The sequence below is a fragment of the Gymnogyps californianus genome, chromosome 5 (assembly GCF_018139145.2).
Source record: "Gymnogyps californianus isolate 813 chromosome 5, ASM1813914v2, whole genome shotgun sequence".
NCBI classification, from domain to species: Eukaryota; Metazoa; Chordata; class Aves; order Accipitriformes; family Cathartidae; genus Gymnogyps; species Gymnogyps californianus.
Window position 1 is genome coordinate 28,088,544 of NC_059475.1, and position 138,266 is coordinate 28,226,809.

The 138,266-nt window shown below is 55.0% G+C and overlaps 6 protein-coding genes across 7 annotated transcripts; 2 read left to right on the forward strand and 4 right to left on the reverse strand.

The window, feature by feature from the left end:
* Window positions 1-3,044: 3,044 nt before the first annotated feature.
* LARGE2 (LARGE xylosyl- and glucuronyltransferase 2) lies at window positions 3,045-22,472 on the reverse strand. The gene is made up of 15 exons (XM_050898269.1): window positions 22,373-22,472; window positions 9,817-9,990; window positions 9,258-9,514; window positions 8,792-8,874; window positions 8,375-8,498; window positions 7,682-7,853; window positions 7,412-7,516; window positions 7,032-7,144; window positions 6,791-6,916; window positions 6,481-6,636; window positions 6,214-6,377; window positions 5,651-5,929; window positions 5,171-5,317; window positions 4,798-4,993; window positions 3,045-4,675 (listed from the first exon to the last, which is right to left on the reverse strand). The coding sequence occupies exons 2-15, from the start codon at window positions 9,914-9,916 to the stop codon at window positions 4,478-4,480; spliced, it is 2,220 nt and encodes a 739-aa protein (XP_050754226.1). The 5' UTR covers window positions 9,917-9,990; window positions 22,373-22,472; the 3' UTR covers window positions 3,045-4,477.
* A 6,155-nt stretch (window positions 22,473-28,627) lies between these two features.
* On the forward strand, window positions 28,628-34,767 carry PEX16 (peroxisomal biogenesis factor 16). Its single transcript, XM_050898332.1, has 11 exons — window positions 28,628-28,781; window positions 28,969-29,004; window positions 29,289-29,365; window positions 30,644-30,777; window positions 31,079-31,185; window positions 31,675-31,755; window positions 32,221-32,373; window positions 32,726-32,798; window positions 33,096-33,215; window positions 33,425-33,489; window positions 34,577-34,767. Exons 1-11 carry the CDS (start codon window positions 28,628-28,630, stop codon window positions 34,633-34,635), a joined length of 1,059 nt encoding a protein of 352 aa, XP_050754289.1. The 3' UTR covers window positions 34,636-34,767.
* Window positions 34,768-36,309: 1,542 nt separating this feature from the next.
* On the forward strand, window positions 36,310-36,963 carry FREY1 (Frey regulator of sperm-oocyte fusion 1). The gene is made up of 3 exons (XM_050898448.1): window positions 36,310-36,377; window positions 36,599-36,672; window positions 36,794-36,963. The coding sequence occupies exons 1-3, from the start codon at window positions 36,310-36,312 to the stop codon at window positions 36,928-36,930; spliced, it is 279 nt and encodes a 92-aa protein (XP_050754405.1). The 3' UTR covers window positions 36,931-36,963.
* A 1,092-nt stretch (window positions 36,964-38,055) lies between these two features.
* Window positions 38,056-62,218, reverse strand: MAPK8IP1 (mitogen-activated protein kinase 8 interacting protein 1). Of its 2 annotated transcripts, XM_050897241.1 has the most exons (13): window positions 62,133-62,218; window positions 54,470-54,575; window positions 48,609-48,617; window positions 47,377-47,592; window positions 43,421-43,502; window positions 42,310-43,185; window positions 41,563-41,638; window positions 40,932-41,104; window positions 40,531-40,640; window positions 40,264-40,383; window positions 39,191-39,261; window positions 38,744-38,842; window positions 38,056-38,291 (listed from the first exon to the last, which is right to left on the reverse strand). In XM_050897241.1, exons 1-13 carry the CDS (start codon window positions 62,216-62,218, stop codon window positions 38,219-38,221), a joined length of 2,097 nt encoding a protein of 698 aa, XP_050753198.1. In that variant the 3' UTR covers window positions 38,056-38,218. The 2 variants fall into 2 exon arrangements, with proteins under 2 accessions (XP_050753198.1, XP_050753197.1); XM_050897240.1 differs by lacking the exon at window positions 48,609-48,617 and having other exon boundaries at window positions 47,377-47,610.
* A 4,581-nt stretch (window positions 62,219-66,799) lies between these two features.
* Window positions 66,800-89,935, reverse strand: CRY2 (cryptochrome circadian regulator 2). Its single transcript, XM_050897256.1, has 12 exons — window positions 89,742-89,935; window positions 86,677-86,785; window positions 82,989-83,131; window positions 75,520-75,704; window positions 74,095-74,183; window positions 72,925-73,065; window positions 72,114-72,425; window positions 70,893-71,044; window positions 70,540-70,742; window positions 69,974-70,063; window positions 69,325-69,465; window positions 66,800-68,837 (listed from the first exon to the last, which is right to left on the reverse strand). The coding sequence occupies exons 1-11, from the start codon at window positions 89,933-89,935 to the stop codon at window positions 69,326-69,328; spliced, it is 1,758 nt and encodes a 585-aa protein (XP_050753213.1). The 3' UTR covers window positions 66,800-68,837; window position 69,325.
* A 1,588-nt stretch (window positions 89,936-91,523) lies between these two features.
* On the reverse strand, window positions 91,524-94,702 carry SLC35C1 (solute carrier family 35 member C1). Its single transcript, XM_050897816.1, has 2 exons — window positions 94,159-94,702; window positions 91,524-92,350 (listed from the first exon to the last, which is right to left on the reverse strand). Exons 1-2 carry the CDS (start codon window positions 94,700-94,702, stop codon window positions 91,791-91,793), a joined length of 1,104 nt encoding a protein of 367 aa, XP_050753773.1. The 3' UTR covers window positions 91,524-91,790.
* Window positions 94,703-138,266: the final 43,564 nt, after the last annotated feature.

Genomic DNA, 138,266 nt, shown 5'->3' on the forward strand with positions numbered 1-138,266 from the left:
CTTACGCAAGTCCAGCACTGGCACAGGCCAGCTCCCAGGGCTGGTTTCAGTGGCCACCCTTCATTTTGGATCCCCAGCGCTGAGGGTTGATATTGCAGCAGCACTGGGAAGACACTGTGCATGTGCAAGCAAGGGCAAGGGCTCCCCTTGCTTCTAATCGAGATCTTGGCCTCTCAGGTGAGGCATGCCAAAATTGAGGTGGGGAGGGCACTTATTTAAAAAAGACAGAAAGAAATCCCTCCGTGCCTCGCATTCCCCTCCGTAAAGCGGGTACTGGCAGTTCTGACACTGCAAGAGCCGTTTTTCGTGGGCTGCGGGCACTGGGAGCAGGCACTGTTGAAAGAAGAGGTACAGTCGCGCTCCGTGCTGGGTGCGGCAGGAGGCTGCGTGTTTCTGCTTGTTCTGGGCTAATGTGTAATTTCTAATCATAGTCTCATATGTTTCTTTACTTTAATTATCACTGGCATCAAAACAGTGATTGACTCTAGAGCCAGGAGTAGCGTCTTACCCGTCAGCTCTCCCTTCCAGAAGGTACGTTGTCTCCGAGTCGTTCCTGATGCCGTGTGTCACAAGCAGCCAAGACCCTCCTTAACGAGGGTTTTTGCTACCGCATAAGCCGCTGAGGCTCGGGCAGCTTCCCGGCAGCCCCATGCAACCAGAGCCAACAGGCAGTCGTGTCCCACGAGCTGCTTCACTCCGGTTACAGCTGCAGGGCCCCCCAGGCGCCCTCTTACACTGGCAGAGGCATCTTGGCCGCCTCTCATAGTCCCACAGAAGCAAAACGCGGGTTGCAAACTCCATTAAGCAAAGATTAAGCAAGGTAACCGGTGGGGGGAGACTGCTAGCACCAACCTGTTCAGGCTCCTGCAGAGGAAGGAAACAACTTTGCTGCGTCAACAGCAGCGGAGTCTGTGGTGCAGTGAAGTGGTGGTGAGCTGCTGCTTGCCTGGGAGGTCTGGTGCAGCAGTGGGATGGCTTCCCACGCAGTGTTTTGTCTTTTGGGGGCTGACTGGCTCTAATCTGCAAACACCCACCATGTTGTCTGCAGCTGAGGGCCAGGCGGGTTGTGAAGGCAGCTCTGCTTGTATAGAGAAAATACTCAGGCCTCAATCACGGCTTCACATGCCTGCGATCGTGCCGGCACCATCTCAGTAGACTTGTTGATACCACCACCCTGCCTATGTGCCGTGCTTCGCCCTGTCCCCCCACACCCCAGCATTTCACCCGAGACCAAGCTGTAAACTGGGAGGCCTGGCTTGGGGTTGGACCAGGAGCTGACGCTGAAGGGTGCCGTGTCCGAGCCCCGGTCCCTCCCCGGCTTGCCCTACTTCTCCGTGTGCTTCTGGTGAACAGCCCTCAGTTCTGGCAGTGCAGCCTCCCGCGGCCACGGGCCTGGCGCTGCGAGGGGACGGTGGCAGCTTCTCTCCGGGATGGGTTTCCGTACGGCGAAGCCATGGCTCTGCCCTCCATGAGCCGGTGCCGCCTGCGCTGCCCCCTCTCCCCCCCAATCTCCCGTCCTTGCAGGCCCTGGTGTAAAATGCCCTTTCTGACTGGTACTGCTCTGTTGTCACAGAATCACATCATGAGAACACCGACTCGTGAGCTGGTTTGGGTTTTTTAAATATCTCTTATTTTTTTAGCCTGATGCTCATAGTGATCTGCAGTCTCTTTGCTGCCTTCAAGTCCCTTGTGGTTTCAGTTTTGGTACAAATGTGTTTAGATTTTAGCAAATTAAAGGGGGGGGAGGGGGTACAGAGCATCTGATCAATTTGTATTTATTTATTTTAACATTTTACTAAATAAAACACAATAAAATCTCTTGTCTCCTTAGCTGTATGTACCAGGTGGGGACAGCGGGTCCCAAAGGCACAGGGGATGGCGCAGTGCCCGCAGAAAGTCCCCAGCCCCGGGAGGGGTTTCTGAGCGTGGCTCTGCGTGATGGCTGCGGCACGCTCCGGCTCGAGGCTTGCTTTCTTGGCAGGGAGAAGGGTGCTGCGTTAGTAGAAATGAATTCTAGCTCTAAAAGGGGCTGTGCTCAGTTAAGAAAATCTCTATGGGCTCTGACTCAGTGGTTGCCTCCAGCTGATGCTGCCCGGCAGAGGGCACATGGAGACCAAAACCGAGCTGGGTTTACTCCAGGTACCTACACCCTTGTAGGCACATTTTGGGCTAAGGACTGGCTAGGCTGGAAAGGATTATCTGAAAATGATGGCACACAGTCCTCCTGCTATAGGCACAGCAGTACACCTTCCCAAAAAACTGCAGAGCCAGCATTTCTGTAGCCACCTCGCCATCAAAGAAACGCCCAGAAGAGGCCTGCTCCATCCTGGCACTGCTCCACCACCATGTCTCTAGCAGAGAGCAAGCTAAACTACTGTCTAGATCTGATCTAAACCTGTCTTGTCACTTAGTGCAGCAGCAGAGCAATATCAGCGAGCTTTGACTGTATTAAACAAAAGCTGTCTGCTAGGGACTGGTCGGGTGGAGCTGTGCCCGGCCTCACGGTGATTAGCAATGTCTTCCCAGCCCCTTCCCAAATAAAGCCTCAACAACTTGCTCCTGGCTTACCACCCTCATCCTCCCCGCCCCCCCACAGATGCGAGGCTGGTGGCTCGTGTGGCCTAAGGGCCACTTTTCATTCCCAACAGTCTTGTAAAGCCAAGGCTGTTCAGCGGGGGAGCCCCAGTTGGTCCCACTGCCTGTGCCAGCCCCGCTGCAGCACCGGGAACCGGCGGACTTGATCCCACCCGCAGTCAGCGACTGCCAGCCATTTCAGAGCTGGCAGGGGACTGGTGCGCCTGCCACTAGGTGACACGGGCATTTCTTTTGCCTGCTGTTGCTCCCTGCTCCCCAACCCTCCCACGGTGCCAGCCAGAAAGGGAAAAGGCTTCAAACGCGCCAGGCAGAGCAAGCCCAGTGACGCTTTTCCCCAGCCGAGGCTCAGGCTACCCCTGCATTGCTCTCCTCTCGCTGCCTTCCCTCCAGGAGACACGTGCAGGCTCACAGCAGAAAAAATTAATAACCAGGCAGTTCTAACAAGGATGTGAAAAAGAATAAAAAAGCTTTAATTTAAAAATTAAATTAAAAAGAGAGAATAAGCAAGAGGCGCTTGTGCCCTTTCCATACCCCGCGCTTTGTATGGCTCCTCCTAGCCACTCCCACCATGGACGGAAATCCTCACACCTGCACAGAGCTGGCTCTTGCAGCCCAGAGTAATGCTAAGGAGAGAACAGCGGAGACTGCAGCAGCAGGTGGCCTGGAGAGCCTCCAGGGCCACCAGCAAAATCATCCGGGAGGAAGAAAGGATTAAAAAAAAACAAAAAAACAGATACCCTAATCATTTAATTCTTATGATAAAAGTATTAAATAATTTAAATAGCGTGAGGAAAGCAATGCATCCTCTGTGCTCCAGTGTGTGTGACAGCAGTGGAACAATGCCCGGCCAAGCTGCTCCCGGCACGGGGATCCTGCCACAGTGCTCAGCTACGGTCTTGTCCAGTGTCAACCACATCCCTGATTGTCGATGGCAACGTCTGTGCTGCCAAGAGCTGGGGAGGAGCAGGGTGCTCCCCTGCCAGGAATTTCTCCAAGCATGTGCTGGCCCACGAAGCTGCTGTTTTGCCCATCATGATGGTTCGCAGCCCTGCCCTGCTGGGCACTGCCAGCCCCAGGACGGGGCTGTCACCGGCATGGCTGCTTCCAGCTGGGAGGTGCAGACCCATTCTCGGAGCTCACTGCTGGGGACAGCAGACAGCCTGTCCTGCTCTGGGAGCTCATCCTGCTCTGGCTGACTCCCACACCGCCAGTACTGGGCCAACCCCACTGGAGACTTTGCATCCATATGGATGGGGAGCAACAATATTTCGCCCTGTTAACCAGCCAGCCATGATCCGGGCTTGAACCAGGTCTCCACAACTCCTGGTACTCCCCGGCCCCACCTCCCAGGGTGTTGGGAGGCTTTCTCTGAGCCTGCTCCACAGAGGATGCAGAAGAATGCTCTACATCCTCGTCTCCCACTGACCAAAGCCCCGGAAGGATGTGTGGAGGATTGGGACCTGGGACCACAGAGCAGAGGCAGAGCAGGGTAAGGTACAGCTCCCAGGCCTCTCAAGGAGCCTGGGCCTCAAGGTGAGGTGAACTAACGAAGGCTGAGAATCCACATCTGCTAAAACAGGGGAAGGAGAAGACCCATCCCCCTGGCCCCTGGCATGGGAAGGTTCCCCTGTAACACAGGAACGCTGCTGCTCCAAAAAAACACTTGGCCACGCCGCAGCAGCTTGACCTGCAGACACTGCCAGTTCTCGCAGCTGGCATCTACCATCTTATCTACAGGCATCCCTTTGCTGGGCTGGAGAGGCTGTGCTGCCGGCTCGGTTCCCTCAGGCCAGGCTGCAGTGGTGGGCCGGGGCAGGAGGGAGGCCCTGTGCCCTCCCTTCCCAGCGTGCTGCTAGCACCCCGCACCCACTGTCCCCGGGCATCACAGGCTCCTCTCGGCGGTGAGGTATTTGAGTGCAGCAGCCCCATACCGCCGCGACAGGTCCTGGTGGAACTCCTCCCGCAGCGTCTGGAGGCAGCCCCGGTACCCCGCGCTCAGGCGAAACTTGGAGATGTCGAAGCTGGGGGCATGGGGCATGTGGATCATGAAGGCGTTGGGCAGGACCAGCAGCTCATACTCCTGGGGGCAGAGCAGCAGCCCTTCCTGTCAGCATCAGCTTGGTGGTACCAACATGTCACTGCCCGGCCAAGACCCCCCAACACCCAGCACCTCCATGGTGCTGGGAGCAGCCCCTCACCCACCTGCGCATCCAGCTCCATGATGTGGGACACCTTGTTCCAGCCGAAGCCCACGAACCTCTGGTCGTACTTGGGGCAGTCTCGCCTCACTACAACGTAAGGCTCGAAGTCTGGCTGCCACGCCACGCGGTACGGCACAGTGGCCGTCCGCCACTTGGCATAGTCAGTTGGGGCATGGCCCTTTGGCCACACATGGTACCTAGAGGGAGAGATGGAAATGAGAGACGGGGGAAAGCTGGCAGCTCCCCAGGACAGAGAGAGGATGCAGGGGATCCTCTGAGCTGGCTGCCCCACAGCCCCAAGGCACAAGGGTACAAAACTGGCTTCTGTGGGGTGTGGCAGCCCCGTTGGACGGCAGGGCAGCTCCAGTCCCTACCTGAAGGTGTAGAGGGAGCCCATGTCCAGCATGGAGAGCAGCTCTGCTTTGGATTTGGGGAAGGTCAACCGGTAGTGCAGGGTCTCGAACGCCGGCACGATGAGAGCTGCCTTCCTCTGGGGCAGCTCCAGCTGCTGGATGGAGTTCCTGTGGTGGTAAGACGGGTGTGAGGTCTCCCTGGCTGTAAGCCGTGGCCACAACCTCCTTCCTCAGCCCCTCCAGGCTGCCCAGAAGGGTATTAATGGGTTTAGACACTTTGCACTGGTGCCATGCAGGGGCAGGAGGAGTGGGACAGCCCTCACAGCCATGGCTGCTTCCTCATCCATTGGTGTCTGACAAAAGCAAGGGCAGGATCCCAAGGTTGAACGCAAAGGAACCAGTTTCTGCATGTTGAGAACTGCTGCCCAGGGTGTTTCCTGCAAACCCTGATGCTTGAGGAGGCTGGCAGGCTGAGCAAGAGCCGGCTGGAGAAAGCCTTACCTGAGGTAATCATAGAGGCCATACATAGGCAGGAAGTCAATGTCTGTCAGAAAGACATATGGCGTCTGCGTGTTGGCCAAGGCCACATTGCGCAGGAGGTTGATGGGGTAGAACTGCCCCTCCTTGTAGACGATGTGGTAGGCGACGTTGCGGCGGGCGCTCAGCACCTCCGAGGCCTGGGCATAGCGCAGGAACTGCTGAGCCTCCGCGTCCGACATGTACAGCGCCAGGCTGATGGGGCCCGCCCAGTGTTTGCAGATGGCCTCCAACATCTGTAACCTGTGAAGTAGAGGGCACTGTGTGAGTAGGAGACCTGCCCCGTGGCAGCTTGGCCAAACCCAGAACTGGGTGCCTGCCAGCAAGCCACATGCCAGCCGAGCTCAGTTCAGGGGGGAGCAGGAGGAATGGCTGCTCCCAGCTTGGGGTGTTGCTCCTCACGGCAAAGCGCTGGCGTGAGGGTGAGGAACCCGTGTTTCGAGATCCCTGGTAGCTCCCAAGCTGTGGAGTCACCCCAGAGGAGTGGAGGCGGGATCCAACCTCCCACCAGCCCCACCAGCAAGTACCTGTCCATGGAGAGCTGGGCCACAAGGGTGACATCGGTGGGGCTGGGAAGGGCCAGGAACTCGTACTGCAAGAAGAACAGGTGGATGCGGTGCTGCGTGAGGTGCTGCCGGCGGAAATCGTAGCAGGGATCATCCTCGTCCAACTCCTCCAGCGCCTGCTGCAGCTGCAATGCCACAAAGGTGAGGGAGAGCAGGAGCCCCACGGGGAGCGGGCTCTCTGCCCACCCCACGCTCTGCGGTCAGGGGCAGAGTCGCAGTTGCCTTCACCTGGTTGCTGGGCAGGCTGGGGAGACTGGCACAGCCGAAGAGCTCCCTGCGCAGCAGGTTCCCATCATACTCCAGGAAGGTCAGGTAGAGGTTGCGAAAGAACTCCACATGCTTGTTCTTCACCCGCAGCTTCTTGGGCGAGTTCCAGTGGATCACCTGAGGGCAGTGGTGTGTCACCCCACAGAGGGGAAGTCAGCAGCACCCAGTGCTCCCCAAGCCCCTAGACCCCATATGCTGAGGCCCCCAGACCACCAGCACATGCGCTGGCCTTCAGGCCCTCCCCAGCCTCAAAGGCAGCAAACCCACCCACCTTGAGATCCGAGACCTCGGTGTAGCACTGCTCCGAGCGGGTGTGATCAGAGAGCTGCACGTTCCAAAAGCAGGGGAGCCGGTACACCAGGGCCGGGTCCTGCTTGATCACTGCGTTAAAGATGTCCTAGGAGAGAGAAAGGTGAGTGCACAGGTGGATGAGGAAGACAGCATGGCCCCGCCGTGCCAGCAGGGCTACAGGAAGGCAGCAGGGCCGACCACCCCGGAGGAGGGACCGCTACCTGATCCGCCAGCGAGGTGGAGAGCATGCTCATGAGCTCCCGCTCTGCCGTCAGCCGCCACATCTGCTCCCAGCCCAGGCGACGCAGGCGGTCGAGCAGGAGCAGGATCACCCCTGGGTGCCGGGGAGGAAAGCACTGGGTCACCAAGGGAGCGCCCAGCCATTACAGAGCTGGAGCACAGCAGCCTGCAGGCCTTCGGCCCCTGGGACACACCATTTCTCTGCGCCCACCCACACGACCCCGGTATGCTGCAGCAGCCCCCTCGTGCCCACCAGACTCTCCTGCCTCATCTCAGCCTTCCCCAGCCTCGCCGTGCCAAGTGCCGCCTCAGCTGGATGCACCATCAGGCTGCAGGGCCCACCCCGGCAGCCCACACTCACCCGTGTTGAAGCCACGTCCCAGGGCTGGCCATGGTTTGTGGTTTTTCCACAGGTTGCCCAAATACCAGTCGCTTTGGTTCTCCACCAGCCCAATCACCTGCTTGTCTGAGGAAACAGAGGGACGTGGATGCAGCCCGTCTTGCTGTAGGTTCAAAGGGCCCAAGCAAACCCACTGCAACAGTGCTGTGGCAGACGGGGACTGCCACCCTGAGCCCAGCACCCAGGGCCCTGCAAGGGCCCCAGCGGGTCCCAGAGGCATCCTGTCCTCACCAGAGAACTTCCCAAAGACAGCCCAGAGCTCAGCGATGTCAGTGGCGAAGGTGATGTCGGTGTCCAAGACGATGACCTTGGAGAGGTTGGAGGGCAGTGCCTTGGTAAGCGTCAGCTTCATCAGCCCGTAGATGCCGGAGTAGTGCTTGTTGGGGATCCACGACACCTCCGGCTGCAAGGCGACACGGGCTCAGGGCTGGGCACGGCCATGCCCTTCCCCTGCCCGGGCAGGACAGCTGTGTGTGCCTGGCACTCCGTGCAGAGACCAGCAGAGGGGCACAACAGAGCTGTGGAGCCAGCCGAGCCTGGAGCATCTGGCAGCCACACATCTCTCTCCCCAGGCCCTTCAGGTGCTCGCTGGCTGCATCTCCTTGTCCTTTGCTCTCACCCTGGCCTGGCTCTTCCTCCAGCCACCAGAACCCCCACCTGAACCCCAGTGTTTCAGTGCTCAGTGGGGGACCCAGCTCCGCCACAGAGGCAATGCTACCCCAAGGGGCCTCCCCACCCCTCCAGCACCAGCCCTGTGCCCCCCTTCTCAGCTGGACCAGCAACAAGTCCAGAAAGGGGAGCAGGTGAGCAAGGGACCAGCAGGAAAAGAGTTAATAAACCCCCTCCCGCTCGCCCCTCTTGGCTGCTCCCCTCAGCCCTCCAAGCACTGGGTTGGGACAGAGCAAAGCGGGGGCAAGTGCCTGCCTTCAAGTCATCGGCGTTGTAGAAGCTGACGTGGACAGAGGGCACCATCCAGGACTGGAAGAGCATCTGGAGGATCTGGTGGGCCACTGAGTCCGTGATGAAGTGAAAGTGGAGGGGGTTTTTCCTGCCAAGGGCAAGTGCAGCAGCACTCAGCATCACAGTGGGAGGAAGAGAACATGGTCCCCATCCCTCCCACCCCTGCCAGGGGACAGACACCAGCCGAGGGGGCAGAGAGAGGCAAACCAGCTGCCTGGGGGAAACAAATCGCCCTCTGGCCCTCTAAGCCTCAGCAGTGGCACAGGGGGGAGAGAGATGCCCTAGAGCGTCTCTCCCACAGCACTGCTTCCCCTGCAGCCTGCAGCAGCTCATCTGGGAACCCCAAACCAGGAGGCCTCTGGCACAGCACCTCCCCATTACCTGTGAAAGAGGATGGATTTCACCAGGGTGACCACATCCCGGCTCGCGTTGTGCCCGGCGCACACAATCGCAACGTGCAGGAGCTGCCCAGAGACAAACGGCGCCTTTTTGAGACTGGACCCCCCCGCAGGGCCCTGTCAGCCCCTCCCTGGGGCTGTGCTACGGGGAGAGACTCCATAACCCAGCCCTTCCCAGAGAGAGGTGGAAGTCCCCTGGCTCAGAAGTGGGGACCAGGAGTCTGGCTGCCAATCTTCCTGTCTGGCCTCCCTCTCTGGAGAAGACACCCCCACCCACCAGCTGTGGTCTGTTAAGCACCAAGGAGAGCCAGGATAAGGCCCCAGCATGGCCAGAGCACGGGGTAAGCAGTTCCAGGCAGGCTGCACACACGTCCATGCTCAGCCAGGATCCCAGCCTCCCATTCGACATTCCCTATCCACCACACCACCATGCCGGCACTATCACCCACCTCACACTTGTGCACCATCCGCTGCTTGGGGCAGGCCGTGCGGTTGCTCCTCTCACCCCTGGGGGGGTCCCCATCCTCGGCGGAGGCCCCCCACTGTGGGTTGCCATCGCTGCCCTCCGCCTGCACCTGGCCGAGCTGCAGCCGGAGCTGCTGGTTCTCCTCCTCCACCCTGCGCACCCGCGAGGCCAGCGCCTCCCGCTCCACGTCCCGGCTCGGCTGCTCGCCCAGGCAGGGCGGCAGCAGGAGGAAGCGGCCGTCTGCGGAGGAGACATGGGGCATGTGATGGGCACGGCAAGGCAGAGCTTGGCCAGGAGGGACCAGGTGTGGATGGTGGGGCAGAGCCCCAACTGAGAGGACCTGGCACACCCCACATGTGCCCAGCTGATGCCACAGCTCTGCTCCTCTGATCCCCAGGGATGCCCCTGGAAATGCAAAGCTCAGATACACCTGCAGCGATTTGCATGGCCACAGAGCAACCACCCCCAGGGCCTCAGCCTCCCCTGCCCACCCTCTGTTGCGGGCTGTCCCTTGATCCGAGGAAGGAGAAGGACCCACTCACATTCGAGGCTGCCCACAAAGAGGTAGAGCCAGGAGAGGAGGATGGCCAGGGTCACCGTGGCTAGCAGCAGCTTCAGCTTCACGCGCCAGGAGCGCAACATGGTGTGCCAGCAGGACACGGGTGGTGAGGATCAGGTTGGCAGCCCGAGCCCAGCTGGCCCCGGCATCCTAGAGCCTGCGAGGGGCAGGGGAGCAGAGAGAGTGGCGTCACCAGCAGCCCTGCAGCCCACACCCAGGTGCCTTGACATCACCCAACAGGACGTCCCCCGTCTCCTGCTCCCTCCAGGACACTGCCTGGGCGAGCACAGCAGCGAGACAGATGCCCTTCACCTCTCCAGCACCAGCCTCTCCCAGCCGGCACCCTCCCGCCCTGTGCTGGGGCATCTGGACCCCCCCGGGGCTTGCCTTGCCACCCTGCAATGGCTGCACAGCCCTCGTGGGGGGGGGACCTCAAACATGGGAGGAGGGAAGGAGCGCTCCGAGCGATTTCACTCCAGCTCTGTTCCTTGCCCCTTGCCGTCCCACAGGCAAAGAGGAAAGAACGAAGGGCTCCCAGGGGAGGAGAGAGGCTGTGCCGGAGAGGTCCTCCCCGAGCCGGGTGGCCGGTCACGGGGTGGTTAATGGAGCCTGCCCTTGAGAGGGAGCGCAGGTCCCTCCCCCACCGCCTCCGGAGGCCGAAGGGGCCGGGACTGCTCTTGAGACGCGGCCTCAAGGACGCGGCGGGCTGGGTGGGAGCGCAGCCCACGCGGGGCCCGGCGAGGAGCCCCGGCTGGGCACGCTGGCTGCTGCCCCGGCCTCCCGCCGGTGGGCTCGGGGGGAACCCCCGTACCCAGGTCTGCCGCGGGCCCAGCGCCCCCCCCCTCCGCTCACAGCTACCTGCCCTGACGAAGTTTGGTGGAAAAATCCCAAACGCTTCGGTGAAACTCACTTCCCGGCACTGCTGGGTCAACGGGGCACGCCGGGGGAACCCCCTCGCCCCGCCGCGGCGGCTCCGGCCACGCGTGCTGTGCGGCTCTCCTTCCTCGGCGGCGGCCGAGACACCCCCCCACCGGGCAGAGCACCACGCTCCCTGCCTCGCTCCCGTGCCCAGGCCCAACACGGGCACGGAAAGCCCGTCTCCAGAGAGCCCTGCCCCGAGATCCCAAAGAGCCAGGTGCCCAGGGCAGACAAAGACCCCACAAAGCAAGGGAACACCAACCTCTCCCCGGCAGGCTGGCCTCGCTCCGCACCCCTGCCTGCCTGCCTGCCTGCCTGCCCGCCTGCTGCAGCTCGAGGCTGAGCCCCTGCCCTCGGCGCAACATCTGGAGGCTCAACAAAAGCTGCCGTAGGGATGAATGGGCCGGATTAGGGTCTGCTCCCCCCTGCACACACCCCGCTGGAGCCCATTGATGTGCAGATGCCCATGGGGCCGCCAGCGCTTGGGGGCTGAAAGAGGCAGCCTGGGAGGACACCACCCTGAGCAGCTCCTGGGGCCAGGGTGCAAACGCCTGCCCACTGCAGGAGTTGCCTGCTGAGGGTGGATGGCAAGCTCGCCCGGAGCAAGGGATATGTAGCAACAGGCTCAGGCTCTGCAAGGGCTGGGGCAAGGCCAGCCTGAGGGAGCACAGCCACCCTAACCCACTGGGGGATGCAGCTGAGCCCCCATGGCAGCAGGCATGGCACCTGAGGGCTGCCCCCCTTTTCCTGCCGGAGAAAGGGTCCTGCTGGCACCACAGCTCCCTGCAAGCGGGGCCCAGCATTGCCCTGCTTCTCCGCTCTATAGAGCAGGCCAAGCACGGGCATGGCGGGGAAGAGGGAGCTGACGCACGGAGCACACCAGGCCCAGGCACCCCTTCTCCCTGCCACAGCCATGAGCTGTGCTGGACCTGGCAAGGTCTCTGCACACTGCTGCCAGCCTGTCTCCCGTCCCACAAGCAGATCTCCACCCCTCCTGCCTGGCCTGGGCATCCCCCAAACTTTGTGTGGAGCTCGCGGCAGGAGAGGCGGGGGGCGAGGCAAGATGAGGGAGGTCAGCCGGCACCGAGCAGTCTGGGAACCCGAGGGACAGGAAAGGGACTTCAGCACGAATGAAGGAAAGAGAAGGCGGTGGCACACAGCAGCACCCCTCCTGCTCCTGCTTGCCCCCGCAGCCCCTCTGGGGGGGCCTCACTGCAGGGAACGGCACTCTGTCCCCAGCCTGCACGTTAGCACGCTACCGGGACGGCAGTTTTGGGGGACAGGATGGGACCAGCAGCAGGCCAGTTGCCAAAAACCCTCCCAGAGGCACCCAAGGACTCCATCCATCCCCCCCGGAGCACCCCCACCCCCCTTGCCATCCCTTTTCCCCCTCCTCACCTGGCTGCTCGCCTGCCCCCCAGGAGGCGATTTCCTTACCTGCCTTTCCCCTTCTCCTCCTCCCCCGGCGCCTCCCCAACCGGCTGGCAGCCCACTGCTGCGGCTCCCTCCCGGGTCTGCCGTTCCCCGTCCTCCCTTTACTCCTCCCTTTCAGATCTGACACTTCCCCCCCTCCTCCTCGCTCTCAAACCCAAGCTCCCCCCGCACGCCCCGCGCTGGCCCCCCTTTCGGAGGAAGAAAGAACAAACAAAACAAGAGATTAAATTTGCTTTCTACTCAAGAGCCCCCAGCGCCAGGGGCACGGAGTTGCCCAAAGTAAGTCGGGAGGAATCCGCCCTCCCTCCAGCCCCCTTCCCGCTCCCAGGCCTCAAATATCCCTTCTTTGCTGAGACAAGGGAAGCATCGGGATTATTTACCCCCTACCCATCACCTGCCGCCTCCTCTCCTGGGGCAGGTGCAGGAGGCTTTGTCCACACGGAGAGATACTCGGAGGGCCTTTGGAAGGCAGCAGAGCCCACCCTGTCTCCCCTTGGCTGGTAGAGAGGGGCTGCACGGCCAGCCCAGGATGCAAGTATGGCAAGGGTGGGGTGCAGTCCTTGCTACCCAGAGAGAAGAGAGATCAGCTGCTGTCTGAGCACTAGCCCCTCACCTGGACAGGGTGCAAACACCACTGTAGGTTTGAAAAGGAAAGAAGAGCTGCCCCCCGATTGCCCAGGCTTGCTCCAGCCCCACCAGCCCAGGAAAGCGGGGCTCCCCAAAGAGCACAGTGTCGCCCGGACCTGCCCAGTACACCGGGAGTGAGCAGGATGGCAGCAGGAGGAGCGGGAGACCAGGGCTGGGAATGCAAACTATGCGGAGACGGGCTCTACCTGCAGCTTCCCCCACCCCTGGCCCCGCACCAGGCCCCAGGCCTGGGGAAAGGCAGCAGGCTCCTGCCCCGGGGCCGGAGTGGAAGGAGGAGCCCCCTGCCCTCCTGCCTGCCTTGGCGGGAGCCTGCTGGAGGATGCCTGGAGAAGGCAGGGTGTGGTGGGAGGAGGCCACCACCGGCAGCAGGCAGAGGGATTAGGATGCAAACTGCCGCAGAGCAATTTAGATGAAACGTAAATTGCCCCCTACCCCGTAACCCAAGGGCGAGTTGCGGCAGCAAGCCCCAGCCTGCCGCGCAAAGACAGAGCAGCAGCGCCTGCAAAGGCAGCCCCCGAGCCCCAGGGCAGGGGCAGGCTGGGTCTCCACCCAGGCAGCACTGAAATCACTGCCCTGGGAGACACATTTACCTCCAGCTCAGGCAGCTCTTGCTTGCCCTTGCAGAGCCCCAGTTACAACAGGCAGTCACTCCTCAACAGCGGCTTTCTGCCCAGCCCAGCCCCGGCAGGGAGAGGAAACCCCCGGGCTGCCCTGCTGCTCCTGAGCCGGCGGCTCCCCAGAACAGGAGCTCTCCCTTTGCTCCCCCGCCTGGCCCAGGGGCACATGGAGCTCAACCCCGCGGCACTGTTCTGTCCCTGCCCCGTGGTATCCATCGTGTAACAAGTGCTCCAGCTGAGGCATCACAGGCAGCGGCCGCACAGGGCTTACCCATGCTCCTGGGAGAAGCCCAGACCTCCTGCAGCCTCCTGCCAACAGCACTGCTCCGGGGGAGGAATCTGCCTCCTCTCCGCACGCTTTTCCCAGCCTCCCTATCTTGCTCGCTCCCGCAAACAAGGGCCGAGCGCCAGGCCCGGTGCAGTGAGACCCAGCCAGGCCATCACCAGCCAGGGCAGGAGCAGGTAGGCTGCTGGGGAGCACAGGCAAAGTGGAGGTGTTTTAGGATGTTTGTGGCGGTGGGGAGGAGATGGCAAGCAGGAAGGCAGCTATACAGCCTCTCCTCCCCCGTGAAACGTTAAAGGCACAGCAGGTGGAGGGGAAGGCTGGAAGCAGCTCTCAGGTAAGGGGCACAATGGGTACCGGCAGCTGTGGCACAGCACGCAAGCGTCCCGGCTGTACCTGTCCCTGCAGCCATGGTGCTCGGCCTCTCCGCCCTCCTTCCTCAGTCTCCTTGCTCGCACCAGACAAGCGCAGCCAGCAGTAAGATGAGAGGTTTCCCAATACTGCCGGTTTCCGACCCCAGCACAAGGGTGCAGGGCAGAAGTGCTGTTCGCAGCAGGTTATCCTCCCTCCCCCACGTTCTCCCTGGGAGCAGGGCGGCTCCTCCTTCGGCAGGGATCGGGGACGTGGCAACGGGACAGAGAGAGGCACCTGGGTCCCCTCTCTTGCTGGGAGAGGCTGACGGCAGACACTGGGGAAGGGGCAGGCAGGACCCCAGTCTTGCCTCATGCCTGGACATCCCTGCCTCCAGTGATGACAGGTCGATAGCCAGGGGACAGGGAATGTCAAGCCAGCAGAGCCAGGCAGCTGCACAAACACCGGGTGCATGCTCACACGAACCTCTGAGGTGTGGGCAGGAGCCCAAGGCTGGCTGCCCAACGGCCATTCCTCCATGCACAACCAGCCTTCGCTCCTGGGACGGTGCACCCACCTGGCTTGCCTCAGGCTCCCCCCCCAAGCTGCCCATGTGCTGGCACCCCGCTCCTTCATGAACCCCTCTTTTTGTAGGAGCATGGCTCAGCCCAACTGGCCTTCGCTCTCCCTGGCTTGGTGACTATCAGGTGAGCAGTTAATGTTTACGGAGAGCTGGCAGTGGGAGCTTTCCCATCGCATCAGCATGTTTCCCCCAGCCCCGCAAGCACAGAGGGGAGCAGCCCTGTTTTCCCACAGCACTGCAGCTGGCAGCAAGCCCCATGGCAGGGTGGGCGTCTTAGCCTGTTGTCTCTCCTAGAGCTAACGTGCACCTGCAGAGGGGATGCTGAGGCACAGCAAGACTGTCTGCAGGTCACAGGACAGCAGCCCTGAGGGGCACAGGGACAGCCCCAGGCTCGCTGCCCCCCCACTGTGTCCCCCCAGGCATTACAAGTGAAGAGGTGCCCTGGCTGTTCCGGGTAAAGAGCTGCAGGGCAGGCAGGAGAGGAGTGATTTCACGGAGCCATGCTGCCTGTTGTCTTACCTAGCTGTAGGCAACAGAAACTGCAAATCCTTCCCCCAGGTCTCACTTTTTGGAGCTGGGAGAGCAGCAACAGTGTAGCTGACCTGCTTAGACTGCCTCAGGGGGAGCACAACACGGCAGCTTCCCCGGCTCGCAGGCGGTGAGAAAGGGCCCGACAGCCGCCGTGAGAGCTGCGCAGCAAGACTGGCAACTGAGAAAAGGCACCATGCTTTGAAGAGAGGCAACTGGGGACGATCTCTTTTGCTCTTACAAAGAGATGGGAGGGGACAGGCTGGTTCCTTGTTCCGCAGGTCACCTTTAAAGCACGTACCGCAGCACCCATCTGACAAAGTGCCTTACGATTCGGGGTCACCTCCCTGTCCCCCTCCCCATGGCTGAAATGCTGCCACTTGAGGGGGGCTGCGCCAGCCGGCGGATACCACACAGGCAGCGCAGAGCGGGGCAGCTGCAGGAATGTACAGAGGCGGAATGGAATTCGGCCAGGAGAGCAGGATTAAAACCCCATGCTCCGGATTACCACGCTGTCCCTCCCTCCCCAGTCTTATGATAAGCGAAACTTAAGTGAGAATGTCACCTTTGTATTTCCCTGGAAAGAGCAACTTGCGGCAAAACCACCACCATATTCTAGAGATAGGATCGAGCAGCAGCCACGGAGCTGGATACCAGCACATGAGCTGTAAAAGAAGAAAGTGTCCCCATCTCCCCACTGCTCCCAACACCACCAAGCTGCAGAGAAAATCCCAGAAAGGTGAAGATCTTCCTGGGACAGCAGTCAGCTGTGCCTCAGTTATGGCTCATTCTCGTGCATCAAGCTCTCCTCAAGCCTGTAAGACTATCACCACACACAATTCTGCTGCTCTAAGAGTTCAGCTTTTTATTCTGCAAAGGTCACACTGAAAAGCCATCTTCTCTTCTCTGACACAAGCATAGCACTTGGGGAAGAGAAGCTAACAGTCTCTGAAGAGTGTTAGTTGAAGCTCCAAGCTTGGCTGAAGCAGGGAGTTTCGTGAGCAGACTGTTTCCTTGTTTCCAGAGGAAAGAAGCAAGTTCAGGCTGGGTCTGACACAGGAACACGCCTCACTGCTTACCTCTCCATGTCTGAAACCCCAGGCATGCATCAGGGAGCAACTCCTCTTGGCAGGGACTCCAATCACGAGGCCCTGCTAGACACAGTCCGCTTTTGCGGAGCGGCACTGCAGCCAGTCTCCCTGTCCGCAACCGGGCACTGGATTCAGCTGCCCAGCAGAGTCCCAGCTGGAGAGAGGGCTGTGCAGGGCACGCGTAGGGAGCCCGGTGCCACAGCAGAGCGTGCAAGTGTTGCGTAGGAGGCTTAAGTCTACCAGACATCTGCAACGCTACAAGTTGGGCAGCTGCATTTTGTCACAACTCTCAGGCAAAGCAAGAGGGGGCCACCCAGCTAGCAACACGGTCCCTAAGTGCTCTCACCTCTGTTAGGCCCAAGAAGCAGCTGGAAGGATCCAGCTGGCAGTAGCCTTCCACCACATCTGTGGGGACACCAGGGCAGCAGAAAGCAGGGTGCTGGCTTGCACTCCTCTGCACATGCTGCATTTGTCTCTCACTGCAGCAGGGGACCAGCAGGATAGACCCTGGAAGCTTGTGTGTGAGCAGAGCGGCAGCACACCGGACACGCTGCCCAGGACACCCACCCAGACATGCCAACGCCACCGTCTGGGTCTCACCCCAGGCTAGAAGTGAGGATCACCTCTCAAAGACCAAGTCACTCCCTGCCAGCAGGAAGCCCATCACCCAAGGGCTGTCCGACGCTCCAGCATGGCTCTGGAGCAGACCACCTTCCCCCAGCGCTCAGCCAGCCCTGTGCCCACAGTGCCAGGCTCAGGGCAAGGGAGCACCCTGCATGTGCATGCCGGTCATGGTTTTCCCACCGAGCCCATTTCCTGCACAGCCTCGTGGGGTACACCAGCCCCACTCCAACCTGGCACCTGGAGGTGACCCCAGTGCCTCCTCCCCCCATGAGACCTTGCCAATGTGCTGCTGAGACCCCCAACAAACTCACGGAGGAGATACCTGTTCAACACACTGCTTCCAGCTTTACTTCCCCGGACTACAAGTTGTTTGATGCCAGGAGGATACTCGGCAGGTGAAGTATTGACACTGACTGGCCTTTTTCTGGGCCTGATGGAACATAAGCCTGACTCAGGACAGCTGCTTTGTCACTAACACAGAAGCTACAGAGTCCTGGATCAAATCTCTTCCACATGCCCTGCTGGCCAGCATAGCTAGGCACAGGAGGGACCAAGCCTGGGCACTGTGCAGGAGCACTACAAGGGGCAGGAGGACCCCGCCTGCCTCTTGAAACAGAAAAGGAGCAGCATTTGGGCTGATCTCCAGCTCCCTTCCCTCTGCTGGGATTGGGTTTCCAATATCTGCATTTTTGCTGATGCCTGTGCTGCAGCTAGTGGCCAGCTCTGAATCCATTAGGTTCACTGTGTCCCGGTCTCCGGATGTGCTCTGGGCATCAATACCTGTTCACCCCTGCCATTTCCTGATGCTTCCGCTGCCGCAAGCCCGCGGCAGACGGCAGTTCCTGGGGTCAGAGCTGAGCAGGGTCCGCAGCCGGGAGTTCCCGCTTCTATCCAAGCCAGTCTGCAGCAAGCCCTCTGCCAGCTCCAGCTCTGCCATCAGCGCAGCTGGAGCACCCAGCAGGCGTCACACCCAATATAGCAAAGGGGTGGGAATTTCACCCTGTGAACTACTGATGTCTTAAGTTTCCAGCTAGCAGTGCCCACGGGTAGGGACTGACAGGAGATTCCCCCTCTCCCAGATCTCCCTCCTCCCTTGAAATGCTCTTGAACAACCTGCACCAGGAGCGGCTCCCCAGTGGGACAAGGGGGACCATATCCCAGCACATCTGACCAGACCTAACCCCTACACATGCTTGTGGAGTCTGCATCATCTCATGCAAAATTAATTAGGTTAATTACAGCAAAAAAAGGAGGCAAAGGGACTCCAACAACGCCAGACCGGCACTCTGCCTGGAAAAGTCCACAAGAGGCATGACACCATCCTCCCCACCACCTCTGGGAAGGTGCCAGGGGCATGGCTGTGAGCCAGGCCTTCAGGTGCCTGCTGTGCATTGTCACCGGCAGAGCTGGGTAAGTGTTTTCGGCTGAATAGTTATTGATTGAAAACTGCAGTTTCCAGAGAGCTCAGAGCTATTTGCTACTTCATGACAAGTTTTGGACAAGAACAAAATGCTTTGTTTTCCAAGCAAAAAGTCTCATTTTGCATTGTTTTGTTTGAAATTGAGCTGCATTACATTTAAAAGAAAAGATAAAGGGTCTCTCAAACTCGGCTGTGTTGGGTTTTTTTCCTCCAGCTTTTCATTTTGGGCACTAAATCAAGCAATTAATTATTTGTTCAGCTCTGCTCTCCAGACAAGCTGCGAGCATCACGAGCCAAAGGGCCGGAGCAGCTCTGCCTAAGCAGCAGTGCTAAGCAGGGTGTTGATGTTTTCTGCGCTGCAGGCTCCTTTCAGACCTCAGCTTGAGCTCCCTTGAGGCCAGCAAGCACTTGCCTGGGGGGAGGAGAGCAGGGTCCTGTGTGAGGGATGGCAGGTGCCCCACCGAAAAGGCATCCACCCGCCCTACTGGGCACCGGTTCAGGATACACAACCAAGAGGTCACAGCCACTGCTTGAAGGACATGCAAGGGGCAGGGCTTCCCGTGCAAACTGCCCTCCACAGTGCAAGCATATCACAGCAAGGTCCCTCACTAGTCCCGCTGGTACCTGGCACTGGCGCAACTCTTCCAGATGCCATCTCTCACGGTGCTGAACTCTACTCCGGCAGCCTCGGCAGCACGGGGGAGCCAGGCACGCACACAGGGCACCACACAAGGAAAGGCAATCCCTTCACTTCCCCTGCGTGAAAAGCAGCTGTGCCGCAGAGGAGGCTGACGCTCACCAAGGTCCAGAGCTCACGGATGCAGCCTGGTGCCTCTTCCACCAGGGACTGGCCCAAACTGGGAGCTGTGGTCAAGCAGCCGCTCCCATGTCTTCCTTGCCCAGAGCTATTCCTGGCACTGGTGCCCTCAGTGCCCAAGCAAGGCTGAAAGCAGAGCTCGTCCACAGAGGAATGGAACAACTGCACTATAAATAGCAAACCAGGATGGCTCAGGACAGGCTCTAAAAAACCCAAGCAGCAACAGTGCCGTCCACTCAGGGTGCCCTGGGCATTTTGTAAGACCTGACGTGATACCTGAGCTATGGAGAGGCTTACACATTGCAAATAGGCTCTGACAACACTGTGGAGGAAGAGCTGCTGGCTGGGCTAAGAGACTGCAAACTTATCTGCAAAAACACATATGGAGCATTCTGCAAACTGGAAATGAGGGGGCAAAAAAGGAGGGGAAGTGGATCCCAAAGCCAGGCAGCGGAAATGAGAATGCCCCCAATACCCAAACTCCTTACTGACCATTCCCAGCACCCCTCCCCTCCTGCTGCTCCTTCTGTTCCCATCCCTGGGGCTTCTCACACTGCTGAGCTAAACCCTGAACTTGCACACCAAAGGACAAAGGCAGGGAAGAAACAGCATACCTCAACTCAACCAAGCAGCAGATGAGTGGCTCAGGACAAAAGCTCATGTCTTCTGCAATCCACAGCAACCTCTGTGCAGTGCCCAGCCCACCCCAGGAGTGGGACAGAGGCATAACAGCTCAGCCCACCCTGTGACCATCAGGGTCAAGTTCCCCTCCTACCTCCAGGAAGGCTCTTATCCTTCCCATCACACTCGTCCTCCCTACTCCCTCTTCCCTGCTGGTGCCTCCATCTGGAACAGCAAATACTCCGCCTTCCCCTTCACACTGACAGCATATGTCCTATAAAGGGATCTCAGCCTCCACAGATGAGGATACGACCGGCCTCACGCAGCACTGCCAGGCACCAGCCTCCCGCTCTCAGCGGGGAGCCCTGTGCTTTCAGCAGTGCTGCAGCAAGGCTCACTTGGGCATACACTGGGAATGAGAGCGCAGGAGAGACGGTTGGGAACATGGGGAGAGGTGTGTACGCACAGGGAAGGCACAAGACCTGAACTGAATCACCCAGCATATAAACACACATGCACACACACACAGAGGGAAGCAGTTGCTTCCTCTGACAGAAAGGTTTTTTTGTCAGAGCAGGAAGACAGCACTCAAAAAACCCCAAAATCAAAACACCAAACCCTTGTTTTATTGCTCCTGGAGCATCAAAACCAGCCAGGGCACAAGAAGCAAAGACAGCCAGTGCTGAATACAAACCCACCTTGAGAATTTCAGAAGCCCACAGCTCACTTCCCTCCTCCCCCACGGCTCTCCTGTCACCCCTCACCCTTCCTCCCCTGCGCAGCAAGCAAGAGGAGAGGTAGAGGTCTCGAGTTTGGCTGAGTTTCCATGCTGGGGACAGAAGCTCGATAACAGACTGGACAGGATGTGAGCACCCGTTGAGGAAGAGGATTAGTAACCCCCTAATCTGCACATTTTGGAGTCTAAGCACTTTACTCTGCTCTCTAATTAAACCACAGAGTGCAGAGATTGCCAGAAGGCAGAGAACAAGGAGGAAGAAGGAAAGGAAACGGAGGCTGTGGCTTAAAGGCTGTTCCTTGTGGCTTAAATAGAAGGCAGGGGTCACTGGTAGGGATGTATTTCGCCTGAAGTGCTTTATGCCAGGGCTGCTGAGCATCCTGTTGCCTCCCCTGATCCAATCCATAGCAGGGCTGAGGGCAGGATGAAGGGGAACTGGCAAGATGGCCTGGGGATGGCGGAGGAGGGAGTGAGGAGCTCCATCAGACTGGACAAAGCTTTACCTGAGGCAGCCTCGTCTGGCCGGCCATGACTCCCCTCCCGAGACCCCCGCCTCCTGGGAAACAATAGGAACACCAGACCACGTTTGTCTTCACTTCACAGACCTGTCTGCACAGAAGGGCCTTGTTCAAGCGCTTATCTGGCTCCAGGCTGGGGAGGGGCCGGTGCCTTGCTGCCCTGGCACCCAGGCAGGACGTTCAGCTCTGTGCCAGGCTCGTTTGGGGCTGCCTGGCAGGGGAAACTTTCCTGGCACAGGTAAAGAGGGAAACCTTTTACCGCAGCCCACGACAAACAAAGCAGTTAAAATAACGGCTGTTTCCCTCAAGCTGTGTTCAGGACCGCACGCCTGTGCCGAGAGGAGGCAGCAAGGCCGAGCCTCCTTTCCTCACTGCTGGCACTTCAGCATGCAGCGGGGACAGCCTCACCAGGGAAACTACCTAAGCAGCGGGGACAGGAGCTCTCTGGGCTGCAGCACGCCACGGCCCCACAGCACGGGGAGCAAGGCAGCTGGTGGCGTAGCTGGGAACCGGAGTGCCGGGGAAGGGCCTCGCCTCCCAAAATGCTCTGCCTCCAGCTCTGCCCCACCAGACTGGGGGGGGGGGGGTTGCGTGTGTGCAGGGGCAGCCTGTCACTCCAGCGTCCCTCTCTTCCCTCGCTCCTATTCTTTGGAATTCCTCTCTTCTGTTTGCTTTGTTTCAGCCCTCAATGAACAGGAAGAAAAGGGAAGGAGCCTTGACAAATCCGATCAAGGCGCAGACACGCTGAGGCTCCCTCCTGCTGGCATGCCAAGCCCTGCACTAATGAGGGGTAGAGGAGAGAGAGGTGGCCACTGAGAACAGTGGCCCCACAGAAACACTTGGTGTAAGGGACAGAGGGAAAAGAAGCTGCTAGGGCAGAACAACACCAGCACAAGCTCCCAGCCTTCAGAAGGGGGTCTTCCCGTTTCCCCTGGCCCAGGGAGCTTGTTCCAGCTCCTCAGCCCAGGTCCCAGTCACCGACTGCCCACTAGAAAACAAGCAATAGATCATAGTATTGTTTGGGGAGAAGGATCCTGACATGCATGTTCAAGGGAAGTTCAACTGAAACAGCCATGGAGATGGGACCACACTTTGTTCCAAGGATTCATGCAGGGAATCTGGTCTTTCCCTCCGGAGAACCGGGCCACGGGGGCTTACAAGTGCCAGTGCTGTCTCCAGAACCTCCCGACAGGTCCCAAATACCCACATGCCCAGTAGAGAGGAAACCCACAGAGCCAAGACCTTCTGCCATGCAATTATCCCCAGTTTACCAATTTGGGTACAGAAGCACTAAGACAGGAAGGGAGCGAGCACATGTAAACCATCTACTTAACAAGCAAGATAACTAACCTTTGGAGGCTGCCAATGTTGCAGGGGTACCTGGGAACAGCTGGAGAAGCTGGCAGGGCCTGGTTGGTGGCTGTGAGGACCACCCTTTAACCAGGGATTCTCAATTTGAAGGACAGATAACACATCTCAGCTGTACTTGAGGGTTTTGGAGCTTGCCGTCATCTGAAACCCAAAAGACAGTCACATGAAGAGCTACTGCATAAGAGAGCTCTGGGGACAGGCCCCTGCACAGCCAAGAGCATCTTAGATCAGCAGCACCCAACACCTTGGTCCTGTCCCTTTCCTCCAGCCTGTTACAAAGCACAGCTCAGTGTCACCCAAGGCTACCCAGACAGCCCATGGAGAATATCTGCGTGCTGCATGTTCCTAGTCCCAGATCACTGCACTGCCCTGTAGCACATTCCCCACCCACAGAAGGAGGACTGTACACGTGTCCCCAGAAGTGCTGGCAAAGCCACAGCCACCGTGCTCCATCGCAACACACGTGAGTCCTCACACCAACTCTTCAGCAGGACGAGGAGCTGGGGGAGGGATGCAAGTTCCCTGGCCCCCTCCCAAACATGATAGCAGCAGCAAGTGTTTAGCTTGTGAGGCAATGAAGGGATTAACTATCATGTCCAGTAACCTGAGCCCCTGCGACATACCCTGGGCAGTCCCAGGAGAGGAGTCAAGGGAGTCTATCCAGCCAGATGCACAACAGGGAGAGAGAAGGGATGAAGGCAGAGGAGAGAGAAGGCAGGCAAAAACCACCATGCAACTTGTGCTGCAGAGAGCAGAGCAGCCTGCACATCACTCCTCCTCAGAGGAAGAGGAGATCCTCCTCCTTCTCTGCTGGGAACTTGCCAGCGCACCCCTTTCCTCCAGCTCCCATGGAATTGGGCACCCACACCCCACAACTGCAGGCTGGAATGGATGAGCCCTTCTCCCAGGAGGCTACAGGGATTATCACCTTCGCATCAGGAGAAAGCCCAAACGAGAAGCCAGAGCCACGCAAGTAAGTTGGGGCAAAGGAATCTGAGATGAATCAGGAGTTTTGATTTAAAGCCCCTCTATCCACACATCATTGCTCCGAGATGCATGAAGAACAGGACCTTCAAAGCAGGTAAAACCTACCAAAACCCTCTTTCTGGTCTGTCCTACCTGTTTTAAAACCCCAAACAGAGAAGTAAGTGTGCAGTGTGCTGGGCACCAGCCCCATTGCACCCTTCTAGCCACAGCAAACCCCAGGACAGCCTGGCACAGCAATATGAAACAAGGAAGGCAACATCAATCCCAGTTAGGGCTGGAAATAAGAAATAATTTACAACAGCTGCTACCCGAACAGTGAAACCCAGCAACTCCAACAAAGAAGTACAGCACCACAACTGCTCAGCAAAAACCTCCTCCAGCAACAAAGCCTGACACTACTCCTGCTTTGTGAGTCTCCCTCAGTATCTGGCTACAAGGTGGCAGCCAGCAAGAGAGGACGTGGATGGACACTACGGCACACGTCAGTAAACAGACATCTATCCCCTCCATCACCCCCACTCCAGTTGTCCTGATCTGTCAGCTCCCACCTCAGACCGAAGAGGTCTAAGCAGGGAACCTTGAAGACGGATACTTCTGGAGCAGGGGGAACAGGATATGAACCAGGGTGCCACATCCGCCTGGCACACATCCCTTTTGCAGTCGCAGCCCTCCCTCCGGTGCTACTAGAGCCCTGCATTTCCAGGGAGCACTTGAGCAGGTAAGAGCCAAGCCCCTGGCACCCACCTGGGATAGGAAGCAGAAGCTGCCAGCAACAAGACCGAGTAGTTTCAATAGCAGAGCTGGAAAAGCAAAGGCACCTTCAGCAGAGCTAATACTGAGCGGGGAGAGCCAGGCACGTGCCTGCCACACATGGCAGCACTGCCCAGTGGGATCTGCCACAGCACGGCCACCAGCGTCACCGGGAGAGCAGACTTCCCATGCGCACGTGGCAAGAGCCTCATCTCCAGGGTGGAGCCCACGTCCAACGGCTGCAACCCAGCCACCAGCAGTTATTTACACAGCACCGCGCACGGGACCTGCAAGACCTGCCGCGTGGTGGGACCGATCTCCAGGTCTGCTGCCTTCTCCAGGTGGGGTCAGGGGACCTTGGTTGAGGCTGGGGGAAAGGCAGATCAGAAACCACAAGCAGTTGCCCCCCTCACCCAAAAGCAGTTGCAGCACCCTCTCCCCCAGGGCCCAGCTGCATCTCTCCCTTGGAGTGTTTCCATTAACTCAGGCCACCAGAGAACTGCATGTCCAGAAGTTTTTTCCAACTGCATCACAGGGTTATTAAAAGATACGGCCTCTCCCTCTCAGCCTTTAGCACAGGCAGATTTGGGATATTACAGGAGAGACTGCACATTGCTAATGAATCAGGGAAGGGAGTTATCCAAGCAACAGCCTGGGGCTCTAAATGGCTTTCTGGAAAAGTCATCTGGAGGCAGGAGGCGGTCACTATCTCACAGCAGGGCTCTGCACACATTGCCAGACGTGTTGTTCCTCCTGGGAAGCCAAAGTCTCTCTCCTGAGATGCCAAGTCTCAGCTAAGCTGGGAAGGGCAGGGGCACCCTGACAGAGAACAGCAACAAAATCCCTCCAAATCAAAACACGCATTAAAAGGCCCCTTAAGCTTGTTTGACCTGGGTTTCCCTTCGCCTCAGACTACCGCTTCAAGCAATAGACCTGTCAGCAACACTTCAGGAACTCAAGGACTACACTACCAACATCCCCTGCCAGCTGCTGCCTTTCCAGGCCCCAGGAGGGCTGTTGGAGATCAGAGGTGCAAGCTGCCACCACCAGCAGTGCCATGCTCAGAGCCTGGTGTGCGTCATTGCCCTTGTCTCCTCATTTGGACAGAGATTTGGAGCTCTCCTGAAAGGTGCTGGCCTCCAGTGAGATACTGTGAGTGAATCAGGTCTTCCATTCTAGGCAGGGCTCATGTGTCAGGGACTAAAATACTCCCTGGACACGCCTCTGTCTACAGGTTATTTGGAGCGAGTCACAATTTATCCCTAGCTATCCCAAAGTATTGGCTGAGCTCATCCAGAAGCAAAGAAAATAGACGGCCACACCACGGTGTGGGAGCTGAGCAGGGCAGGAAGGGATGCCCCAAGGAGACAGGGCCAGAAAGGCCATCTCATCCCACACCAGGACTGCTCCCTTCCCACCGCAGCCAGTAAGATCCACATCCCTGACCTCACACTGCCAGGCTACTTCCCTCCCGGTGGTGGAAGGACAGCAGGAAAACATGGTTGGGGAGAATATCCACTTCCCCTACAACTACCAACCTCCCAAGACACAGCCAAGCATCAATATACTGTGTCTATTCTCCCACATCCCGTTCCCCAGCTCTAACGCTGGCAGGCGCTGTAAGAACACATCCTCACCTACCCCAGCACCCTGCAAGGTATGTTTTGAGCCAGGCTTACTTAGGATGAGCTGCCTCAGACCCACAGCAGCACTCCAGAAATGGTGTGGTCTTGCGAATCTGAGCAAAGAGCGAGACGCTGGCAGCCAAGCAAGCTGGACTTCAGCACTGTACCCACTGATGGGCTGGCAGAGTGTTTGCTTTTTCTGGTTTGCTTCTTTTCCTACCATTAGTGCTGAGCCTGCACCCCTCATCGTCAGAGCATAGGAACTATTTGGCCTCAGTTACAGCCAGCGGATTTCCAGTAAGCACGAGCCCTCGGCACCCAGACTGACAGTAAGTGCTAAGAAAGGAGCTGCTCAGAGATCTTTCCGGGTACAGTCAAGAGAGAAACTAGCCCCTCAGCCCAGCCTTTCACCTCCTACCCTCCCCCCCCCCCCCCCCCCCCCCCCCCCCCGCACCGTGGGCACCATAAGCCAAGGTGATTTAAGCCTTGCCCAGTCTCATGGGCTCGCTCGCTGCTGCTCTGAGAAGCCACCCGTCCTACAGCGCTCCCTTGCAGCATATTTACCATAAAAAGGCAGCATGATGCTACTCAAACTGTCCTCCAAACTTGCTCACTGCAGGAAGGAGACGAACAGAAAGGGGGACAGGACAGACAGTGGGTGGGAGGGAGGCTGGAGGCAAGGGATGAAGAGGAAGCATCTGCCAAAAAGCTTCTCGCTCAGGGACAGAACAGCACTATCTAGCTATGCTGTTCAGAGTAGCCCAAGGACTTTGTGCATCAAGCTTCACCTCTGGCTGAAGACAAGGTGTCTTTGGCAGTCTCCTAGGCAGCTGGCTCTCAGATTGCTGTCTGGCAGAGCCAGAGCTTCTCCTTGAAGGAGAGCAGCTCCGGCAGTCTGCACTGGATATGCCCCTAGAGTCACCGGCAGCGCACACCTACCCCCAGCAAGCTGTGCTCCAGACCTCTGTCATGGGCTTCAGGTGCTATCTCACCTGCCTTGGTACTTACACTAGCAGCTTGGCCACTGTGAAATTCAGAGGAGCTCACAGGTAGCACTGCATGTGAATGGAAAGTTGGGTCTAATCCATGCGATTCTGACTAAAAAGGTTTGTTTAGCACCGGACTGTTTGCCAGCAGTATCTCATGCCCTTTTTGAACTCAGCCTGCTGGAAAACAAACCCTCAGGAGAAGGGGGGAGAAGAGGAGTGATCAGAAAGGATAAAGTGCCTGCCCATGCAACTGTAATTCTTGCAGAGGAAGCTGCAGGCACACACTGCGTCCATTGTGTGGAGGTAACTGGACAGGAGGAAGGAGAGGCAGCTTGGCAGAGCTCTGTTTGCACTCGGGAGACCTGCGAGAGGCCACGAAACGCCCTCCTCGCCCACCCTGCGCACCCTCAAAGGTTCAGCAGGGAGGCATGCAGCTGCATCCACGTGCATCGCTGCCGATCTTTGCGCCACGAGGTGTGCCGAGGGCCAGGCCCAGCTCCGGGGAGCAGTGCATGGCGGGGAGGGGACGCCGGGCAGGGTGGTGCTGGCCAGGCAGCCTCAGCGCAGGCTAACTCTCCCCGGCTGAGCGGGAGGCAGAGCTGGAGCACAGTCCGTGCAGCCCGGCACCACTCGGCACGGCAGGGAGGGTCTGCGGGACTGAACACGGGTTTGAGCCCTCTTCTGCAACAGGCTGCAGCCAGGCGGGTCCCACGCCTCCGCCTCCCGCCTCTAAAATGGGGGTTAGTGCTTGAGTGCAGCAAAGACTAGACCGTGACTATGGCTGTGCGAGTCCGGCGCGGGCTCTGGGAAAGAGCCGGGAAGCACTGACAGCACAGCCCTGACCACCTCCCTCCTGCACCTCTGCTCCCCTCTCAGTGCTCCCTCCTTCCCTCCCCTCCCCTCCGAAGCCGCCTCCAGCCCCCTCGATCCCGGGCAGGGAGAGACACGGCCACGCATGAATGACAGAAGACGAACACAAGGCTGGCAGGCCCCCGTCCCCAAGGCCCCCCCAGCCTCTTCCAGTCCCTGCCCGCAGTTTGCAGCCCCTTGGGGCAGCACCTCCTCCGGCCTCGCACCCAGCAAGCGGGCACGGATCATCCAGCCTTTGAACAGAGCTGGGGCTGCCCCTGCCCGCTCGGTCACACCTTACGCTTCCCGAAATAAAGCCCTCGTCAGGTGCAAAGAGATGGCTCCCCACTGCCTGCCAACGAGCGATCCAAACACGGTCCCTGGGTGCCCACCAGAGCAAACCCCCCCCCGCCCCGGGGGGCACAGGCCCTCCCGGCCGGGACAGCAGCTCCTGCACGTCGGTCTCCGCCGCGTAAAGATGTGGCAGACGCCGCTCCAGGCGCCCACGATCGCTCCCCAGCGCTACCGGGAACTTTTTACCGGTGCCGCCATCAGACCCAGTAGCTCTCCCGAGCAACCCCACGCCAGCTCCCCGGGGGGCGGCCAGCACTCGCCACACCGCGGCCAGCGGCCGCCCCCGGGAACGGCGCTGCCCGGCTCCCAAGCCCACGGAGCGCCAGACCCACGCGTGGGCCGACCCCCGCCCCACTGCAGCGCCCGAGGAACGTCTCCCTCCCGCGGCCCCCCAAAACGGACCCGTACCCCAGCTCCTCACCCTGCGGCAACCACGTCCCCCCTCAGGACACCCACGGCCCCTCACAAGCACCGTTCCCCCAGCCCACCCCGTACCTGCCCGGCCGCCACTGCCGCCACTCCCGGTCCTTTAAACCCCCGCCCCGCCGCCCATCGGCTGCTCGGCGCTCGGCCGCCGCGCCTGGCCCGCTCCGCTCGGCTGGGCTGGGCTCAGCTGGGCGGGACGGTGCGGAGCGCGCAAGCGCGGTGGCGGCCCCCGGAAGCGCGCGGCCGCGGGAGCCATGGCGGCGGCGGCCCCGGTCCTCGCCCGCGGCGGCGGCCCGGCGTCGCGGCTGCGCCTGCTGTGCCAGCGCTACCAGGAGTACGTGAGGCGGCACCCGGCCGCCACGGCCCAGCTGGAGGGCACCGTGCGGGGCCTCTCCTACCTGCTGCCAGGTGCGGGAGGGGAGCGGCCGGGGCCTCGTCCCTCCCGCCGGGGCCTGGGCCTGGGCCTGGGCCTGGGCCGGGCCCCGCTCCGCTCCGGCACCTGCTCGGGGGGGTGCGGGAGGCTGGGGCCCAGCGGGGAGCGGGGGCCTCCCCCCGCGCTGGGCGCTGGCTGGTAGCCGCTCTCCTCCCTTCGCAGGTCGCTTCTCGGACTCCCACGCCTTGTCGGAGCTGGGTAGGTGGGCAGCGGGGAGCCGGGGGGGCGCGGGGCGCCGCGGCAGCCCGGCACCCGCCGGCTGCAGGGCAGTGGTGTGCCTTTGCGCGGGTGCATGCGGGGCCATTCCCCGGACCCCTTGTTTTCTTCACACCTGGCTGCATCCTCCGGCAGCCTGTGGGAGGAATCTGCACGTCCTGTTGCCCTTCTTCCCTCATCCCCTCCGGGGGGAAGAGGCAGCAGTCCCGGTTTGGTTTGCTTTCTGTGCACCCCGTAAATGTGGTGTTCTTCTGTTCCTTTTCTAGTCTACTCTGCCTCCAACCTCCTAGTGCTATTAAATGATTGGATTCTCCGAAAGGAGCTGCAGCGGAGCCTGCCCGTGGTAAGGCTGGAGTGTGTGGGAGGAGGATTTGGGACACATGCTTTCTTCCTTGCAGAAGGTTTCAGGGAGTGTCTGTAGAAACTAACAGGTCTTTGCTGTGGCCTCTCTTTGCTGTCAGGCATGTAGAGGCCAGAGGCAACCTCTGAATGCAGGTACACAGCAGCCCTGCCCCGTAGCTCCTGGCTTGGAGGAGTGGCCAGAGCACTCCCTGGACCACAGAAATCAGGCCCTGACTTGCACCAGGAGCTCCACTGTTTTTTTGAGAAGCTCAGAACTTGAGCTAGGCAAAGGTGTTGCCGAATAACCATCGCTGTTTCCAGAGCAGTGGCTCTGGAGCACTGAAGCTCTGATTCCATCTCTCAGACTCTTCCTTTGCATATGCTATTGAGCAAAACAAACATAAGCACCTTGCTTCTATGTCTCTCTTGCAAGAGCCCCAGGCTGGCTCCCAGCACTCGTTAGACCCTTTGGGCAATGAGGAGGAGGGTGGTTTTTCCCAGACAGGCCTCTTCTGTTGCAAGCCTGCCCGCTGTGTGGGTTTGGGTGTAGGCAGCTCTCTGTAACAAACAGGTGTAGGCAGGCGTGTAACAAGCAAATGCAGAAGACTTGCTTCCCTGGTTGTTAAAGGCCGAAGTGAATTTCAGCTGTATTGTCTTTATTGATGCTTTTCAGCGGGTTAAATCCTGTGGTTGACAGCACCAGCAAGTTCCTGCGTGGGGAGCAGGGACCCAGGCTGGAAGAGCACCCACTGTCTTGGGGTTTATGCCTGGAATCTAGACCGATGGTGTATTCAGCAGGCATTTGCTCTGGCATGACTATGGACTCTGGGTCCCCTTCCCTCTACTCCAAGCATACTCCCTCGTCAACTCTAACCAGGGAGGGGGTTCGCCCTGTATCCCAACTCTGGGACAAGGAGGAGGAGAGAGTTTTGCCATGGAGTTCAGGCACAGTGCTACAACCTGGGATACTGTCCTGCTGTGTCATTTGGGGTAGAAGGCAATCCCAGATACAGCTGTCATGTTCTCCCTGTTTCTGGGGTAGCAGCTCTGTGTGATACTGTGATGTCTTGGTCTGCCCCTGCTTGGAGGCAGAGAAGTGGGCTTCTGCGTAGACTCTGGCCGCAGTGGAGGCACCACTTTTTGATTCTGGGGCTGTGACTTCCAAGGCCATCCGGTGCTGATTTCTGAGGGTCCCACCAGACTGGGCTGTGCTTCTGCCCCGTTTAACTCCCAAACAGAACCTGCATCCTGTCCCCCTCCTTCCCTCTGTATTTTGCAGTCGCTGCCACAGCAGAAGCTGCTGACCTGGCTGAGTGTGCTAGAATGCGTGGAGGTCTTTGCAGAGATGGGAACAGCCAGGGTGTGGGGGGAGATGGGCCGGTGGACCATCATTGTCCTCATCCAGCTGGCTAAGTAAGTTCCGCGAGTGCAGGGGAAGGGGCAGCGTGCGCTTGGAAAGGGGATCTGGAGGGGACTCAGCACTACCCCAGGAAAAAAAAGCCCAAGCAGGACTGAGCTGCTGAGGCTGGGGGAATTTGGAGCCCCATGGTGTGCTGGATACTGTGCCACAGAAGGGGACGCTTACCCCTCTTGTCTTGCCAGTTGCCCTGAGCAGACCTGAGTGTTTCCCTCTTCTGTGGAAGGCACCTTTCCAGCACAACAGGAACCCGGCTCCGTAGCCTGGTGTTGAACGCTTCCATGTGTCTGCTTTCAGAGCCATCCTTCGTCTCCTGCTCCTGCTGTGGTACAAAGCTGGCATCCAGACGTCTCCTCCCATCGTGCCACTGAACAGGGAGCAGCAGCAGCCTCTCCACCCCCAAGGTGAGCCCGCGGTGCTGTCATCATTGGCTTGGCGCCTCGCTGGGCCACATGTCTTGTCCTGCTAGGAATTACACATTAGAGCAGCAGCTTGGGCAGCACAGGGGACTGTAAGGCTTCAGTATACAAAGCTGAGCTGTGTTGAACTTTCCATCCTCTGCAGAGCATGAGTTAGCTTAGTGGCAGGGTTGTCCTACAGTCTGGAGCGAAGGGGTGCAGGAGTCTAAGCCTGGAACCACCGGCTGAACTGTGAGTCAAGCTGTGTGTCCCCTGGTCTGACAGTGAAGGAGGAGATCCTAGGCCTAGGCAATGTCAGGCAGAGTTACCTTTTCACCCTCTGCGTAGTGTTAGCCCCTTCAGGATGGTCCGGTTTGCACTAGATCAAATTTTCAGTCTGGTCTTCTTGATGGCAATGTAGGGAAGGGTGCTGCCAGCTCTGGGATGAAGCGTGTTCCTTTGGAGCCTGACCCCCGTGGCTCTTTTCTCCTGCAGACATGGAAGACAACTGCTCAGGGAAGGATCAGACCTACGTTGGCAGGCGTTCCAGCCGTGTTGTGCGCTCTCTCCAGAGCAGTAAGTAGCTGAGCCTGTTTTCTGTCCTTGCCTGAGCTGTTTCTGCTCTGTGCCCTTTATGTATGACCTGACCGTGGGCAGTAAAGAGCAGAACCTTGTATTGGGGCATATCTTGCCAGTCACTGGGCCCTGTGGGTGGGGGCATATCAAAGCAACAGGGATTCAGGCATGTGCTGCAAGGCTAGCACATAAATTGTATTTTCCCAAGTGAGCTGTGCGACGGAGACAACCCTTCAGTGTGGTTATGCTTTGAGGAGCACGGACCTTGAAAGTACCTTTCCCTGCTCTGTCCCCTCTGGAGGCAAGCTCTGAGGGTGCTGGTCAGCCACAGCAGTTGCTGTGCATGCAGCTCTTCAAGCTTTCCCATTTCACACCTTCACAGCGCAGAAAGCAGCGTGGTGGTGGTGCGGGGAAGCACCGTAGGAAGGTTTTATTTGTGTTAGTGACCTGATCTGCTTGTTTCAGCCCCATCCCTGCAGTCCCGGCACTGGGGGTCCCCCCAGCAGAGGGAGGAGTCACAGAGCCGAAGAGCAGAGGAGATGAACCAGCCTCCCACCCCTCTGGGTCTCCAAGAAACCATCGCAGAATCCCTCTACATTACCCGCCCTCTGCTCCACCGTATCCTGCCCTGGCTGCATGCCGGCTCATGCTGTACCCTGGCTGCCGGTTCATGCCGTACCCCCGGTGCCGGCAGAGGGTGCTGCCGGCTCGGCCCTGGTGCAGGGCAGCGCCACGCCAGGCTTCTCTCTCCCTGGCGCTGCCCTGTCTTCTCTTAGGACTTGACGGCTAGCCTCAGCCGCTGGAGTTGTGGGTGTGAGTCCTCCAGCCTCTTCCCTGGGGCCCCCCAGCACTGCCTTAGAGTCTATTCTCCTGCACTCAGCAGAGCTTTGCTGGTACCCAGGGGATCGCTTGTCTGCATGCCTCTTGTTAGGCATCTCTGGTTCTTTCCGTTCCTTGACTGTGTTTCTAGTATTGAGTTTAGGAGTGTGGGGCCAGAGATCGTGGAAACCCTGGCTCCTCTCAGCAGTCCTGGACATCTCGAGGTCAGTCTGAGGAAAAGTCTTTGTGGGTGCTTGAGGTTGGTGGTGGCTGAGCATCACACTTCCCCCTGTTCCCCAATTCTGCGCAGGCCCTACTGAGAGAAATACGCACAGGAGCTGGTCTTTAGCTGGGAGTTTGACACATTTAGGTATCTTCTGCAACACTTACAGTGCTCTCTGTTCTGAGCTGTTGCAGCCTGCTCTGCGTGGAGCTGAGAACGGAGGGCATTTAGAAACCCACTTTCTTTTCCCTGCTGGCTGCTGTTGCTGTGAGTTAACTCTCTGCCCTTTTCCTTCCAGTCTGAGCTTGCTGAGTGATCTGAAAGACCTGAACAGGCGAGAGCGAGCAGAGCTGAGGCGACGAACCATCCTACTGCTGTACTACCTGCTGAGATCTCCTTTCTATGACCGATATTCAGAGTAAGGGGCCCCTGCTGGGCTTTTGCTGAAAATTTCCCTTTTAACAGAAATAGTGTCAGGGGACTGGGTGAGTAGATCTGAAGAGCTCTGGGTGCCTGTGACCAGGTTAATCTGAGCCCTTGGATAACAGCTGCCACTGCTGTTTGTGCATTCAACAGCGGGAGCAGGAGGTGTCCCACTGGACTCATTCATGCTCTCTCCCTTCCTAGGGGCAGGATCCTCCTCCTCCTGCGCTTGTTGGCCGATTACGTGCCTGGAGTTGGCTTTGTCACACGTAAGTGGGCCCCACTGCTATATCCCCATTTCTGTTGGGTGGAGAAAAATCAGAGCAGTTGGGCAGAACGTTTGTCAATTGGTTTCCAACCTGAGGAAGGAATTGGGAAGTCCCTAGAATGATTAGCACTGGTGCACCTTGTGTTGATGCTTGTGTTGTTTTAAACTGGAACAGGAAAGAATGAATTGCTTCCTGGCTCAACCGCAGAGCTCGGTCTCGGCCACCTAGGCCTGTTCTCCTGGGCTTCCTTTCTGCACCTCAGCTGGTGCACCAGAGCCCTGCTTTGCAGCCCTGTTTCTGAACTCTTTTCCTTGATCCCCAGTCTGCAATGCAGACACAAGAGGTAAACAGGTGCCTAGAGGTATTGACCCAGGCAGGAACCAATTGTAAATCCAAGGGACAAACCAGGTCTGTCTTCTAGTCTTCACTAGAGGATCCCTTTATTATGGGCCAGGATTCCACCTCCCCCTCTTCCCTGCTGATGTGAAGCCTGTTGTGGAGTGATTCATGGCAGTGATGTGGCATTAGATCAGCCTGGCATCATGGGCTTGTCCTTACTTCGGCGAGGTCACAAAGCTGGCTAGCTCAGGAGCTGCTTCCTCCAGTTAGTGATTTCAGAGAGGCTTTGGAGCGTGCATTAAGCCATGTGCTACATAAGCATTTTCACTCTACAGCAGTTGCTTCTGTGTGTGCACCTGCTCGTTATTGCTGAGTTGTCTTCCGTGTGCCACAGCAGTGTCCTCCTGACTCGCTGCATGCGGGCTTTCCCCTTGCACATTGTAGACCCCCCTTCCCACTGGAGCTTGGGCCTGTCAGCTCTGAGGGAGTGTTGTCCCACACCATGGCCATGCTGGCCATGTTTCACACCCCCCTTGGTCCTGCTCTAATCTCTGGCACCACATTCCAATGTGGTCTGTCTCCCATCTTGGCAAAAGTAACTGTTATATTCTTGGGTTCATCCCAGTTGTATAACTGGAGATTTGGGGTTGTTGGGTATCATAACAAGAAGGGGGGATATACCCCGTATACATACAGCTTCGAATACTTGCCTTTCTACATGTGTGATCCCTCTGTTCTCTTGTTTCAGGGCCACTGATGGATTACTTGCCTGCTTGGCAGAAAATCTATTTCTATAACTGGGGCTGATGAGAAGATGATTATTCTCTGCTTAGATCATGGCTGGATGTTTCTAAGGAGGGCAAGCAGGCTGGGGGAGGGATGTTGGTAATGTCTAATTTTCAGTTAAACCATCAATGAGAAGCTCCTGTTCTGCAGGGTGGGGAGGGGGGTGTACATAATCTTTTTAACAGCTCTAGCTGTGACTGATGGACACTACATGCGTGGAGAGACCCTGGCCACCTCTTTCTCTTGGACTGTCTGTGGCTGCAGTGATGGTGGTGGGATAACCTCTTTTTTTTAAGCACTTGATTTTTCTCCTTTTGGACAGCTGCACTATAATAAAGCCAGGCAGCGTAGTGTTTTTTTGGAGAGCGTTGTCTCCCACCTCATGGCACTGAGGTTGACCTGCAGCCTGCTTGTGTTGGCCGTGCCTGGCCGATCTGCTTGGAGCGGGCTTGTCTGTCGAATAAACTGACTGAACGGAAAGAACTGAGGTGAAGGACCTCTCCCTCTTTGCATGGGATCCTTGCCAGCAGGTCTCTCTATCAGAAAGAGCAGCTTTTGTAGTTGTCTACCCTGGGATATACTGTCCCTTAGAAGCCTTTTGCTCTGGCCTGTGTCAGGCAGGGCCCTACGTGTTCCTCAGCCGATGACTGTAGCCTCTGTAACTCCAGGTGCCTGGTTCAGTCCCCAGGTTCCTCAGGTTCCCTGGGGGTATGGCGAGCTGCAGTTTGCAGGCTGCTTTCCTAGCACTTAATGTGTGCTAAAAGGGTTTGCAGAATGGCTGCCAGCCAGTGCTCGGGGGCTTGGCCAAGGGCAAAGAAGAGGAGACATGGAGAGATTAATTCAGCAAATACTGCTATGCCACACTTAATAAAGGGCCCAGGAGAGGCCTGGACAGCTATGGCTATCTTTTTGTATCTGCTCTGCTAACTGCGGGTTGAGGCATCAGTCTGCTCAGTGAGCTGCTGTGGGGGCTCCCTTGGCCAGGACAAAGGGGTAGCCAGCTGGTGGCACTGGATTGCCCCACAGGCAGCTGCCAGCCCTGTGCAGAGCTCAGGAGCTGGAAACTGCCAGGGGCGTTGGCCTCAAGTGGGTGACAGGAGCTTTCCTACCTGAACCATCCTTGAGGGACTCTGGGGCTGCAGAGGTGACAGCCGCCTTGCCTCAGCACCCGAAATAGGGGATAGACCCCCCCACATACACACCCCTAATGGGCCACCGCAGTTGGGGACCACAGGGCTTTGGCAGTGTGTGGGGTCTGTGTTGCTACCTCAGCTGGCAGCAATACCCTGTAACATGGCAGTGGCAGCGTGGAAGAGCCGTGAGAGAGGGACGGTCGTTTGGTCTTTTAGCAGAGGGAGCTGCTGAAGACTGCGAAGTCTGGAAAGTGTTGGGGGGGGTTCACTCTTGGGGACAGGGAGGTACTGGGATGAAGAGGTTTGCTTTTGGAGGGGTTGAGAGGGAGGCAAAGGGTGGTGGTGAGGGACAGGGACAGGGAAGCATGCCTGCAGGGGAGGAATGTGCCACCAGCTTGGGGAGGGCTGCGAGCCTGGGCAGGACCAGAAGCGTATGTACTGGGAGGGGGTAGGCAGCAGCGCCTGGGCAGGGGCCTGCCCCTTGCCCAACCTGGCTGGTGTCCCGGGGCCACCAGGGTAGCTCCTCTGTGACCTCGCTGTGGAGCTGGCGTCAGGGTGCACCATGCTGTTCTGGCTCCTGCTGCTCACCCTGCTGCTGGGGGCTGCCCTGCCACGGCCCTTGGGCCAGAGGTGATGGCACTTCCCTCCCCCTCCTCCTCCTCCTCCCTGCCCCAGTACCTGCAGAGGTACTCCAGGGCTCCTGGCCTCAGGTGTGAGCTGGCACTTGTGGCACCAAGCCCTGGAGAGCTGGCCAGGCTGGGTGAAGACAAGCAGCGTGTGAGAGCTCTTGTGCCAGCGTGGGTGAGAGCTGTAGGGTCTTGGCTCACTCCTGCCCCGTTTTTCCTCTGCAGGGTCAGCTACTCAGTCCCTGAGGACTTCTCTGCTCCCCTGGAGCTTCCACAGCAGCACTTTGGCCTGGTGGATGGTACAGCGCTCTCCTCGCCCCTCTGAACCCCTTTCCATGCTCTCACCCCTCCAGGTGGGCAGTTGTCCCCAGCCCTGTGAGCAGCCCCGGGCTGAGCCCAGCCTCTCTGCTCTGCTCGCAGATTATGGCATCAAACCCAAGCAGCCTCGCTTCAGGACCCGGGCGGCCAGGGAGCGGCCTGTGGGGCTGCGCAGAGCTGGCAAAAGCAAGCGCGATGAGCTTGACTTGCTGGAGTACTACTACGACGCCCGCCTGTGAGCCAGTGTGCCCCTGTGCCCACCACAGCCTGGCTTTGGGGACCCCCCCTGCCTGCCCTCTGCTGCTGCAGGACATTGTAGGTGTGGGGGGTAAGGGTAAGCCCTGCTTTGGGTGGGGACTGGAGCAGATGACCTCCAGAGGTCCCTTCTGATCATCATACCATGATCTCTGGCCTCCAGGGATTGCAACCAGGACTCTCAGACCAAACCTGAGGAGCTCCAGCTCCTCTTGGGGTCCCCTTCAAGGGAAGGAACGAGCCAGGGCCCAAACCCACTGCGGTGGGACACAAACAGCACAGCAGCCCTGCTCCAGGAACCATCATATTTAATAGTTGTTGCCATCACAGCAGATCCAGCTGAAGCACAGAGACCGCTGGCTGCAGGGACCAGGAGAGCTCTTCCACCTCCCCGGTGCTTCGCACAGCTCCCTGCAGGCTTTAGCCCTTCCTTGCCCCGCTTCTGCCAGGCACCCAGCTCTGCGTGGGGGCTGAGCCCCACCGCTCTGGGGTGGCCCAGCCCTGCCACTGCCTCTGCCAGCTGCAGCTGGGGGAGAGAGGGGGAAAGGGGCAGAGAAAGGCTCCCCTCCCAAGGGTGTAGTTACTGCAGGGAGGTATGGGGGTGATTTTTCTCCCTCCCCAGGGCACAGATACAAGAGGGGAGGGACACGGATGGGGGCAGAGGCAGGGGTGAGCTGTCTCAGCTCATCCTGGCGCTGGCTCTGGCAGAGGAGATACCAGGGCTCCCTCTGTCATCCCTGCCCACCAGCCTTGTCCCCAGCGCCTGGCAGGGAGGTGATGCCCACCTAAGGCAAACCCATCTCCTAGGCAGGAGCCAGCACGTGGGTCTTGTTTGCTGTACCTGCTGTGTCTTCATACTGCGAGAGTCTGACTCTGCCACTGCATTAAAAGTCACCCCAGAAGGATGTGACGGGAAGCTGGGCCATGGTCACAAGGAGGAGATGCTGTCACCCCAGCCTGCAGCAGGAAAGGGCCTGAGCACGCTGCTGCCCACCCCTCCACCACTCACAGGCAGGGCACCCAGCGGGTGCTTCTCCAATAGAATAAACTAAGAGTATTTTGTACAAGAAACACAATTTGTCCAGCCCTCCCCCCTCCCGTCCCCCCAGCCCGAGGAAGGGGAGTCATGAAAAGAGGTGGCGCTCCGTGCCCTGGGGAGCCCTGCCCCGGGCCCCCTCCTCCTCCAGGCTCAAAGCAGCTCTTGTCCATGCACGACACGGGGAAGGGGCGAGACTGCAGCCCTGGCTGTGCAGGAGGTGCCTGTGCCAGCCCCTACTCCAGGTAGATGTCCTCCGTGGGGCACGTGTACTCCACATACTCCTTGTAGAATTGCTGAAAAGCCCTCCTGCAACACAGCACCGGGCAAAGCTGAGCAGCATCCTCCCTGCAAGGCATTTACAGAGCCCCTCTTCCCCTCTTGCCCTTGGTCCCTACCCTGCGGCCAGTTTGACCCTCCCACCCCAAGCCCCTGGCCTCTCCTGCATTAGCACCCAGAGCTGCCATCAGAACCACAGGGTCTCCATCCTTGCTCTGGTCCCCTGCACAGCGCATGACTTTCAGCCATCTGCCTGCAAAGCCTTGCACTGGGACTTGTTCCAGTGCTGTCAGGAATATGCTGCCCATAGCCCTGTCAGCCCTGGCTCTCGCCCCAAGCCTCTCACTTGAGGGAAGAGGTGCCAGCCTGGGGCCAGGTCCAAGCCCCACACGTATGGGGAGATGGCGGGATTCAGCCTGGCTGCCTCATTCTTCCTGCCCTTTGGGAGCAAGCACCTCCCTCCCTGCCCAGCCAGGACTCACCCTACAGACTCTGCCAGCGGCTTTGTGGACTCCTCCGAGACAAAGACATGACAGGCAAATCTGTGGTCAGCAGGGTGCTTGGTGATGAACCCAAAATATCTGAGGGCAGAGAGTGGGCAAGACTGGACCAGCAGACAAGCAGGCACAGGTACCCCAGCATCCCTGAGGTGTACCCACCTTAAGCACAGGGGTTTGGGACCTGCACCCCACCCCGAACCCAGCGGCCACCAGCTTCCATGGCCCATGCCCAGAGCTGGGATGTAATTGCCATCCAAAGGCTGCTCTTGCATGAAGCTGCAGCACTGGGCTCTCAGGACCGGGGCGCTGGGAAGCCTCCCCTTCCCTTCCCAATCCCAGCCATGCTGCCCTCGCGGAGCGGGAAGGCAGCGAAGCCTCCGTGCCAAGCTGCTGGCATTGAGAGCTGCCCCACGCTGCCCCACTACTTACTTGTTGTTCTTTGGATGGTACCCACAAAAGGAAATGTTCTTCAGCTGGAAAAAATGGCTACACTTGTTTACCTGGGGGACAGAGAGAGGACCTGTCAAAGCTTTCATCCCCACCGCCTCTGTGGGGCAGTCGGTATCTGGCCCCTGGAAATATGTGCTTGGACTGAGCAGTGAAATAAATTGGAGCCTGATCCTGGGCTGTTACCAGAAGCAGTTTCAGGATGGCCCCAAGCACCTCCACACACGGTACTTTTCCAGGCAGCCCTGCTGGCTCCCATCCCAGCTGCCTCCAGCTTCCCTGGAGGCCCCGAGTTGGGCTGTACTGGTGCTAGAGTCAGTGCTGCTGTTTGCCCAGCATGCACAGCCCTTCTCCCTCACTAAAAAGGCTCTCAGAAATACCAGCAGATAGAAGGTGAATGGATAACTTAAAACTAAATAAGTCATTCAAGCCTGGGTGTTCAAAGGGTGCCAGCCAGAAATGAGAACTCATTTATACAAGTTTAAAGAGCAACCAAGTTGATGGCATCCTCTAGATACAGGCAGGACTTGTAGAAACCGCAGCCCAGCTCCCTGCCACAGCATCCACAGCCATGAACCACTCCTACTCACCAGCTGTAGGGAAGGTTTCCCAGCAGCTTGCTGCAAAGCCCTCACTTGCCTCTGCCCAGCATCTCACCGTGCTTTGCTAGGCTACTTATGCAGAACGCTAATCAGCAGCCTGCCATAGCCAGCTAAAGAGATTACAGGGCAGATCTGGAGGACACCACTCAAAATAGTAGCAGAAAGGTTTAGAAGCAGCTGACAGATTACCCGCACGGCTCAGCTCCCAGCATCCCAGTGCACTGATGCGCTTGGCAGCCGCGAGGGCATCAGCCGGTGGTACGGCCCAAAGCTGGAAGCTTGTGGGGTGCGAGGGACCCTGAGGTGGGCCTACAATCCCACTGATAGCATTTCTCACACCCTCAGATGTAGGGTGGAGACTCTCCATTTTCATATGCAAACATGACCTGTAGCACAGGGGGCATGAGCCAGCAGCCGGGGAAGGGATGAGATGAGCGGGGAGTGGGGCACTACCTTGCTGTGCTCCTTGGAGTCATCAGCTTTCACGGCAATCTTGACCCCACGCACGCTGATCTCCAGGACGCAGCTGGAGGGTGGGTTAAAGTGCACAGTGAGGCGGCGCGTGGTGGCAATCTGGTGGGGGAAGACAGAAAGACAAAGCCCTGGCACTTGTGCGCTGTTATGATGGCTCACCCTTTCCCTTCCCTTCCCCACTGAGGCTCTGCCCTGCTGCCAGGAGGAGCAGGCACTCCTGCTCCCAGGGATGGGGTGGGACACTACCTTCTGCATGGCCGCGCACAGCACGTCGTTGCCCTTGTGATAGGGAACCTGCACCGAGCCGAGGAACTTCACCCGAAATTGGTCCACCCAATCGCTGCTCTTGGCCAGAGCTGGAAGAGAGAGCACACGGTGGGGATCGTCTCCAGTGACCGGGAATATGGGCTGAGACCCACCTCCCCGCTCCATATTCCCACCCCTGCATGTTTCCCTGCCCAGGGAAGGCTTCCCGCAGCACCAGGTACCAGCTCCCAGCATCGCACCAGAAGCTGCCCATCGCTCCCTGCCGGGTGCCCAGCTTGGTCCTCCCTCCATCCCCCTGCTCAGCACTAGGCTCTGCTCAGCAGAGAGGAGGCGGACACAAGATGGGGGACATCAGCAGGCTGCACTCAGAGGCTTGGTACCTGTTACATGGTCTGAGTCCTTGGTGACTTCGATAGCATAGTAGGCAGGAAAAATGCCCCGGTCGCCCGTCCGCATGTTGTAGGCCTCGTACCAATAATCTTCTGCCTGCACTTCCACCAGCAAAGGATCGTCCACCTCCAGCTCCAGCTCATCCGCGTGGCGAGGCAGAAACCTGGGCAGGGAGGCACTAGCACCTGGCCGCCCAGCAGCGCTGGTGGCCTTCTCACAGGCACACTGCTGGGGCAGGGGGCAACGCCAAACCTGCCACCAGCCCAGGCAGCACCCTGGCAGGTGTAATGAGCCATGGGGACCTGAGATGCTGAATAAAGCACCTGAGCAGGGTTAGGTTCAACAGGTGGCAGCACCCTGGCACCTAAGGCAAGGGTATCCCTATGGCACCACCCATGCTGCTCCCCAGAGGTCCTGGCTGCCCTCAGAGGTCTTGCCACTGCAGCAGCCTGGGCAGATGTTGCTTCTGGGCACAACACGAGCTATGGGCAGTGGTTTGGTCCTCGGGGCTTCCCAAAAGCTGGAAACACTGGGGTTTGGGCTGGCCCCACTGTGGTGGGAGGGCAGCACTGGCTTTGCCCCGTGAGAGGCTGGGGACACCGCTCACGCCTGCAAGCTCACCTAAAGACGGCACGGTGGGTCTGCTCCTGCTCCTCCCCGTTGATCATGCAGGAAAACAACCCGAAGGACTCGGCACCTGGGGACGAAGGCAGAGGGGGACATCTCAGCGTTGAGGAGTCAGCACCACAACCAAGGGATGGACATCAAGCCAAACAGGCTGCTGATGCTCCTGGGGGATGGCTCGGCCCAGACGAAGCCGTGCGGTGCCACACAAGAGAAAGGCACAGCTAGACCTGCTGCACTGGTGCCCAGTGGTCTCCGCTGGGACCACGACCTCCCTGCGCCACCCCACACAGCTGTGACAGCCAGTGTCACCAGCACTGTGGGACTGGCCGCACCGCAGGAAGCCCTGCCTGCCGGGGCATGCCACTAGCCCTGGTACTCCCTCGGGCTCAGGGAGGAGAGGGACGCTCCAGGAGGGATACTGTCCCCCTGCGAGACCACCCAGCCTTCCCCTCAGCACCCTCAGCATGGCCACACCTCGGGCTAGCCAAAAAAGCAGCCTGAAACACCTCTGGCCACCCCAATCTGCAGATCACAAGGCTTTTCCAAGCCCCCACCTCCACCTCCCCAGCCACCAGGTTCGAAGCCACAGGCTGCAGCAAGCAGAGCTGGGGCTGGTGCCTGCTGATGGCTCTCCACCTCGCTGCGGGGCCCTGAGCGTGCCCTCAGACTCGTACCAGGGATGGGCAGGGCTGCCCGGGCGGGCAGCTACCAGCCCACCTCCCCCTGGTGCCCAGCACTCACTGGAGGAGCGCGCCCGGCCGCTCATGAAGACGTTGAGGAACTTCTTGGAGAAGTGGATGTCCGCCTCGGGGGTGGAGTCCTCGGAGAGGCAGACCGAGTCGCGCTTCAGCGCGTCCTCCTCGTACTCCTCGCCGATGGCTGACTCGTAGGGTGAGGAGACGCAGTTGTCGTAGACGGTGGCCGAGTCGCTCTCGTCACTGTAGCCCGAGTAGCACTGCTTGAGGCTGACCAGCTCCAGCTGCATGTTCTCATCCACCACCAGCGTGTACTTGACCGAGTCGTAGGAGAGGGCGCTGGTGTCCGAACTCACTGAGGCTCTCTGAAGGTTGTGCCCTGGACGGGAGCCACCGCTCCCGCCACCACAGGAGGCCCTGGGCAGGTTTGTCTTGTCAGGGGAGGACATGTAGTCCAGCACCTCATCCTCCTCGCTGATGGAGGGGTTGGTTTTCCCCGCCAGGGCCGAATAGCCAGAGGTGTCGATGTCGGAGCTGATGGACATGCGGTTCTCACTGGACTGAGACAGGAACGGCTTGTCAGTCTCCAGGGGGTCTGAGTTCTTCTGCACGGGCGTCAGGTAGATCTCCTCTGTGGCCTCCAGCCTCACGTCCGTCTGGTAGCGGATGCGGTCCCGGTGGGCCTCGGGGCCCCTCGTCGTCACCACCACCACGCTGGCGCCGTGCGGTGGGGGCCGGCTGGTGGCCTGGTGCTTCTCGGGTGGCCGGGACGAGGTGACGCAGGTGGGTGCCATCTGGGTGGCTGCTGTGCGCCGGCACGGGCTCTCTGTGGATGTGCCCCGGTCTTTGGTGGAGGTTGTGCTGTTTTGGTGATTGACCTCATCACTCAGGCAAACGTGGTCGTGGGGAGGGGTCTGCTCACCTGGAGGGGAAGGAGAGCAGCATTGACAGCCCTGCAGAGAGGGATGCTCCAAGCTGGGGAAGGTGGCCGGGGATGCCACCAGACTCAAGCTGGACATGTCTTGCATCCATCTGGGACGTTTTCCCCAGCCTCCTGCTCCAGCAGCACCTGCCCCAGGCTCTGGGCAGGGGCTTTACTCCTGAGAGCCATGAAAGGGTGCAAGGAGCTGCCCCTGGCCAATAGCCCGAGAACTCACCCGTTTTCAGAGGGGACGACGACCGGGACACCCGCTCCTGCCAACTGTGCTTTTTCCCCAGAGAGTTGTTATTCAGAGTGTCCTGAGGAGAACAACAAAGCCGCCTTGTAGCCCAAACAGTAAACAGCACGTGGCGCAGCAGCGGCGGCGGCACCCATCCCTCCCCGGGTCCGCAACGCCCCGCTCGGTTCCCCCCTTGCCTGGGCACGCGGTGCTCAGGGAGACCACCCTGCCAGCCCCACATCTCACCACGCCGCCTCTGCAAGAGCTGGTGCGGTGGCCAAAGCAGTGTGGGCAAGGAGCCAGCCAGGAGGCAGACGGCCTGGCCTGGAAGGGTGTACTCGTCTGCCCCGGGGAGACTCGGACGCAGGAGCCCATGGCTGGATGGTCCCAAGCCAAAAATTCAAGAGCTGAGCCTGCCTGGAGCCCACCTGGGCTGGGTGGGCACGCTTTGCTCCTATCCCTCTGGCCCTGCCCACCTTCAAACCACCCAACGTTATTAAACAGGGGAAGTCCCAAGGGGTAGGGGATGTGCTGCTGCCCAGCTGGGAGCCAGCTACTGGATAGACTAACACCTGCTACTGGAGTCATCCATATTGGGTGTATATAGGGGTACACATATACACACACACACATATGTGTGGATACATATCTATACATGCACACACACACACATATACATAGTCCACTAGCAGACATCAGTCCTCATCAGCTGGAGAGGAAAGGCAGGATCAGGCTGCCCGTGCTTAGGTGAGTTTCTGTGGGTGCTGTGCTCTGCCTGCTTTGCCCTGGGTGGCCGGCCATGCGTGTGCACATGCATGTGTGCACAGGAGAACACGTGCTCAGCCTCATTGTGAGACCCGGGCACTGAAGGCCACCAGGTCCCCTCTAACGAGCACCCTCCTGCAGACGGGGGACAAGTCCTCCCTGCCCACCTCAGCAGGGCGTGACATCCCGCCTGCTGCAGCCTCAACCCCGGTCCTCTCCTCCACCCCCAAGTTGTCCCTGGCTGCCCACCCCCAGCCCCTCCTGTGGGGCACCGGGTGTTTCTTCCCCAGCTGCAGCAGTGACATTTTCCACGCTGTTAGTTTTTGCTCAAGTACTAAGCCCCGTTGGGACTCCCTGGATTTTCTCACAGCCTTATCGCCAGCCTGCAGCTATTACCAGAAGCACAGGAGCTGCCCCATCCTTGCTTTGCTTCCCCACCAACGTGAAGCAAGCCTTTGCCCTGAAAGGTCCACTCAGTTGCATGCTGCTGAACCGCAGCTGCCAGATCCCTGCCTCCGCGCAGGGAGGGGAGAGACCCCGCCACGGGGCTTTGGCGACCTCCCAGCATGGCCTCCACGAGCCCCTCCTGTGCCAAGGCAAATAATGGCGTGTCCCCGCTTGCCTTTCCCAGGAACACGATGGGCCGGGATGCGGGCCAGGCAAGCTGCCGCAGTGATGGCCTTCTGCGTGCAAAGTGCCACGGGGCCAGCATACGAGCCAGCCTGGCTGCCCAGACTGGGACAGGAGGCAGCAACACAGCAGGCAGAGCCCACCAAGCCCACTCATCCCACAGGGCCAGGGCGCTCTGGGGTCTGCAATGCCCAGCCAGAGTGGAGAGGCATTCACAAGGTCTCAGAGGATGAACTTAGCCAGTCCTAGCAGCTGTTTCTTCCCCTCCTGGGAAGTTGGGGATGTTCCTTTCACCGTCTCCAGGCCACCTGCCTGGGATGATGATTACAGAGAGCCCAGCAGCAACCGAGACATCACCAAGCCAGCTCCTGGCCCTGCAAGGAGAAGCTGGAGCAGAAGGTGGGACAGTGCCCTGCCCGTGTGCACCCTGTCCGGCACGAGGATGCTGCAGACGCGGGAGGGCAGTCCGGTGCCCTGGCTGGGCATTCAAGAGAGGACGCATGGCCACAGTCCCTCTTCTAACCACCTACAGGAGGCAGGAGCTGGGCAGGCCAGGAGGGGCCAGGAGGGTCTGGCACAGGTGGAGGTGGATCTCCCAGGCCTATCCCCAAGGGATGCCCTGCACCCTGTCCTCTCCTTGGGGCACCACATGTGGGCAGGGAAAAAATGGCCTTTGGCCAGACGTAGGCATCCAGAACGGGCACCCCAAGCACCTTACAGCCAGTCTGCCTCCAACACTTCTCCTGCCTCTCGCTAGATGCCACTGACAGCACTGCCCTCCCCGGCCAGCCATGCCCCAGCCCTGTGCACCCATCCCCGTTGGCTCTGGGCTCCCACTGCCAGCTGTGGCAAAGCCCCCACCTCCCATTCCCCACGTCCTCAGTTTGGGCCATACCCGTGGCTCGCAGTGCAGCCCCACAGCCTCCACCATTCCCCTGCGAGGGGACCATCAGCTCCCCCTCCCCACAGTCTATGCAAAGCCCTCCCACCCCCCAAGTCCCTCTCTGCAGGCTTGTTGCCACCTCTGGACAGTGGTTGGGACTGGCTGCCCGGGAGGGGGGCCCTGCTGTCCCCCGTCCCCCCAGCTGGATGTGGCTGCCACGTGCCACTTGCTCTTTGGGGTCCCCGCACAGGGTGGGACAAGGCTGCCACTGTCCCCTTGTCCATTATGCTTGGTGGGGCTCCCTCCGCCTCCCCAGCCCTGCTGCTTTTGTCCTCGGTGCCAGCTGCCTCACCGGCGCCCATCCTGGCTCTGTGCCTTCCTCCTCCTCCTCCTCCCACCCATGGCCTCAGGCAGAGAGCTGGCATCAGCTGCTGGTGCTGGGCTGGTGACACCCAGCTCCGACTACGCCCCATCTGTCACCCACAGGGACACCTGCCTCTCGCTTCATGCTCCTCGGCTGAACGTCACCGCGACGAAAATCCTCCTACTTGGCAGAAGGCATGGCTGAACGCAGGAGGGTGGCAAAAATAGCCCTGCACATCGCGCATCCTGCATGGGTTCATGAAGTTTGCAGGAGAGATGGGGCAAAGGGACTCCAGCCACCGCTCAGAGGGTCAGCGTGCGGGGCACCGAAACGCCACCCGCCCTGGGGATGACAGCAACCCCATGGCTGCGTGGGGAAAACCATCCAAAACCTTGTACAAAATTTGAGCACAAGCAAGACAACAGAACCCCCTCGTCCTCCCAGCCACCATTTTGGGTGTTGCCGTTCTGTCTTTCAAATTTTGCACGGGGCGCTGATACTAATTTTGCCGGGCGCCACTGCTCAGGAACAGAGGCCGCTGAGTCCCCACCGCCAGGCACAGGGCACCTGGTGTCACCATCATGCGCCAGGGCTGGCGCTGCCCCAGCCTGGGGCAGCTGGAGCCCAGCCAGCTGTTGGCCAGTGGTGCCGTCCCTGGGCTCGCCACCCCAGTGGCGTGGTGCCCCATCCCGTGATGGCTCATTCATGCGTTCGGTACGCCATGCCTTGTTTGCTCTCCATCCCCACGGGGTCCCTTCCCCGCTCCCACCTTGCCCCTGCCCCACGGCTCTCTGCCAGGCCCCATGGGCTCTGCTGAGGGTGCAGCTCGGTCCCACCACACTGATGCCCCTTCCTGGCCTGTTCCCTCCCCACCTCGGCAGCAGGCATGGAAGAAGGACCCACCCGGCCCCTAAGCCCCCCCATCCACTGCCCGGGCAGGGGGCACAGCCTGCGGGGGCTCAGCGGTGCGAGGGGGCGGCCCGGCAGGGAGTGAGCACGTCCCCGTGTCCCCCCCGGGCCCGCACACCGCTCCCTCCGGCTCTGCAGCAGGGGCCGAGCCTGCGCTGCGCCCGGCCTGGAGATGCGGGCGGCGGCGGGCAGGGACCCCCGGGGAGGGGCGGCCGCCCCGCCGGGCATCGCGGTGAGGGGCAGCGGAGGTCCTCCCCGCCATCCCTCCAGCCGAGCCCCGCCATCCCTCCCTCCCTCCCTTCATCCCTCCGAGACAAAAGCCCCCGGCGGCGGGAGCATCCCTCCTTCCTCCCCTGCATCCCCCCGCCCCGCTCGCCCCGAGCCCCCCCGTCCCGGCCTCACCTGGCTGCGAGGCACCTGCGGGAAGAGGTTGAGAGTTGTGGGTCGCTTCGGCCTGTAGACATCCGTGGTCCCGGCCGGGGGGTCTTTCTGCAGCGGCTCGGGCGCCGTCTGCTCCTCGGCCGGCGCGTCCCCCGCCGCGTCGATGAGGTCGAGCTGGAGCATCTCCGCCTGCAGCCGGCTGGCCTCCCCGCCGCCCGCCGCCCGGGCCCCGCCGCCCTGCCGGCTCACATGGCCCTGCCGGGATTAGCGGCCGCGATCAGGCCACGGGGAGGGCGGGCGGGCCAGCAGCCGCCGCGCCGCGCCTCCCGCCGGGGCCGGGGAAGGGGGGGCCGGCGCCGGTGCAGCCGCATGGGCACCCGGCGGCCTCTTCCCTTTAAAGGGGCAGGGATGTTATTCCCGCGGCCGGGAAGCCCCGCGCCCCCCCCCGCCTCCCCAGGCAGGCGCGGGGCAGCATCCGTCCTTGCTCGCTGCCCCCGGATGACGGGACACCCCCATCGCCTCATTCCCGGCCGGTGCCTGTAGGTACATGCAACCATCACATTTACCATGAAGTGCACAAACGTGCACACCCAGGCTTCATCTCGACATAACAAGGACATTTTTTACAGTGAGAACAATCATTCAGCAGAACAACCTCGCCAGGGACGTGGTAGAGTCCCCATTGCTGGAGGTTTTCAAGATGCGACTGGACAGGGTGCTAGATAATCTCATCTAGGCTCCCTTTCCCACGAAAGGTTTGGCCAGGTGATCTTCTGAGGTCCCTTCCAGCCTGGCCTGCCCTGTGATTCTTCCTCCCAAGGCAGACCGTGCCCTTTCTTCATTCCTGTCCTGGCAACCAGGACTCATACAAGCACGCAATCATTTTGGTTGGAGGTTTGGTCCAACCCCTGCCTGGAGCAGGTCACTTGGGGCCTTGCCCATCACACCTGAATATCCTCACGGACAGAGAGCCCACCGCCACGTTGGGTACTGGCGCCAGTACTGCACTACTACTATTTTTTGTCTCTATGGGGTTGAAATTTTCACTGCACACCTCTGAGAGGAGTCAGGCTCCTTCTTCCCTGTAACACCCATTAGGCAGCCAGGGACAGCAGTTACATCCCCCTTTGGCCTCCTCACCTTGAACAAGCCTTTTCTCATACACCCTGCATTTGCACATATCGGGACTTGAAGCTGTGCAGAAGGGATGCCTGACGAGCCGGTAGCCCGGCACTAGCTCTCCAGTCACCAGCTGCTGGTGGCTGAGCTCTGGCCAGGGGCAGCCCCACTCCTTCCCCTTGCACCCTTTGCTCTTGGAGCAGGGTGGCCACCATGGCCCGCAAGGGCTGTGAGGAGCAGATGCCCCATCGTGCCACCCGGGCTGGGCCCCAGCACTGAGCCACCGCACTCCTCGTGGCTGTGTGGCTGGGCAAAGAGGCACCAATGTCCCGCCGCAGCTGCAGGTGTTTAAAGGTCAGCGGTTTCCTTCCCAAGCCGCCTTCCTTGCAGTAACCGGAGCTTGCACATGCACAGGTTGCTGCAGCTAGCCATAAAGGCTGTGACTTGGCATTAGTGAGTTGAATTCCCCGTGTTATCAGCTGTTTGTGGTGACTGGAAAGCTTGTCAGTGGGCAGAGGTGGTGAAGGGCTTTTGTTTTGCAGCTGATGCTATCCATGTCTCTGGCTGCACAGAGGATGCCCCTTGAGCTGTGGGAGAAGAAACAGCCCCAGCAGCTCTGGCAGCCTCTCCAAAAGCTCTCGCTGCTACCAGCTCCTAAACTGTCAGACCAAAGCCAGCACAGGCAGGGCTCTGCCTGCTGCAGGCATAGTACCAGCCCTGTCACGGGGGCCATTTCATCTGTGTCCCTGCTGCAGTCCTGGCAGGTACCAAGTGAGCACCTGGAGGAGCATTGCCACCAAAACTCGTCCTCTTGAGGCTTTAGACATTTAACTCTCTTGTTTTTAACGTGAGCCTTCATACAACAGGTTCTGTGTTTCCGTGGCACCAGTTGCCTGTGGCAAATCACATGGATTTTAACAAAGAAACTGAGGCACAGGAAAAGAACTAGGGGGAAATGTCAGCTAAATAGATTATACCTAGCCAAGGTAGGTGTATTTGAGTCAGCTGGTGATGTTCAAGCTAGACTGCTAATGATGCTGCCTCAGTAATCCTGTAGCTGCAGCAATCACTTGGAAAACTCACAGAGGAGGGAAAGTCCCAGAAGGATGCAGAAAAGCAAAACAGTGCCTGTTTTGAAGAAAAGCGCGCCCTAGGAGGGATGCACCAATCCAGGTTCAATAGCTAGGAGGAAACTACAGCCACTGCAGGTACTTATTGATGGCCTGTAGCACAAGAAAGTGATTTTGAAACCACACAGCAATAGATCACCTTACCATCTGAGCGGGACCTGCGGTGATCTGCAAAGTGAGGGCAGGGACTAGATGTTGGGAAGCCTTTCTAACTGGAAGGATGCTGCCCCGCCAGAACAGGCTGCCTCGGGAGCCATCTAGGAACAAGTTAATGTCACCTAAGGCCAGCTTGAGTATGCTCATGCCTCAGCACAGATGCAATGGTAAGGTGACTTCCCAAAGTCCCTTCAGCCTGTGGGAGACATTAGGGCATGTGGGAGAGCAGTACCAGTGCCCAAATCTTGCAGTGGGATGTACACAAGATACACACCTGGACCCCGATGCAGTCACGGGGAGGCTCACACCTCCATTACAGAGCTGTCCCTGGGATGGCCGTGACGCTGGTGTGCTCATGCTGATGCTACCTCCAACCCGCACAATGCCGTCCCAATGGCAAAAAGTCCCAGTGTCCAGCAACCAGTCTCTGATGGTGCCAATGCTGTGGTCCATGGGCCCCAGGGGGGCTGGAGCAGTGCGAGCCCTGCTGCAGTTGTGAGGTGCTGGGAGCACCCCTGAGAGCACTGGTCTAGCCAGGAGAACCGCCTGTGTGGGGGCTGATGCTGACCCCAGGAAGAGACAGATGCTGCTTACTTCCCTAGGAATGAAAGGCTTTTGCAAGAAGAGTGGGGTGATACACAAGATGTTGCTTGAGTGACCCTGGTCCCTATCCCCTATGGTCGAGAAGGTGAAAGGCTCTTCCCTGCTCCCCCACCCCTGCAGCCTTCCCTGTCAGAGGAGTGACAAAACGTTCAGCTGGGAAAGCATTTTATGAGCATGTGGAAGCAAGGGGGACTTGCAGAGCGGAGAACACAGTTGTCCCCTCTCCCTACCACTTGGCTGTGACTGCTTTGCTCCCAGCTTCAAAGCGCCAGGAGAAGCCTCTCTGCCCCCAGCCTGGCACAGCCGCAGCTGGCGATGGATCACAGAGGCAGCTTCATGGGACAGCCTTTGAAAAGCCGCCCAGAGTAAGCAGCCGCCTTGCTGCTGTATCCTTTGCTCCCAGCCCGTGCAGCCGGCTCCCCGCCGGTCCCCGGATCAGCAGGTTGGCCGGCTCATGGCAGCTGCTTCCCCCTTTGCAGTGGGTCCCGCTGGCCTTCTGGGGGTGGCTGCTGCCAGCGGCACACTGGATCAGTGACGGTGAACATCAAGAGGAAGCCCGGCATTTCCAGCAGTCTTATTATGCTGGAAAAACAAAGCGTTTTGGTTTTTTTCTCCACATATCTGTATCTTCATGGCTGGTTCAGGCTTTTTCACGCAGACCACAAAGGCTCAGCACAGCCCTATATTGGCTCTTTTCCTTTGGGCACTCATTCTCGTGCTCCCAGGTATTTCCAAGAAGGGTATTTCTTATTTTTTCTTTTTTTTTTTTTCATTCCTGCATTAACCATTTTCTGCAGCTCCTAGAATACAGATGAGGCACCGAGCCTTTATTAACCGCAGCCTGGCTGTTTGCTGGAATCCATCTTGCTGAAACCAGGGATTGTCACCCCAGATTTCCAAGCCACCAAACCAAGGCCAAACCTGAAGCAAAGGCCTGGTGCTTCTCTTGCAACCGTCCCTCTCAACATGCCCGACCGCTGCCATTTGCAAGGCAGGGGTGGCGTCCCTTGCCCCGGCGGCTCCTGCTCCTCCCCAGCCGGCCTCCTCCCCTGCCGTTCAATAGCCCTAAAGGCAGCTCTGCTCCTCCGCTGAGTCCTCTCCTCAGCCCACCCCTCGCTTCGTTCCTGGTTTTCCTTCACCCGGGACTTCTTGTTGAAATTAAGTTTTTTTTCAGCCACGCTTGGGATTATTCCTCCTTCTTAGTACACAGTCTCCCGTCCATGAGGTGCAGTCCTTGTTGGTGGATAGTTCCCTCTTGCACAAACATCAGTCTACGCCTCCTTGCAGTTTCTGTGTGTCTAAGCCACTATTTCTGGAAAGCTGCTAAAATAGCCCATGATGAAGTCATCTTTGTTTTTCCAGGACCAAACAAAACCCCAAACCCCACCTCCATTTGGGTGTTGACCTCCGCACCGGCTGCCCGTTCCTGCCACGGGGTTTTGCCGCTGAGCAGCTCTGCCTTGCCAAGGTCACCAGCCATCCCCATCCAGCAGCCGCCTTCCCAGCCGTCTGGCAGGGTTTGTCCCCTCGCTCCTTCCTGGTGCTTTCCTGCTTGCTGCTGGGTTACTGTGCCTGCCCATCTCTCCGGAGACTCACTGCTGGGTCGGGAAGCTCGGAGCAGCTGGATGCCCCCAGCCCCGCACCTCAGCACGCTTCCCAGAGCCTGTTTCCCCCTTCCCCGTCGTGCTCTGCTCCAGTGCGATCTGGCGACCTGGCAGCTCGCTCTCACCCTGCATCTCTCACTCTGTCACTGGGCTTTCGCCAGCCGCCTGGTGCTGCAGGGGCAACTGGGGCCATCCCTCCATCCTATGTACCATGGGTGCTCTGTGGCACCGGCACCGGCACCGGGAGCTCGCCATGGGCAGGGCATCAGCATGGGCCCCCCCCGGCCCTGGCCCTGGTGTCGGACTGACGTGCCAAGCCAGCCATCCCCACGTGATGCAATTAGCTGGCTGATGCCGGCCACGGGTCATTACTGATTTGCTGGCCCCCGCGCTGTGCACAGACCCGGCCAAGCCGCTCCCTCTGGGCCTGGCTGCTTCCATCAGGCAGATCCTGCAACCCTGTTGCCCCGAGCTCGCTCCGGATGGCAGTCAAGTCGGAAAGCTCCCTGGCTCTCGCCTTTGACGTTTGGGATTGAAAAGCCCCTCTTGCCATCGTTGCTGTCACTGCTTTCAGTTCTGCTCCTCGGGCAATCCTCTGTGTCCCATATAAACCATTTGGACATATTTTTAGCAGGCATTTTTTCTGAGTGTGGCAGGCTTCTTCCTCTGCTGTGTTTATGAATAGCTCGTTGCTTCCCCGGAGGCAGCCTCGCATCACCCTTCCACCCCAGCAAACTCTCAGTGCACCCGGGTGTTTGTGCAAAGCAGCTCCGAGCTGTCCCCGGGGAATGCATGGGGCTCACTGCTGGAGCCCGAGTAAACCCTCTACCGAGGGTCAGGTCTCTGCATTGCAGAGCAGGGGTGCAGAAACCCCTCAATAAACTGTTTTAAATGGGCAAAACAGTCTGTTCTTCCTCATCCTCAAGGAAGGGCTGCAGCAGTTGAGCTGCAAGTCCCCCCCCTGCTCCCTTACCCTCCCTGCCAAACCTCAGCCAAGGCTGGCAGTCTGTAAAGAAAAAAGAAATCCTGTCCTAAGAGCCTGGTGGTGCTACCAGCAGCGGAGAACTGGGATGGCTAATGGGAAGCATCCAGTAACACACCCACAGCCCCTGCCTGCCTCATCTATTGCAGGCAGAAGGATCTTCCCAATGCCCTGCCCTCACTGCGGCTGGGCCCTCATGGACACCAAACACCGGGTTTGCCTTTGGTTTTGCCTCCAGCATTATCCCTCCTTCCTTCAGCATACACAGCCCACGAGCCCAGGCTTTCCCCGTCTTTCCCTGGCCATAACGTCCTGGAGCAGGAGGAGGCTACGGCCAGAGCAGAGATGTGGAGCAGCAGCCCCATCTCTGTGAGCAGCCAAATTTCTGCTGGGAAGGTCCTGAATTAGACCAGGGAGCACAGCAGGACACCTTCACCTCCCAGGGATGAGGTCTGCCTGTACCCTCGTGCCTGCAAAGAGGGATTCCCAACACCATAAATTCACTTTCTAATTTTAAATCTGCAACAAATTCCTCTGCCCTTCCCCTCCTCGCTGGGTCTTTACCAGTTTTGCAGCAGAAATATTTCTCCTGAGGGATGAAATGGTTCTCAAACCATTTGGTTGCTCCTCCAGCATTTGCATGCCGTCAGCATGAAACATATTGGCAAAATGCAGAATCCCTGCATATTTCCAAATCCAATGTAATACTCAGTTTTTCTCCACATTTCTGCCCCCGTGGCCTTCTTGGGCAGTTCAAATAGTGGTGTGAACCCCATCAGGGTCTCCACAGCATGCCCCAGGGTGCTTAAGGTGGGTGGGAGACCCGCCTGCAGCATCCACACAGGCTTCACAGCTCCCATTTTTATTTCACCTGCTGCCTGCTGGGGTCAGAGCCACCTCCTCCATCCCTGTTTCACCAGCCTCCAGCCTCCAGGTCTCCCGCCTCCTAAACGCTTGAGGACAGTTCTTGTCCTAAAGGCAGCTAGCAAGCCGGAAGGAACGCCTCAGGTGAGCAGAGGAGAGCTCTCACCATGCCAGCCTGGCCGCACCTCCAGGCCCAGGGATGCACGTGGGGGCAGGAGGCACAGCCCATGTGGGACCTTTGCTGCCACCTCGCACGTGTCCTCGCTTCCCGAGGATGCTCATCGGGTGCCAGAGGCTCGCTGGCCACCGCACCCAAATGGGGGTCATGCCCCCAGTCGCGCCAAAACCCTTAGGCTCGTCCCTGAGGAACAAACTCAAGCCCCTCCAGCACAGTGGGAACCAAAAGGCACCGGCTTTGAGACGCTTTTTTGTCCCTTGGGTTTGTCTGGCTCAGAAAGGATCTGCGCTGTGCCGCGGTGAGGAGAGGGCACTGCCGAGCGGAGGGGATTGGGGGTCATGGCAATGGGCACCTTGAGGAAGTATCACTGGCCTGGGGACCTTGTGGTCCTGCATGGGTGCTGATGGTCCCACCAGCCCCACCGGCATGCTCTGCCCATCCCCATCCCTGTCCCGGTCCCCATCCCCATCGTGCTTACCCGGGTGGCCAGGCTCTCCTTGCAGTGCAGGCTGATTCCACACTCGTCGGTGATCTCGGAGAGGTCTTCATCCTCAAACTCCTCAAGGCTGATGTCGTGGGTGAGCCTGGGGGGAGTGGAGATGGCGCGATCACCCACTGCACAGGCAGCATGCTGCCTGTGGGCAGGGAGCAGCACCGCCCACCCTGGGAGAGGCTCTCCCGGTCTTTACTGGGAAGAAAGACTGGGAAGGGGGCTCCTTCCAGAGGGGATGAGTCTGTCCCCACCGAATGGCTGGGCTTGGCATGGTCCACAGCTGTGGGGAGGCAGGAGGAGTGTGCCCCAAACCAGCCCCTGCCTGACCGAAGGCAGCAGGGGCGTGCAGGTTGGGAGAGCACGGGACAGACAGCACAGCCAGCCCCGTCCCAGGAGGTTTGGCTCCCACCATCCCAGAGAGGCTCTGGGGTTGTCCCAGCTGGGCACAGACACCCAGCGGGGCAACGGCTGGGGTTACAGGGAGAGGAAGGGCTGGGGGTCCTGGCAGGTCACAGCTGGAGGATGGACCCACTGGGACAGGTGACCACATCAAGACCCACAGACCTTGCAAGCACCACAAACCCGCTGGCCATGGCATGACCAGCTCCCGAACTGCAGCTGGGAGGGGTGACCCAGCCCAGGTGCCTGCAGTAAGAGAGGGCAGTGATTTCCCTCTGCGCCAAAATCACTCCCCGGGGTGACTGTGGGCATCCCCGCAGCCATCAGCGCTGCCAAGCCTGCCTGCATGGCCTCAGGGGTCCCTTAGGGCTGTCAGCCCCCCAGGCTCATTACACCCCTTCAAAAAGTTTACGGAGATATCCTTTTAGTGGCTGGAAACGTGCTGACGAGTGGGCTCCTCGCGTGCTTGCTTGCGTTCCCGGGGGGATGGCGAGGCACTCCTGGCTTCTGTGCATTAAAACATTTCTCCGTGGTAGTACCGCAATGCTCCTCTTGCTTATTCATTACCATGGGGGTAAATAAAAAAGCCCAGCTCGAAACTCTTCTGCCAACCAACTCAGCCCCCTGAGTTTTGTCCGGAGCAGCCACAGGCACTGCCTTGCATGCTGCCATTTCCATTTGCTCCCAGCTCCTTAGGCTGGGAGATGCTCGGGTGAAAGTGCCATGCCGAGCCTGTCACCCCTCTCTGGCTTGGCCCTCACCGGCAGGGAAGGAAGGAGAAGAGTATTTTGTGACCTGCAGAGCTCCTACCCTCACTTTAAGCATTGCTCGCGCACCTTGGAGCTCCCCACCCTGCAGTGGCACCAAGCCAGTGCCATGGCGGGGTAACACCTCCCTTGTCCCGGCCCCCAGATAGGGGAAGGAGCAGGAGAAGTCTGTGGGGGAAGCAGCATCTCCCCTCCATGTTTCTGAGGACCCTGCCGGTGGTGGGCTCCTGGGGTGAAGGCGGCTGGGAACGTCCGTGCCCATGGGGGCAGCCCCCGCGAGACGCATTGGGGGGGCAGAAACACAGCATTCAGCACAGGGTGGGGTGTCTGGACCCCCCCCCCTTGCCCATGTCCTCCTGCTGCTGTCCGTGGGAGGGAGGGAATGTGGAGCAGAAGGCTCATGACGAGCCTTCAAAGCACAAATCGATTTCTTCTCTGGTTACACAGGTCACCAGGGTGGGACATCATCAGCCGCTAATGCTTGGGGCCTCCACTCGCCACGGCATGGGAGCGCAGTGGGCGCCGCGGGGTCCTGGCGAGAGGCACAACGTTGCCAAGGGGCTGGCAGGGGCTCCCCGGCTCTGCAGGAGCAGCTGGGGTGGGTGGCAGCGCCCCCCGCTCCGGGATGGGGACAGGCAGCCCTGCCCGTGCTCTCGGGGATGGGGAGACGCAGCGCAGATGTCCAGCACCGGCCCTGCCTGCAGATGCTGGTGCGTGGCAGGATGCGGCCGGCCGCCTTTGCCGCTTCAGCACCCGGCTGCCACGCAGCTCCCTGCGCAGCCGGGAAAACTTTGGGCTCCACTGGGTGCCAAGTTTGCTCCTGTCCTGTGGCCGTTGCTCGCGGAGAAGGGTGATGTGCCCAGGGGCGAGGGGCTGCCCCTCGTCACCCTGCACGCCCACAGGACAGCCCCCCTCCCCAAGACCCGGCCGGTCCCCTACCATTTCTCCCACTGATCTTCCAGCCAGCTCTCCTCCTCGGTGCTTGACTCCATTTTCAAGGGCAGCTGCATTGAGGAGGACCCCCCTTCCCTGGTGGACACGCTCCCACCCTAAAAAAGAACCCCGGGCCTGGGGCGAGCAGGAGTGAGGGAGATGACAGCCGAGCCCCAGGCGCCTGCTGCCCCTCCGCCTGCCCCGTCGCAGTCTGTGGCTGCCGGCGCTGCTCTGTCTCCTCACTGCGCAACCTGGGGAAGCTCATTAAAAATAGATGGAATCAGCTGTCCTGGAGGGGAAAAAAAAAAAAATAAAAAATAACCTCCCCAGCTGAGCCAGTGCCAAGTCCCTGCACTCTGCCGGGGATGCTGACTGCCTCCGCCTGCCAGCCAGCCAGCCCGGCTCCTGGTCCTGCTCCAGCGCCCGCTCCCCAGCACCCGCAGCAGGCACAGGGGATCTGCTTACCCCGGCACAGACACCCACGCCACCCGGCCTCCTCCTCCTCCTGCCCTTGCAGCATTGCTGGCTGAGCCAGGGACGACGGGCTCTGCCCCTCTCTGCTCTGCCACAGCGACGGGATCCCTTCCTGTGGGAGACAGGAGCATTCGTCCGGCTTGTCGCCAGGTAGAGTGGGGCCGCTCACCGACACAAAGGCCGGAGCGTTTCCAGCACAGCGGGACCGGCATTGCGGCCGGCTGTGTTCCCCGAGCAGAGGGAAGCAAGAGGAGCGCCTTCACCAAGGGGCAAGCCCAGCCAGCGCAGGGCAGTGCTAGGAGCACTGCCCCTTCCCTGTCTGCCCCCACCTAAACCCCAGCCCCGCTCCCACCTCAGGCAGGGCCATCCCTGAGCTTCCCCAAACTCTAACCCCTGTTAAGGGCCAGAGAAATACCTGGTGAGCTGCTCTGCCAGCTCCCACCCCTCTTCTGCTGCCGCCGAAGGAAATAGGGCCCTTTCCCAGGAGGGGCTGCCAGGTGTTGCCGACAAACTGTTGGCATAGCGGCCTCAGATAATCCTCCGTCGCCCCCATGCCTCCCGGACCCACTTGCCGCCCACCAGCATGCCGCAGACCGTGAGCCTCTGTGGAGCCATTCACCCCTTGCCCCATCGGCATGGAGCCAAAGCAGCTCTGGGAAAGAGGTGCCCACCCTCATTTCGAGATGGGGACAGGGCATCCCCCTCTCCACCAGCTGTACGTACACTGCTCTGGCACCCAGCAGGCTCATGCCCCACTGCCGCCCATCGCAGCACTGCCCTCCTGCCCCACGCTGGCACCCACCTCAGGAGCTCTCCTTGGCCCCCCAGCCCAGGGGCTGTGAGTGACGGGTGCATCTCCCACCAGCCTGACTGGCACTGCCAGCTGCTTGGGACCCGGCTTTGCCCCCGGCCGGGTTAAGGTGGGTGTCCAGTTCACTGGGTGGCCTGGTGCACTCCGCTGAGCTAACCTGTTGCTGGCTCTCACCCCACCAGTGCCATGCCGCTGGTGAATGTCACTCGTGATACTGTGTTCATTGTCTCTCAGCTCCCTGATAATGGCATCCAGGGCTCCATCTTCCCTATAAGCTCTGCCTGGAGGCACCTCGTCTGCTCGAAACCTCCTTGCTTAATGCAATGAATAAAGAAATCTCTCTCTCTGTATTACTCCCGCCCTTTTCTCCTCTCACATGGATGCTCCAGGACTTCCTAGGAGACACAAGGAAGGTTCTCTGTTATCCCCCCCGCTCCCTGTGCTGGAAACACCCCTGCCTTTCTTGCTTCTCAAAGAGGCTAAAAATACCAGCAAAATGAAACAGCTCTGACTCCCCTCACCTCCATCATTGGCAATAAAAGTCTGAGCAGGACCTACACGGGTATTTTGGCCAACTTCCCTCACCAGCGGCAGCAGCGGAGGCACGGGTGCCACCTGTGTGCTGCTGCAGGTGGGCACCATGGTGCTGCAGGAATGTGGGAGGTTGCCCCCCGGCTGCCAGGGTGGGCAAGCCCGGCGTCTGCAGAGGTTACGGGCACCCTCCTGAAGGACGTGACGTGCCGAGAGGCACCCGGAGGCTGGCAGCCCTGCTGAATGCACGAGAACTGATAAACTCAGGACACCCGGGAACTGCGAGCGAGGGAGCACACGTGGGTGCGTGAGCGGAGGCAGCCGTTACCTGCCCGCAGCAGGAGCAACTTGATCGCAGTCCTAATAACAGCCTTATAATCAAGCCTGGCTGCTGCGCATCCCTCGGCTCCATCCCCTGCCAGGGAAAAGGGGACTTATGGCATCACCTCCCCAGCCCACTGCTGCTGCGCGGGATTTCCCACGCAGGGACTTGGCCGGTGCAACACAGCACGATGGAGCTGGGGGCTCCAACAAGGCCAGCTGCCCAGGCCATACTCCGATCCTGTGCTCCCAGGCAGCATTGTGTCGAAGTCCTGTAACCAGCATCAGTGGGCAAAATAGTACTAGCCTACATTTGGCTGGCCCCGCGTTTTTTCTTCCATTGCAAGAGCCACAGAGACTCTTTTATTTGAACCGAGGAGAAGGTGCCTTTCTCTCTCCATCAGAAGAAGACAGCCCTTTCGTCTCCCCTCACAAGAAGACAGGTAGCCCCACTCCGACGCCCAGCTCATCGCCTCCAAACAAGCTCTTCCGACGGTTCCAGATGAGCATGGCAGGCACATGAAACAACTCATAGTGCTAGGACTGATTTTTGCCTCAGCCTGAAGGTGCTTCTTTGAACTTCCTGAGGAGATGGAGGGGTCTTCTTCCCCACCGGAGACCTCCTCCCCTCCTGAGGCCCTGTCAACAGCACGGGAAATCACATTTCCCACAGGGCTCCCCGAGGAGCGGGATAGTTCCCCCTCTCTCCTGACCCATGCAAATAACTCCCTAAGGGTTTCCTTCCCTGGGAGGCTTCCTGCCCCAGCAGCTAGGTGGATACTCTTTGCTTTTATTAGGGAAACCAGGAGATAGAGGAGATCGGTCACTGACCCCCACCACATCCCAGCTACACCAGAGCCACACTCCTGCGGGCAGTGGGGCAGCCAGCATGGCGAGCGCTGTGGGGCCCTGCACCCAGCTGCACCCAACTTGTGCCAGCCCTCCCTGCCCCTCTTATACTGGGCAGAGGGACCCCGAGCCCCAGAGAGCCCCTCACAGGAAAGCATGGCCTGAAGCACTGGCAAAGCTTCTTGGCAGGGTGAGGAGCTGCAACATGGTGTCCTAGAGAAAGATGTTAAGGAGCCCCAGTGGGGTGCAGCCCCCACTGTGAGGCTTTGGGAGGCTTAAGGACAATGGGGAGGCTGGATGAGAAGAACTTTTTTATTGCTGTCTCCTAAAATGCTGCTGTTCTTGTCGTGGTGAGCAGCCACCTCTGAAGGTCCTCCTGGCTAAAGGAGGGCTCACCTCACCATCCTTCTCCTCCCACCTCTTCTCAGACAACACCAAACCATCACCGGCAATGAGGACCTGCCAGACCACCATCCCTGGCCTCTTCAGAGCTTGAGACCCCAGCCCATCAGGCCGCTTGCTGGCCAGGACCAAGTCCTCTCTCAATTCAAGCCAACCGATCACCTAACGCTTGTGCTGGCATGTTGCCACTCAGGGAGCTGGAAGAGCAGGCGAACGTACCAGAGGGCAGAAAAGCTGAAACACCTTGTCCTGCAGGCAGCACGCTGGGGCAGAGGGCAGGGCTCACCCAGGACCTCGCTGCCAGCCGTGGGCTGAGCACTCACCCTGAGCCGCACTCATCATTGCCAGCTCCAGCTCAGCCGTGGGGGATGCCCCTTGCTGAGCCCCCGCGGTGGGGACGCAGGACCTGGGACAGGCACAACCCAGGCTGTGCCATGTAACCCAGCTTGCCAACGTTTCACATGTGGGGCTCCCTCCTTGCATGCCGCTCCCCGCCACAACGTCGCCTCTGGTCTGCCAGACCCTGCCCCAGGCTCAGGGACATCACCACCATCTCCTTTCACTTCAAGGCTCACACACCGAGCTCGACGCCTGGGGAAGATCTCGCACCCCTGCCTTGACTCCTCAGCTTTCCGCCTGGCTGCATGGCCTCCTCCATGGAGGTCAGTTCTTCCCTGGGGCAGGCTGCCAGCACGCTGGGCTCCCTTTCCGAAGGTCTGAGGCACAGCAAGAAGCAGCATCTCGTTGTCCCTCCCAGGGCATCACTGTTTGCTGGGGAGTGTGAGGGTGCCCAGGGGACAGCCGCTGCATCCAGGACAGCGCTGGGTAGCGAGCCCGACCCTCTCACAGGCCCAGAGCTGCTTGAAAGCTCAGCCTCCAGCCCCCGGCTCGGTGGCCAAGCCCCTTCTCCATGGTGGACGTTTCCAGAGACAGCATTTAATTGCTCGATTTGCAGGGTTTACCCAGCCATGTTGCAACAGCTCCTAGCAGCTCTCGCAGGCAGCGCTGCAATAGGAGGTGGCTGCCGAAGCCCCGGAGCCACCCAGCAAAGGGGCTCCAGGAGCAGAGGAGCCCTTCAGGGGTAAATTGCCTGAACACCACCATAGCTCGACTGCACCTGCCTGCTTCCTCGCAGGGACCCGCTGGCCCCCAAGCCTCAGGGGCTGGGGCCTGCCAGAGGTAGGCACGAGCTTAGCCGCGGCCCCAAGTGTGGACCAGCCCCTCCTTTCCCTCCCCAAAATCTCACCACACAAAGCAGCTGGTACTGATGCCCCCTTCTCAGCCAGCTCCCCCGCAGCACCCCTGGGTGCCAGAAGCAAGCAGAGAGCAATGGCTGACGATGGCACAGCCGCCAGAAGCAGCGAGCCTCCCCCAGATGGCAAGCGAACAACACCGGGCACCGCACCCACGGGCAGTGGCAGAGCTCCCTTACCCGCCCAGCGCATCTCTGCCCCAGAGCTGCCCTCGGGAGGCACCAGAGCCTCCAAAGCCCCCGGCCACCCCTGGCCTGGCCCATGCCATCGGAAGTCCCCGTGAGCAGCCTCGTTGGGTTTCAGAGGAGAGACAGCCCCCTGCATCCCAAATCGATGGGAGTGCTTGGTATTGCCGAGAGGATCAATTCTGGCACTCTCCCACCGTCTCACTTGGGGTTCCTGTTTCACAGGGGTGGGAAGGAAGCGGGAGCACCTGGGATTTCTAGGAAAGGGCTAGAAAAAGGCTTTCCTGGGGGTGGGGAAAGAGATGAAGGTTTTTTCATGAGGAAGAGGTGTTTGAAGAGGAGATAAGACAGGTAAGGAGCCCGGAGGGGTTGGAGGGGGACATGGGGCCAAGCAGGGGGCTGGTGGGAGCTGCAATGGCATATGGGGTGAGGGCCAACATGGGTTGGGGGGGGCTGAAGCAACATATGGGGTGGGCGGGCTGAGCAGTGATGGGGGGGCTGGAGTGATGTATGCAGTGGGGGTTCAGCGGTGCCGGGGGGGGGCAGAAGGGATGGGTGGGGTGGGGGGCCAAAGGGATGCACGGGGAGGCGGCAGAAGCGCTGGAGGAGGCGGGGGCCCGGCGCGGCGGTGCGGGGCGGGGGCTGCAGCAGATGGGGAGCGTTGCCCGGGGCGGGGGCAGGGGCAGCCCCGCAGGGGTTCCGCGGGGGGGGTGCGGACAGTACCTGAAATTGGGGGGCGAGGCGAGGTGCAGCCCCAGGAAGGGGGAGGAGGCGGGCGGGGATGCGGCTCCTTTCTCTCGCTCCGCCATTCTGTGGCTCTCTCCATGCAGGCGGAGGGCGGGCGGGAGGGAGGGAGGCAGGGAAGGAGGGATGGAGGGAGGGGGATGCTGGCGGTGCCGGCGGGGAGGGACATACCTGCCGCCGAGGGGGAGCGGCGGGCGCGGCCCGGGGGCTCCTTCCCGCGGCCCCCGGCGGCAGCTGCAGGACAGATGCGGCCGCAGCTGGAGGCGACATCCTGCACCCCGTCCCCAGCCGCACGGCCCGGGCCCTGGGAAACGCCGGCCCCTGGGAAACGCCGGCCCCGGCGGGGCAGATGTGCCCGCAGCTGGACAGACCCCCCCCCAGCTGTGCACGCAGCTGGAGGCAGCGCCCCCCCGGGCAGATGTACCGCAGGTGGCGGCGGCAGCCCCAGAGCCCCCGGTGCCGGGGGTGGCCTGGGTCTCCCCCAGGCCCAGGGGAGCAACCCCAGGAGCGGGGCCAGCTGGCAGAGGGGGCAGGCAGCAGCCCAGGGTGAGGGGCTGGACACACAGGGCCACTTGCGAGGGTCTCTTCCGCAGCAGGGACATGCCTGGAGGCAGCAGGAGGAGCAGCTCAAACCAGGCTGCACTTTCCCACCCATCGCAGGTTTGCAGCACGCGGCTGGCAACAGGTCTGGCAGCCCCAGCACAAACCCTGTCCCTGTTGAAGCTTGCAAGGGCTGCAAACACAGCAAGGAGAATTAAAAAAAGCAGCTTATACACACGTTCCACAGGCACAAGGGGGGAAAAAACGCATCTCGAGGTTGCAGGTCTCTCCCCAGAACAGGCAGACCCATTCTTGCATCCAGCTATGTCCCAAGGAGCATCTTATCTTGGATGAATGCTACCCTTCCCCACCAGCCAGAGCAGCAGGTTTGTCTCCCCTGCCTCTCCTCCCCATGCTTTGCAGGCTATCTCAGAAAACTGTGCAGGTTGTGCTGTGCACAGAAGTGGACAACACCAGTATTTTTAGGTCCCAAGGCCACTTCTGTACCTGAACTGGAGAACTTTTCTTATTCCCTGCATGCTTACCACGCTCCTGGTTACTGTCTGTGACAGTCCTGGATGGGGTGGGCAGCACTGCTTCAGCTGTTCAAACTTTAAAGATACAGCAAGTCCCATCAGTGTTTCTCAAACTGTGGAGCTGACTGTCATTGAGGCAGTGGTATTAGTTCTTGGCCAAGACCCAGGACGTCAGCTGTTCCTCCAGAGAAGAGCAAGCAGAGCCCTCCAAGGCACATAGCCCTGCTCTCTCTCGGGAGCCTTGATCTCCTGCCAGACAAACTCGAAAGAGATGTTACTCCTGGGCCAGCGTGGAAACAAGCACACACCCACAGCGTCACCACATGCAGGTACCCCCGGGGCAGCCTCCTGAGGGGGGCTAGGTGTCCCCTTCGCAGTTTGGATGCACAGACTGAACTGTCTTACGTGCAGGACCCAATACACTCACCAGCATTCATTCAGGGACTGGGGGAGCTTTGACACAGCTCCGTCTCAAAGCATAAACCCCAGCTACCGAAACATGATTCCTCTGCAGCATGGCTGTCGTTTGGCCTCTGACCTGGGGCAGAAGGTAAGGATGCCTCCTCCTCCTCCTCCTCCTGCAGCCAGATCACCACCAGCACCTCTCACCTTCTGCTGGGATGCCAAGCACCAAGAGCCCCCCCCAGTCTGGTCATCAGGCCTTTCATCCCAGCCCTGCCTCAGGCCGGCCTGGCAGGACACCCACTTTGGGCCTTTCTGGCTGCGCTACTGACGGTCACATCTATCTCTGTGTATGCATGGCAGAGCCCATGGCCTCTGGGAGAGCGTGTATACATGCTCACTTCAGAGCAACTGTTCTCAGCCTTAAGTTAAACCTGAGGAAAGGTTACGTGCCGAGAGGTGTTCCTGCTCCTCTCCCGCAGCGGAACCACCTGATCTCCCCCTAGATGCAGGTGTGATACCAGATTAGCACTCTGCTCTCTTTCCATCAGCAATCCTTCTCACTGCTCCAGTTTCCCCTCTGCCCCAGAGCCACGGCTCTGGCTCCCATCTCTTCATATCCAGGTGTGTTTTCTACTTTCAAACCTTTCAGCCAGCCCCTCCTGAGGCTGCTCCAGCTCCTTCTTTGTGCAGACAGAAGAGACATGGGGGAAGGGAATTTCCCCAACCACGAGCACGTGGAGCAGGCAATCATTCTGTGCTAGAAATCCAAGGTTAGCTAGTTTCCATCCTTAGCCACATCACCACCATTCCTTTGACAGGGAGAACAGATGTTCTGGCCAGCACACAGAAGGAGCCTCAAACCCAACCTCTCCAGGTTTAATTTACATTATTACACTCTGGGTAGAGAAAGCTGGACTGAGTTTGCTGTCATCCTGGCTCTTCATCTTCTAAGGCACAGGCTGCTATTTTCAAAAGGTTTTTGTCAGGTACAAGCCACTTCAAGCACTGAAGTGTTACTTCCTCAAGCCCAGGAGGTCCTTGCCAGAGACAAGAGAACAGCTCAGCAATAGCATGACCCTTGACCGCACCCTCACTCAGTTAACCCACGCACTGTACACGTTGCTCTCCTTGCAGACCAGACACGCCCTTTTATCTCCAGCACCTCTTTGGAACACCCTGATTTGCATCTTCAAAAACTGCCTTTTGCGTTTCAAACTTGCCGAACAAATTAGACTCCAAATTTTAAATGCTTATATATGCAAAGTATTTTAAAATTGTGTCTTGGCTTTGTTGGATTGTTTGTAGCAATCGCTTAGCTGGTGTTCGGACTGGCGCTATCTGAACATACCCAACTAAGGCTAAGGCTCTAGCACTGCTGTTCTGGATCTGTCCCATTGCCGAACCTGGGCGAGAAACTGAACGGCCACTTGCACTTCCTAAAGGCTTGCTGATTACTAAGAAAGTAATGTACCTCATGTAATTCTCCAAAGATACAAAAAAAAAGGTGCCAGTAACTGGGTCTACACAGGAGCACAAGGAGGATGGCCTAATGCACAAGCAGAACTTTACTCCAACTGCGTCCTAGCTAGTTACTAGACTGCTAAGTCACGGCGTATTTAGTATCAGTTCATGGCTTAGCTGAAGAACTGCAAGACAAAAGCCTCAATCACTGACAAGGAGACCCACGTTGAACCACGTTCACATTGCTCATAGCTCTGTAGCACTTTGCCCCAGCGCCCACCCTCTCAGTTGAAGGAGCCTCCACACCACCCTGGGGAACATCCTGAAAGCCACTGCTCTCACAGCATGAAAAGCCAACTGCTCCCTGTCCTGGTTTCGGCTGGGATAGAGTTAATTTTCTTCTTAGTAGCTGCTATAGTGCTGTGTTTTGGATTTAGCGTGAGAATAATGTTGATAACATGCTGATGGTTTAGTTGTTGCTAAGTAGCGCTTATCTTAAGCCAAGGACTTTTCAGTTTCCCATGCTCTGCCAGCAAGCAGATGTGCAAGGAGCTGGGAAGGAGCATAGCTGGGGCAGCTGACCTGAACTAGCCAAAGGGGTATTCCATACCATAGAATGTCATGCCCAGTATATAAACAGGGGGGAGTTGGCCAGGAGGCACAGATCGCTGGCTCAGGCATCAATCAGCAGGTGGTGAGCAATTGCATTGTGCATCACTGGTCTTTTCTTGGTTTTCCTCTTTTTTTTTTTGTTACATTCCTTCTCATTACAATTATTATTATTATATTATTATTCGTAGTTAGTAAACTGTTCTTATCTCAACCCACGAGTTTTACTTTTTTTTTTTCCCCTCCTCCCCACCCCACTGGGAGGGGGGAGGGGGAGGCGGCTGCGTGGTGCTTAGCTGCTGGCTGGGGTTAAACCATGACACTCCTTCTTCCCAGGCAAAGAGCTCACCCTATGCCTGCTTTGGGGGTGCCTGTATCAGGTCAGATATTGCCACCTAGCCCTGACACACAGAAAACAGTCGTTATCCCAGGAAAAGGAAATCTCCAAACTGGCATCCATTTCATGATGCTTCCTTGATCTCAGCCTGCAGCAATCCTCTGCTCCTTCCTGAAACAAAGATGGTATCTTCACTAACGGCTACTGATGGCTTTTTCTTTCCCCATGAACTGGTCAACCTTTTTTGAACTCAAACTGTTAACACCCACAACTAAGGAAGAGCTTACCACAAAAACTAAGGAAGGTGCAGCCTTATTCAACCTGCCATCCTGTAGTTTAATCGAACATGCCCAATCCTAAACATTACAGAAAACACTGAACAATCAGCCCCTACTCTACTTACTTGTCACACAGTTTTACCCACCTTTATCGTTTCAACTGGGAAAAGATATGAGTGGATGAATCCCAGCCTACTTAACAGCTTTCTTGCAGGAAGTTTTTCCCTCATCTTTGGCTGGCCTTGTGTTTCTCTGTGTCCTTCCCAGTTCTACTACCCAAAGTGCAGCTCTTCCAGGTGCCACCATCTACATCACAGGCGCTGACAGAAACCTTGCAAATGTGATTTCCTCCTCACCCACAAAGCCTTCTAAGAAATCACTTCGGAGATTTTGCCTCCCCTCCCTTTGGCTTCTTACCCCCATGGATCCAGCCCGAAAAATGCCACTTACCAAACAAAATAATTTGGATGACAGCGAAGAGAGGGTTAAAGACATTTATAAAAAAAAAAAAAAGTGTCATATTTACAGACCATTGCCTAAGCATGAAACTCTCCAAATGACAGAAGTCACAATTTCTGTAACCTAAGCGTACAAAGTGCATGTCTTTCCCCTTTCTTCTCTCTGCAGCAGAAGACGGGGGGGGAAGGTCTCTTCTTTATACTTTCTACCCTCAAGACAGTGGGAGTAAGGTCTGGGTCAGACTGAAGGAGACAAAACCTGTTGATTACTGGGTTATCCACCAGGCAGACTCTATGAATAGTAGTTTAGAAGAAAGTAAGGGCAGGAAAAGTGACTCTTGTTTACTTGGTCAGTCTGCCCAATGGATTCCCTTGGAAAAAGGAATCCAGGGTCAATGCCCCAGGGAGATGAGTGGGAAGGCAAGGTTATTCAGCAATTCAATAAATTAACTCACAGACCCAATTCAACCACTTCAGGTTTCCCAGATACATTTGAGTCAGTTTCTATTCGCAGCCCCATTGCTCTAGGTTCAAACATGGGCTCCAAAACTGAATCTGATTATCCTAGTCAGAGTGGGAGACAAATCCTGTGCTCCCCAAGCTGTTAGTTGCGTAAGCTCGCATACAGCCCCCACACTATCTGTGCCAGGCGGGGCTGAAAGGTTTTGGACAGCAAATGAAAACAGTGCCAACAGCAGCCCATTGCACAGGATTAGCTACTTGATCTAATCCCTCTTGAAAACGGCCAAAGGAGAGGCTCTTCTGCAGTACTACCCTCCCTTGCCCTCTCAGGTGGGAAGGCAAGCAGAGGCGCTCTGCCAGCACCGTGTTGAAATGACATGTAACATGACCAGGCCAAGAAGTGTATGGTTAAGAGCCAGGAAAGCTACAGTCATCCTGCTAGACTACAAAGCACCAGCGTAAATGCAAATGGCAAGAAGGAGCAGCGTGCAGGGTATGAGGTACAGGAGTACACTGTGTAGAAACTCGAAACACAGATGCCAACAGAGGAAAGAGCAAACATCCACACAGAATGGACAACGGACTGAGCCCGAGGAAGACTCACTTCAAGGAGCTGATGTGTAATACATCCCCTATCAGTATGAGGCACTCCACAGGCTACACACCAGACACCGGTCACTCCACTTGAGAGAGCTCTCACTCAGGGAAGGAAATGCTGTAGCGTGCAGGGCCCAGGTGTAGTTCCCTTATTATTTGGACCAGCAAGCTTCTGGGAGACTACTTTACTTATATCACGGCATGATCTTATTCTCTGAAGAATTCCTCCTCCTCTCAGCGTTCCTCCCCCTCAGATGTCAAACTGCTCTGAAGCTGCCCATCCAGGCAACAGCACTATGGCCCACCTTGCAGCCGTGAGATTCTTCTGCAAGGAAAGTTTTAAGTGCCTTTCAAGTGTACAGACAGTTTGTATCTCTTTGGTCTTGTGCTACAGTTGCCCTTCATTTTGTTTCCATCCCACATGAGTACCAACTTGATTTACTCAGAAAGCATTTACATCCCCATCAGTCTAGCGTAACAAATGAAATACTGAAATTTTCCTGTTCTCCTGTAGGATGGGTACTCTATTTTTGACATTGTAGCAGCTTCCTTCTCAACCCCTACTATAATTTGAAGTAATCAGCGTACCTCACTGCCTAGTACTAGTGATGAGAAAGGATGTCCACTATTTCTGAGATGCGCAGATGCTGCTCCCTACACCAATGCATCAAGTCACATGCACTGAGCCATTGTCAGGAAAGAAAGATACACCTGGGAGTGAACAAGGTGATAGAAGGCTCTTGCCCCCTTAAATGTGGGCAGATTTTGGGCATGGCTGAGAAGAGACATATTTGGCTCTTTGGAGACCAGAAAGCCAAATATTCCCAAGCACAAGTAACGCAGTGCCCTTTTGTGGCAGCTATTGGAATTACACATTTATAGGAGACCCCAGATTTTCTGTTGCGGATCCCAAGTTCCAGTCCCTCTGTGGCAGCAGTCCCTCCTCCTCCGGTCACCTCTTCAGCACTCTCACCCTTCACTTCCAAGCTGCTTGTCGTTGGCTGTAGGAGAAAGCAAACGAGAGAATTTGCCTTGACCTCCCCCTCATACTGAAAAGTTGGCAGAAAATGTGACCAGCTCCTTCCCTCCTGGGATCTGGAGCATTTCAGGCAGATGACTGGACCTGCTTACTCCCCTCCTCCAGCCTGTACCCTCACCACATCTGCAAATCTGGCTGCAAACCCACTCTGTGGAAGGAGAAGCAGCCTCACTAGACCAAACCCACGAACAACTGTGCTCTGTCATTGTTCTAGCAAGAGGGTACTGCTCTCTGCTGGACAACAGAGTTAACAGCTTGTCAAGCAAAAGCAAAACAACTAGAGGGCAGACCACTGCCAAATTACAGGGCCATGGAATTACAGTTAGGAGCCACCTCCCTCCACAAGCAAGTCCATTTTGTTCATTAAAATGCAGGGAGCAAATAAGATTGAGCCTTGCTAGCTGCCACAACAAGGTCGTTTAGGCCAGATCACACTAGGGACTACTCACATCATAAACTCTTGCCAGGGATCTCCGGAGTGGGGAGACCTGTCACTTTGGCTCGTTTGTACAGTTCTTCAGTGCACAGCTCTTCTGCTCCCTCATGTTTGCGCTTTGGAGAAGCCTGGTCTGCTTGTGACAGCCTCATCGCTGTAGAGGAAGAAGAGTCATTGCAACGTTCCCCCTGCCTTTAGATCTCATAAGTACACCCTAGCCTAACCTGCTACAGAGCTGGGAGAAAGAAGAATATGCAGTGCGCAAGCACAGAGATGTTGCCACAGACTCCCTGTAAACTTTTGAAAAAACTTTGTAGAAGCAGAATAATTAAGTCTCCCAGAACAAACACAAAAGTGTCCTCTGACAGAGAACAGCTTAATCATACCTGATTAGCCCTACAGTGATCTGCACTTCTCCCTTAAGTGGCTGCATATGATCCCATACAGGCAATAAAAGATTCACTTTAATGAACTCCTATTCTTCAGCCCTTTCAGGAATGAAGGCTCACTGGGGACTTCTGAAGAAAGCCTAAAGGAAGGTGAATGGGATCTGTTTTCCTAGCTACACACCCTCTTCTTATTAGAAAAGGATCTCTCTCTCCTGCCCGTAGCCTTTAAGTCGACACGAAACTCTGAGAAGCACACAAATAGCTCCAACTCACCTGTACTGGTGCTGCAGCCCTGCCCTGAAGCTGAGTCTGTGACTGGGCCACTGAGATCTTCCACACATGAAGGGACTGATGCCAGTAAACCTAGAGAAAGGCAAGAGGATCATAGTTAAGAAACAAAAAGCAGCTGGGGTGGGAGAAGCCCTTCACACAGAAACACCTTAGTGATCACCAACCAGCACATCCATATCCCAAAGCAGGATGGGTTCAGAGCTGCACGCACCCAGTGCCGGCCACAGACAGACACTGTGATCCAGCAGCATATTTATTTAGGATGCTCTGCCTAGGTTTTTTTCCCAAAGTGAAGAATGGACCACTGGTGGCATACGGATGGTGCTGTGCCATCGCCAGCTCTCAAAACTAATCAAACTTCACTCTTAGCTGTCCAAGAGCTCAATGTAGCTCTCCCTGGAAACGGACTGAGCAGCTTTGGCAGGGACTGCTTCCTCTTGCAAGGACTGGCCAGAGACACAAGTGCTATCCATTATAAATCATGACCCCTCCTCCTACCATTTTATCTCCTATTAAAGACACAATCTTTTGCAATTGTTGGTACTTACAGAGTCCCCTATAGCGTGACAGCTGCTGGTAGATCTGCTTCATGCGTTCGATGTTCAGTCGGCTGGTCTCTGCATGGTTCACCATGGGTTTGGGGTAGTCCACCCCAATGATGCACTTGGCTGCCTTCTGCACAGACTCTGGGGCATTCCATGGTTCGTAGATGTATCGTGAGGGGAAACCCTTTAGCTTGGGCAGATACCTCCTGCAACACAAGTAAAAAGATGCACAAACACCACTTAAAGTGCAGCAATGCAGCATTCACAATGCACAGAAAGCGCCATGCACCTGTCAGCTACGGAATGACTTAGGCTCACAGATCAAGCAAGAAAAAAGCTCCAGTCACATCACTTACTTAACATAGTCACCACTGGGGTCTGTGCGACGTCCGAAGCCCACGGGGCAGTAACAGTGGAAGAACTGCTGGAAGAACGCACTGCACGAAAGCCACATCCAGCTGCCAGCATTTACGCTGAAATCTGCATCCAGCAACAATTCGTCAAATACCTGCAGCAATTGGAAGAAAAGGCAGTGAGAGCTTCCCCAGGCAGGACTTTGGGGCAGGAGGACCCAAGATGCTATTTCAAACGGCAGGCACTGAGCTGTGAGAACAGCTCCTAGGAACCAGAGCAGCAACAAAGAGGTGATCTGCTGGCTGAAGCCAGTTGGCTGGTCAATATATCTCACTTCCTGATGCTTTCACATTGGGAGGCACTGTCTGCTCATACTGATAAAGTGCTGGCTTATCTCTCATGCAGCTACACACAAAACCACTACCTAGTGTTGCAGCAAGCCTTGGGTATTGATCCTAACCTGGGAGGCATAACAAGTGCAAGCATCAACTGTAGGGAGCAGGCAGATGCTGCACAGAAGAACAAGCACCAAAGCAAGAAGGAAAAACCCCTCTGAAGGTCCCAGAGCACACTGCCACTGAGAGGCTGACAGGTTTCAGCAGTAACTCGCTCACATCCATGCACAGATGCTGTGGTTTTAGCATCTGACCCTATGACGCACTTTCAGCTATGCTCTGCTTTGTCAGCTTTGCGACAAGATGCTCCTGCCTCCACTTTTTGCATAGGGCAATATGTACACCAGATAGGTTCAAGCTGTCTGTCCCTTCAGATGGCCCAAGAGGAGGGTCTTTTACTTCTTTGCTTGAGAGACTCTAGACTCAGATTTCACAGTCATGGAGCGTTCCCTGACCAGCACAGTGGTGGATTATACAATGAGGAAAAAGGTCCAGTTATAAAGTGACATTGAACTTGCAAAGAAAATAGATGGAATGAGAGAACTTTTACAAAAAAATAAAAAAGCCCCCCAAAATCCCAGTCCATATTTACCAGGGGGTCCCACTAACATTTAGTTATGGTTACTGGAGACTCTTTATACTGCCAGAGCCTCACGGTAGAAGGTAGAAGTCAGGCTGTTGGCAGGCCACGAGCCCACTAGCAAATCCTCTCTTCCACACAACTTTTACATACGAAGCAAAAGCCATACCTGTGTGCCCATCCTTACAGCGAGTGCCAGGGAGACTTTTTCTTATGGCCTCCTGCAAGCCTCTGGAAATGCCACTCACCCTGACTCCTGACTCCCAGCTGATCCAGAGGTCGCCCCTGGTAAGGAAGCAGGCCACCGCGTGCCTGGCCAGATGGTGGATCCACCCTTCCTGTCTCAGTTGGGTCATGATTGCATCGATCCAAGGGAAGCCTGTCTTGCCCTCTGCCCACTTTGCCAAGGCTTCAGGGTTCCTGTCCCAGGGGATTTGGATGCAGATGGGGTTCCCCTCCATACGATCAAACTTTGGGTTGTTTGTGGCTGCTGTGTAGAAAAACTCCCGCCACAGAAGCTGTCCGTACAGAGAGAGGGGGGGCGTGCTGTTCCGCTTCACCTGTGGAGGAGGGAACAAGGGTATTCACAAGCAGGGGAGGACTGGCTTCATTAAGCTGAGCTGTAGGCCACCCATGCATTTAAACACAATTCCCAAGTCGGTTACTGACAACTGCCATAAAGGAGCTCAATTCCAGATCATCCTTTACCGGAAACCCCAGGTGGTGAAGTCAGAGCACTGCTTTTAGCTCAATCAGTACACTGACGAGAGACCTGAATGACCCAAAACTAACAGCAAAAAGCTCTACACAGCTCATGACGCAAGTCCAGGCTGAAGAACAGGGTATCAGCAGATTTAAGGTCTGCTCCACTATACACAGGAGAATTACTTTTCCTCATTCAAGAGCCTCTTCTGTAGTAGCAACAAGCTTCGCCCAACAGTCAGCCACAAGGGAGGCAACAGTAACTTTTACAGCTGTTCTGGCACACTGTCTGGGAACCAGCACCATGCTATCTATGCTCAAAACCAGCCTGCTCTCCAGACGAACCTTTTGTCTTACCTTCTTATACAGCTCCCAGAGACGGTAGTAAAACAAGCGGCAGGACAAGCAGCCAAAACGCAGGTAGGGACTGAGTCCTGTAGGGCTGGCCAGCAATGAATTGGCGTTCATCCTTGGTCTTTCATAATTTGCAACCCATGCCTAGACATATTCAGGAGAAATGAGCCAAAAAACCCTGAAATCTGTGCAAGTGGCAAGGCCACTCAGGTCTGACAGCACAGTCTCTTCTATTCACTTCCAACCACCACTGGGAGACATCTCAAGTGGGCAATCACAACCCCCACAGCCCATTCAAATACAAAACCTTTGCTCCAGGATTTAAACCACTTCGTCATTTGGGCCACAAAAAGGACTAAATTTGCTTTGTATGCAGGAGCTAATAACCCTGAGAGCTCCTAGGGACATATGCTAATGCCATTGTTTATGTCCAGGTACACCTATCTCATTTCACACACTGAACAAGAAAATTTGGGGAAATCCAGACCTTTTTGTGGAGTACTACATTGACAGTTTATTCCCCCTTCAGCGCAAGAATTTATGCTTTCATCTCTACAACTGCACCAAGCCACCCAGCATTAAAAAGATACAAACTGTTTAAAATTGAGTCATGCCTCTGCAGCTGGGTCACCTTTCATTACTTTGAAATTGTTTGCCTTGTGCACTATAATGAACATCATATGCCCCACAGAAAAAATTTGGGTATTTCAGCAAGGGGCTCAAGGAATGCCAGCCAGTGAGACAACATATTAACAGGCTGATGTACAAGGGGAAGGCATTCTTTTATGAGCATGTACTCGCACCAATACCTCAGCTAAAGAAAAAACGAGATGGTGTGCAGTGTGCAGCAACCTGCAGGAGAGTTTCCAAGTTTGCACTCCTCTAAAGGAAATGGAGGGGTAGAAACAAGGAAAAGAAACCTACGTGCTTCAAACAGCAGCACAATTAATATGCAGCTCTACTTCTTTGGGTCTGAGGAAGCCCAGGAGCTCCCTGCTACACACACAACCCAAGATCACAGGAGTACTCCCAGCAATACCAAACACCCCTTCCAGAGGTGAATGCTGCAACCATTGCTAGAAAGAGCAGGGAAACAGAGCAATGGCCAATGCTCAACATTTTTCGTTTGGAGCCACAGCCTGGAGGAATTGCCACTTAAATAACACAGGTTACCTTTCTTTCCAAGTGTTTATCCAGCCGTGCCAAGGCTTCCGTCTCCCCTCCTTGCCAAACTGCAGGGGCAAGACCATCCGTAGGAAAGCCTGAGGAAAAGAACTTTGTAAGATTTGAAGCCACGCCTAGACAAAGGGTATAGATGGGATTAAGCATTAATAACAGCAAGACACTACATACTGCAGTTGCCTAACATGGCTTACTTGCTGCTCCAGTTCTTCTACAGCAGGCAAATCGTGTGGAACATGGGGAGAGCCTGCTCATGACACGGCACTACAAGGGCCTCTCCCTGCAATGCTTCAGGTAGCCTTCTGGGGACCTTCCCCATTGCTCACGTGCCAGCACTCTCTCTGTGTGTCAGCACTACCCACAGGACTCTGCTCCAAAGGCCAGAGCAGCTGGCAAAGAAATATACGCTCCACAGCTCTGCCTTACAAAATACCTTGCCATGGACACCAGCAGCTCATTAGACAGCCTGGCTGCTCCTGGTGAGGCTCCTACTCTGCTGAAAGCTGGTGCTGGGGAAGGCACTGGATTAGTGCTGAAGAACTGATGCAAAAGGGGAAGCAATAACGCAGTTTCCCTGCACTGCTCTGGGCTGACAGAGGAGCCTCCCCTGGCAGTAAGCAGAGCAGTGTAAGGTTGCAGGCAGTCTCACATTAGGCCAGACATTAAAGGAAGCAGATCTACCCAGGACTGCAACCCTTAGGACACCCCTGTTGTGAAGCCCCCCGCTTTTACATGACTGCTGAAACTGTGCCTTAAGATACAAGGTGATACTCCCATAAAGCTGGTATGGAGCCTCCAGTCACACACACGCAGACAGTATTCTGCATTAGTTCTTTCTTCCCTTGCATTTAGATTCACTTTGCTGATGTAGGCCTTGCATTCCTCATGCCTCAGCTCTCTATTCATCCTCTTCCTCCAAGAAAAATACAGGACCAAAAGGCATAGCAGGATGAGTGAAAGAAGTTTCTGTAATATCTTTTGTCTTGCTAAGCTCCCAAATTGGTGCTGCTTGGCAATAAGTGAATGAAATGATCTAAGCCTGGTACACAGTTTACCTCTTCAGGTCTGTTACACAACGTGTTAGAAATGGCAGTAGGTGGAAAGCAGCTGGTGAGGACATGAGACACTGATACAGTGGTTACATGCTCAGTATAGCAGAGAATGTAAGGACAGATGCAGAGCATTTCAGAGCAATGCTAAAGGGGACGCTGTGCATCGACAGTAGTGCAAGGGATAGCAGTCTGTTTTCACCAGGTCCAGCACTCGCTGAAAACATTAGGCTGCTTCTATGGCTAGAGGCAGCCCAGGTCAGATGAGAACACTGGAGTTGTCCTGAGCACATGCCAGCCATCAGAAACAGTTTCCTAGATCCTGTTTCAGCTGACGTTAACCCTTGCCTTCACTCTCAACACATACCCAGCTCTTCCAGGGATGGGACCCCATACACATCGTCGTGGTTCTCCTGGATGTCCACTTTACACGTCTCCATTTGCTGGCTTATTACAGTGCTCACTGGCTTCTTTGGGAGCTCCATACGGCTAATGATGGCCTGGAAGCGCTTGTAGGTGAGGGGTGGCTTGTGGCCATTCAGCTCAATTATTCTGGAGACAAAATAAGCAAGGTAAAACAACACAGCCTCGCTACCACAGAAGACACAAGGAAATGACAGCCATACTGCATCCTGCTATATCTGCTCAGGATAACCTTTCACTTTGGATACAGAAATCCTTATAGATCTAGCTTCCACTTGATGCATCCCTCAAAGGGATATTAAAAAACCAAACAAACCAATCCAAAACACACCAGAAAACAAAACCCCACATACTAATTCATCTCCGTGGGAAAACAACAAAACACCTCCAGCTGAATCAGGCTTAGCATCACATCTCTCTCCCAGAGCTCCTCATCAGACCCCCTGTATGAAATCTCAATCCGATTACTCCTTTTCTGTCTCCCCAAGATGCCAAATCCCAGACCTGCATCTGTTCCCCTGACACCTCGAGATATCCTGATTCTGACCTTACTTCCTCCCCGACTGACACAAAAAGTCCCAGCCTGTCAGTGACCCCTCCTCCACCTATCTCAGATGAGACAAATCCCAGCTTCCGTCATTCCTCTCTTCCCCCGTGATTAGAGAAATCACCATCCTTCCCCATGCCATATGGTCACAAGCAGACCTATCTCATGCTATTCACCTGCATCAGATCATGCTACAGAAAAGACAGCCACGGTTCCCCACTCCTCCACTAAGCATCCACAGCCTGCTAGGGCTACTCTTATTTTTCCAGGGACAGAGAGCTTTGAGAAGCCCCCTGGGCAAGGTAAGCCTCCCCAGGATGAAGGATGCCTGCAGGGAGAGGAAGGAGTTAAGAGCAAAGCAGACAGCACAGGGATCGCCAGCATTACATAAAGTTAAGGCAGCTAACCCCACAGCTCACGCAGGAGCTGCAGCAGAGCAGCCTTCCCCACCCATCACAGTCAACAGCTTATGCAAGGGGCCGGGCTTAAAGCCGAGTGTTTCGGCGGACGCCATGTGCCTTCCCTTCCCCCCGAAGCCGCACGTGTAGCGAGGAGGAGCGACATGCCGGCCCAGGGCCTTCCCGGGCCCCGAGCCCTCCCTCACGTGTGCTCCGCAGTGACCCAGCTTCCCCGCGCCGCTGAGCGGCGGTACCGCGGGACGCCGGCCCCGGCCCCGCCTCCCGCTGCGGCCGCCGCCGTCTGGGCCAGGCGCCGACCAGGAGCTCCGGCCTCCTACGCGCGGCCAGCCGAGGGAAGGGGAGCCTTTGAAACAGGCAGCACAGTCGCAAAGATTGAAAACGAAGCCTCCTGCAGTTTCCTCCCGGTTTGCTGCTTGGAAGTTGTAAACATTTGGAGAAAAATACACTAATGAACAGGACAGGGGAGGGAGGGCAAGCAGGATGTGCACAGAGTGCAAAACACTGTGTATTTTTAGTGCGAGGCTATAAACGTGATCCCAGTGCAGGCACAGCACCCTCTGCCACCCCTCCAAGCAAGCGTATTGAGGGGAGCCTTACAGGCAACACATTCTGTCCTGTACCTTCATACCAGAGAGCATCTCCTCTGCTTTCACGCACACACTTTTCGGCCAGCTGTCTCTGTGTACCACCCCAGAGATGGCCAGAGATCACGAACTCATGAATACTACCCACCACAATCTTCTCTGCGGCTTGCTCTGAACACTGGGGCCCCCAAACCAGACTGACCAGAGATCCCCAGAAAATCAGCATTGCCGCTGGAAGAGAAGCGAGGCATTTCCAGTTACAGCATTCTAGAGAGGCTCACTTGTTTCCAGAGGAGTTCAGAGCTTGGAAGAGAAAACGTGACAAAGCTGCACTGTGTTTGCCCTGAGGTGCTTGGGATGGGGGCAGGGAAGCCACTTCTTTAACACTGCCTCTTTTTTCAGTTCTCTTCCACAGATCTGCCGAGGCTGCAGCTCGGTCCAAGATCCACGCTATTAACCACGTCTGAGATCCACAGCTAAAACTTTTGTGAACAGACAGCTACTTGGAGCAAATTGCTGTGACTTGCAGGTGGATGCCAGTGTCTGTATTTGACATCCTCAAGAACATGAGTACGAGTGAAGTTACCTAGTACAGCTCCTAAATTCCTGAACAGTCAGTTATTGCATCTGGGACACAAATCTTGAAGAGAAAGGACTAGGACAAGTTGCACATTTCACAGCACCTGACACTGGCATTATGCAACCAAATTTGAACGTTTCACAATACTGCCATGAAAAGAAGTATCAAATATTGGGTATTGTACAATATTGGATATTATACGATACATACTGGGTACTGTAGTGCTGTTCAGCCTTCTGTACAAAGATTCGTACAGGAAGCCCCCCAAGCAGGAGTCCTTGCCTTCCTCCTGCTGTCCTTCTAACCCAGGCAGTACAATCTCACAGGACTTTCCCCAATGACAGAAAAAGGGAGGTCCCTCCCCGGGATTTAATACTCCCATTTCATCTGTCTCCCCCAGCGCAACTCACAGACTACACATGGCAGTTGTTCTTCTGGTTTTCTTGTAGCGGAACAGAGAAGAGCAGAATCGCTGTATTCATCATACAAAACCTAACCTTGCTGGTGTTAGTCAACAGACATAAAAATGGCTGTGCTACGAGACTAGCAATATATTTACTGCCCAGCACTATCTGACAGTAGTACCTTGATGCCAGAAGTTATGAGCGTCTTTTTGACTGTCAGTCACACAGTCGCACTTTACCTCAAGAAAGCAGGCAACCAAAACCTGACAAAACCTAGTTCTGGCGCTGCTAGCATTATAAGGCATCCTACAGCCAGTCACCTGTGACAGCAGAGTGTCTGCAGACTTGGAATGCACAGCCTCACAGGTGTCAGCTTCTGACTCACATCTCCCCGGCACTGCCCTAGTGGGATGGCTACTGTGCTAGGGCAAGCTGCTCGCCTCAAAAACCTGATACCTCAGCTTGCTTGCAAATGACAGGGCCCGGTTCTGGCAAGGGACTGAATGTGCTCCCCCCTGCTTCCTTGTGCAAGGAAGAGCTGGCTGCCAGCACTTGGCAAGCAGGCTGCTCAACAACGCACCCCACTACCAATTCACGCAGACTATTTAGTTAGCCTCGCCAGCTTATGCAATTGCTCTGATCTAAATCCTCGCTCCAGAGAGCTTGTGTAGGGCTACGCGTACATAAGACAAGGAATGTTTCTACAGATTCAAAGAGGAGATGGAGAGATAACCAACAGATATTCCACACAAGAGACGCTGGACAAAGGACGAACAATTCAACTTCTGCAGAATCACACAAATGAGCAGATGAAAGATGGAGAAGTGACCTGATGACAGGCTAAGTATCAGCACGGGGGAAAACACCTGACACCAGAGCACCATGCAAGACAGATGAGGATAACAAGATCTGGCAGGCAGAAGTTTGACTTAACCTTCTTAGGTGGAAATAAACCACTTTTTTGGCATAGCGTAATTACGAACTGCAGAACCTCCAAGGTATGCACGCTTCCCCAGTGCTTGGTTCCTTTAAGTTAGTACACGCTCCTATTAAAACACATCTAACTATCATTTCAACCTTAGGCTAGAATATTTGAGGAAAAGCTGCTCCTGATGCATGCTACAAACATACAAGCTTACAGTGTTCTTTTCTGACCTAAACCACTCCCTCTGAATAACCCTGGCCTGCCCAGGATTACGGAAACCACAACGCTGACCGTCAGCAAGCAGACTACAGAGGGTTTAGATCCTAAAGAGGAGGAAACAGGCAGATCCAGAGATGGAACAAAAGAACCTGTCAGCTGGAAGTCGTCAGACAGAATAATTGTCAAGTAAAGGCTTTGAGCAGGCTAAGCTGATACCCAAGAGATTATCTTTTCTGTCTGACTTCTACAATCTGAACATTGCTAATCTTGACTGGGAATTCCTAGATTTTCTTAGGAGTATTTTCCAGCACTGATGCTGATTTTCTATAGCTGCCTCCTTGTTTTGGGGGGGAGTAGGGGAAAGATGCTCTGATAATCACACAGCTACGCTGGCAGTGCCAACAAGGAGCATATTGTAATCTTCCTACTGGGTAAAACTGGTCAAATTCACAAGGTAACTGAACAGGCTCTTTGTAAACGTTGAAAAGGAGCTGGTGGAGGTGGTACCGGGAATATACTGCAGGGGACAAGCGAAGGACTGCTGGAATCATTTATGTAGAAATGAAAGATTAGTCTAAATTGTTTAAAACCAAGCCTGACAATCTTGTTGGAAACTTGATTAAAGAAACATGAGAAGTAGGATGCTACCACCAGGTTACTAATTATGCAGGAAAAACAGTAGGGTGAGCAGAGGGACAACATATACCATGAGTTAAAAGACTGGGTAACACGACTGGAGGGCAATATATTCTGAGAGAGGCTTCCAGGAGAAATACAATATTAGAACTGTATTACCACCTGCTGAGAAATCTCAGAGATGCCAAGAACCAGGAAATGTCAGAGTAACTGGAGACTTCAGCTGCCTCCACACAGGCTGGGTAGCTGTCACACCCCGCTGCCTGCCAAAAACCAATTTTCTAGTTGCCATAAATGACGGCTCCATGGAACAATTAATCAAGAACCCACAAGGAAAGGCAATTCATGATTTGGTCTTAGGCAGCACTAAGGTATAGCTGCAAATGTTAGTTATCACCTGCCTCCTCTAACCGTGACTTTGGCATACGTCAATTTAACATCCTTCCAGGAGCAACAATACCATAATGGCTTTTATTTCAAGAAGAGAAATGCATAAAAATAAGGAAGTGTGCTAAGCAAAAACAACAAGCTGAGACGCAAAACACTGACAGGCAACACAGAGATGATTTGAAGATGACGTTGGGGAAAAAAAATTCAACAATTGCACACAAACCATCAAAAAAGATCACAAGAGTCAAAACAATTAAAGAATAGCATCAGCAAAGATAATAGAAGGCAAAATCCTTCAGAAAAATGAAGGCCAAATAAAGATCGAAAAACCCCAAACTTTGGTAGGTTAAATTAAAAACCACAAAAGCAGCCTCCTTGCACCTCCCAACCCAAATGAAAGTTTGAGAAAACTTTTAAAAAAAAGCATTAGTAGTAAAAAAACCCCCACCAAACCTTTACAGACAGTCCAGGATATTTATAGGGCCAAGAGGTGATCAAGTCATAAAAAAAAGCAGACTGTAACAGCACAGCAAAACCCCCTGCATTTATTTTTGCACGTGTATTCACTATGGAGGTATTAGGGGAGGTTATGAGTGAATCTTTTTAAGGAAATGTATCAGGAGATGTCACAGATTGGGAGGTCAGGAAGAAATGCCACAAAACAAAGCTATGCTTGAACAGCAACAGCTTGCCGGGACCAGCAAGCATGCACCCAGGAGTTGTAAAATACATCAAGAAATACCCAAACTAATAGCTGCTGCGTGTAACACTTGTCTTAAAACTACCCAAATACTATGAAGAAAAAAAAGCAAATACGACTCCAGATTTAAAAAGCGTTTCAAGGGCATCAGAGGGATGACAGAATAGAGAGTCTGATATGTGCATTAAGCATATGGGTAGAAAATACTAATGGAATCAGTGAATGCATGGGTATATGCAATATGCTGGAGGGTTAATTTGGCCTTGGTAAAGGGAACTTGTGCCTCAAAAATCTATTAGTGACATTTGAGCCTGAGGCAAGGGAGATTCAGTTGATATACTCTACCTGGATTTTCAGAAGCCATCTGACTAGATCCCTCACTGAAAATTTTTAAAGAAACCGCAATAAATTGGGATAAAGGAAAAGGTCCCTGCAGACAGAAAATTCTTTGAGATACAGGATAGAGTAGGAATCCATTTTTCCAACAGGAGGAGAAATCCTACACAGAGCTGAGCTAGGGCTTGTGCTGCTCAACATTATTCATAAATTATCTGGGAAGGGACAAAAACCAGCATGATGATAAAGTTTACTGACGCAAGAAGCTATCTGGGATAGCTAAAAATGAAAGGCAACTTAAAAATTTCCCTATACACTACATGACCAGCTGACAAAAATATCAGATGAAATGCAGTGTCGGTCATGTTGTTTCTTCATATGCATGGCTATGCAATCTTAAACTAACTTACATAGTAGCAGCCTCTCAAATAGCTATGACCATTCTGCAAGGAAGCCCGGAAACATCAGTTTAGTGTTTAGCAGCACTCAGAAAAAGCAAAAAGAGTGCTAGTGACTATTAGGAGAAGACAGGAAAACATTACAGCACTATACAAATCCATGTCGTTCCTACGTTTTGAACACTGGCTACCGTTTTCACCACTGCTCTCCATCCCTAGAAATGCCCAGAAGTATAAAGAAAGGTGACAAAACTTAGAAGAGACATGGAACAGATTCCACCTGAAAACTTCAGTGAACTAGGACTCTCTACCTTGGAAAAGACAAAGATGACATGAGGAAAGATGTGAGGGGCATTGACATTGAAGCGGTGAGGATGTAATAGGCATTCATGGTCTCTTCTAATGCAAAAATTAGAAAGCAGCATCTGCTCACGAGACAGGTTCAAGAAGAATCCCCCTTGCTCCAAAGACAAACATTTCCACACAGCATGCGCTAAACTGCAAAGCTCCTTCCCATAGGAAATTATGGATACTAAAGACGTATAGGAGGAAATCTACATTCAGCATTACTGACACAAGTCATCCTCTGCCCCCGCCAAAAAACCTCAAACAAGCAAAAAAACCCCAACAACCTGTAAGAATAGTACTGAAACATGGTTGAAGTCAAGCATACCTGAGAGTCTTAGCTGAAAGACTGTCTCCACTGTTTAAGGAGATCATTTATATATATGGAGATTATATATATAAGTAAATACATAAAACTCAACATAAAGGCAAGGCTCCCCCATAGCAAATACACAACAAAGACAAGGCATTCAGGTTTTAGAATAAGGTAAGTTTGCCCCAATCTACCTTGTTCTACTTCTTCCAGCTGTCCTGGCACATCCATCAGTTAAAAGCCCTGCCTTCATAACCTGTTTGAGACAACAGCTCAACTATCTTTATTACAATGAAGCAAAAAAAGCAGTCCACGCAGTGAGGACATGCTCAAGGAGAGCAATCAATAGGACACAGCTGAGCAACTTAAATGACTGTCAAGTACAGAGTTTAATAAGCTTGAAGGAACACCTTTCTGTACATTCACGTCACTGTCAGCACTTTGACGTGCTCTAATCAAAAGTGCGAGTGAGCAGAGTAATCCTGCTGACACCTTCTAGGCTCACACAGGATGACAGCGATCAACGTATAGCAATCAACGTAATGGAGAAGACTGAAGTCCTCCCAGACGTGACCTGCCTAGCCCAGGCAGCACCTCTGCCCTCGCTCTCCCCGTACCTGTCCAGGTCATAGAGTGTGTGGGAGTTCTCTATCACCACCTCCACGCCAGCCTCCTTGGCCAGTTTGACGATAGCTGCATCTCTCTCCTTACCAAATGGCTCCGAGTCGTATTCAAAGGTGAGACGAGTGACTCCCCATTCCTGCAAGAAACACAATACACACAGCTGTCAAACAGAAGACTCTTTCTAACCAGCACAATTACGAACGAAGATTTCAGAATCCCTGGACAGTGTTAAGTCCTAGAAGCTTAGAGAGGGTTCCTGTGAGGAATCTCTGGAGTCAAGATAACCAAAGAATCAACAATTTTATCAGCTCTAGCAAGCACCACATCTGCTATGCAAATTCCTAAATGTCAGGTTTAAAACACATTAAGAGGAGGTTTGAGTTCTTCTCTATTAATGTTCTTAGGTTACAGCTCAGTCCCCAGGCCTAACAACACCTTGTTTTGTTGCACGTGCTATCCAAAAGTAACCCTACCATGCTGTTCCAGTATTTTCAGAGAAAGCATTTCAGAGAACTCTTTCAATGCAAGTTCTGCTCAAAACCCCATTATTTTTATGCGGAAACTATCATTAAGTAAAACCAATATACTCTAAATTTTTTTGAATGTCTCTTTAAAGCCTTCACATAATACAGGACCAATGTCCAACCCAAACAGCAAAAAGCAGGGTAGTGGGAAATGCAGGACAAAGGATGGCAACTGAGTGAACCTTTCTGGTCAGCACAGTAGAGTATGATACTGCAATTCAGATTTAAATTAAAGTCCTGCCTTTGGGGAGTTATTTTACCCTAGTCGAGCCATGCACCTATTCTGTATCTTTACACCTTTAATAGATCCCTCACAGATTACATGGAAGAGTCCTTATGAAATAGCATTCAGCCTCTTCTAGGCTTTTCCAGAGCACAGTTTGCTCTCAAAGACTATGGCCTAGTTTTCCTCAGAAAATGAATCCTATGAGAAGAGTTTTAATGGTTTCCACAGCGACCCTCCTGAGACATCCATGAAGCAGAGCAGCAGCCCACAGATGTGTTTAGCAAACACTTTAGTCAAACACAGCCAGAAATCTAGAGACACTTAAAAAACCCCTTGAACAACTAAGATATGAACCACATTCTCCAAGCGAGACAGTCTAAGTCACCTCTGTACATACAGGACAGTCTTTTCCACCTCGGAGCCAGAAACAAAGCACAAAGAACAGATGTGATTAGTTCACTCAAGACCATTAAAAAATAATGCCAAAGACAGGGAAGGGAATTTAGAAGCAGAAAACAACTGTACAAGTCCCCTTCTTTTCTAAACTTTCAGATTTAATCCTAAAATTAATATTAGGAAGGACAGAGAACTAAAACAGTTATGTACCACTCACTGAATGTACATCTCAGAGAGGTCCTCCACTCCTTTTTCAAAATAAGAACAGACAGCGTCCATAACTCAGAGCAGGGGTCAAACGGACATGTTCCAGGCCCTGCCCTGCTCCTATGTGATTTAACAGCTTCATTTTAAACTTTTCTTTCTTTCATAAGAAAGACAGTATCAGCTGGAAGGCTTGGAAAAGATGGTTTTGGTCTTGAAGAAACATACATTACTGCCTTGAAAGAAAGGAATGGAATAAAAAAAACATTTAAGGCTAACAGAGATTTTAGGTAAGAATACAAGATTTCCAATTCAGGTATTTCCTACATTTTTGAGAAGCCCACCACTCTATGCGCTACAGTAGCACACAGGAAGCAGAGCACAACCAACCAGAAAACAGTAAGCTGTATGACAACAAATTGCTGCAGATATACAAAAGAAAAGTCATAACTGACTTGTCTCTTAGTATCTAGCCTACAGCAAAGAAAAACTGTAGGGGAAAAAACACCACACCAAAGGGATTGTGAGTAAACTTCAGTGAACAAATGACACACTTTTCTTTGATAGAAGAGGTAAAATTACAGATGTTTGTTCAGAGGAAGTGAGACAAAAAACCTCTGCAAAGGTTAACGCAGAGCTAACAAGTACACTTCTCCTCACGGTATCCATGCATAATAGTGCCTTTGCAGCAACTGTTATCGACAACATAGCTCAGCTACTGGCAGCAAGAGCAGAAATTATATTAGGTCTAAGTGTTGCATTACCACGTGACATAACTCTCCTCTCCACAACAGCTGACAGCCAGGCATGAGCTGCTGCTAATTCACTGTTCTGTGCAGCAGCTCTGGAGAGGCCTGAATTCCCATGAAAGCCATACATTTACCATATAATAGCACAACCCTCCCCCGCCTTCTTTTCAGCTGTTACAGCACATCTAAGATATTCATCAACTCACCTGCCCAGGCAAAACAGACTGCAGCAAAAAGCAGGTCTGGCTGATTCCACAACCATCTCTCCAAACCTCAGACTCTACCACCCACTTTTTATTCTTTGACCAAAGTGAGCATTTTTCTCCAACAAAGTTTTAATTATCCTGTGAATACCTTGAACTAAAATAAGGAGGGCAAGAACTACTACTGGCCAGAACTTATTTGCAGATCAAAAGATAAAAATAACCCAGACTCTGAAAAGGCTAAAAGCAGCACATAGTTTACTGTGTCATGTGTTAAGATGCAGAAGCCAAAATAAGTTTCAGTGCCCTTTCTGACCTGCACAGTCCGATTCCCCTCCCCAGTATTGCCCTCCACCAGAAAATACACATCACAACCATTTACAGCAGGAGGGTATAGATTGAAGTTTACCTCTCCTTCTCAGCAGCTGGTTTATAGCAGGCTTTGGGGACACTAGTTCTGTCAACCGTATGTAAGGTACAGTCCACATGACAAATCCAACTCATAAGACTACTGTGAACCATGTTTTTTTCATTCAGCTTTGTCACCCTAGCACAGACACCATCAAAAAGCTTCAAAGACAACGGGAAGTACAATCTTAGTGCAGGACAGAGAAGAATGATACTGCTTAAGGAACCTTGATATTCAAGGAGATACTCTTGCCAGCCCTGTCTCTCTCACAGTCTGCAGCACTGACATATCACTTTAGAAATGTATCCCACTAATCCATCATTGACCACCGAGGTCACTGCATATTCCACCGTCCTAAATGGTACATCAGCAGGAAGCTTGGACCCAAGCTGTATTCTGCTGCTGAGCTGGCTGAACTGCAGCCTCGAACAGAAGAAGAAAAGGAAGGTCAGCTAACATAAAAGCTTCTCAATTTTGAAATTTTAACACAAAGCCCTATTTGCAATTCACACACAGATCAATATGCTTTTTCAGTTGTCTGTAAAGGTGTATGGACACAGCAGCCTTCCCGAGTAAAAGCTGCAGGAAGAAAATGGCCAGTAGGGAAAAAGCTCTCAACATAGAGGAGTCAGTGTGTTACAGTGCAACCCTGCGAGATGTGACTTACAGAAACAAAGGCAAAGACCACCATCCAAAAAGAGAAGCTCAAGCACCCTGGTACTAGGTTACACCCTACTACTAAATTTCTTTGCAAGTCTGAGTTCAAGAGTGTATCTGGCTCCCAAGCTGGCCCTTACAGATAGCTGTTAGTTAGCTGCAGTTAAAGAGTTTGTTATAGTGAAGAATTAGTTACAGTTAAAGAGAAGCCGAGCAGATCTCCAACAACTAGCGCATCATTAATGAGTGAAAACAAGGATAGCACTGGGACATCAGTTTTTCTCCACTATCCTCCAGAAAATTATTCTCTTACTTTAAAGAGTCTTGGGAAGACATCTGTTGGCTGCCCTCGCACGACAAACAAGCGAGAGTTGAGTTTCCTTAAACTGTTGTCCAGATCTTCCAGAGACTGGAGCAGAAATCTGCAGAGAAGAAACAACAGCAGTTAAGTGTCAGTCCGTCCGGTTACAGCTAAAAGACAACTGAGGAGAATTTGCATGGAACTCCAGCAAACCTGCATCACCAAATCAAACTGGAAGTTAGGACAAGAAACAGAAAACAGGAATTCATATTCATCCCTGGTCTGTCTACCAACTGCTATGAGATTGCAGCACCAGCCAGCTCCCAGCCATTCATATGCATGTTCTGCTTGTCTAGATGCAAGAGGTTTCCAGGATTTTCTTCTTCCTGCAACCCCTTTCCCATGTTCTCTCTCAGAGCTGGCAGCACCCCCCTGCCAGCTGCTCTCTCCACATTATGACATGGAGAAAAGCATAAACCATATAATTCCCTACAGTATATTCTTTCATGGGTTCCGTGGCAGGAGGAATTTTACATAGGAAGTAGAAAGATATCAATACTCTACTCCAAGGAAAGCAATGAATTACTACAAGAACTATGCAAGTTTTACAGTTCTGGCTACAAATAGGCAATGTCACAGCAGAGAAATGTAAAATCCTAGCTCATCAGTAGCACAAGACTGAGCACCAAGATCTCCCAAGGTAAGAATTATCTGTACTTAGAATAGTTGCAAATAGAACTGCAATTTATCTTCCACCATGAAGACGCAAAGATGGGAGCATGGCAAGACATTCATCTATTCCCTCCCACCCCAAAACTGTAAAAAAGCATTTAAGTGCTTTTTGCATTTAATGGTGTGTCTTACTGATCCCCCACTATGCTATAAAACATCAAATGTATCATCTTTGCTTTCACAGCCACACATCACCCCATTTACATCGTAACTTCACTTCGTCTTGTCTAACTCTGCAAAAGACACCAGCTTTAAAACTTTAATCTCTGTGACAGCACATGGCACTGCTGGCAAACTCGCAACCCTTTGTAAGTGAGCCTGCCCTCATCCCTACACGCCCACTCTGCAGCGTGACCTGCAAGACATGAGTATCTGCATCAGCTCCCTTAAGACCACACACAGCTAAGGAAAGCTAAGCTACAATTGCCCTGCAAAGTGGGTACTTCCTCTCTCCTCAACTGCACTGCCCTAATGTGAACTGCAAGCTTTGAGATAGAACAAGCTCCCTCTGCACTTCCTGAGGGAGAAAGGGACTCGGGGTTCAGGGAAAGAAGGGCCCAGTATCACAGTACAGAAGACCCAGAACCAGGTCCGAGTCACCTACAACAAACCACTCCCCTACCCCTAGCCCACTTTCCATCTATTAAATAGAAATATCAACTTTCCGAGGTGTTCTAATAATTAAACAAGGGTTAGTCCCATATGGCTCATAGATGCTATGCAGTTAAATAAGGGATTTTCAACATGATAAATTTCTGGGAGCTAGGTAAAACACAAACATTTGCTTTTGGAGCACAGAACTCTGAATAAAAGTAATTGCATAAAAAACCCAGCAAAGCAAAGCCAAGGTTTCCAATGGGAACCAATGGAACTCTGGTAAATATAAGTAACTTGCTAATACGTTTTTGCCTAACAGCCAGTGGTGCTAATTTCTGACATCTGCAGTAGGCACACACCTCCAAGAAAACATTATTTTTAAAAACTTAATCTCTTCATATATTCCATGACTACAACATAAATAAAACCACTACCTGCTTCCCTCCCTCCGCAATGCTGGTGGAAACAAACAAGGATTAAACGGATCGGGAATTAATCTTTTGGGGGCACTGCTTTGGTTCTTCCGAACGAGGACAGTTAGCAACAACAGCAGCACGTGAAAGGCATTTCTGTCTGCTGCTGCCTGTAGAAAGTCTGGTCTATGGAAAGATCAATTCAGGCTCCTACAATATTAAGCTGTAACAGAATCCACAATTTTCTGTAATTTGAACATCTACATTGTGGTCACTTCTGCACACCTACAATTTTTAAGCCATCCTCTGATGTGGGTTCTAGAAATGCTTAGAAATCACCCACACTATCCCATTCCTCTAAGATGAAGCTAAGGCACACAGCAGAGGCAATCAGTTACAACTACAGTTTCCCTAACGCACAGCCACACAACATTTCAAAGAGCACTTAAACGATTTTTAGCCAGGTGACTGTCCTGTCCACTACCCCGATGGGGGTAGTGTGAGGGCACACACCCCCTGATGGGGCAGTGTGAGGGCAGGAGATCTGCTTCACTTGTATGCAGGGGAGTCTTGCAGAGGAGAATCCCTACCTGGATTGGGTTTCCAAATGTTTAGGCAGCTGAGACCTGACACAATAGCATTATATAATGTTACTGGCTACCGGTAGATGAGGTCTTGCCCTTTGCACAGACATGAATCATGCCACACGTTTTCCCATTTATAGAGAGTGAAAAAGCCCAAACAGCTTCACCTCCACCTTCCTAGCAGCAGCCAAAGTGTATTTCCGTAAAGATCTGAGGGATGGGAGGAAGGCAGGCATGCGCATATGCCTACGCACACTCGGCAGCCGAAGGGCAGAGGGAAGGCGTGGTGCAGTCACGCAGCTCTGAGGAGCCTGTGCGCTTGTCTCTAAATTCAGGGAAAAGCGCTTCCTAAAGCTAAACGTCCATTGGTTGCTGCTCTCCTACATTCGCCCAGCTTGTAAGGAGAAAGTCTAATGACGTTACATAAAGTTGAAGGCACCCTCCCACACAGTCAGGCAACACCGCCGTGAAAACCGTGGCGAGGCCAACCGGACAAGGCAACCTCTCTCCTGCACGGAGAGCACCGAAGCGAGCAATACGTGGACCGGGCCGGACAAAGCAGCGTGTGCTGCTCCCGCTGCTGCGGCGGCCTGACCGACACGGCCCAGCTGCCGCACCTAAAAGCGCTCCGGCTACCGCGGGAGCCCTCCCCACAGCTTCTGCCCAGACCCGGCACGTCCCGAAGGCGTCCCCGACCCCCCTCGGGCCCACCCGCGGCCTGAGGGCCTGCCGCCTCCTCAGCCCAACTCACCGCCAGCGGTTGATGCCCACGGCGGAGGAGGCGGCGAACCAGGGATCCAGGATATAGATGCAACGGAGGGACGCGGCGTCCCGCAGCGCTTCCTGCAGCGCCGGGTTGTCGTGGAGACGCAACCCGCGGCGGAACCAATGCACCGAGCGGCAAAGGGACGGAGCCGGAGCCGGGCCCGGTGCGGCCGCCGCCATCGCCGCCGCCAGCTGCCGCCGCGGCCCCCGCGCGCCGCCCGCTCCCGCCCCTCCCCGCCGCGACGATTGGCTGCCGCCGCTTACGCGGCGGCAGCCAATCGTCGCGGCGGGGAGGGGCGGGAGCGGGCGGTGCGGCGGGGGCGGGGCTCTAAAGGCGCTCTACCGCCCCCCAGCGGCCGCGCCGGCAGCTGGGCGCAAGGGTCTGTCGCCGGTGTCGTCGTCCCCCCCCCCCGCCGCCATGGCGATACACGCTGCAAACGTCGCTCCCACCCCTCATCAGATCCAGAGAGCGACCCCCGATTTTATTCAGCAGGTTTGGCCGTTACAAAGCGCGTACGTGCAACATCAAAAATGTCCGTTCCCGTAAAAAAAAAAAAAAAAAGAAAAAAAAATTTTTTTTTTCAAGGACCCCAAATGGCAGCCTGCACCGAAAAGGAGGGAGAAGGTACCCGTGGTCATGAAACCTGGAGGAGGAGCCCTCCAAAATTAGGCTGGAACATATTCTGGGCAGAAATGGAGTGTCCTTCTGTAGGAGCGGCCAGACATCACACACACGGGGCATGGTACATCATGTAGGATCCGTGGGGCAGGGCACGAAGCAGCGGCACCAACTGCCCAGGACTGTGCAACGTCACAGCTGACTACAGCATGTTTCTGCTGACCCCTGGGATCAGAAATCGCAGCACAGAGTAACCTCAGGTGGCACTTGCATGGGACCAGATTGGGGGGGGGGGGGAGGGGCGCAGAGATTTCTGCAGAACTAACTGTTCAGCAGCAAGTTTCGAGTAAAGGGATTGACGCAGCTGAGCAAAACTAGGTTTTGGGTTGAAGGATTCACTGAGCTGGCCATGGGGGGTATTTAAAAGGAACAAGCCAAAAGACAAAATGCAAACACCACAGGAGATTCAAAGTAGGTATGGAACAAGTCCCCCGAAACAAGCCTAATTAGTAACAACCCCATTTTCAAACACAAACCTACCCCCTACGCAGTGGGTAAAGAGCACAAGTGATGCAAACCCCCTGAACTGGGATCTCCACCCTACAGAAGCAAGTGCTTCAGTGCAACTTTTCCCCTCCTGCCTGTCACTGAGAGAGGCAGAGGCCAAGCTCGCTCCTCCCCGAGAAAGGCCAGTTGAGAGAGCATGCTCTCCCTCATGGAACACAGTGCAGAGGGAATGAGAAGTTTCATTCTTGATTCTTAGCATGATTTCCTGAACTAAGAAGCCAGGTGGAAAGAAACACAGAAGAGACCTCAGCAGGATGCGATACTGACTCTTTGGAAAAGAGATTTGGAGGCACTGCTGCTGCTTAGGCTTGTACAGAATCAGAGGGGAGGGAATTTCCCATCCTTTGCGCTGAATGGGGCAACAGGAAGAAGGGCTGTTGCCAATCCTTTTACAGCAGAACAGTTTACTCGAGTCTATCCCCAGCAGTCTGGCTACCTGCGTCTTCCTTACATGGAGGTTCAGGATTTCATAACTTCAGACTGCATTCATTCAGTTAATTCTAGATCCCTAACAACACAAAGCTCCCATCCCAGTCTTTGTCCGCTGTAAGTCCACCCCCCCAGAGATGCAAATTGCCCAGATTAGGTCAATAGCAACATCCATTTTAAAAAACGATCACAAAAAAAAATGATTGCTTTCTACAACACATGCTCTCCCCAACTCCCATACAGGGTGAGATCCCGTAGATAAAACATGATCCAGTCAGGTCTTTGGCTCTGGTTCCTGACATAGTTTCCCATATGCTTTGCAGGTGAATTTTTTCCTGCTCCTTGCTCTTCTTCTCCCCAGGAGGAAAGGAGCACCAAAGGTTAACCCCCCGCGCACAGAAACGGAAGTGTAGGAGCTGCCTACACACCAGTCTCATTTCTTTCGCTGCTTTTGACATTAGGATCCTCTTGCACCTTTCTCATCTCCAGCCCTTTCACCCACGTGTAGGCAAAGGAGCCCCCAAGAACCATCAAGTTACTCGTCCACCACAAGAAGCTCTTTGTCTCCTCGAAGTAGATAACAGCCAGCACTGTTTGGGCACAGGCCTTGGCTGTCCCGGACACATTGTGGGTGAGTGGGCTAGTGAACTTAATCTGAAGTCCAGTCACATACCCAATAGCAAAGCCAAACACTCCCCCCAGCATCATCATGCCCCAAAAACTGGGGCTCCCCAGCTTGTCGAAGTGGTAGAGGGTGCGGAACTCGCCCAGCAGCATCATGAGGGGGAAGAACAGGACACAAGCATTGACGTTGTTGTAGAAGGTCAGGCGCCAGATGCTACCATCCACCACAGGCAGCACCTTCTTAGTGTAGATGGCATTGAGTGAGACACACAGGCTTGCTAAGATCCCAAAGAATATACCTGTCCATGACAGAGTGCCCTCTGCTCCTTCCTGGTCAACACCCAGCCAGAAGCCACCTGCAACCAAACAAATCAGGCATCATCTGAACAACTGCTGAAGGACTCAAAACATACAGTCAGCAATTCGTCATCTACCTTATACTGAACAACCACAACCACAAGCAGACACAGGCTTAAGGGCTTCCCCTTTCTATTAAGCGAACCCACAAAGTGTCATGACTAGTGTCCTGGGAAGATTTATTTTGGGAATGCAGGTAATTTACTGTGCTATCATTCAATCTCAGAGGACTGATTCTCACACTGAGCAGGCAGCATGAGTTTAGAAACTTTTATTCCGAAGAGCTGTGAACTAAAGTTAAAGCTACTCTTTGTGTATAGGTCATTTTCAGGTGATGATATGATTTTTTTTAATTGAAAAGGCAGCAAACTGACACACAGGTAGCAAGAAATATTCCTCAAGGTTTTTAAAAAAAAAAAAAAAAAAAGGCCTCACAAGCTTTGCTGCACTGTTAACAGGAAGGGAAAGATAGGCCAGAAAAGAAGATGGAAAGACAGTAAACACATGGATGTAATATTAAGAAGCTTGATCAAAAAAACATCACAAGGCAGAAACCGAGTGCAGTATCTTCGACACGTTAAACTTTGATGGGTAATGCACTCTTTAACCACCTCCGAAACAGGAGCTACAGGCTTTGCGTCTCCAGGGCAGAAAGGGAGACCTCTCCCCATCCAGCTCATAAGCAAAGACGTAAAAGGGGAGATGAGCTACTGAAGGAGCACTGCACCGCCTCTCCATTAGCGGCTTCATGTTGGAGGCTGTCTGGGAAGTTGCCTGCAAAGCAGCTAATGTGCTTTAAACTAAGCCCAAATACAAATGGGTTCAATGCACAGACAGGAAGCGCTTTGCATCAGGCCACACAGGATGCTCAGCTATGCTGCTATAGGCATACGGGCAATGCTCTCACAGCAAAAGGAGGTGGAGCCGGGGGGACAGAAGCTTAGAGAAACCCTGTAAGGCTGGCAGATGCCATAGTCCTGGGCAATAACCGAACACAAGACTAGCTGAAGGCAACTGCTTGCATCACTTGGGCGGAAAAAACAGTAGTTCTGTTCCTGTTCACCTCTTCCATGGAGAGGAGATTCTCTTGTCTCATTTTCATCCGAGTCCATCTGCTTGTCAAAGTACCAAAGTGAACACATGTCCACCTGCAACCGGACCACAGTCAACATTTCACCATTCTTGGCATCTATGGCCCTCCAGTGGAAGGTAGCTTTTGGCATTACTGATGCCTTTGGAATGAAAGACTTGTAAGCAATTCCTGTTAGCCAGTCAATGCCCTGCCCTACATCCTAACCACACAACCAGATCGCTGGTGGTGTTTTACGCTTGGCTTGATCAGCTAACCCTTCATCACATGCATTCAGCCTGTCTGAATTGGCTGGCTCCATTGTATGGTCCCAATGGTGCTGACATAAATACTGTTATTGTTACCAAAGTTAATAATCAACAAGCACAGGAGAACAGGGAGAAAGCCACCTGCTGTGGCTTTGTGGGGAAAAAAAAAGGTACGGCAAGTTAAACTTCATTAGAGAGTAGATAGGTTTTAGTGCTCAAAGGAAAAAGGGAGCCATAGTCAAGTAAGAGTAACTTCTTTTCTTAACGAACGAGTTACCTACATGCTCCAGACATGCGAAGCGGGTTGCCAGAGACAGAGCAAGGCACAAGCCCTGAGCTACCCCACCTCACCAGGGAGCCGCCGTGCAGGCAGGGATGGCTTCCCAAGGGGAAGACACCCCATCTTCGTCTCTCTGAGTTTATGGGGCTGGCCGCAGGGTGGGTGCAGCCCCCTCCCGCTCCCCCTCACCTATGATGACTCCGCAGGCCAGGAGGGCGTAGAGGGAGGTGGTCTGCTTGAGGAGCAGGTAGGAGAGCAGCACGTTGAAGACGGTGGTGAGGGAGCGCCCCACGTTGTAGAAGGCCACACCGACGTGCTTGAGGCAGAGGTTGTTGGAGGTGACCATGCCAATGAAGATGGCGGAGAGGGGCAGGACGCTGCGGGACACCTTGGGGTCGAGGCGGAGGGCGGGCAGGCCGGGGCAGGGGGGCCCGCAGGCCGCCCCCAGGCTGAGGCCCAGGCAGAGGGCGGCCGTCAGGGCGCACTGGAAGAAGGTGACGAAGAGGGGGGCGTCGAGGCGCAGCGAGGGGCTGTCCAGCAGGTACTTGTTGAGGAAGACCATGGCGATGGAGGTGAACCAGTAGAGGCAGACCACCACGGCGATGCGCAGGGCCCGCAGCAGGAAGGGCGCCCGCCGGCTCCCGCCGCCCTCCGCCGGCAGCAGCGGGTCCGCGACGCCGCCGCCCAGCGCCATCCGCAGGATCCCCGTCCGCGTCAGCTGCGCCCTGGTCATGGCGGGCGCGGGCCGTCAGCCGACGGCCGTCAGCCCCCGCCCGGCCCTCCCCGGCCCCCCCTCCTCCCGCCGCCGGCCCCGCTCACCCGCCGCCACCGGCCCCGCTCACCCGCCGCCACCGCCGCCGGCCCCACGCTTCCCGGAGCGCCGCGGCCCCGCCCCCGCCGCCCTTTATTCACGCCCCGCGGGCGCCGCTCGGCGCCTCCCCGGCCGCTCGGCCGCGTCGCCATGTCGGGGGAGGGCCCGGCCCGGCCCGGCCGCGGCAGGCGGGGGAACCGCTGCCGGAACCGCTGCCGGAACCGCTGCCGGGGGCAGCGAGGGCAATTAACACCCGGGGCAATTTAGCGAGGAACAATCAACTGAGCACGATTCCTCACGCACCCCCGTGCAGCCAGAAGTGAAGGGCTCGCTGCAGGGGCCGCTGGGGAAGTGCTGCGACAGAGCAGGAGTTCATGGTACTTAATAGCAGCCAGACGAGGTGACCGGCGCCGTGTTTGTCCGGCGGCAGTGGGCAGTGGGCAGCAGGGCCAGGGCGTGAAGGAGGTAACTGGTAGCAGCCCCTGTGTCGGGAACAACGCCTGCCTCGCTAGCTCGTATCAGTGTCCTTTATGTGCTGGTTGGAGCAAATGGGATCTGGGTCTTGTACATTCAGTGATTTGCTGACACGGATTTTGCCCACAGCCTGCCACAAAGTACACGTCTGTGCTCTGCTGCCTAAGCCTTATCTACAGAAATAAGGTTTGAATTTTGTGAAGGTAAATAAAACCTTCCCGATATGACCTGAAGTAGACATGGTGACATCTGCAAACAGCTCATAAGGACAGTACAGGGAAGTGTCGGCTGCCTTGTTCCCCTTCCTGCAGCGTTAACTTTGAAATCTGATCAGGAGAATGTCACTGCCAATGCCATTAACTACTCCAATACTGATGTGCAGCCTGTGCTGAACTCTGCACCACCCTGCTACATTGCAAGCAGTACAGCAACTAACTACTTTCAAGGTAGGCTGGGTATTGGGGTAAGCTGCACACACTCCCCTGCTAAAGCAGTTATCCCACAGTCCCAAATCATCATTCCAGGTATAAAAGACCCATCTGTCCATACTCATGTGCCAAAAGGTCCCGCCTTCTCTTAATGGTGCTTTATAACAAAGGAGCCTTTTCAATACCAAACTCTAGCGTGTTGTGAATTCAAACTGCTGGACAGGATGAAATAAATTAAAATTAATAGCAGATTCCATGTGGCGGGGGAGGCAGCAGTGAGCTCAGTGTCAAACATTGGTCAGTACGATCCATCGCTCCTTATTTCAGCTGAGACTGCTGCAAAATATTTGGTCTGCAATGTCCTGGGGCCCAGCAATTCGCAGAGGGCACAATTAAGGGGATTTCAAAGGCAAGGCCAACAGTGTTAATTGCCCTCATAGCAGCTATGTTCCTGCAGTTGTGAAGGACAGAAGCGTAGCAGGGGTTGTGGGGAGAGAAAAGATATATTTCATTAGACCAGTTGATGCGGCTGGAAAATATTTCAGGCATAATGTGCTTTTCTCAAACCTCTGAAATTGCACTTGATTTTTTTTTCCTCCAGCTGCATCAGTTGGTTTAGTAAAAGATGTCACCTTTCCTCATAGCCCTTCCCTCGTGAACAGCACCTGGGCGCTGGTGGGAATCACGTTCCCTCTGGACAGTGCAAGCTGGTGCCTGGGCATTAGCTCTGGACTGCCCAAGTGCCCCGCAGGGTGACGGAGAGCTCTGGGTACATGCTGAGCACCATCTCACACCCCTGCACCTTGTGACGGGCTATCATCAGGCGCCTTTCCAGCCTCGTAGAGCACTTGCAACCCCAAGCAAGTTTTGCCTCCTCACTTCCTCGACCTCCCTGCTCTGCCTGCCTGCGCAGGCAGCCAGGAGAGCCACAGCGATGCATGGTGTTTGCCCGAGCACGCACGGGGCGTGAGAGCAGGCGGACGCAGGCCTGCAGCTCGTGCCATGGAAACAGCAGAGATCATGACTCTGCAGAGGGGCTGGCATCAAGGCAGGGAAAGCTGCTATCGATATGCTGGAAATGACTGACTGGTGTCCCCTCTAGCTCAGCCATGCTTTGATCCTGCTGCTAGAAGTGCAGCTAGCACTTACTCATTGCAAGCTTCCTGTCCTGCGTCCCTTCCCATCCACCTCTTTCCAGCGCCTGGCCCAGCGCTTCTCCTGTAAACGGCATCGGTTGGGTAAGAAAAAGAAAGCAAACAGCCTGGGTGTGGCATGCTGGACTGGTTGTAGAGGTCCCCGTGTCCTGTTACACATACCTGTGGCTTCAGCATCACACGTTTGTCTTGAATTTCAAGGAAATGACCTCCCCTACCACTAATGTTGCATGTATGACAGCGCCTCTGGCAGAATCAGTCAGATATAGATCTTTTCTTTCCCCCCTCTGCCACTTGCTAGCGTTGTTCAAAATGTCTTCTCTAAACTAAACACAGAAATTAGAGATGGCAAAAACCCCAACCCTCAATTCCATCTTGTCCACTCATTCAGCACATAGAAGATTGCTTTGTCCTGCACAAGTTTGAAATATCCCAATCAATAAAATGTTCATTGCTTCTCCTGGGGGATTATTCTCCAGCCTTATCACACATGTATGGCATGTCTGCATGGGAGAATTGACCAGAATAACTCTCTGAGCTCTGCCAATATAACTCCCTGGTGTTGACAGTGTATTCCAAAATAAAAGTGATTTATTCTCGAATAATCGGGTAGCTCTGTGATAGTTGTGCTGGTCGATCTCCCTAGGCAGAGCTTGTCTACAGCATGGCAATGGTTCTGACAAGTACCTTGAATAAAGGCTTGCCTAGATGCAAAACCTGGCTGCAGTTACTCTGCCATAGCCGTGCCTGCCTACCTGCCTCGCAGGGATGCTCTGCTTTGGGGTGAAGGTGATTTAAAGTTGTAGGTGATTTAGAAATTTCAGACTAAAGGTGGTAATGAACAGGTTATAATGCTCATTGGAGCTATTATGACACTGCTGCCTGGCCTTCTGCACAGCACCAGCCTTAGGCTTCCCTGAATTAATTCCTGCTTGACTTAAAGCTGATCTCTTAGGAAAAAAAAATCAATCTTGATTAGAAATACTTCCAGGGAAACTGAATTCAATAGGGCACTAGCAATATTATTCCGATGGCTGGTTATTTTGCACTAAATAATGCACACTCCTTTTCATGCTTGGAGTTGCCTGGTTCAAGATTTCAACCTCTCGATCTTGTTACAGCTGTTTTACAAGCAAGTGCTTACAGGCAGATGAAGTTACCTTTTAACCTATTTTTTTGAGAAGATAAATACATTTAACTTCCTTACAGAACATATTTATTATGCTATAGCAGCAGCAATTCACTTCCTTATGCGGACGAGACCTAGATATTTTCCTGCCCTGCTGCCTGGTTGTATATTAACATGATAGCACGTATCATGAAGAGCCAGCACAGGATTATTTCTGGCTTAGGAGTGTGCTGCTTCATGTTCCCCAAGTGCTTTCAGAATAAAGAATTATCACTAGTGGATGTCTGAGGCTGGAAAATAAGCAGCTTTGACGGGGTTCCTTGTGTTGGGAAAACTGGCTGCCTTGGTAGTGTCCTTGTTCTCATGTCCGGCGAGGTGCCTGCGCTGCTGCTGGCGGCTGGCATGCCTGCCTGCCTGCCTGCCAGCATGCACACACATGCGCATGCACTCCTGCATCTCATTTAGTCCTTTCCTGAGGTGAACAGAAAACCTTTTAAAATATGACAGGCGGTGCTCCTCTGAGGAGACAGCTCTCCCCTTCCCCCTTAAATTATGTGACCTACTTCAAAGCAAGCAAATCAGCTGATAACCAGCAGCCCGTCTGATAAAATAGCAACAGGCTTTGGGGTGTAGGTCAAACCCACTGGTGAGACAGCATAAATTGCATTTCCTGGCCACACAAGAGACCTGGACGTACTGACCAGTGTGTTAGTGTGGGAACAGGCCCTTTGTAAGTCATGTAGAATAGTAAATGAAGCAGCAGAAAACATTGACAGTTTTGAGTGTTTCTGCATCTTCAGGAAGACCACAGATTTAAGGGCTTATATTCCCGATTCTGTCACTGCAGCTTAATGAGACACCAGTGCCAGCACAGCAGCTTTAATTGCAACAAACACAGCATAACCCATTTTCACTGTGGGCTGAAGTAAGTTGCACCTCCTTGCATGTTACCAACTGAGCTTGAGTTTTGGTGCTTCCACGACACAAGCACTTTTAGAGAAATGCTAACTCTCCTTGGGTCTGTCTTTCATGGAGGCAGGCTGGGCTGTTCTGAAGTACACTGTGTCCTGGTTTTGGCCAGGATAGAGTGAATTTTCTTCCTAGTAGCTAGTATAGTGCAGTGTTTTGGATTTAGTGTGAGAATACTGTTGATAACACACTGATGTTTTTAGTTGGTGCTAAGTAGTGTTTACCCTAAGTAAGTCAAGGATTTTTCAGCTTCTCATGCCCAGCCAGCAAGAAGGCTGGAGGGGCACAAGAAGCTGGGAGGGGACACAGCCAGGACAGCTGACCCAAACTGGCCAAAGGAATATTCCATACCATAGGACATCATGCCCAGTATATAAACTGGGGGGAGCTGGCCAGGAGGGTCGGATCGCTGCTTGGGAACTAACTGAGCATCGGTCGGTGAGTGGTGAGCAACTGCGTTGTGCATCACTTGTTTTGTATATTCTAATTCTTTTAGTATTATTATTGTCATTTTATTATTGTTGTTATTCTTATAATCATTATCATTATTTTCCTTCCTTTCTGTCCTATTAAACTGTCTTTATCTCAACCCACGAGTTGGGGTTTTTTTGGTTGGGTTTTTTTTTTTCCCAATTTTCTCCCCTATCCCACTGGGTTGGGGGAGTGAGCGAGTGGCTGTGTGGTGCTTAGTTGCTGGCTGGGGTTAAACCAGGACAGGGGTTAGAAATAGGGCTCGTTCCACTACCTGGAATGGGACATGGGAAGAAACCAGCTCAGCAGTGATGTCATTCCAGTGTATTTAAGGATTTATTGTGTTCCTTGTGTGTATGGGGATCTGATTTCCAGTTAATACAAGCATCCCTGATGCAGATGTTTATAAAGTATGGGGTTTATGAGTCAAGACATCAATCTAGCTTTGTATGTATATACACAAACACATATATGCAAACATATATGTAAGTATATGTATATCTGTACATATGCATGTGTGTGTGTGTATGATAAGCCTGCATACAGTCAGTGTGACCCCACATCGGCGTCCAAGCAGGGACCAATAACCCAGGAGGGTTGTGACAGGATACCTGTGTCAATACCTGTGACAGGATATTGTGTCAATACCTGTGATGATAGGAGTATTACTTTACTGGACCTACTGGTGGTTCCTCTGGTTTGCTGTGTATCTCAGCAAAATTAGCTTGAGCCTTCAAAGTTTCAAGTTGGAACTGCAGATATTGCCTGGTAACAACAGGTCTCAGCTGACACACCATTATTTCGTATTTGCTGGTAATTAATACAGGAGAAGAAGACCAATGCAAAATCCAAGCCTGATTTATCAGATCAGAACAGCCGAATCAGGTCTCTCTCTGCGAGGTAGTAAACATGAATCAGGGTGAGAGAATAGAGAAATCTCTTAGTATCATCCCCAAACAACACCTGTTTCCAGCACTGGCATTTCCCATTATGATACATCGTCTTTCCAGACTCTGCCTGGTTCGTAGGAGAAATGGCCGTGGCAGGGTAGTGCTGCTGTAGCTCTCCATTGTGCAGGGTAATAGATGTCTCTGCAGTCGCATCATGAAAAAACATGGAGCACCTGGGGAGTCCAATGCAGAGGTGGCCTGGTGTCACTGCAAAATGGGAACAGTTTTGGTCCAGGTGGATTTATTAGCTGTGGCTCTGTGCCAGCCTTGTTGGGCCAGGCAGCTGCTGCAAAGATGCTTCGGTGCCTGCCCCACGTGCTGTCCTCCAGCAGCTTGGTGGCACCAGCTGGAGAGTGCTTGGATCCAGGTGCACCCAGCTCAGACACCTTCCTGGACCCCAGAATATGGGGGACTCATGCAGAGTCTGCTGGACCTCAGCCCAGAAGGGGCTAACTCCCAGCTGGATCCAAACCAGCTCTGTAACTGGATCAAAACCAGCACTGCCTGGGCTCTTCAGCCTCTGCACGACTGGTGCCAGGGCCCTGGAGCAGTCATGCTGACTCAGCTCTGTATAGAGGCAGTGGGGTCCAACAGGACCTCTGTGAGGGCTCTGTGCCACATCAAAGCAGCCCTGGGCTTTGCAGACCTGAGCTGTTTCTGGAAGCAGCGCAGGTGCCCCATCAGCTAATAAACTTGGCCGCATCTCAGACTGTCTCTGCATCTGGGGCATGCTTAATCCCCAAGCTGGATAATCTGACTGCGCATAAGTGGAAGAATAGTGCATAAGAAATAGTTAATGAAGGTTTCTCGGGTCTGTCTTGTTCTTTCCTGGTTTCCTCAGGACTCCTGCCTTGACTGGGGAAATGGTGGGGACCTGCTTTGACCGTGCGCAGAGACCAGAGGTGAAGGCAGCAGCAAGTTCCTTCCACCTCCAAATTACAGCATCACCACCTGGCAAATCTCTGAGCCTGGATCCTTCCCCTGCCCTGCTCCCCTGGCATGAAAGCCAAGCTCTGCCTGAAACAGTCACACCTTAGACCCGACTGAACATCTGCACCAGAGGTGCTGGGGGAATGGTCTGGATTATAACGTGTGGTTGTGGCAGAAAATGACACTAGAGGGCAGGGCTGGCACGCGGTTGGAGCCTTCCCAGGCAGGGCTGGGACAAGCCTGGGGCTGGACTGGGGAGGCCTGGGGCGCAGGTGGACAGGACTGGGGCGAGGCTGGGGCAGGACTGGGGCTGGGGTGGAGGGGAGCCCTGGCTCTGCTGTCCCGCTTCGCCTGCCCGCTTGCAGCTGTGGGAGGCAGGAGTGGGTGCACACCACGCAGCAAAGGCTCTGCAACTGCTTTCTGGGGTGTGTGGGGACGCTAAGGCATGGGGCACATCTCCAGCTGCCCACACTGGGCTTCTCTGCTAAGCACTTGGCCTCTGTCACCATCCAAGAATGATATGAATCAGACCCCAAGGGTCCTGGCGTCAACTTAGAAATCACAGCACAACACAAAACGTCACAGATTATATACACTGCCCAGTTCCTGCGTGTTTCCCATGCACCCCCCACTCTCCGCCTCGTCCCTGTGGGCTACAGCAGCCTCTGCTCCCCACCCACACCAGGCAGAAGGAGCTGGCTGGGACCTGACCACCTGCACAGCAGAAATGACTCAACAAGGCAGGGTGAAAACCGGCAGCCCATGGCAGACAAGTGAGCAGCAAGCTAGGCATGAGGAAGCTGCTGCTTTGTCCCTCTGGGTCTGCAGAAAAGGGGATAGCCTTGGGGGAAGGTGTCCCTGTGCCCATCGCAGGGTGGCCCCCAGTTCGGAGGGATGGCTCGGGATGGCTCCGCTTGCCATGGCTCGGGAGCAGCCCAGCCACAGTGATGCCGAGCTCTCTGCTTGGGGCTGGAAATGGCCCTGCTGTCATGGCTGGGTCAGGCGAGGGAGAAGCATCCCGGCTCCCCAGGAGCAGGGTGGGCAGGTAGCAGGCTGTGATTTATGAGGCAAGCCCTTGGAAACTCTCCGAACCCAGTGCTTAAGTGCTTCTGAATGGCAGCATTAATTACTATTAAAAACACACATTTATATCTCTCTCACCTGCTTTAAATCCTGTGAAATTAGATTCCCTACCCATCCCTTCCAGCCTCAGTGGCAGCTCAGGATGTTTTATAGGCCTATAAAGCCCCACAGTACCTGCTGTCTACATGGGCTCTTATTTACGAGGCCTTTAACAGGCTTCCTGGCTGCACCATCTGAGCCCCCTGATCATTTCATTTCCGTGTCCCTTGGAGGGAGCGGTCCCCTCAGCCACCCTGCCGGCTGTTCCTCCCCGTGGGGAGCGGCTGATGTAGCGACCCGGCTACCTGGGGTGGGAGCGAGACCATGCCAGGGGTCCTGATCGAACCCATTTCCACCATTTGGCCCAGCCTCTCTCGTTTTATGTAGAAAAGGGCTTCAGCGAGACAAGCGCCTCGTGACAGGGTTGCGAATGTCCTTGTTTGCTTGTCCTTTATAGCAGAGTCATGCCAAGCATCACCAAAAGTCACCCGGCACCTCCCAGGGCTGGCAGGTGAGCAGCCCTAAGACCCCAGATTTACTGAGCACAGAGACAGTAGTTTGTGTATATGTAAAGTTATGTTTGTGTAGGTCCTATGTAAACAGCAAGTATTATTTCCATGATTCATCCTTTCTTTTTGGAGGGTGGAGGCAAACTGTGTAGATGTATCTTAAAGTAGCCAGCTTTTCCCTAACGGACTGCAGCTGTTTTGCAACTCATCCTATATGGAATGCCTTGACGGTTTATGTAAAAATATACTATGCCTTTGGACTGAGACACGAACCCCATTTTGTTGGGGGCCCTCTTGTCCCCGTGTCACAGAGGACAGGATGGGGTGGAGGTGGGAGCTCAGTTCTTCTCCAGGGCTCTCCCATATTAAATCCCCGTCGCTGGCTCTGCCCCCCCAGCACTTCTCGGTCCTCAGACCTGCTGGAGACTGGATGCTGCTCTGGGGAATTGGCCAAATTTGTGTGCCTGTGTCAGCCTGCCGGGGAGGAATTGATAGATATCTCTGCCTCCTAACTCCCAGGCTGAGCATGTTAATTTATAGATTGGATCTGTTGCTCCTGATAAACGATATCTTACTTCCCTAATGCCACCTTCAAATTGAGTTTTTAAGGCTAGGTCAGGTGGAGAAACCGAAGGGTGACTCTGCTTTTGCTTTGCTCTGGCTTCGTTCTCTGCGGTTGGGCTGAAGTTGGCTTTTCAGGCAAGAGATGGATCTGGTGTGGCAGGGATATCCCCCTGCCTTGGTGGTCAAGTGGGCAGAGTGTCTGCCCCAAATGGGGCTCCGAAGCCCCCTGCCTGGCTCCCCCAGGTGCTCAGTTTGCCCTGATGTGTTTCTGAGGATGGCCAGCCAGAGCATCTCTGCTGGATGCCCTGTCAGCACCCTCCCTCCCTCCCCGCTGTGCCCTGCAAGCACAGGAGCAGCCGCCTCCCCTGGGACAGGGCTGCCACCATAGCGGGACCCCTCCATCCAGCACCCGCTGCCCCCCTCACAGCGTCATGCCAGGCCATCCTGCCCTTTCTGTCTCTCCAGCCAAAACACAGGTTATTTATGGAGGAGGATCCCATTTTCCCTGCCAGAAAAGCCATTTCCTACAGCCTGGCAGGGCCCAGGGCACAAGTGGGCTGCACTGGTGGGCTACAAAGGGTCCCCAGTTCTGTCTCGCCTCCCTCCTGATGAAGATGAAGGGTCCAAAGCCTCTGTAGGACCCGCCCTGGTCCCTTTGAGGAGCAGGGCGTTATCCCCTGCCCCTTGGGGGGATAATGGGAGGCGAGGAGGCTAACTCGCCTGGGCTCAGAGAAGAGCAGAAGAGCTGCATTTCCCTCCTCCTCACTGGCGATGTGACCAAAACCAAAAAAACCCCTTCTTCCAAAGCACCCCAAGTGATGCCCAGGAAGAGGGGAGGATGTTTGGAGCCATCCTTGGGGCAGCTGGAAGTGCAGGTCCCCCCCACCCATGCTGAAGCGGGGTGTCGCAGCAGCCCAAGGCAGCAGGTCCTGGGCGCTTGTGGTGCAGTGGGGCTCAGCTCTTCAACGTTTGGCTGGTGTGAGGCGCTGGGCAGCAGAGCTGGGAGCTGCCTGATGGGGACTGATGGCTTTGGGTTTCTTAAGCCAACAGTGTGCAAGCGCTACTGCCAGGGGCTGGGGTGGCATGGCGAGGCAGGGGTGGTGGAGCAGGGGCAGTATCTCCGGCAGGGAAGAGGCATTTCCCAAAGGCTGAGCAGGAGGGTTGCAATGGGATGGTGATGAGACACCTATGCTGATGCTGGGGCAAAGCTCTGATCAGGCAACATGAGACCAGCCATCCTCCTCCCTCCAGCTCTGTTCCCAGTCTCTTACAACACTGCTGAGCTGCCTGCTTGGGCAGATGGTGGAGGTGGGCCTTAGACCTTGCGGAGGAGGGTGCCAGAGCTCAGGCTGGCCCAGGAGGACAAGGCAGTACCAGAAGGTCCCAGCATTGGCTCCTGCCCATGCCTGAAGCCAACAGCGTACCCGTTGTCACTCTCCAGGGAAAAGTTGCATTTCCCTTTCTCTGCATGTTTCAGGTGGTGTATGCTGAGCTTTAATCCCTTCAGGGGATGTGCCTGAATGAGCACAAGCAAAGCTTTGGTGAGGATCCGTCTCCAGCAGCAGAGAGGACCCGTTTCTGGAGCATAGCCAATGGCTTAGAGCTGTACATACATGAGCAGCTTTGTTCCTCCTCCAGGGAGCTAACAAAGTTAAGAGTTGGCCAAACAGCCAGGATTAACCTTATCATTGCTCTAACCCTCCTGAGGTTACTTATGGTGGTTACAGGTGAGACCTGTTTAGCTTGTCATTATCAAGCCCTGGCTATTTTCATGTTCCTCAAGAACAGAGTTTGCTGAAGCCACCTTTTTATGGTGAGTGTCACTGTAATAACACAAAATAAATCAGCCCAGTGAATACCTTCTACAGGTGATGAAAGAAGAAGCCAGTGATGCCTCACAGAGGTGGGAACCTTCCACTCAGGGCTAACTCTGAAACCTAATAAGCCATCATCCAAACTACACCACATCCTTTGCCCAATTTCTAGGAACAACAGCAGTCAAAATTTCCCTGCACAACAATCACAGCCGTTTGAGATCGCAAATCCTGCAGTACATTGGAAACTAAAAATGATGGACCTGGGAACAATAAACTGAATTTGAACTTCCAATTAAAGAAATGCAGAGGGGATGGCTGTGATTTGATTCAGATTTAATTCAATTCAAGCTTCCCCCTTTCAAGATTTGTTTTTTTCCCCCAGCTGCTGCAGACTCTCCCATCCGCTGCAGTGCAAGCTGCAGAATAAACCTTGCTGCCGTATTTAGGTCAAGCTTGCCAGGGAATACACTGGGCCTTGGCTATTATTAAATGAATATGATTAGCATGAAGACCACATTGCAAACAGAAGAGTGGATGCTTTAAAGCCAGCACCCAGCTCTGTTGCTCCTGCAGGACCTGTGAGCGATGGAGGGGGGACAAGAGCTGGCATGGAGCAACAAATGTGCTTGTGAGCCGTGTCTCCCAAAACGAATAAGTTGAAACCCTCAGCCTCCCTGTGGGCTTGGATCTTGGTACCGAGAATGCATTACCCCAAGCAGAGAAGAAAAATACCTGGTCAGAGGAAGCCAGGGCAGAGCAGAGGCTGACAGCAAAGCCCTCTCCAGCTTCCTCCTCCCCTGCCATTCCAGCTGGCTGCACAGGAGCATTATCACCATAATTATATTTGTACTTTTTAACCTCTGGCTCCTGTTGGCATGATGTTGAACGCTCTCATGTCCGCAATATTAACAAGGGGATTGCAGGACCCGTGGGAGCCCGGCACCCGTGAATGAGCAGGAGGAAACGGGGCGAGGAGCCCCGACCTCCCAAACCACTCGGAGCAGAGGGAAAGCAGGTGAGGGCTGCCCGCAGCCAGGAGCTGCTGCTGGGTGTCCAGCTGTGAGCCCGGGACAGCGGAGGAGGAGAAGCATGTACAAGGCTGAGAAGCAGGCTCAGGCCGGGCATGGGGCCAGGAAGGTGGCTCACTGCTCCTGCTGTGGTGCAACCAAGGCAATCCCTTTCATCTTGCTGTGGTCATCAACAATGCAGAATCCGAGCAGCAAGAGGGCTGCTGGCAGTGCTCCAATGCATGGAGCAGGTTGTACCCTGCAAATTATCCCATTGATTAAGGCGAAGAAGGGCCTGTTCATGCCTCACAGAGGAGCTGTTGGCTGCTGTAACATAACCCAGGAGCTATAGGGCTCCTTGGAGCAGCCTGTAGTCTGGTGATGGCAGAGGTGCATCTTGGGGCGTCGCATCCCCACTGCCCCATTCTGCGTGGATTAGCACAGGGTCCATATAGTCAGAACCAAGTGTTCAATTTTTTTTTTTTTAAATGATATACATGTCCTTTCTGGTAAGAAAAACTCCCCCTCCTCAGCAGCCATCCCTTCCTTGCTTCCACTTATTCCTCACAGGGTATAAAGACCCTTCCCAGCAGCTCACTAGACACAAGCACTCACATAACTTCTGCCCTGAGCCCCCACCTCTGTTTGCTCTGAGCCCCTGGGTTGCCAGCTTTAGCAGACAGGCTGGAGAAAAGCAAGTACCAAAGGCTGGAGGGGAATCAACTCATGGGCACAGCCGGTCCCACAATAACAGGTCCTGTGGTAACCAGTCCTGCTACAGGTGGCTGGGGGCCGGGAGGGAGAGGAACAAGGCCCATCAGTGTGCATCTTGTCCCCAGCTCATCCCCTGCCCATGCTTCCCAGTGCACCAGGAATGGCATCACCCTGATCCCCCCAGCATCACCGGCCAGGCCCCTTGTTACACACCCCAAGCTGAGCTCCGCATTCCCCAGCGCATGGGTCCCCAGCACTTGTTTTGTGCTAACGGGGCTGCTGTGACTCTAATTGCCTGATAAATGTAATTTAAGCGTCTGGCTTACCCTGGCATTACTACCTGGAGCTGTTGATGGGAGTTAATGGTAGCTGAAGTGCAGCTGTGGTGCCTCCTGCCCTTGCAGCAGCACACGGGACTCCCAGGCAGTCAGTGACATGCTCTGGGTTGCTCCCGTGCTGCCACCTCAGATCTAGGGAAATGCTCAGCTGTGCAGCCCTGCTGTATCCAGCCAGCTCATACAGTCCTTTAACCTGCAGCTTTTTTTGTTGTGCGGAATCTTGCCCTCACTCGTACATTCGAAGGAGGCCCTTTAATGCACTTCTGCTTTATTACTTGTCCTTTTCAATTTGCCTCTGGCCAATTACGCTGTGTGAGGCCAAACTCTCCTGCACCACTTGCCAACAATACTGTGTTGTTGCAGACAATTAGACAAAGAAGCCACTCAAAGGATTCTCCAGGTAAGGTTACATCTCAAAATCCATCAGTAAAACAGGAGACTGGAGCATCGCAGGGTTATTGCATCAGGCATCAGCAAGTGGAGGTATGTGACTGCAGAGCCCGTGGGTTTGAGAAAGTGCTTGTTCTCCAGCATCCCAAGGGGCTACCAGCAGGATTAGGAGCGCTACTCTGCAGCAGAATTATTTGAGCGTAGAGTTTGTTAGTCATCAAGCTGAGCAGCAGCCTTAAAATAAGGCATGGAAGTCCAGATCTCTGCAGAGAAGGGGCTGGGCTGGGACTGGGGGAGCAGAGTGATCCCCTGCCAATGTGGAGCCAGACGCTGCAGGGTGGTCGATCACCTCTCAGGGAGTACTCTGATAGAAAACCAGTGACAGTTGCAGGGCCAGGGCTCTGGCAACTAGTATTGTCCCTCCTTTTAATTGCAAGCTCTTTTGTTTGAAGCGAAGAATGCCCACAGATGAAATTACGTCAGCTAAAATTCAGTGCATCCCACACTGAAGATATCCAGGATGGATAGGCCATCTGGAATGAGTCTTTTCATCTGTTTTATTGAACAACTGTTACAGATTTGGAGCCCCTGTGGTTTTCCACAGTCTCAAAAAGCTCCTCCAGCCAAGACCTGTTCAGGATCAGGGCACTTCTGCTACCCACCACCCCTCTGCCCCCCCATCCCAAAGTAAAGTCAGTGCTCACCATTGCTGAGTGAGCAAAGAGAGGCTTCGTTTTTAGGGTGGGACAGCCATAGTGGTGCCTGGAGTCCCTGGTAATGAGGTTGTGAGGGCAGTGATTATAGCTCTGTACCATGTAAGAGCAGAGAAAGGGGCTGCAGCTCAGCACCCACTAACGAGCTTCATGACTCTAAAGCCAGCGCCACGTGACACCCATTTCTGCTCACGGCAGTGTGTGTGGGGGTGTCTCATCCCTGCTGGCCCCTGCTGCAGACCAGGCAGCACCCCTGGGGAATAAGGAAAGCGAGCCCAGGGCTTGTGATCGCACAATGGAGAAAGCTGGGGCAAATCTGCCTTTGGGGAGAGGGGGGAAACAAGGCAAAGCAGGCTGAAGCCCCCTTCTGAGAGCATTTCTGTGCTCATGACACAACTGGGGCTGGTGCCGACTAGTCTTTGTCAGCAGCTCGTGCCCATCCAGCAACATCTGATGCTTCTCTAGTCAAGGGGCACATGCTAAGAAGAAAAAAAAGCCTTTTGGACCGTCCTTGCAGAGATCCTGTAGCGCCAGAACACACATGGCCCAAAGCAGGTTCAGCATCTTGCAGGACGGAGCTGGTGCCTGACCACACTGGCTCCATCCCATCCCATCCCATCCCATCCCATCCCATCCCATCCCATCCCCAGGCAGAGCAGACTGTTGCTGCTGCTCCCACAGGCAGCTGGCCCTTTGCTGTCACATCAGCCAGGGCCACGCTGCCACATCCCCATCCCCAGCAGGCAGTCACGCTGCACGCTCCCAGATGCGGTATTGAGCCGGAGTGCATCACGTAGAGCCTCCTGTCCCTGGGAGGTGCGGAGCCGACAAGCCCTTGCAGCAGGGATGTTGTGGGGTTGTCCTCCACTTGGTAAGGAAAGCAAGGCTGGAAGAGCCAGAACAAGAGCACAGGAATTTCTTTGCCCCTCGGCTTCCACCAGGCTATTTGTTCCCTGACCTCTTTGCTGGACTTGGCAATCTTATGGAGCAAAGGCCCAGCTAGCAAAAAACCCCAAAAAACGTGGGGCAGGAAGGAGGCATGACGCAGCCTCTGGGCTGCAAAACTCTGCTCCCCCCACTCTTTCTGCCTTGCAGGGCTGGCCCCATCCCCTCCCAGGAGGGCCCAGGCTCTTTGTTTAACTCCCAATGCACCTGTGGCAGCTCAGCTCGCGGAAGTCCCCACCCCTACGGAAACCTCCTCTTTTTTTTTTTTAATTTCATTTTTTTAGAGAGGCCTTTGAAGATGCTTGTTGCCATGGAAACATGCTGTAAAGAGTGCCTTTTCCCTTCCCTTCCCTTCATCTTGAGCTTCTGTTGCCATAACAGCCGCATCCGACTCCTCCCTTCTCCCTGCTGGCTGCCCCACTACAGGATGCAGCGGGGTGAGACACCCCAACCCAGGAGCAGGTTTCTGGGGCGGGTAAAGCTGCCCTGGGGCATGGCCCTCTTCCTGCCCCATGGTACCATCAGCCGAGGTGTCTGCCTTTGGGTGGACAGGGACAGAGGAGGTGCCTGTACTCCTGCAGGTGGTTGGTGTCCCTCCTCGTGCCCGTACATGCAGGGTGTGGAAGAGGCAGCCCACTAGAAGAGCATCTCTGGGCCGCGCCGCTGCCTGCAAGTCCCTTGCTTACACTGCACAGGGCCTCTGCCCTCGCCCCTGGCCCTCAAGCCCCACGATGATGACACCGGGTGGTTTTCTGCACCATTTATCCTAAAGCCCTTGACCGAACAATTCCCCTACAGATCAGCGGGCAGCATCGTGGCTGAGCTCAAAGGAACATCTGTGATTAGGGTAGCTTTGATCTCTGCGGTGCCCAGCGTTGGGCAGCCAGGGCTATTTTGCGGTCCCTGTAGAGGGTAGGGTCCCTCATCTTGGTGGCAGCCTTCCCCGGGCAGTGGTGCAGGTAGGTGGGACACGCTTGCTCTGGGAGCACCCATGTCCAGGGCACCCCAGCCCATGACATCCAGCAGGGAGGGTGGCACAGGCGTGTCACTGGCTGCTGCCCACCTTCTGGGCATCCCACGACAGCCCTGCTCATCTCATTGCCACTGCAGGCAAACCTCAGCAACTAACCTGTTTCTTTCCAATTTATTTTGCAGCCAGCAGCTGCTGTGGCCACAGCTCCTGGTTCCTCCCCAGTGGCTGAGCAGCCTTGGACTACGCTGTGAATCCTGCTCTGGCAGGCTTGGCCCTCTGGGCTGGCAAGTCCAAGCTTAGCAGCGGTGGCTTGAGATAGTGAAGCGAGCCACCATGTCCCTGCTCTAGCAGCTTGGCTGGGTGGCCCCAGGCAGGATCTGGGGTCACAGGGAGGAGGCTGTGAGGTGACAGAAAGCAGGACCTGGACCACATCCAGCTGTGCTGTGCTCCTCCATCCCACTGCACCTTCAGCCAGCCAGGTCTGTGGCCACCTCCCAGCTCTGGGGGGCCAAATTTCTGCCTTGGCAGCCCTGGGCTCCCCACTCAGCTCCGCTAACGTCCCTCACTCCTGGCCTGCGTCGCCCCCCTCTTCTCCCACTCTCACGTGTTGCCTGAGCAACATCTTCCCTTTGCATCAATGAGTCACTTGGGGACAGGGTGCTGCAAACCCCCCCAGGGCCTGCAGTACCTCCAGGCACGATTCTAGCACAGGTGGGAGGAGAGGAGGCGAAAAGGGGGGCTGCAGCTCCCTCCCCCCTCCCTGCTGGGCATGCACATGCTTGCCACAGATGGTTGCCTGCCTCCCACCCTGCAGCTGCATCAGGCTTTTGCATCTCTTTGGCAGGACAGTCCACGGGGCAGGGATCCCCCAGCACATGTCAGCAAAGCCAGTTCCAGTGCTGGACATGGCACAGTCTATGCCAGTGTGGTGTGGAGCCACAGTGAATGGCAGAGGTGCAGCTAATGAGTGCTCAGAGCAGTGGGGAGGAAAGGCAGGTTTCCCTCCTGCCCCCTTGCAGGCCCTTGCCTGGAGCATCACTGTAGCAAAACGGACCCCATCCCCTGTCCCCCTGGGTTTTCTGCTTCCCCACCGGCTGCTGCAGAGCCAAGACTAACGGAGATCACATTGCTGGCTGCTGTCATCTCAATTAATGCAGCCCTGCTTGCTTTAGCAATTACCTGCCAGTGGCTTGCAGCCCACTTCCAGCTGGAGATCTCCTGCCAGCATTTACAGCTGACGAGCAGAAGTGGGGAGCAGACATGGAGGACATTTTCATCCAGCCTTGCCTGGATCCTGGATGTCCCGAGGACTGGATGCCCTCTCTGCCAGAGACAACTGCATGCCTGGGACAGGCACCCGGGACTAGGACAGGGACCAGCTGGCCACCGGAGAGCTCAAGGTGAATGCATTAGCCCCTGGCTAATGGCTCCAAGGAGCAAAGTCACTCTGGCCAGAGAAGGGTGGCAAGGCTCTTGGCACGGGCACGGCTTCTGTGGCTGTGTTCCATGCTCATGGTGAAGCTCTCCATCGGGAAAGGATGTCAGTGAGAGCAGTGCTATGGTCCCCCACAGCCACCAAGTGCTGGCTGGCGGGTGACAGCACTAGCCAGCCACTGGGAGCAACCGAGCATCCTCAGGAAGGGGCACAGAGGCCACACTGGCTTCTTCTGCACTGGCACCACAACCCCAAATCTCTCAGAGGCACCAGACTTAAAAGAAGAGAGGAAAATTTTTTCTCCTGAATCAGGGCAAAAAGGGTTAGGAGATTGCTGGGGTTTTTTCTTAAATGTGATTTTTTAAGTCAGAAGAGAAAGCGCTCTATTTATTTACTTGCTGCTTTCTGAGCTTTTAGGGTGCACCAGGGTCAGGTTTTCAAAGCGTTCCTCCAAGCAGCGAGGGATAGAAGCTTACTTAAAAGCGAAGCGAGGTGGGAGAGAGAAAAAAGCAAGCCAAGCATCTCCTGCCATCAGGAGCTGGGTTTGCAGAAGCAACAGCAAGTCCTGAGAAAGGCACAGCAATGGGTGTACCCATGTAAGACCTCTGCTCTGGCCAGATTCACCCTTTGCAGGTCTCCAGCTTGCCGCAAGCCTCAAGACCTTGTCCCAAAATCCTCATATTTTTCCAAATATTTCCTACTACCTTCCTTCCCCACCGCAGCTTGCCCTGCATGGCCCTGCGTGGGCTGCAGCACGCCAAGCCCATCCCGAAAACCCTTCCTCGCCTGGAGCTTGGCTCTCCAGTAGCCCTGCGTCAGCTGAAGTAGTCACGCAAAATAGAGCCACAGAGACAAACATTATTCCAGAAGAGGGAGAAACATCGCCAGCCTTCTCCAGGGGGCAGCAGCAGCGGAGATTTAAGCGGCCACAAGGCAATTTCTTCAATGTGTTGAAAACTGTTACCTGGCTTCGCTTCTAAACTAATTAGAGCTCTTTTCACGGCATTAGTATTTGCTCCGCACCTTAGCAAGGTCTCACCACACTTAACTCGATCAGTGCAGTTTCCCCTTTGGCTGTGCACGTATGAGGGCTGTGCACATATGAGGGCTGTGCATACGTATGCACGTGCACCGAGCCAAACAAAACACCTCTGTTGCTAAAAATCAGAGCTCTTTATTGCTACCCAAGTCTTATGATTTTGCTACTGATCACCATGACCAGGAAAGTTTAAATAAGAGGTTTAGAGTACCTGCACATCCCAGGATGCCCCTGTTCCGTGGCATTTTGCAGTTCCAAGCCAGCCTGCAGGCTGGGGAGCAGCTGAGAGCAGGCTGCTGACGTGCTGCCCTACCCCCCCCGCCAGGCAGGGAATGGACTTTAAGAAATAGCTATATTTTCACTGAAAGCTGTGACAGGACCATTAGGCAATAGCTCTTTGAATGACGATGCCCGTCAACTCTCCTTGGCTTTATGGGGATGGTGGTCCTAGTGGCATGCATCTCCTTCGGGGTGGAGGACAGTGGGTGATGGGGCTGAGCACAGTCCTGTAAGCAGCCATGCACCCCTCAGCCCTGTCCTGGCCCACCGGTGAGCAGAGAAGCTCCACGCCTGACTCGGGGGGTGGGATATCTCTGCAGGAGGCATGGATGCTCCAGAAAGCAGCCTCAGACATAGTGCCGGCAGCCTCCATCCTTGTGGTCAGCTCCAGCTCCCATGAGCCCAGCTGTCCTGGCCACCCATGACACAGGCACCTGTGTCAGCCCAGAACCTGGCCATGCCCAGAGGACAGACTGTGCTGTGAGGCTGTCTTTAACCTCTGTGTGTTTGGAGCAGTGTGGTTATAGAGCAGCTGGTTTGCTCTACCCAGAAGAGGCTGGAGGCAGCGCCAGCTGTGGGGTTCCTGGGCAGCAGGTTGCATCGGGAGAGGCAGCAGCAGGGTCCTTCTGGGCAGCAGCCCACCGTGTCCCCACGCGGGGACCTCTCAGCCACCTGCCAAGTGGTGGCAGCCGAAGGGATGCTGTGTGTGTTTGCTACGACATGTGAGTACCAGGCCCCTTGCACAAGTCAGAGGTGCAGCAGCTGGGCTTCCCACAGCAGGGCTTGGCTGGAAGACCCAGAAGACCAGTTTACACAAGAACCTGGGTGCTTTCCAACTAACAGTTGTACTACGTGCCTCATCCCTACCTCTTACCATGCCCAGAAGCTAGACCTAAAAGGGAAATGCCAGCTTTGTCCATCTCCAAGGATTCAATGCTTACTTAAGTCCCATACATTTTGGGTGCCAGGACTGCAGAGGGCCAGATAGCAGGGGACCAACTGTGAGGCATCGCAGCTCAGGCTGGGGCTCACGTGGTGCAGAAAGGCAGGGTAGCCGGCTGGGCTGTCGAGCTGTGCGAGGCTGCGGGACCAGCCATGCCAGAGCCAGCTGGGACTCTGAAGAGGCTCGTCTCCTGCTCTGTTTTCCACATCTTTCCTGCCAAGGATTTTCTTGGCCAAGCAGTGGCTGGGTCTTGGTGCTGCTACCCCAGGAAGGCTGCTGCCTGGTGCTGCATGACTGAAACAGAGCTACCCCGGGTGGGGAGGAGGGCCTGGTGGCAATGGATGTGCCTTGCCAGCCTTGCCAGGCTGGCTGCTGAGTGTGCGGTTGCATCTGACAGGACTGTGCTGGCACCAGATTGATGTCCTTTTTGTTCCTGATAAGGATCCAAAGTCTCCTCTGGGTTCCAGCAGCAATTCTTTTATCCTTCCTGATAGTGGCATCCACGCACCCGGAGTCCCCGGAGATGCATCAATCGCGGAGCTGCAGGCGCCGCGGCTGCTATCGGCAGAGATGATGGAAAAGCTACAGGAACAGCTGTCATTTCTGCCTGTTTGCGTTTTGTTCTCGGCCTATCAGTAGGATGTTTTCCGCCAGACACCTATCAATCTGCCGCGGTGGAGCCCAGCCTTGTCTGTGTGCCTGCCACTGCTGGTGCCAAAGCCTGCCTGCAGCCTCCTGCCTGTGGCCAGCCTGCTGCGGTGCCTTCTCCCCTGCCTGGGAGCTGCCTAGCCTGCAGCCCTGCGAGTGCAGGGCTCCATCCCGGGGCCAGGGGAGCTGGCAAGGCATTGGGGTACAGCCAGGGACCTCCACGCTTGTGCTGGCCCCTTGCCTGTCCCCACGTGGTGTTAGTGGCTCCCTTCCTTAAGGCTCTGTTTCAGCAGCCCCCCTGCTTTGGGCTGGCTGAGGTGTGCCCTGCGGGTCCCAGGAGATGAGAGGGAGAAGGGCACTGGTGTCCGACAGCAGGCAAATCCGTCCCAGCCCCTGGACGAGGAGGAGCAGAGGGGCACAGTGGCAGGCATCACGGCAGCCTAAGTGCCAGGCAGGATGGCAGCCCCCGAGACAAGCTCTGCAGAGCCCAGCATTAGGGCTGGCATTTAGGATTACACGGGGGGTGGCCTCATCCACCCTCTGCCACGCTGGGCTCCCCGCGGAGTGCTGCCCTGGGAGGAGCTGCAGCCCCGGACAGGGTGATCCAAGCCCGTCCCCGTGGCATCAGGGCTGACAGCATGGGGGGGAGGGGGTCACAGGGACATTAGTGGCAGGGGACACCTCTTTTAGCTCCATGTAATGAGGTAGAATACCTCAGATATAGATTAAAAAATCTAGGTTTGATTTGCCTTGTGCTTCCTCAAATTCTTTTAAATTTTCGATGGCTTCTGGGCGTACATAAGAAGACTCATGATTCAGTTTTTAGTAAACCTGGGCAACAAGACATCCAAATACATTTCATTTCAGAAGGGAGCCTCCAGAGCACTGTGGAACAAAGCGGGCTGCAGGGTCTGCGATGCCCCCAGCCCCTCCTGCGTTCTGCTGCTGGTGTTACCTGCCCCCAGGCCAGCAAAGGGAGCAGCTCCCAAGGCCTCAGTGCTCAGCATTTGGCTCACCCCCCTCCGTGATGGCTAAAGACAAGATAAAGACAGGCACCGAGTCCCATTTAATGCCACTCTCTATCCATCACTGAGCTCACAGGCGTATCTTGCCTCATTACTTAAAACCCGGAGGGCAAGACGATCAGTCTGCCCCGCTCCTGCCCTCTACAGAAGTCAGCACCGAAACCAAGCACCTGCCAAAACCCGAGTCCTCCCTCCCAGGTGGCCAGGGAAAGTCACTGTCCCGCTGCTGCTCCCTGCAAACGGCTGGAGGAGGACACGATGCCCGTCCCACAGCCAGCAGGCACCTGCCAGCCAGGACCAGCACCACTGGCCCTTGCCCTCCGCCCTGTCCCATCGGTGCTTTCACATCCTCCCGCGCTGGACTTTCCTCTCCGTGTGGGACTGTATCCCTCCCTCTCCCCAGCCTCAGCTGTGCTCCTTGCCATCAGTGCCCGTCACCAGCTCCCTGCCATCGGTGTCCCTCACCAGCTGCGCCCAAGCCCAGGCCCCAGGCATCCCACTGCTCTGCCAGCAGGTCTGAGCAGATGCCCCATTTCCTTCTGCAGGGCTGGAAACACTTGACGTGGTAAACATTTGCATGCAGACATCTGTGGGTTCTTTATGGTTCCTTCATGTCTGTTTGTTGTTGGTATGGCTGACCAATGTGACTGCGTAGCGGGGCTGTTGGTGCCGCTGCAGAGTGGCTGGGAGCGTGTTGCAACCCCAGCTGGGTGACCCTGCCCCTTCAGATGGAGCTGCAGCAGCTCCTGGTTTCGCTCCGGAGGGTGTCCCAGTGTTTGGGCTGGCAGGTGCTGGCTGGCACATCAACGCTAGGACACTCACCCCTTCACTCCCGCTCCTGGTTTGGTTGGGGTATCTTCAGGCAGAGGTGAAACGTCCCAGAGACCAGCTGGGAGAGCAGACTGTTCTAAAGACATGTTGTTTCTTTCTCTTTGGGTTTGTTTTTTTTTCCCCCAAGCTTCATTTAACTCAAATGAGTGACATATGCTGCTTTTGGTGAAAAACCTCTGTTTTCTGCCGCACTTGGGCTGGATTGCAGACTGCTGCAATGGCTCCTAGCTTTTCTTCCTCAGGCTAAAGCACCTTCTGTGAAAGCCAAGAGCTGATTGCCCTGCTAGGTACCACATTGGAAAGCCTCTCCTGGCTCCTTGTGCGGGAGTGATGAAGCTGTCCCAGCATAGCGGGCTCTTCAGCTGCAGCCTGTTCTCCTGGGGTGCCTGGAGTCCAGTTCCATGTTAACCTGACTCCCCGGTGAAGCTTTTCCATCCAAGCCTGTGTTACAGTGGTGCTAATTAAACAAATACATCTCAATTCCGATGAAAATCTACATGTAAATCCTTGTGATGCTTCACAGCATGCTGCATTTTAGCAGTCAGCTCTGCAATCTCTTATGCCTCCTCAGAGAGTGTTGGCTGCATGGTCAATGAACCTTAATGGGGGCTGAAATCTCCCAAGCCCTCCTCCTTGGGAGACAGCACTCTTGCTGTCTTCACAGCCTGCCAAACTCAGCTCTTCATCCTTGCCACCCTGCACAGGACTGTGTGCCAGGGCAGGGACTGGTTTCTCTGGGCATCTCATTGACTGAGCCTTGCTTTTGCCTTGTGCAAGAGCAGGAGATCGACTGCCTTTTCAGCTGGGACGAAAACCCCAGGTACAAGGTAAAGGCTGAGCTGTGCCAGTCAGGCTCCATCTGCAATGCCCAGGGACTCCAGAACAGCACATGGTTTTTGCACTACACAGCCTGACTGTGCCACCCAGTCTCTGCATCTCTTATGATGCTTATTTGCTTTCCTCTCTTCTCTGGTGAATAAGCAGAAAGGAGAGAGAGAGAGGGCTTTTTTACCTGTTTATAAACTCAAAGTAATTAGAAATAGAAAAGTTGCCTACCTGTTTTGGTGAAGATAAACTTCTTGAGACACAGCCTTTGTGCATATTGAACGCTGCTCTTGAAGCTTCCTCCCACTGCTACCAGGACGCATGCTGCACGTGAGATATATTAAAGGCAATATAATATGGCTGAGATGCTATAGGGAGTACTATTAACTATACCAATGACATTTTCATCTTGGGAAAAAAAGGAAAGAGTGAAAAAGATTCTGCTTAAAATTCCTGCCTGAGAAGATGAATTTGCAAATGGGTCTGATCACAGAGGGGAGCTCTTTGGGGCACTGCCACCTGAGGTTACCCCCCTCTTCTTCCCACCAGGGCTCCTCCAGCACTGGCCTGGGCACCAGCAGTGCTGGGTCTCCTACTCCACACTGCAAATACAGAGCTTGGACGATGAAAGGCTAGTGGGGTGCTGCTGCTGCTGTTTGCCCCTGCTCACCCCCCTGGAGAGGAGGAGAGCGGCTGGCTCCTTACGTCCTGCCATGCCACTCCAAGCATTCCTGGTCCCTCCACTGCTCCCATCACTGTACTTCGTTAGCTCTGTGCCTGTTGCAGCCTTCAGTGGCCTGAGCTGATGGTGCTCAGTGCACTTCCCCTGGCCTGGCAGCCTGTGCTCCACTACGTGTCTCTGAAGACGTGGAGGACTTGAATAGCCATGGATTCATTCTGTTTGCTCACCCCCATTGCCTCCCATGCCAGACAGCCCCAGGCACAATGGACTCTGGATCTGCCCAGGCATCCCCCGAGAGCCGGCTCTGCTGAGGCAGGCTGGATGCTCCGCGAGGGCAAGCAAGGCAGGCTGTGCTCGAAGGGCTGCGGGGGGATGCTGAGGTGGTGAGTGTGCAGTCGTGGGAAAGCCCTTCCTGGCCAGAGCCGCTGCCCTGGGCTGTGCCCCCTGTCCAGGCTCCAGTGCAGTGCTCAGCTCCCCCCGGCGTTGCACCCACATCCCCTCTGGCCGGCTCCCCACTCTTCCATGGGAAGAAAGGCTGAGCTGGCTGCTGCTACCAGCCCCCCGGGGCTTCTCCCCTCCCTCAAACCAGCACCAAGATGCAAAAATGCAACAGAGATGATCATCCGTAGTGGCTGTGTTACCATACCAAGGCGTCCGGCCCGTAACCCCCACCCGAGGAGAGGCAGACTTTTCCTCCTTTTACCTTTTTTTCCCAGCAGCTGGGAACCAGGGGAAGTTTCCATCTGTCTGCACCATCTTGGAGATTTTAGTCATCAGCCATGTGCTGGCTTCTCTGTCTGGGGCTCAACCTGTCATAGCAGTGGCTCTGCAGCAGAAGGCATCTAGGAAGAGAGAGACCTGTGGAAGATGCTCCTGTGCCCCAGCTGGGTGTAACAGCGATGCTGATCTGCATGGCTCCTGGAGAGATCTGCCAGGGCAGGGTGAGAAGAGAGTCAGTACGCCCACCTCACCTCCCACCCGTGGGGAACGGGCAGAGGGACCATGTGCCAAACCTGTAATGAAGATTTGCCTTGGCTTCTGCAACAGGAGTAGCCCAGTTAGGTCCCAGTTAAATGAGGTTTAACTGCAGTTCAACCCTGAGGTCACGCAAACTGGAAAGGGAGCCCCATTTGGAGATGCTGAAGCCATCTGAGACAGCATCATTGCTGCTCTGCTGAGCGAGCATGTCCTGCTCCAAGCCATGTCCTGCTCCTAGGAGGCTCTGTTGGTATGTCCCGGCCATGACACAAGCCCACTGGGTCATGTGGGAGCTTGTGTGTTTCCCTGCTCCCCCCATCCCTCCCACCTCCCCATCACAGCAAAGCAAAGGCCATTTTACCTCCTTACCAGGCCAAGACCTCCTTAAGCTCCTTGGAGGGAGACACGCTGCAGGGCTGCAGCAAGTCAGAGCTTCATCTGCTATAAGCACACATGGGGCAGACCACCAAACGGCATCCACCAAGTCCTACAGGAGCTGTTGCCTTCAGACATTCACAATCCCATACAACCCTGTGAATTCCTCTGTGGCCTCCTGGGCTTGGCTGGCAGCAAACCCATGGGCTTGGGGTCCTGCACAGGATGGTTGCTTAGGAGAGTCCTCTCTCCCAAGGAGGTAATGCTCTTGCTGTTCTTCCCAGCAGTGCAGCTGCCGCTGCCCCTCTCCCCCGCTTCCCGTCTATGCAGCAGTTGGGTCTCAGCAGCAATTACCCCTGGCCAGCCCTTCCCCTGCCTCGTGCTCTCCTCTCCATGCCAGAGCTGGTGGAGTGGTGATGCTGGTGCAGGGAGAGAGAAGCGAGGCAGGCGGGATGGGGCGCACACCTCTGCCGGCCAGCCAGCGGCTGGGGCGACTTGAGCCAGACCCCTGGGAGAAGGGATGAGCTCTAGCATGCACTTGCTGGAGCTGCAAGGGACATACAGAGAGGTGCAGGCAGCAGCTGGCCCAGCGCGCAGGGTTTGCATATCCAGTGCACCTGAGCCAAGCACATTAAAGACCTTGCCACCTGCAGAGGTTTCCTTTGGCTTTTTTCTAACTAGCCATCAAATTGCACGGTCGGCCAAGAATGTGGGACGGGGACAGGGTAAGATGGGTGGGCTCCATCCCCCCTGCCTGCATCCCCCTTCCCTGCTCCCTCTCAAATCCACCCTGCTCCTTTGCATCTCCGCCTTGTACCATGGTTAAGCAGCTTAACAACTTACCACAATCCATGCTCCGGAGCCATTAGTCAGTGCAAATGGGGATTTTAATTGCCCCTGTGATTTATTAAGCCTGGGCAGTGTAATTAAAATTCATTCTCAGACACAATCAACGAGCCGTGGAGAAACACCATCTTCTTATTTGTGTGATTGAAGAACCCGTTGCGGCTAGGACGGCTCGCACCCCATCTCTGCCTTCCAGGGCCCCCCTGCACAGTAACTGCCCTCCCAGGGGAGATGCTGCTGTGGCATCCCCGTCAGCTGCTGTACTGCAGGCTGAGGCAGGCTGGCCTTGGGGTCCTACAGGCTCCTCTACCTCCGTCCTTTGGCCTGCTTCTCCCCTTACAGAGCAACTGCTATCAAGGCACTCGGACTGTGGGTGCCAAATTACACCATTTCACTCCCCTGCCCCTTACGTTTCCCGTGCAGCAGTAAAGGCAGGCTCCAGGCTCGGGATTTCCAGCCTTCCCTCACCCCACGGTGGCTTGGGAAGCTATCTGCCGCAAGCCATTTGTCAGCCATGCATGCTGGCTTGCAACCATGTGCTGACTGACAGCAGCTTTGGAGCAACCAGCTTGGGCAAAGGCTTTGCAGCTCGGTGTGGCTTGAAACCACTTGGTCCCCCTTGCTGTGCCGGAGCAGGACCCCTCTGAGGAGCAAGACCCCCAGGATTAGCACCAGTGAGGTTCACCCCTGCCTTGCCCTGCTGCCGTGTTGCCTGTTCTAGGGGCATGGATTTGCCTCTGGCATGTTCTTCCCATCCACGGTCTATAAGAGCAAAAGCAAACCAGAGCAGGGAAGTGCCAGGGTTTGTGTCAGGATGGCACTTCCCTGCTCAAGCAGCTGCTGGGCTCACACCATCCCTCCAGCCGCGGCTGGCTGGGACCCCGAGCAGCAGTCATGACGATGGTCCCTCGCTGCTGCTCTGCACCATGCTCACAGCAAGTGCAGGCTGTGATGAGACTTTACGATCAACCACACAGGAACTATGCTCTCCCCTTTCTTCCTCCTCCTCCCATCGCCACTTACTTCTCCCTCCTCATGCTGTAAGTAAGGAGCTTCATTTCTTGCCAAATCCCCCGTCTGTGTTGGGGGATTGGGGTGAGCCAGGCATAAAATGAAAATAAATCACTAATTCCTCCTAATAATGCCTGATTTCCTGATTTGATATCCCACATTAATTCTAATTACTCACCCAGAGTCAGGGCATTAATCAACACGTTAAAACTTCTCCTCGCTTAGCAACACTGATGTGCCAGGCATCTGGCACGGCCGGGGCGCCGGGGATTTGTCTGTCACACCAGCCCCATCTGCAGCAGTGCTGCGAGGGGGGGCGAGGAGGGGGCCCTTTCCTGGCTGGGCACATGGGGACCACAAGGGTCTCGCCATGGCTTTGGGGTGCACGGGGACGGTGGCAGGCGCCCAGCATCCTGCTTCCCTCCTTGCGAAGGTGAGGACCACCTTCGCTCACCCCACGCTGGCAGCATCCTCCGTGCAAGAATATTGCCAGCAGCACAGCTCCGTGGCATGATCCAGCCGCTATGGCTTCCTCCATTAAATGGAAATGCCAAGCTAAACATTCTCTCCTCCATAGAAGTACTGATAGATGGTCCACTCATCTCATGGTCTGTTTTTTTTTTTTTTAATTATAAGATATGTGAAATACCCCTCTGTGGAGAGAGGTGAAGAGGGAATAAGAGGGAATCACACCTGCCATGATCCCTGATCTGCTGCCGCCGTTGTCTTCCTGAGCAAATTCCTTCCAGGCAGGCAGGATGAATTGATTTCAATTCAAGTTGATCTAAATCTGTAAACAGGAAGCCTTTAAATAATCCACTCTAATCTTGTTTCACATTTGAGCTACTTCACTGTTTTCCTAAAGCAAGCTGACTGGCGCTGGTCAGCAAAACCCAGTACTTGTTTTTCACCAGCTTCCATTGTAGTTAAATCAGCTTATTAGAGCTATTATGTAATTAACATTTATTCAGATTTTTTTTCACTTTGTGTTGAAAAGCTTAATATTGCATTTACACACTAGCTGATTTTTTTTTTTAATTCATCAGTTGAATAAGCTTTAATTTGGATGGTAATTAACTGAAACATGTGCAAACTCAGAATCTACACTTGGTTTTATGAGCCTGCCTTACCTGTCCTAGATACAGGACAAAAAAGATCTCTCAAGATACGTTTGTATTTAAAAGCCATACAATTTATTAAAGGCAGCATTAGAGCTAGTTAATGAAGTCAGCTTGGTTTCTGGCTCTGGGGTCCTTGAGGATTTTCAGCAGTATAGATTTCAGACTTGCAGATGTCACTGCTAGGACAAGGGTTGAAAATGAGCCTTTCTGCTTTTTGGGGTTTGCAGCTTCTCAAATGTGACCAAGCTTATCCTTGAGCTGAAGACAGTCCTTTCGCTGCACTTACAGAGCCCATTGCTCTTGCCAAATTCTGGTTTTGTATTTCATTCGAGGTTTTGGGTGCCTCCTGAGTTTTTGGCTTAGTGTTAACTTTTGAGCAACTAACGTGCATTTTGTGAGTACTTACATTTACATGGGGTTTATTAAACTACGGTAATTTTATGCCTCAACTTAGAGTTTCAAATCAAGAGAGTTAACTTCTAGGAGAAATACAGATCCACAATACTCTCAATTAGCAGTAATATTTAAATACATCCTGCTCCTAGGGCTAAGGCAACAGCAGCCATCTGAGCTCGAGGAAGAAGCAGAGCCCTCCCATGCTCAAACCTGAAACTGGGTTGTTGCTTGACGGCATCAAACCACACTCACTTCTGTCCCCCAGCCCGGGCTGTGACCCAGCAGTTGTCCTTCCAGCGGTGACAGCCACTGGCCTACTGACCAAGCCCTCTGAAATTTTCCTTTAAAGAGAAGTCAAACATTTACAGTGAGAAGATAAACTGAAAACTGTGCTGTAGACAATGTGCACGTGGAGCCCACCATGTGCTGAGCCTCGTCCCACGCTGGAGCCTGATGGGGACGGGACAGCTGCCCGCTCCCCCTTGGGATGCTCCTGGCACCCCAGGGACCACGCAGCCCTTGGCCTGATGGTGCCAAGTTCATAATGGCAGGCAGCAGTTTTTAAACTAATAGCCTGCCCTGGCACCTTCGGTGTGCACAGCTTTATCTGGGTGGAAATCACGGTGCTGCCCTCTCGTTTCCCTCCTCTACAAGCTGCAGGTCGGTGGTTTACAGCCGGGGGTCAATGGATCCCGAGAGTGCTGTGGGCTATTTCCAAGCGTAACTAAGAAAAGTGAGCCTCTCGTTAACAGCCTTACAGTTACTCTACAGGAATTTGTGGCTCCATGGGAATATTTTTAGGAGATATACAACTGGGAAGCTCGCAAAGCTCAAACCAAGATGGATGCATTCACCCGGGAGAGTTTTACAGCCTCCGTATTCAAACTCCCCTCTGTCCCCCGGGTAGCGCGCAGAATTAATTACACTTCAGCGATGTTAGCATTGCCCCATAGCAGCTGAACTGCCGTCATCCAGCCCGGCTGGACAAATTCATACCCCAGAGCCCCTCACCATCTGCAGAAGGAGGGACTGTGCTCAGTCCCACCAGGCAAAGAGGAATTGGGGACTTTAGCTGTGCCCCTGCCCAGGCGACAGCACATGAGTACTAACAGGGACTTCATTAATATGCGCGGCCTCCCCCTGCCATCTCCAGGTCTCCGCGTGCCACTAAATCATCTGATTTGGAACAAATTCACTGGGAAGAACTATAGCAAGTCAAGCAGAGGTCTTGGGCACGGGGAACAACGGCCCATAAAGCAAACATGCAGCAGTGTGCTCAGCTGCCAGGGATGCTGCCGGCACGTGTGCTCAGGAAGATTAATATGCACTGAGCAACCAGGAGTGGGGAGGGGAAGCTCACAAGGTTCCTCTCATTAGCTCATCGTTCTAGCTGAATTAATGACTCACAAGTTTCGCCCAGCCCTTGCTGGGTCTGCTATTAAATGGCAGCACGGGTTAGTGGAGAGTTGAGTGCATGTGTATGTCGGGGGGGTTTAAAAGCCTCTTAGACCCTCTGTGGGGAGGATGAGGGAGAGATCCGCTCCCAAGATGCTGGGATCAAGTGCAGAGAGGCAGGAGGGGAAGTGCCGTGCTCTGCCAGCATCCTTCGTCGCTCCCTTCCCTCTCATGTGGGGATGGAGCAGGAGAGCCCGGGTGCCCCAAGCTGCAAGAGGAAATCACAGATGAATTGAAAATTAATGTGCTGTGGGCAGAAGAAAGGGAGCTTGGAGGAGAGTATGCATTTGGGGGCAGAGAAGAAGTATGGGCAGTATGGGAAATACGGGTAGTAACAGCTGACACGCTTCCTGCATGTACAGTGAGACTTTTGAGGGCCCGTTATCAGTGGCACCATACCTGCAGCCAGCTCCAAGGGAAGGCAAGGTCCCTGCTGCGATGCCCCACCGGGACAGCAGCAGCCCAGCTGAACATCCTGTCTCCCACTGGTGCCAAGGGACATGCCAGGGGAGTGAATAGGGAGTACCTGCATGGTCACGGAGCTCGCCTGGAGGGCTTCAGCAAGGCTCTGATTTCAAGGTGCTTTTGTTGGGGCAGAGATTAAATCAAGGCAAAGCAGAACTGGGACAAAGCAGACTCCTGCAGAAGGCTCTGGGATGTCCGGGGGGGCAGCAGCTCGGAGCCGAGCCAGGCGGGAGGATGGCTTCTGCGAAGGGTACCGTGTACCAAGGATGCTTTTTATACTCATGATCATAGGCTAAACCCAAAGAAGGAGCTTGATGGGGATTAGGAATAATATGTTGGCCTTGTAACCCAAGGTAGCATGGGGCCAGATCCTGCTCCAGGCCCAGCTGCTTGGCAGGTATTATCCAGGGCCAATGTGGGTGTTCATCCAGATAACCTGGAGCATCTCCGTATCTGAACAGTTTGATCCTCGTGGCAGTCTTCAATGGAGAGCGCTCCAGGGCAGGCGAGAGCACTGGGACCTAGGAAGTGCTGGCAGAGGCGGCTCCCGAGCCAAGGGAGCTGGGGTCCCTGGAGGGTAGGCTGGGGCGGCAGGGCAGAGCACGGGACCCCGGGTCAGGAGCCTGCTGCCTGGTGGCAAACCCTGCAGGTGGCTTTGCACGGCATTACAGGTGCAGCAAGGTGCCCCCCCAGAGCTGGGAGGGCGGAAAAGCCAATACCTCACCTGCACCGGTGGAAGGATGAAATGGGCTCGTCCCACACCGCCTTATTGGCCAAAGGGTCAAGGCATCTGGTCGGAGGCTCGGCAAAGCCAGCTGGCTCCTTTGGCCCCGTCTGGCCAAGTCCTGCTGTCTGTTGGTGCGAAGGCCCCCGCTTTGCTCCCCAGCATGTCCCAGCCCCCTGCAGCCCCTCTGCCCCCTCTGTTCACCTCCTGTTCGCTATTACTCACCTCCAGCCACTTGGCCTTTGCTTTCCAGCACCGGGCAACCTCCCTTTGATTGCCTCCTCCCGTGGCTCAGAGAGGGCCAGCCCTATGGAAAAGCTGTGAGCAGATGTTCTCCCTTATCGTCCTCTCTGATATTTCTTTCCTGCCTCCTCTCCTTCACCTTCTCCTCCTCCTTTATTCTTTGACTCAAGAGCTGAAATGAAAACACCTCCTTCTCCAACAGCCCCTGACAACAGCAGGAGGGAAACCAGCTCCATTCTATTGATTTGCAAAAAAAGAAATACAGAGAAATGTCTTGATAGCATTGTATCAAAAAGCTGACGCTGTGCTGTGCTCAGATGTCTCAGGAGACTGGATGTCAGCTCCTCTGACTGTTTGAAGACTCGCTGAGTCTCCAGGGATCTCGACGGCTCCAAAGCTGCCACGGTGAAGTGGGAAAAATCAGACACATCCACTGCTGGCAAAGGCTTCCTCTGTAGAAATCAAAGGAGGCAGCACAGAAATGGTATATATTCAGTATGGCCAAGGAGCAAGAAGACTGTGAGGGGAAGCTATGGGAGCTAAACTTACACCACTCAGGAACAGGGCTAGGAGAAGGCATGCCTTCTCTCTGCTGCCTGCAGGTATCATCCAAGAGAAAGGAGGGTGGAGGTGAGGTCAGCCTTGGCTGATCAAAGCACTTGGATAACTGAGCTGGGAACAAGAGGGAAAGCCAGGACATCAGAAAGCTTGACCACTGGAGGAAGGAGAGGGAGGCAAGTTGCATGCCTCAGAGGCACAAAAGCAGGGATGCTGAAATACATTGTGATGGGTAAATTAGATTACTTTCTTGCTCCTCCTTTGCACCGTTCATTAAGAAGTGTCCTACTGGGTGCACTATTTTCACTGTGTATTTTCACATTGTGTTTCCTGGCCCTTGAGAAGACAGTGATTCGGGGACATCATTCCCCTGATCCGCAGATTTACTGCAGCCTCTGGACAACTTCACACAATGGTGCAAAATAACCCTGCAAAAAACCCAGGGCAACAGGCCCTGTCCTATGTCCTATTTCTGGTGCTCTCTGCACATTCTTCCTCTGTCCAAACTGTAATTGTTCATATTCAAAAGCTCTTGCTGAGATTTTCCTGCCAGAGAAGCAAGCTCTTTCTGATCTTCCAGGTTCCCCATGCTTCTGACCTCTCCTGGGCTTAGAGTCGAGCACAAAGAGGCATTAGATGTTTGAGCAGAGCCTTATGCCACACTCGCCTTCAGCATCCATGTGTCCTGGCAGCGCACTAAAAGCACTGAGCAGTGCAGGGTTGCTCTCTTTGAGAGAAGGAGCGCAGGCAACAGGAGCACAGGAATTTCTGGGGAAGAACTAACCACCCTGATAAAGATTTTTCTTCCTTTTCTCCCTGCAGTAAGCCCAAGTGTGTCAGGGACTAGGTGAACTCAGGATCGCTGCTGGAGAATTCCTGCCTCCTGTGTTGCTAGCGTGCCATCCTCCTGCCCACGTTTCTGTCACGCATGTTCTCCAGCCCACTCATGTCGCCTTATTCCCACCAGAGAAGCATGAGGTCACCCCAAGGTAGACATCCCAAGAAGTCAAATGAGCTATGCTCCAAAACAGCCGGTTTCTTTACACTGTCTATTCATGCAGACTGGAGAGTTGGTACAGATGTAAGGAAGCAGGACATCCCCGGTGTCTTCAGGAGGAATATGATCGGACCTATTGCCCACAGGCTGGGATAGGCGTCCCAGGGCTCCTTATGGCATCAAAGACTTGCTCTCCTCAGTGCCTCACTAGGATCAACGATGAGAGAAATGGGTTAACAGGCTGGATCTCCTCTCCTGGAGTGGCTGCAGTGTCTCCTGTCTACTGCTGCTCAGCATGGGCTGGAGAGTGGCCACGCTCACTGGGAGGGGGAGAAAGCCTCCCTCTCTCAGTCCTGAATAACCCCAGCAGATAACTCGGGATCAAGGCACAAACAGATGAAGAGAAAGAAGAAGGCAATGATGAGATGGAGCTGGGGGTCAGGGTGAGACATGGGATTGCTCCTGCCTTGCTTCTGATTCCAGGCAGGAGACCAGTGAGGGATCAAACAGCCACAGGCAATGTGGGATGCTCACTGTGGTCCCCAGCAAGAAATCAGCCAGTCGGGCAGGAAGGAAAGTCATGCTGCAGCTCTCCAGATGTTTCCTAGCAGGTGGGCTGGGATGTAAAATGGGCTCATCAAAGCTCCCCGTTACCTCCCTGGAATAGTCTCTCCTTTCTGAAACACACATAGCAGCCGCAGAGGGGTGCAGAGGCAGCACAACTCCTTCCCCACCCGCCTGTGCTGTGCTGTCATGCTCCATCACCTGGCTCCAAGTTGCACGGTGAACCGATGGACCACGTTGTGCCCCGCCAGGCCCAGAAGTGTAGAGACCTGATGGTTCAGCCGTCTTTGGGAAGGATTAATGCTAGAGGTTTTCCAAAGTGATGCTACAGTCATCTACCATCGCACACACACTGTTACTGCATTTACAGGCAAAAGCATCAGGTAATCATCAGCCACGTTCATTAGGAGCTCATTAGCTTTATGGAAGCTTCCTCCTCACCGCGGACTCAGTTGTGCCTCCTTACAGACATGTTACAGCATTTGCTCTGCAAACGGCTCCAGCAAAATCAATATGAGCATTCCCATGGCAAGATGCTTTGTGGAATGAGGAAAGGTGTTACCGTCTGGCCAGATGGAAACACAACACAGAGCTCTCAGCTGGCAGAAAAGCACCCCCTCGCATTCAAAAGCTCAGTCACGAACACCCTAAATTACTTGAATTACTAACTCAACTATTGCTACAAGGGCAATAACATTTCACAAATAACACACGGAGTTCTTTGCTCTTCTTCATTGTACCAGCTGCAAGGCTCACATTGCTGTTTTCTAAGAGATGCCATTACGTTTTCTTAAGATTCCTTCAAAAGTGGCTGTAAGACCTCAGTTTTAAACAAAACACAATTCTCTCTAGTGCTTTGATCCTCCCATCACTCAGCTCTTTCCAAAGGGCTCAGGATGTTTCTCCCTTTGAAGCCATATGCTTTTAGCTTTCACAGGTATGCCACAGCAGCTTCCCCTGGACCGGCATCCTTCCGCTGTGTCAGAGTCTCAGTTGTCCCCCTGGCTTCTGAAGCCTTAGAGCAGACCTGGCAGCCCAGTAACAACAGAGCTGAGCTGCAAGGGACGATGCTCCCTGTGACTCTGGGAGCCCTGGCTCTCTCTGAAAGCATCGCATGGTCTCTCCTGCTCCTACTGCAAAGGCTTTTTTCCCAGAAAAGATCACAAAAGGGAGTTGGGAGTAACCTGAATTCTTTGCTTAGCTTTGTAGGCACCAAATTTTGTACCGAGAGAGCTGTACTGATGCTGAGAAAGGAGAATACGCTGGCTTATGCTGGGATAAACCAGAGGGCACAACCATAGAGGAGTCTGGATGGCTCTTGGGGGAACCCTGCTGCAGGGACTTGCCCTGGCTGGCAGGAGCACAGGGAGGGAGGGAGGGAGGGAGCCGCTGTACGCCCCAGTAAGCTGAAATCAAATCCTTTCCATTTTGACATATTTGGGACAGGGTACAAGAGGCACATTTTGTGCGTGTTGAGAAATTCCCCACCTTTCTACTGGTGAGCATCGCAGAGGCTTGCATAGGCCCTGAGCTCCAGCATTAATGGCTCTCTCCCATGGTACCACAGATCCCCTCCATGTGCACCCCACAAATCACAGCCCCTCCAGATGGCTGAGCATCCCACCATAGTCGAGCCAGGGGCGCAGAGCCAGGCTGGTGACACCAAGCGGGGCCAGCCTCAGCCCAGCCATCACCAGGCAAGTCTGGGCTCAAGCTGGAAAGCCAAGCCAGTGGGTCAGGGTGCATGGGCTGGTGCAGGCATGGCTGCAGCGTAGCTCAGGCAGGGACCGAGGGCTGAGCTGCTTCCAAGGCAGCCCTCCGCCTCCTTCCTCTCCCCTGCGCCAGCCCCACTGTGGGCATGGTGGGTGAGGTGGCAGGCTAAAGCTGGGGCACATGGGGGGCTACAAAGGCCTGGCTGTGCCCAGCATGGATGCAAAGGAGGTAGCTGCCCACAAAGCCGCACGAGACACACCCTGTCAACATGCCTAGCCGTATGTTTGCCCAGGATTAGTGAATACACTGCCAGACCCAAACCACCATAATTTTGCTAGCAGAAAAACACTCAATATTCTCTCTCACACAATTCACTCAATGCTACTTTATTAGCATGATGAGCCAAGCCGGGGCTGCCAGCTCTCAGCCATTTAATGCTCTACACTTGTGTCCAGGGATGACGCGGGCTGCCCCGGCTGCCCTTCCTGCAGGGCAGCACCGCAGGAAAGAGCTTCATGGGGCTGCAGGTGGGAAAGCCGTTCCCGGTCCCTGCTGATGGCTCCTGTTTCTCACTTGCTGGACCAGGTCCCCTACCTCTGCCCATCCCCTCCCTGGCACGGGGCTGGGGCTGGCCTCAAGGCGGTGGCCATGGCCCCGGGATGCTGCCGGGATGCTGCCTGCACCAGACCCCCGCAAGCAAAGCCAGAGCCACCCCGGCTGCCGCCGCTGCTGTTGTTATTTCTCAGTCTCTCGATTTTTCCAGCACCGACATCTCTTTCCCTGGTGTTGCCATAACAACTGGCGTTAAGAGCTTGTTGACATTGCCCTGTTGTACTAATTGCACAATTTCCTGTCACTGTTATGTGCCAGTTATTTCTTTCGAAGGGCTGAAATTGCTTTCGGCCACCTCGTCCACTCCCTTGCTGCCTCCTTGGGCCTAGTTAGGGAGCTTGAGCTAGGGAGCAAATGATCCTGAAATGCCCCAGGGAAGTGTCATTTAACCCCGTCCAGAGCAGCTGTCGACTCTGTAGCTGAAACGCAGGTAGTTTCCGATATTTTGCCTACACTGGTGCTTTCACCGTTGTGCTGGCTGAGGGTGTGACACCTGCAGCAGTAGCAGGAAAATTCAGGAATGGGCGGCTGCCACGTGCGAGGTCCGGGACTGAGCTCGGGTAACATGTCATGGCCACCCCCTTCCCCTGCCAGCACCACTGTCCTGAGCCAGGAAACCCATCTCGGGGATGGGGGAAGCAGCATGGAAGGGATGTGCTTTCCCCAGTTCTGGGGGCAGCCACCCCACGCTGCCCTGTGCCCCTTCCCCTGGGGGTGCAAGCTCTGGCACACCAGCAAGGAGCTGAAGGGGTCCCAGAGGTGCCCATCCACCAGGAAGGGCTCCCCTTTCCTGAATGGGGGTCCCTGAGCTCCCAGCTGGTCCCTGGGACACTGTGGCATGAGGCTGATGGACTGTCTGTGAGCTCAGGGGTTTTGCTCCATGCTTTGATGGAGAGGAAATGATTAGGAGGATCAATTGCATTGATCCAGCCCAGTTTTCAAAGTATGCTCAGGTCACCTTGAGACGCTCGTTGTCTTAGCCCGTGGCAGCCCAGTCTCTCTGCAGCCAGAGCTCCTCACGGTTGCTCTCTGGTCTCACCTGGACCCCTACTTTCCTTGTCCCCAGCGGGTGCTGCAGGATGCCTGGAAACCCCTTGTGATCCCAGTCCAGGATCTCTCACAGCACTTCATGGCTCGCAGCAGACAGTGAGAGGTCAGCCCCTCTCTGACCACTGCAGGTGGAAGGGAGAAAGCAGATCAGTCTGAGCACCCTGAAGGTTGGCTGGGAAAAGTGGAGAGCCTCCTTCCCAGCCCTGTATCCCTATCAGTCCCACAAACCCAGCTATCACCTAGGGATGCTGGACGAAGGGCGCGGGCAGACTGGATGCAAGGGGAGCTCCCAGTCCCCATCGGACACTCCTACACGAGCAGCAAGGCTGCCCTGTTTGTGTTCCTTAGTAATTTATCACCAAGACACTCACTTTATAAATATTAAATGAAGGGCTCCATAAATTTTTAATGCAGAAATAAAACTGCATTTGGTGGAGAAAAAAACCCCACCACTCCCCACCCCTTCCTGTTGTCTTTCTTCCTTTCCCTGGCCTTGCCAATGGTGGAAAACAGCACTGCACTCAGTCCCACAGCTGCTACTGCGAGGATGGAGTTGATATTTCTGCAGGGTGCTCTCAGGCGGTTTTATCTGCACAAGAGCACATCATTAGCACGCCTGCCCAACTTGCCAGGTATTGAGGAGGTCACACCGCAGAGCATTGTGCTCTGCTACGTTGTTAAATGTAATCATAAAAATGCCATGTCCTGAACTACTACCATCCAAAGTGACCTGGAACCACTGCCCATGTCATGTCTGTGCCCGGCACTGTTCTTCAGTACTTGCTTCAAGCCAGCTGGCACATTTTGGGTCCAAGTTCAGTTTTGTATAGGACTAACCAATCCCATAAATGTGGCTGACCCAAATGTGTGGTGCACAGGCATAACAACAGGTCTCCAAAATTCTCTGAGAAGACCTTGGCGAGGGCTGGAAGTGGTCCTTGCGCATTTGGGGCAGCTCTAAGTCCTTCTCAAAGGGTTTTGAGAAGTGCTCAGATCCCTCCTGCTCCCCTGGGTCACACATCTTGGACCTAGCAAAACCAGCAGCGAGCATTGCTGTGTGTTTCACACTGCAGCTGCGGCCACCACCCCGGTACTCCAAGCTCCAAGTAGGGTGCAGCAAAACCAACAGCAGTGACCGTGTGAGCCACCTGCACCATCAGCGGTGACAGTGGCAGGGAACATGCCACTGTTCCCTGGCACACGGGCCACCGTGTCACTGCCTGTGATCATTTTTTGATTTCCCATTCAAGCTAGGGCTTGCTGCTGGTGTGCTCTTCCTCTCGTCGTGGCTTTCTACTGGGCCTCCCCCTTCCTGGTCCTCTGGACATGGAAGAGGATGAGGTGGCCACCGCTGACCGCAGCCGTGGAGGCCAGGTGGCATCGATTTCAGACTGGCCAGGCAGCTGTTTTGAACACATCCCTTTGCAGGGGCTGCTAACGAGGGCCACAGCGCTCCGAGCACAGCCTGCACACCCCTGGGAGCTGCAGAAACACACTCATCCCTCACTGTCAGCCTGCTGCGATGAAGAGCACGGATGAATCATTAGGACAAGTGCTACTACAGCCCAAGTGCAAATCATGGAAGATTGGACCTTTGGCAAATAATAGCTCTTTGCTCAAGTGTGCTACTCTTCTGTATTCAACTGTGGCTCCTTGTACCAACCCTGTCGCAGGGGACGCACGGCGGAAGGGGTCACATTGCCACTCCTTAGGGCCCTGCACACATGCCTCTGCAGTCCAGCTGCAACTCGGTCACGCCCGATGGATGGCAAAGGAGTGGCCAGTGGTCAAACGGGCCCTGAAGATCGTTATGTCCCACCAGTCACTGCAGTATCTCTGTATCGCTACGCTGCTTATCTACTTGGCTTCACAGAAAATGGAACTGGGCCAGAAAAGCCCGATGCCAGATTACACCACGCCTCTTGCTCTCCCTGCACCCTCTGCGGGACCCACTTTCTCCCCTCGCAGCTCTCTGTGAAGTGCAAATGCCAGCAAATCCCAGCTCCTGCAGTCATTAATTCCGGGGAGGAAAAAAATGTCAGCAGCTTTCTGATCAGAGTGGATCAGGTGGACTTTGCCTGGACTCCCCTTAGCCAGATAGGGAAGAAGAGGAATCCCACAGAGCTTTCTCCTTGCTGCTGAGTGCCCCGATAGAGTCATCTTGGGCCTTACACCGCAGAAGGACCCTAACTTTGCAGCTAACCTCAAAAATACCTGTAAGAGTTCATTGCTGCTTTGATGAACTCCAACATTTTGGCAAGATTTTGTTGTTTCTCTGCAGGTGAGAAACCTCAGAGTCGATGCTTACAATGCCACATTGATGCAAAGGGATTAATTGTCCCAGAGCCCCTACTGACCAAGGCAAAACTGAGAGATGCAACTTCCCCTCCGTGCACCAAGCGCTGCCTGCTGCAGTCAAGATCCAGGGAAGCCTCTAAAGCGCAAATGATGCTGCACGGTGCCTGGATGTCTACCAGGCTGAACCAGCCCCCTGCACCTGCCAGCCTCCCTGGCCAAGCCTCCCCACCCCACCATGGGCTGCCCTTACCATGGCTCCTTGGTCACCCAGAGCATCATCCCCATGGCAGGGGCTGGCGGGGAGGACAGGGAAGCAGGTTGTGCTGGGCGGTGATGCCTCACAGCCCAGCAGGTAGAGGAGGATTCCCAAGCTCCCAGCTGCCAATCCGCACAACAGAGCCAGGCATTAAACAAAACAGAAACTCATAAAAGTGATTTTTAAAATAATAATGGCAACACAAGTTATTAAAATCTGCACTCAGCTGGGCATGGGGCTTACTGAGTATTTTCCTGGCTTTCCATCAGACTGTGGGATTGCCCCAGACACCGGGGCAGGGTGTATGACAAGGAGAGACAACGATCAATTTTTAATATTGCATATTTAAGCAGGCTTGGGCTCCAATCCATCATATCCCCCGGCTTTCCCTAAAATTAATCTTCAATAGCTTATCGAGAACTTCAGAAAATTAATATCCTAGCATTTCACCTTAGGGGAACAGCACTTTCTCTGGCTGAATATGCATGCGAGAGTGAAAGAGCAAGAGATGAAGTGTCTCCCTGCAAAACTTCAGGTTCAAAAGATGGTTTTAGTAGAGCCACCCACCACCTCTGTAGGGCTCCAGCTCTGCAGGTGCTGCTGGGGAGCTGAGGAGAGGCACTGCAGGAAAAGCTGACGGGAAAGAGCATCTTGGGAGCCGCTCGGAGCCTGCACTGAACCCATCACCTGTGGTCCCGTCTCCCCTACGGCCTCGCTCCCACCGAGGATGGGACGCAGGGTGATGGGCAATGCAGAAAAGACATGGCCCTTCCCAGGCAATTCAGGACTCTTCACCTTTCTGCTTCCTATCTGGGCCCAAAATGATTGAATCTGCCCTTAGTGTCAGCTCAGGGAAGCATGAAGAGGAACAGGAACAGGTTGTTTCCCTGTTGTCTGTCTCCAAGGAGCTGAACATCTGTGCTCTCACTCCCAAATTCAGCAGGGGGTAAAGGCTCCCACTGGGAACCTGCGGGGCATGGCAGCATCCAAGCTGCACCAGCCTTTCGGAGGAGGACGGTGGGAAGCCAACAAGGGAGCGCAGGCTGTCAGTCAGACACGGCTCACGTCCCCAGAGGACCACATCGCTTGACTGCGTGCCTCCCAGGAACAACTTGTTCATGAATGAATAGCTTTTACAGCCACAAAGGAGGGTCAGAGTCCTCTGCAGGCTGGCGGCAACCCAGCAAGCCCTGGCAAGTCACCAGGAGATGCGGCCAGCACCCCCCAGCCAAGGTAACGCAGATCCCTTGCAAAGAGATAACCCGTCCCCGAGAAAGGTTTCGAGCTGCAGAGTGCTCACCGGGCAACCAGGGAAACTGCTCAAGTAACCCTCAGTAGCATGAACGTGTATCTGCACCCTCAGGGTCAACGTTTCCAGCCTCGCTCCCCTAGAAATACAAATGCAAACACATGTGTGTAAGGACCAGCAGGAACAGCGAGGAAAGGCTGGAGGGATAGCTGTGTTTCAGTTAACCAAAGCGAGGAGGACCCAGCCCAGGTAGCCGTGCTCTGCTCTGGCCCCAGGATGGGCGACCTGCTTGCTAGCAAGGAGGATGACAGTGGAGCTGCAGCACAGCACATCATGGTTGCTTTCTGTTTTCCCTACATGAAGGTAAAAGCAAAAGACCGCTCCTACCAGGGAGAAAAGGTCTATCTGAAAACTGGCTTTTATCACTTGTCCGGAGGAACCCCGGACACACGTCAAGGGCTCGGTGACCAGCAGCTCCTCTCCTCCACATACATCCAGTATTGACCCTGGGGACAGAGCTCACAATGTCTGTGAGTCGGAGAGGCTGACCATGGCATATCAACCCGCTAAGAGATTTTGTACCATAAACCCACCTCCCTTTCCATCAGATCTCGCTTTGAATTTTATAACCCAAATTTCCTCCCAGCAATCTCCTTACCACTGCTGTCTGGGTGCTTCCCCATGCACCAGCGTCCTACCTGAAAGCCAGGGCACGAGGGAGGGCTGCTCTGCTCTCCCTCTCCCCACTGTGCCCATCACACCCACACCTTTCCAAAGCAGAGCAAGGCTTGCAAGACTGGTGTCTAGCTTGTGTTGTCAGACAGATCACCTCGCAGCTGCCCGGTAAACGTGTCTGGGAGCTGGATCCCCCTTCCCTGCTTGCTCCTTGCTTCTGGGCAGCTGAGGGTCTCTCTGAGCCAGGGGGGAGGAAGGAGAGATAGGAAGAGGCCACACAGGGAGAAAGAGGGTATTTCGGTGCCAGATCCGTGCCGGGCAGGAATGGGGGAAGCAAGAGGGGCAGACAAAGAGCTGGGGGCCGGGGGGATGCCCCAAGCCATTTCACAGGAGCCCTCACCAGCTTCCCCATTAAACAGGCTCTGTGGAAATAGGATTAAGGGGTCAGGGAGCATGGGACCACATCCGAGACTGGATTATCTGGAAGAGAATTAAATGGAGATTATCTCCAGCCTAGCACGCACTGCCAGTGCCAGGTCGCTGTGCTTGTTAAATCTCCCTCTCCGGCAGCCCCCTGCAGTGCTGGCAGCCCAGGTCTCCCATCATCACAAGGACTGGATTTAAAGCTCCCCCATGTCTCTCGCCTTGGCCCCATATGGGGGACCCAAGGGGCTACAAGCTCATCTACGGCTCCTTATGTCAGAGCAGGGCTGGAAGGATTTGTTATTAATAATTAAGCACCCACAGAGTATAAGCAGAGGAGGGCTGCAGCACCCCACGGGTCCCAGGGCATCCCAGGAACGTGCGATGAAGCATGTCCTGGAGGACTACGGTGCTGAACACGTGGCCAGTGAGCCGTGCCATGGAGGGGTATGGGGAGAGCCGCCTGGGGCTGGGACACCCTGGGGACACATATGCAGGGCTGGGATGCAGAGAGGCTTTTCCTGGGCGGCAGGGGCATGGCCAAATCCGGGGACAGCCGGGAGAGGGGTCTGCCAGGCTGGCACCTGGCCCCATGGGGAATGTGCCCCAGGTGGCAGGGCAGGCTCTCCGGCCAGATGCAGACTCCCCCATCCCCATCCCACTGCATTTCTTGGCTTTGTTCTCCCATTTCCAGAGAGGGAATTGTGTCTCCTGGAGGAGATGCAGCCGACTGCCCCCCTCCCTGTGGAGGGTCTGTCTGTGCCAGCCCTGTGAGCTGCCTCCACCTCACGCCGGCAGCTCCCCAAAAGGAGTGATTACGTATCTCTGTAAAGACGGCACTTATGATACGTTCATCTTCCCCAGAACGTCCTGACTGCGCTCTACAAGCACTAATTAATTAAGCCGTAAACCTGGAGCTGCGGTGGGATCGGTGTCTGTCTGCTACGGAGGGGAAACCCAGACGGGGTTATAGCAGAAAGGGTTTGACTGCAGAGTAAATCACTGCCAGAGCCCAGAACAGACTCCAGGTTCCTGCAGCTTGGTTGCAGCACACGGGGGTACTCCCAAATGGGGAAATCAAAACCTCGCCTGGCAACAAGAAATTACAGCAGGTAACAAGAAAGAAAAAATGAGCCAAAATGGATTTCTGGAGAGCAGATGGCTAAAGGTGTAAAAACAAAAAACAACAAGAAGAAAACCTTCCCCCCAAAAAACAAACAACAGATAGTTGGTAGCAAATGTTACACTGACAATAAAAATGAAGCCTCCAGGGGTAATTTGGGGAATTACAGATCAGTAAATTGCACATCTGTGTGCACCAAATTGATTGGAATGATAATTAAAAACAGAACATCTCATAATACAGCCCAGTGTGCATGTCTCAGAGGAAAACCATGTCTCACTAATCTCCCAGATTTCCTTGAACATATCAGCCCAGTGGCGGATGCAGAACAACGAAGTGGCTATTTATTTAGAGCTCCTCTGACAAAAGATTGTCCAGACGGCTGCTAAAAAAGCTAATTAGCTGGGGGGCAAAAGGCACCATCTTTTCATGCGTGGGAAACTGGCAAGGAGTCCCAAAGCAGAGAGGATAAATAGCCAGGGTTTATAACGGCAAAAGATTAGCAGCGGTGGAGTTGGGATGCGTGCTAGGCTTCCTGCTGTGCAAGGGTGTTATTAATGGTCTGGATGGAGGAGCGGAGGCAGGAGATAGGAGCAAGCGCAAACTTCTTCAGGTGATTCATGAGCACAGGAGACAGCAAGGAGCTTCAGAGAGTCCTGAAGGTACTGTATGGATGGGTACCACGGTGACAAATTGTATTGATGCTGATAAATGCAAAGAAATGCACTTTGCAGCATAAAACTTGCAGGTTTTGTAAACCTGGGAGGGTTTCTGTACCATTCCCGGGAACAGCTTGGTCCACGCTCCCTGCTGAAGGCGCAGCAGCGGCTGGTGGAGCCTCGATGCAGCCGAGACGGGTTGGGCGACGTGTGGCGAGTAGTGCAGGGACAGGCACGAGGCCGCAGGGACGGGCACGAGGCTGCAGGGAGAGCGCAGCAGGGTTGCAGGGGGGCCAGCGAGAGAAGCGGGGAGCCTGAGGGATGGGGACCCCAACTGTCGGGGGAGGAGGCACAAGGCAGACTTACAAAATAACAAGTGGCAGAGAGAAGA

Bases quoted from the DNA above. Each gene is read 5' to 3' on its own strand.
- LARGE2 (XM_050898269.1), bottom strand. From the start codon at position 9,916: ATGTTGCGCTCCTGGCGCGTGAAGCTGAAGCTGCTGCTAGCCACGGTG. The intron at 9,515-9,816 runs GTGAGTGGGTCC...TCTCCTCCGCAG, and splicing joins CTTTGTGGGCAGCCTCGAAT to ACGGCCGCTTCCTCCTGCTG. The intron at 7,854-8,374 runs GCAGGCACTTGC...GTCGCCTTGCAG, and splicing joins ACAACGCCGATGACTTGAAG to CCGGAGGTGTCGTGGATCCC.
- PEX16 (XM_050898332.1), top strand. From the start codon at position 28,628: ATGGCGGCGGCGGCCCCGGTCCTCGCCCGCGGCGGCGGCCCGGCGTCG. The intron at 30,778-31,078 runs GTAAGTTCCGCG...GTCTGCTTTCAG, and splicing joins GTCCTCATCCAGCTGGCTAA to AGCCATCCTTCGTCTCCTGC. The intron at 31,186-31,674 runs GTGAGCCCGCGG...TTTCTCCTGCAG, and splicing joins GCAGCCTCTCCACCCCCAAG to ACATGGAAGACAACTGCTCA.
- FREY1 (XM_050898448.1), top strand. From the start codon at position 36,310: ATGCTGTTCTGGCTCCTGCTGCTCACCCTGCTGCTGGGGGCTGCCCTG. The intron at 36,378-36,598 runs GTGATGGCACTT...TTTCCTCTGCAG, and splicing joins CCACGGCCCTTGGGCCAGAG to GGTCAGCTACTCAGTCCCTG. The intron at 36,673-36,793 runs GTACAGCGCTCT...CTCTGCTCGCAG, and splicing joins GCACTTTGGCCTGGTGGATG to ATTATGGCATCAAACCCAAG.
- MAPK8IP1 (XM_050897240.1), bottom strand. From the start codon at position 62,218: ATGGCGGAGCGAGAGAAAGGAGCCGCATCCCCGCCCGCCTCCTCCCCC. The intron at 41,639-42,309 runs GTGAGTGCTGGG...CTTCGTCCCCAG, and splicing joins CGGCCGGGCGCGCTCCTCCA to GTGCCGAGTCCTTCGGGTTG. The intron at 38,292-38,743 runs GTGAGTCCTGGC...GCTGTGTTGCAG, and splicing joins CCGCTGGCAGAGTCTGTAGG to GAGGGCTTTTCAGCAATTCT.
- CRY2 (XM_050897256.1), bottom strand. From the start codon at position 89,935: ATGGCGGCGGCCGCACCGGGCCCGGCTCCGGCTCCGTCCCTTTGCCGC. The intron at 75,705-82,988 runs GTACGGGGAGAG...TTTTGTCTCCAG, and splicing joins ACACTCTATGACCTGGACAG to AATAATTGAGCTGAATGGCC. The intron at 70,064-70,539 runs GTAAGTACCAAC...GCCTTTCTCTAG, and splicing joins GTCACGCTATAGGGGACTCT to GTTTACTGGCATCAGTCCCT.
- SLC35C1 (XM_050897816.1), bottom strand. From the start codon at position 94,702: ATGACCAGGGCGCAGCTGACGCGGACGGGGATCCTGCGGATGGCGCTG. The intron at 92,351-94,158 runs GTGAGGGGGAGC...GTTTGGTTGCAG, and splicing joins GGCCTGCGGAGTCATCATAG to GTGGCTTCTGGCTGGGTGTT.